General features: G+C 34.4%; 3 protein-coding genes across 9 annotated transcripts in view; 2 read left to right on the forward strand and 1 right to left on the reverse strand.

The window, feature by feature from the left end:
- Positions 1 to 3,672: 3,672 nt before the first annotated feature.
- Positions 3,673 to 79,231, reverse strand: LOC149798110 (uncharacterized). Of its 3 annotated transcripts, none has more exons than XM_089963196.1 (4): positions 79,007 to 79,231; positions 55,774 to 56,524; positions 12,583 to 12,772; positions 3,673 to 7,487 (listed from the first exon to the last, which is right to left on the reverse strand). In XM_089963196.1, exons 2-4 carry the CDS (start codon positions 56,481 to 56,483, stop codon positions 6,687 to 6,689), a joined length of 1,701 nt encoding a protein of 566 aa, XP_089819322.1. In that variant the 5' UTR covers positions 56,484 to 56,524; positions 79,007 to 79,231; the 3' UTR covers positions 3,673 to 6,686. The 3 variants fall into 3 exon arrangements, with proteins under 3 accessions (XP_089819322.1, XP_089819323.1, XP_089819324.1); XM_089963197.1 differs by lacking the exon at positions 79,007 to 79,231 and adding an exon at positions 74,235 to 74,338; XM_089963198.1 differs by lacking the exon at positions 79,007 to 79,231 and adding an exon at positions 59,394 to 59,514.
- An 18,173-nt stretch (positions 79,232 to 97,404) lies between these two features.
- On the forward strand, positions 97,405 to 113,240 carry LOC149798111 (uncharacterized). 2 transcript variants are annotated; one of them, XM_089963199.1, is made up of 2 exons: positions 97,405 to 97,557; positions 111,048 to 113,240. In XM_089963199.1, exons 1-2 carry the CDS (start codon positions 97,546 to 97,548, stop codon positions 112,113 to 112,115), a joined length of 1,080 nt encoding a protein of 359 aa, XP_089819325.1. In that variant the 5' UTR covers positions 97,405 to 97,545; the 3' UTR covers positions 112,116 to 113,240. The 2 variants fall into 2 exon arrangements, with proteins under 2 accessions (XP_089819325.1, XP_089819326.1); XM_089963200.1 differs by lacking the exon at positions 97,405 to 97,557 and adding an exon at positions 100,737 to 101,024.
- An 8,497-nt stretch (positions 113,241 to 121,737) lies between these two features.
- The window catches only part of LOC149798112 (uncharacterized), a 44,451-nt gene continuing 22,009 nt past the window's right edge, over positions 121,738 to 144,179 (forward strand). The window contains exons 1-8 of one of the 4 annotated variants that reach the window (XM_089963202.1): positions 121,748 to 121,827; positions 125,616 to 125,771; positions 126,288 to 126,467; positions 129,237 to 129,334; positions 131,511 to 131,582; positions 134,554 to 134,625; positions 136,892 to 136,933; positions 142,206 to 142,277. In XM_089963202.1, coding sequence (XP_089819328.1) covers positions 131,514 to 131,582; positions 134,554 to 134,625; positions 136,892 to 136,933; positions 142,206 to 142,277 — 255 coding nt within the window. In that variant the 5' untranslated portion in view covers positions 121,748 to 121,827; positions 125,616 to 125,771; positions 126,288 to 126,467; positions 129,237 to 129,334; positions 131,511 to 131,513. Of the gene's footprint in view, positions 121,828 to 125,615; positions 125,772 to 126,287; positions 126,468 to 129,236; positions 129,335 to 131,510; positions 131,583 to 132,627; positions 132,799 to 134,553; positions 134,626 to 136,891; positions 136,934 to 142,205; positions 142,278 to 144,179 lie in introns of those variants that run through there. The other 3 variants (XM_089963201.1, XM_089963203.1, XM_089963204.1) reach the window with 3 other exon arrangements.

Consider the following 144,179-nt stretch of genomic DNA (forward strand, 5'->3'; position numbering starts at 1 on the left):
AGGGTAACTAAGCATGGCAATTTTCAGATACATTAAAGTTTTTACATAACTTTGGTAAGATCTGAACTTTACATTGACTTGTGTACAGATCAGCTTATGAGTCTCACTTGTTCAAAGTTGTACAGATTAACTTGCAAGTCAAACCCACTCCATTGTTTACAGATCGGCTTGCAAGTGTTATCTGCAGATGTTTGATCCAATACATATCAGGGACTTTGAGATGTTTGATCCAATACATTACTTATCTCGTATGAATGAACCATCACTTTATTATCTCATATGGATGAACAATCATTTTATCTCATACAAATGAACTATGAACATCATATGAATGAACCATCACTTTATCTCATTTGAATGAACCATCACTTTTATCTCATACAAATAAACAATCACTATTATCTATGAATGAATCATCACTATCTTATAAGAATGAACCATCATTTTATCTCATATGAATGCACCATCACTTTCACATGAATCAACTATCACTTTACTTCATACGAATGAACCATCACTTTATCTCGTATAAATGAATCATCACTTTATCTCATAAGAATGAAACTGGCTTTTAGCAGTATATCAAACTATCCTCTGATCCATCTAGTCCTTTAAATGTGATAATATGTTTAACATTCTAGAATGGATATTGTTACTGGCTTCACCCACAAACCCTTTATCACCATGCACTCAATCTTGGTACCTCCAGAAAACCAATCTCCTTTGAACAAGAAGTGCTCAGTTATCTATGAACTCCAGTGTGATAATTGTGCAAAATACTACATTGGGGAACCATTAGAAGTCTTGAAACAAGAGTTAAAGAGCAGTTACATACCAACAGAAAATCCTTGACAGCAGATGGTGAACATTGCAAAGAATCAGCACATAATATGTCTTGGGATAACATCAGAGTACTTGTTAGAGGGAACAATACCCCAAGGAGGAAAGTAAGAGATGCTATTGAAATCATGGAGAGGGAGCCAGTGTTGTACTGTGATTCTGGAATTGGAACTTCCACCATCGTAGAGAAGGATTTTGTTACATGGTCAACATTTAGTTGATCACATGACACCAATCCAGAAGACATTCCTCTTATGAAGGCCTTGTGATAAGATCGCAAGCTAAGGAGTCATAACCTACAAAGGAAAGGTATCTATTCTCAGTTTTATGTTTAACATTCCAAATGTTAAAAGCACAATCTACCCATAAAATATGGTTAAAGTATTCTGTACTGATGGCTGCCTAGTAAAACTGGTATTAAGTATAATGAAAAGGAAGACAAAGCAGCCAAAGCTGCCCTGCTATCACCCTTTTCTGAATGGAATATTCCATATGCTGACTTTAAATACATAAATTACCATGTCCTATATAATTAACATTATGTATGTGCAATGAAAACTCCACCAACCAATGCATATCTCCTGAAGGGTGAATCTTGTCCAGATATATAACTTGTCAGAGTCCACTGACAACAGAATACATTCTTGTCAAGATGTATCACTTGTCAGGGTCCATTGAAAATAGAATACATTCTTGTCAAGATGTATAACTTGTCAGAGTCCATTGACAATAGAATGCATTATGGCCAAGATGTATAACTTGTTCAAGTCCACTGACAATAGAATACATTCTTGTCAAGATGTATAACTTGTCAGGGTCGATTGACAGTAGAATACATTCTTGTCCAAATGTATCAGTAGAGAGTAGATGCTGTTGTTGTTGTAGGGTCTAACGCGATTTTTCAACACAAGATAGGCTATACATGGCAACCAGTATAACTGGTGGAGGAAGAACCCTGGAAAACCCCGGCAAGAACCACCGACCTATGAGAAGCTACTGGCAGGATTTCTCACATACCCACGTTAGCTGAGCCTGAGACTTGAACCCACACAGACAGAGGCGAGATGGCAGTTATCCAGAACGGTGAGCGCTTTAGACCACTTGGCAACTCGGGGCCCCAGAGAGTAGATGCATGTTTTAAATGAATGCAAATGAATATAAATTTAGACCTGTATTTTAAGGATTTTATATTTTTTTGCCTTTAGCTTTTTATACCTTTAAAAGAATTTTTACATTTACCTTCATATACCTTTTAAAGAACATCTTTACCATTTATCTTATTTGGCTACATGTTTACATTTATGTGGAAGGGTTTCTCTTCCTAAAGATTTTTCAATTTACACTTTTATTTCTGAAACTCAACTTTTTATCAGCAGTAACATTAATGGCAAAGCATTATGCATATAAGATTTACTTCAGTGGAATATAGATGTGTTGCAATAGTTCAAAGCCATCAAGTCTGAGCAGGCAACTAGTCTGAAAAATGTACGTATGATCACAAGAGTATGAAAAGCAAGCCACTTTCTCCCTTTAACTACATTACTACTTAATACCTGCTCAACAATTACAAGAATATTCCAGCCTTAAATTAGAAAAGTTTATCTACATCTCCAATGAATGTTTTAGAAAACATGTTTCTTTCATTCCTAAGCATTTATTGACCGTTTCATTCATAGCACCTGCCACTGACACTGACATACCATTTCAGTCATAGCACCTGCCACTGACATACCATTTCAGTCATAGCACCTGCCACTGACATGCAGCTCAGTATACACATTTTTGCTACAATATGTATAGCATCCTGACATGGTCAGCTAGAAAATTTGATTTTCATATATGCAAATCTACAAGCGATCATATTCAATATTTAGTGAATATTGTAACTTTCTAAGTTTAAAATTATAAGATTCTTGCCCACTTGAATATTGAGCAGTGAGACCCAGATTATTATGGCAATAAATAGATTCCACTCAATATTGAAATTCAGAATCAAGAATCACTGCCACTGCATTGAAGTCTAATTGGACTATTTAGGCTGGTTTTCTTCTTTTTGTTTATTAAACAGTATTTTATGATTACTGATAAAATCTTGAGATAAATTTAATCATCAAAAAATAATCTGAAAGCATGTTTTTTTCTAATTCTACCTGTAATGATAGCAAATGCTATTTGCATTATGGAGGAATGTCAGATGTCTTCTTATTTTTGATTGGCTGTTCAGGAGTTATCTAATACAGTTCGGCACATGCTGTGATGTCATGGAAGCTTACAGAAAGCCTGTTGTACTAGCATGGATATTCCCACCAGCTGGCGCTGTTAGTTGATTATGTAAATGATGGTTGCTAAGTACCAGAGGCATCAAAAAATATTTGTACACATATGGGAGGGACATAAAAATGCTTACATTGAATAAAGTAGAAGTGAAGTAACTTGCTTGCATTGAAATGAGGTAGGGGCATCTGAATGTGCTTGTATGCGGGAAAGGGTTAAATAGATTGGACCCTATGCTATTTTAGAAAGCTAATGTTTGTTTGTGTACAATGCATAGTCAAAATGACATAGAGGATCTTTATAACATTTTATTCTGCCTACTACAAAGTGGTAGGTACTGTAACATACCAATTTTGAACAAAGTAGATCTACTCAGTCAAACAATCTGATTTGGGGATTTTGATACTTAGCTTTTTTGACTGTGAGTTTCATGAGACAAGAACTGTCCGATGATCCTTGCAAAATTAAGAATGTTACAGTCACTATCACAGAGGTTGAAATGTTTACTTTAACATGACATACTTCCCTACTGTCAAGGGAATAAATAAAGGAAAACAATTTTTTATTTTCAAACTTTAATTCCTGATTGTTAAATAGCAATTCATCCAAATAAATTATCACAGAACAGACTCCAAATATATGATTAATTATATCGGCAGTAAAGGATTCTAATAATTTTCAACAAGTTCACAACAATGCAATTTAATCTAGACCTACAAGAAATACACATCATACATATTTCATGGACAGTTTTTTTCTTGATTTAAAATAAAGAAATCAAAAGTGTTACTCACACTTCATGATCAGAGCTGTAACATGTTTAAAATATATACATAGAGTCGGGTATTGACATCCATGCTGTATGATGATACATATCACAGTAATTGTCTTCAATACACATTGCTACAGTACTGAATACATGTAAATAAACTCTAAAATATTACATGGCTTGCATTGTGGCATAAATCTATGCTGAATTCCTGGATTGAACTGAAAAGAAGCTTTTTCTTTTCTTTCTATTCTTTATGAGCTTACTGAACACTGTCCAGAAATGTGGAAAAGATATTAACTTTTTATTATGCACCTTAAGTGTAGTTAAATTAATACTAAATCTATGGACCACTCTGGTGGTCTAAGTGGTTAGAGCATCCGCCTGGGATGCGGAAGGTCACAGGTTCAAACCCCAGCTGGGTCATACCAAAGACTTATTTTAAAAAAATGGTATTTTGCAGTTGTCTCACTTGCTTGATGCTCAGCATTATGAGGTTAGTGTTAGGACAGGTCAGCCTGGTGTAAGTATGACTGGGTAGGGCATGATGTTACTTGTCTGCAGCATGATGCCTCGGTGCTAGACATCACTATAAACTGCCACACTGCAGACACTGTAGTGATATGACCGACAAAGTGTTGAAGCTACGTTAAAAATCCAAATCACACACACTAAATCTATAAGTTACCTATACACTTGTGTACAAGTCCAACTGCAAATAAAATAGACCATAGGCTGCCATCACTTAATGCACTGGCATGTCAGGGTCTGTGGTGTTTGTTCTACTAATTACTGCATAGACCCAGATCTGCCAGCTATTATGCAACTGCAGATCTGGGTCTATGAAGTTTGCAGTTGGACTTGACTTGTAAATGAGTGTATACGATAAGCATAAAAATGCATACAGTTCCCTGATGGACAAAAACTCTACTTACTGGAACAAACCAAAATCATATATATATATACAGAATTCTTTGAAAATAACTTCAAATCTCTGGAGGATGAAGAACTGTGATCTTGTGACAGACTAAAATTCTTTATAAAGTACAAATAAAAATGAAACGGTGAAGGAGTTACTGAGGTAAAACACATAGACAGTTTTCAACATGGTTCTTCTTGTTGATTTCAGTTTATGTCTATACTCACTTATATGATGGTCCAAGTTCAAACAATACAGGCTGATCTGCTATCACATAATGCATCGACAGATCAGGGTCTATGTTTTTTCTTCTACTGATTAGTCTTAATAAACCACATAGACCCAGATCTGGTGGTGCAATATGTGATGGCATAAATGGGTTTATGCAGTTTGCAGTTGGATTCAACTTATAAGCAAGTATATACAGTACTGCAGAAAGACAACAAGAAAATGTTTATTTTTGTACTGTTTATATAACTTTGTTTATGGCTCATTTTATTGCCATTCTACAATGCCAATATGAGTATCATGAGACAGTGAAAATATAGTGATTTATCACTGTATTATTGATACAGAACCACCCCAAGTGTAAACAGATTTCATTAAGTACATGTACATTTAAGTACTATAATTTGGTTAACACATCAAAATTTTAAATGCAATTTTGACTCTCAACAGCCCAATACTGCCAATTTAATTTATAATTTATTTTGTTAAATGCAATAATTAGTTTACTTTTACTTGCCATGTACAACAGAATAATACAACTCATAAATTAAGAGATTTCTTTTAAACTTCTGCCCACACATTGGATTGTCAATAGAAATTTGGTAACTTTGTAACGGTTTGAGGTTTAAACAAAATGTTTACAAAACTGACACATTTAATCTCATATAAAATACAATTCTGACACATTTAATCTATAAAAATACAATCTGATAATTTTTCTTTTCTATCAAAAAGAGCTAAGGGTGAGTTAAACTGAAATCAATCCTGCTTTGACAACTTACTCATAATAAGAAATTTATACGATTCATACAAAAAAAAGGTTTAAAAAAATATTTTTCATATAGCATCTATTAGAATAATAAACTATTTCTCTTGTGCAAGACCTAGATTCTTAGACCTGAAATAATGTATGCAATCAGCATCAATGATTTTGTATGAAATTTTTGTATGAATTTTTTGTATGAATTTTTGTATAAAAATTTTTGTATGAATTTTTGTATAAAAAAATATGGTCAATAAGCATGTTATAAATAATTAAATTCACTTTGAAGCCTGAAATGACATATGCCAGGCAAAGTTTAGAAATATCCTTTCCTGGTAAATATACCTCTAGTACACCTAAATGCTGTAAAGTTTTGGAATTAAAATATACTGTATCTATATGTGTCAGATAGATAAAGGAGAAAACTAATCAAATATGATGTTCAGAATGGTAACTTTCAAGATAATGGAATAATTACATGTAATATTAATACATGCATGATTTACTTTGGCACTATTACAGGTGTATAACAATGTTCTAGGTATACATGTATTCTAAAATTTCTTGTTAATTCAACCTTCCTGAAAAGAAACTCTCAACACTAGCTCAGCACTAGACTGGCACTAGCCTAGCACTAGACCGGCATTAATGTAATAATGCTGTGATTTAAAAAAAAGAAACAAAATGCACATGACATGCTTGTAAGATGTTACTGATTCCAAGATTGCCCATAAAAGGATCTATTTTCGTTTGGACCATCATTGCTCTTTGCACCATCATTTAACTCTTTGGACCATCATTACTCTTTCAATACTATTAAGGAGTCTACACCTTCATTTGACGATTCATTTATAAAAAGTACATACCATAAATAGATATAATTCAGATCATATTCAATTTGCATGCTGTCCAAACTTGGCTACCACATCAGGACTGTATTTAATAAAAGGCTTTAGTTCATCTGTCATTGTGATGGGTCTTTTGTATGACCTACTCTTCTGGTGTGGCTGTCCTACTGCGCTGTCCATGTGTTTTAGACTAGCCCGAATGTGTTCAAGGTGAGGTAACTTGCTATCAAAATGATAGAGGTCAGGACTGTTTGTTGTCAGTCGATGACTGCTGTTGGAATACTGTGTTTGGGTGCGCAACAAGGGAGATAATGATGCAGGTGGCATAAATTTGCCTCCACTCACGGCCAAGACTGGATGCCGCCTTCCTTTTTTTTCTACTAGAAGTTTATGAGCAACAGATCCTCTGCAAATTTTTTCTTTATTGAATGATGTCTGTTGTTTCATTTTTTTCCCATTTCGTTCTAGTTTTGGTCTGATGCACAAACTTCCTGTAGATTCCTGCCCCTCCAACCAAACCAAGTCCTCGTGAATATTATCATCAAACTTACTTAAAATAGTGCTTTTATCCAGCAATACCATTTGCCTGGTGGAAGGTCTGGAAGAAACAGACATCTTTGTCATCTGGGATGACACACTACGATTATCTGTTGCAGGTCTCTCCATTTTCTCAGATGAAATCCCTCTTCTCCGGCCAGCTATCATTTGGGCCCTGCGCTGCCTCTCACTTGCCCCCGACAAACTTCCTATATGAGTGTCTGATAAACTTTTGGTGTCATCTGTTTTGGATACTGGATTGATTTTGATTGGCTCAAAGTAGACATTACCATGGTAACCTTGCCATGCCTGGAATTAAAAATAAACTGAACTTGATTTGTGTTTTTACAACTCATAAGCCCCTAATACAGCCAATGAAGAAAAAAAAACTAAAAGAAGTAAATAATATCCAAATTTACTATTGGCTGCAAAATTCATCTATGTCGCATAGAATATTAGTCTGGTTATCTACATATACATATCTAATGACCTAGGTCAAAGGTCAAACCATTTCTAAGCTTCCATGGTTTTCCCTAAATAAGACTAATCCAAACAATAACCACTCAAAATGACAGACACTTTTCAGTTTAAAAAAATATCTGAATACAGATCAGCGTCATCCAAACAATCTTAAAGACCTTAATGTTAGAATGCTTTCTGTCAAATTTGGTGTAATTCTGTTTAATTGCTTTTGAGAAGATTAAAAGTAAGTTTTATATTTTTAGTAATGGTGGCAATACTTGATATTGGATCAGCATTAATTTGAAAGAGTTTCATACCAGGCTACTACCTCATACTTGGTCAAATGTTGATGGTGGACTGGTATCATGTGAACAAATTTGAAAGACTTTCATGTCTGGATGATTTCCTTTAAGTTTGGTCAAAAATTGTGTTGAGCAGTGTTTGAGAAGAAGTCATGGAAATGTTTTTTTATTTTTAATAATGGAGGACACACCTGGTTACAGATTGGCATCAAATCAAACAATTTAAAGCACTTTAATGGATGAAGGACAATAAGTCAATGTTGTTGTATGGGTAGGTGAGCTGATAATTTTTTTTTAAATATTGCTAAGTGAATTGCAAATATAATAATCTACCTAATGCATATGAATAAACATTCAAAATTTCCAAAGTTTTAGGTCCAAAAAAGTGGCAAATTCTATTTCAAACTTATTTTGAAAAATCACTAAAACACCTAAAAATCTAATCAGGACATCATCATCATCATCATCTTTCCAATCACAAACAATTAGACTCTGGTAATTGTATAATTATCCAATGTAATTATTCCATATTTTTAATCATATACATTCCTTGTCACTAATGCCATTATAAATCTTTCTAAAAATGAATTTCTTGGCTTTTGTGGTGGAACCATGGAAGCTCTGTGGATTAATGCTGGGCTCATAACTAGGAGGGTACAAGTTCAAACCCTGTTGACTGCAGTGTTAATTAGGCAAAGTAATTTTTTAAAACTTGTCTGGGCATGCATAACTGCTAGAACAGAACATGTCACATGAATAACACGATTTTTACTCCTAACCCTCCCCCCAATAGTTTTAAAAAAAATATCATTATGTTCAGTAATCTTAGAAATAATCATGAATGAGAGACCTTTCCTGACACTATGATAGATGCCTGTAACATGTACAAACAGTAAATAATCATGCTCAATGACCTTTCATTACACTATGATAGACGCCTGTAACTTATACAAACAGTAAACAATCATGCTTAATGCCTTTTCCTGACACTATGATAGATGCCTGTAACTTATACAAACAGTAAACAATCATGCTTAATGCCTTTTCCTGACACTATGATAGATGCCTGTAACTTATACAAACAGTAAACAATCATGCTTAATGCCCTTTCCTGACACTATGACAGATGCCTGTAACCTGTACAAACAGTACATAATTATGCTTAATGCCCTTGGAAAACTGTCACCTTGGGGCACTTTATACAGCTGATGTCAAAGAGATGTTTAAAAGATAAGTCACTCTGAGATAACTACCTTTGCCCAGATTAGGCCTACTGACAATAGCTAAGGTGATATTGTGTTAAACATTTGTGGGAGAAATAATTAGACTAATATACATATAGGTAAGGAAAACAAAATGGAAAAAAACTCAGCTCGTTTCAAATTAGTAAATTTAAGAGATGTATGTTGAAAGAAAAGTTGTATTACTCTTCACTGGGGAGCCCCGAGTGGCTGAGTGGTCTAAAGCGCTCACCGTTACGGATCACTGCCATCTCACCTCTGTCTGCGTGAGTTCGAGTCTCAGGCTCGGCTAACGTGGGTACGTGAGAAAGCCTGCCAGTAGCTTCTCGTGGGTCGGTGGTTCTTCCCGGGGTTTTCCATGGTTCTTCCTCCACCAATTATACTGGCTGCCATGTATAACCTATCTTGTGATGAAAAATGGCATTAAACCCTACAACAACAACAACAACAACTCTTCATTGCTTTGAATGATAATGATCAAGCTGCCACAATTTAGTAGTAAAGTTCACAATTGTTAATACCTTTATCTAATTGTTTATCAAACAGTTTAGCTGGCAGATGAATGCACATTTTGCATGGATACCTTGCTTAATTTATGCAGTATTGATAATGCCCTGGAACTTAAGTTATGTCCAGTTACTCTAGGTGCACAGTACATTGTTTTTTGTGCTGCATGACTTGCATGAAGAAGAGTTAGCACATAAAGAGCTGACTTGTACAACTAGGCATTCTTGCTGCCTTATTCCTTGAGGCAAAAGCAATACAGGCATTTACCAATTTTTCAATCACGTAGAGATTAATAATGAGCTAACTGTGAATATACCTTCACATTTATTATATTTTTATTTCTTGCAATTTTAATACATTAATATTTTTTAAAAATTAAGTCCTTAGTTAGAGGTCATCCATTTAGTATGTACGCATGGAGGGGGTAATCCAAATGCATATGCTTGCGTATGGGCGGTCTAGTGATAATGTATGTACATATAGAAAATGGGGGGGGGATGAAACCTTGACAATAATTTGTCTAACATGTAACCTGTTCGACTGGGTTCAGTTGGTGTTTTAATTTTAGCGTACACTAGACAAACTGTTTAAAGTTACGCAGCATATTTCTTAAATGCAGCCAGACATTCAATGTTGGTAGACTGTTTTATTAAAGACATTAATATTATTAATCCTTTATGGTTTCTGCGTGGATTAAATATAGGCAGTTCTATAGAAATTGGGTGTGTGTGCATCAAGCGTATGTACACAGGTGGGTGGATTTAAAAAAGTATGCATGTGTACAGGGAGGGCGGAGGGTTCAAGCTTTATCAGATTTTTGCGTACGTATTAAAGTGATGTCCCCTTTATGACAGTTTTAGTGTTAAAGAGGTATTGTTACACATGTGATTGAATAATGTGTATCATGTAAAATACCTCTGTTATACAGATTGCAAAATAGTTTTTTAATGTATCACTAATACCTGTAGTGAGCTGAAGTAATCCATTTATAATCTTAGATTTTTACTGTATATATTTGTGATTCGAGAAAAGAATTACTATATAATTGTAACAAATGACTCACCTATTAATTATACTGATGTTATGAATTACTGTAGGGATCATTATGAACGAGTTAGTACTTAATTAAACTAAATAGTTTATTCATTGTAGGTGGCTTGCTAGCTTGGTTATTAGTGTTTATTTGCAGGTGGCTTGCTAGCTTGGTTATTAGTGTTTATTTGCAGGTGGCTTGCTAGCTTGGTTATCAGTGTTTATTCGCAAGTGGCTTGCTAGCTTGGTTATCAGTGTTTATTCACAGGTGGCTTGCTAGCTTGGTTATCAGTGTTTATTTGCAGGTGGCTTGCTAGCTTGGTTATCAGTGTTTATTCGCAAGTGGCTTGCTAGCTTGGTTATCAGTGTTTATTCACAGGTGGCTTGCTAGCTTGGTTATCAGTGTTTATTTGCAAGTGGCTTGCTAGCTTGGTTATCAGTGTTTATTTGCAAGTGGCTTGCTAGCTTGGTTATTAGTGTTTATTTGCAAGTGGCTTGCTAGCTTGGTTATCAGTGTTTATTTGCAAGTGGCTTGCTAGCTTGGTTATCAGTGTTTATTTGCAAGTGGCTTGCTAGCTTGGTTATCAGAGTACCGGGATGCTGCTTTTGTAAACCCAGACAGCCTATCTGTTGTACTAAGCTATGTTGTACTGGACAAGCAAGAAAGAAGTATCAAGCAAAGAATGTATTCCACTGTGTAATGGACTTTGAAGACAGAAAGTTGATATATTTTTTTATATTTAATGTATGCATGGTGTGATTATGTAAATATGCACAAGTAATCATGTGTGTATGTGTTGATGACATATGACCATGCTAAGTCTTGCAACTTAAATTTCTCTTTGAAAATGTATTAAATGCTTCAAAGAAAACATGTTTTATTTTATGTTTTATTCAAATTTGAATTTCCAGTCATTTTTCTCAAGGCTTATATGAGTAGATAATGTATTCCCAATTGTATCTTTCTCGGGGAGGGGGGACATAATGCATGCAGTGACCCCCTTTGATACCTCAAAAATCCCCCAACAGTGAGTGTCAGGGAAGTAGGGAGGTATGGGCATGAAATAATTTTCATGTGTTCATGTGCCACAAAAAAACAAAATCAAAAACAAGCAAATTCCAAGAATAGCTATACCATGCTTTTTGTTAGCATCACCAATGTCAAGCTGCCGTTACTAATCTAATTAGGGGTTATCATGAAGAAACAAAAGATACTCGATAAACAATTACACAGAAGACTGACAGTCAAATTTAGCTCATCGCCATAAGGCTACATACAAAATCAGGGTAAAATCCAGCATTAATCATAGGAGTTACTGTACTAAAACAAAAGTGGGTAGGTCTGGCATCCCAGATTGATAATTATAATGAATTCGTCTAAATGAAGACATTCAGTATCTCATTAATATCTATATCCTTACCATAAAAAATCAAGACAGCTATTGTGCAGAATAAAAAAGGGATGGGTCTGAAAATCATGGGTTACGACTCTACCCAACAATTATTCAGAATGCAGACCATCAAAGTGCAAAAAGGTTTTATTAAAATCCAACTGTAAACCAAATCTGGCTCACATTTACTATTAGTAATTAAGGAAGTTATAATGAGCCAAAATGAAGATGGTTGGGCTAGACAATCTGGGGATAAAATTCTGCTACAAGACGTAGAATTATGAGAATGGAATTCATGCAGCATCTCATCAGTATCCCACAGCAAAACCAAATTTGCTTGAAATCTGATATTAATTCAGGAAGGTATCATACAGATGATGAAGTGGGACGGACAGACAAACAGGACCAGATTAATGTACCCCCTTTTCTATGTAAAACAGGGAACAAAAAGCACTTATTTACATGGTACCTTTAGAGGCTCCATAGGGATGGGTCTATTCTGGTTAATGTAGAAGTACTTGGGCACCTGTACCCCAAATGATGACTCCTTCAGAGGCGAATCTAATCCCTGGCCGATACTCGTACAGCGTGCAGTCAGGAGGGTCATTGCTTGGTGAAACATTGCCTCCTTTGTTTCAGCAGCCAAGCGGGAGGCATTCCTGAAAAACAAGGAAGAAATTTTGTTTTATTTGTAAAAGCATCCTAACATTTTCTTTTTCATAGTTCCAGCCAATCTGGCAAAGCAGAACATATACTTTCATAACATTTTGTGATTCTGCCTTAGCTTGAACATGTAAATCATTCAACATTATTTTAGAAAGGTAAATGTGATGACAGATAAATGATAAATGGATACATGATCAAAAAGATAATAATAATAATAATAATTTTTTAAAAGCATTGATAATAAGCCACATGTATATATAGACATAATAAACATACAGTTCTGAAAATCATCATTTTTCCTTTCTTTGTCTTCTTCCTCTGATGATGATCATTATTTTTATCATCATCATTTTATGAAAATTATAATTTCTCCTTTCTTTGTCTTCTTCCTCTAATTTATATTATTATTATTATTATTTTATGAAAATCGTCATTTCTCCTTTCTTCATCTTTTTCTTATTGTTATTATTATTTTTATTATTATTATTATTATTATTATTATTGCTATGATATTGCAAACTGCTGTGTTTATTACTGATACACAAATCAACAAAGTTGAAATCAAATGTATACTATAACCTTTTAATCTAAGTCATCACAAGTTATCATCATGAAGGAATTGTTACACCTTTGATACCAACACATTTACAAACCTGTGATACCAACAATTTTAATGTAACTTTGTTGTAATCTGAGGATACTTTTTGTGAAATTAATGCCAAGTACCAACTAAGTTAATGAACAAAGATTATTTCACATAAAAGTGATTTTTTTTATCCTTCAACAGTTTATACATGCATGCTGACACTGTCATTGAATGATAAAACATAACGACTTACGACTGTTTTCATGCCATTTTTTATGCAAGTGTGTCGTCTGAAAAATTTATTACTATTACATACAAATTCTGACAGTAATTATGTCAGTATAAATTGTTGCTACATATATGTCAAACATCGCCATAAATATTTTGGAAAACTGATGAATCTGGATAGAATGTTTCTCAGTTACATTGTTTTAAAAATCCCAATCCCCTGTGACATATAAATAATCTTTACACTAAATGAAAAAGTGAATATGTCCATGTACTGATTTATATATATAAATTGTTAACTCAGCAGGAAATGGGTAATATATTCATACTTGATACCTTCAGTCACTTCCACATTATCATCATGTATACTCTTTAGATAGGTACATTATACTTTCAAAGTACATGTATGATGTACCTACCAAAAGAACATCCATGATTATCATGGGGAAAAATGCTTGCAGGAACAAAGCTTGAATACATTACTGATTTCATGCTATTTGGAAAAGAACTTAAATCAGTTCTACATAGTTACTCTTTTGTGACTTTGGAAAATATATTTGGATACAAGTTGTCTGGAAACTTAATTTACTTTGCTAATATACAATACAAACTTGTTTATGTATGAGTGAATGAATGGCTATTGAAGTTTCCTGCCTGCATATGTTTAATGGTGTAATTTACCATCCATAACTGGTGATTAAGATATATTTTAAAACTGTGATCCTTATCTGTTATGCAGAAATCATAAGAGTGTTATAACTGGTGGAAATACAAAAGTATGCTTGTTAATATTTTTATTCCTTCAGCTATACAGACAATATTGTGAAAATTAATAAAAACTGATCATATCATTGCATAATCGAATGACAGATCATGTTACCTGGTTGTTGGAATTCATCTGAATTTAACAATTAAAAAATGCTTCATTATAATAATAATAATAATAATAATAATAATAATAATAATGAGGACTTTGTATAGCGCCTAATCTTTAGAAGCTCTAAGCACTTCATAACATTAGACAACACCTATAAGACAAAAAACACATAATGATATGATTACAAAAACAAACACCATGAAATTAGAAAACATAAAAAACATGCTGAGAATATTTAAGGTAGGAAACATTATTAGGTCTTTAAGTTTGTTCTTGCAGTTGAAATAAGTGAGTTTTGAGAGCACTCTTGAATGGGATCACTGTGTCTTTGTGTCTAAATTCATTGGGCAATTCATTCCATGTTGCTGGGCCCTGGTATGCAAAAGAACGTTGTCCATATGACTTTGTTTTCATAGTGGGAATAATGTAGTATACGATTGTCAGAAGAGGAGTGTAAGTATCTTGCTGGTGTGTACACATGGGTGAGGTCGGATAGGTATGTTGGACTAGAGTCCGACAGTGAAACGTAGTACTGAGAACAAATTTTGCGTTTGATTCTGGATCGAAATGGATAGCCAGTGTAGGGTACAGAGCAGCGTGGAGGTGTGCTCTGATCGTGGTACTCTAAGTATGATCCGAGCAGCTGTGTTTTGAACATTTTGAAGTTTCTGGAGCAGATATTGAGATGAACCAGACAGAATTGAGTTACAATCAGTGACACAAGGTCATAAAAGTAGCAAATTATACAAATATTAAAATTTCTTGAAAAGCTTTACATGTCAGCATTATGGCCACCATCAACAAAGTTTAAAAGTTTACAGATAAACATTTTGGTTGGTTGGTTGGTTGGGGGGACCTGTTTATATTTGGTAACCAGAAATATACTAATGAGGGGGGTTGGGAGGGGGGACAGAGGTCTTGGGACACCAATAAACCCTTTTGGCCATCATTGTCACCCTGGGTGCCCTAAATTACCCCTAGTATGCCACTGTTGGTAATTTAGGCATTGTGAAATCTAGTTACACACTGTGATATAATATATTCACTGACAATGAAATTTAATGGAACATAAAATTAAAATGTTACCAACATACAAATATGTAATGAAGATACCATGCCAACATCAATGTTTCTTTCCAATTACAAACCTAAATTTGTAAGTATTTATTTGGCATTACCAATTTGTTTAAAAGGTTAATTTCAGAAAAATGTTCTCGACAATAAAAGAAATAACTTGATAAATTAATAACAGAAATAACTCAATAAATCCTCAGATTATGTTTCTGAATAACTTTTACTACCATCTTTACAGATATTATTAGAAAACTAGTTGTACTACTTGTAGAAAACAGAACTATTAACTGAATTGTGTCACCCCTCCCATATATCCAAACTATCACAAACTTCATTGAATTGTCACCCCCCCCCACTACATTCAGAAAAGAATGATTCATTGAATTCTGTCACACATGCACACCTCCTATACAAACTTAAATAATATATATATATATATATATATATATATATATATATATATATATATATATATATATATATAATGTTAGAATATGTTTGAGTAAAGTCTGCACCTTCTTGCAGCCCAAACTGTATTACATCCTGTGTGACACACAGTTTACACCTTCTTGCAGCCCAAACTGTATCACATCCTGTGTGACACACAAAGTTTACACCTTCTTGTAGGCAAACTGTATCACACACCATGTGATACACAAATTTACACTTTTAGGCAGCCCAAAATTGTACCACAGACTGTTTGGTACACAAATTATACACCTTCTTGTGACCCAAAAATGCTTCACAAACTGTGTGACACACACACACCTTCTTGCAACCCAAAACTGAATCACATAAAATTTAGCTAAAATACAATAAAACTAAAAGAATAGAAATATGAAACTTGTGGCATGTTGTACCCATGTTTATTATCGTTTATTATTCATTATTATTAAATGAAAGTAATGGGTCAGTGTTTTATAATAAACCCAACATCTTGCAAAAGATGGGCATTGTTTTGTAACTGATCTCTCAATAGACAAGCATTTTATCATAGATCTATCATGACTATTTTAATACTAGATGCCTTATTAAAAAGATATGATAACAATGGACAGACCCCAAATGATGTAATCAACAGCCATATTTGTAATATGCTGGCAGATTTACCACTGAGTTAATATGGTGTTTGGAACTTGAAGTAAATTCAGTGAATCTCAAGATACTGTCACAAAATCTACATAAACAGAACGCAAATCAGGCTTTCAGATAGTATCTATATTTGTTTTTAATAAGTTGATTTTGCTTTAGTGCGCCTTGTTCAAAATGGTCAGTTTTGGTAGTTGCATATAGGAGAAACTGCCAGTTTGCCCACCATGCAGGTTAAATTAGCAGAAAATTCTTTGGTATTGATCTTATCAGGAAGTGTCTATAGAAGGACAAGTAGGGGATCACAGAGTAAACCCAAGTTGAATATCATGAATCTGAAGAGAACACTTGTTGAGGTCTAATTTGTTTTATGTGTTTTCATCCAAAAACAGAAAACATCTTGAAAATAAAAAATAAAATCATTACAATGGGTTCTTTTTAAAATAAAGGCAGCTAAACCACTGAAAAATATATATTTGTACCTACCTCTGATGAAGAGAGTTGTGGCATGTACTAGAGTGCATGTTTTACTTTTCTTGTTCCCAACAACTGCATGAATATTAACTCCAAGGAACAAATGTAAAGGCTTTCTTCACCACATTCTGTCTTTTTCAAGTAATCAAGGGAGAGCAAACTTCAATTCATTAATTGACTAATGGTGGTCTTAAAAACCTCTATACAAAAAATATACTTCTGTTACACACAATGTGTGACAACTTTCTCACATAAAATGTTTAGTTTGCAAACAGATCTATATGTACCCAGGTTATTGTATCAAACTGAGGCATTGATTTTCTTTCACTGGTCAAACAAAACAGGTGTTAATGATTTCCTTAAATCAACACCATTTTTCCTATGAAACTCACCTTTTATCAAACAAATTTTAAAGTTCAGAAAATAACAGCATGGACTGTATGGTAAGTAAACATGTAGTAAAATGAGCTTTGAAATTGTCTTCATTGTATAAATTTTGTATTGCGTCTTATAACTGACTGTACAAGTTTAAGCATAGAAAGTATGCATGAACCAAAGCTAGCTTAGCATAATATAATCTACTATTGGTTATATTGTTAATTTTGTATCTTTTCTTTAAGTTCAAAAACATCTTAAATAATAATAATAATAATAATAATAATAATAATAATAGTAATAGTAATATTATTATTATTATTATTATCATTATTAACAACTATTATTGTTGCTGTAAATTCATTTTTTGTGTGGGTATCATTTGCCATTAAAAAGAAAATTTGCTTTTGGTTGATGCTTAAATTCCTTTATATTCCAGATAACTGTGTATAGGGGTCTATATGTTGTCCCTTTTTATCTAGTCTTCCGATTCATGCTTGGTAGAAACCTTGAGATCCAGAAAGACTTTAAGTACAATAATGATAATAATAATAATAATAATAATAATAATAATAATAATATTATTATTATTATTATTATTATTATTATTATTGATGATGATGATGATGATGAAAATGATGATGATGATAGAGCTAAAAGTCTTTCCATAAGAATCACAGAATCCCTAAATTTACAAATGTTGCCACAAATTACTTAAGTTTTTGGATAGATGTAATACAGTTTTTGGATAGATGTAATACAGTTTTCAGATAGATGTAATACAATTTTCGGATAGATGTAATACAGTTTTATTTTATCATCTTACCATGTGCATAACTTTCTGACCTACTGTTAACACCGCTCCGGTGACCTGGTGGTTAGAGCATCCACCTTGGATGCGGGAGGTTGTGTGTTTGATCCCTGGTCGAGTCACACCAAAGACTTACAAAAATGGTACTAACAGCTGCCTCGCTTGGCGCTCAGCATTAAGAGGTTAGTGTTAGGACTGGTCGGCCTGGTGTCAGGATAATGTGACTGGGTGGGACATCATGCTACATGTCTGCAGCATGATAAACTGTCACACTGCAGACATCGTATCGCTATGACTGAAAAATTGTTAAAAGCTACATTCAAAATCCAAATCACACACACACACACTGACCTAATGTTGAAATATATCTGGCAATTTACTGTACAAACCTGTATCTGGCCAGTCACAGAACATCCCTAGATCTGCCCAAGCACAGTATACATACCTATATCTGTCCACTAACAGTACATACTTGTATCTGGCCACTCACAGTATATACCTATGTCTGTCCACTCACAGAACATACCTATATCTGTCCACGCGCATTACACACCAATATCTGGCCACTCACAGGACATACCTATATCTGTCCACTCACAGTACACACCAATAACTGGCCACTCATAGTACATACCTATACCTGGCCACTCACAGTACATACCTATATCTGTCCACGCGCATTACACACCAATATCTGGCCACTCACAGGACATACATATATCTGTCCACTCACAATACACACTAATATCTGGCCACTCATAGTACATACCTATATCTGTCCACTCACAGTACACACCAATAACTGGCCACTCATAGTACATACCTATACCTGGCCACTCACAGTACATACCTATATCTGGCCACTCACAGGACATTCAGTTACAAGTTCTCTCAGCAGTTTACAAGTGGCACTTTGAAAATAGGGTAGGCATACTTTATGTTCTAAAAGGTGAAAGGAGTAAGGAAGATTGCACACATTTTTCATTTGTATACTTGTCACCTTCTTTCAGCTAAGACTATTTATCTAGATACCAGTAATTGAATCATCCATCACTGTTAAGACTATTTATCTAGATACCAGTAATTGAATCATCCATCACTGTTAAAAAGAATTTAGAAAGTAATTTTACATCTTATCAATTGCATGTCATTTACTAATTTTCTTTCATTCTCAGTTTAATACCAAGCAAAACCTTTTTTTCAAAGACATTAATGACAGTTCTTGATATCTACAAGATAGTGACAGATAACCAAATTCAATAAAATACTGTACTAGGTACTGAAATGTCCTGAATTAAAAGTCTACTACTGTATTTACCCATGTGTTTATATTCTAAATTCACTGCTGTATTTAAATAATCATGTACCATATGTACCCATATCTCTGTAATTTTAATGTTTAAACTCTACATGTGTGCCTGTGACTTTAGTAATTCATACATATACTGAAATATACATGCAGCATTGTGTGTGTGTGTGTGTGTGTGTGTGTGTGTGTGAGAGAGAGAGAGAGAGATTATGGAGTTTTTAGCATAGCTTTAACAATTTTCCAGTCATATTGCAACAATGCATTGTGGCAGTTTATAGTAATGTCTAGCACCGGGGCATCGTGCTGCAAACATGTAGCATGATGGTCCCACCCAGCCACATTATCCTAACACCAGGCCGACCAGTCCTAACACTAGCCTCTTAATGCTGAGCACCAAGTGAGACAGCTGCTGGTACCGTTTTGATTAGTCTTTGGTATGACTTGGCCAGGGTTCGAACCCGTGGCCTATGGCATCCAAGGCAGACACTATAGTGGTTAGAACCACTTAGGCCACCAGAGCAGTCCAGCATTTTGCTGTAATCACGGATCTGAAGCATGCGGATATTGAAAAGCACAAGTCTTACACTGCATCTTTTAAATTTTCTGTTCTTTAAAAAGTGGAGGGAGTGTTAATTAGAGGGGTGGCATTAATTAGGGAATATACATCATTTACATTTTTGTCTAGTTGTCCATCTCATGTCTCTGGAGCAATCACAGATGGCGCCACATTATCTCAAAATGGAGATTTGTGATATAATTATTTTTAACTAAGTTTTCACTGAGTTACTCACCTAAACTTCACATGCAATGTGTGATTTGTCCTTTAGATAAATCAACTTTAAATAAAATTACATATTTCTGCAAAGAATATACATGTAATAGGTAATGAAACCCTAAGCCCTTGAAGTAAAAAAAGAGACCACAGACACATCATCACACAGCCCTACAAAATCAGACCGTAAACTCTTGAAGTATGAAAAGAGATGCAGACACATTGTTATATAGACCTACATTATCAAATCCCAAACTCTTTTAGTACAGAGAGTGCTCAGATATGTCGTGATTCAGACTTACAAATACATATGAAAATTCTAACTTGAGAAACCGATGCAGTATTCACTCACAATGATGCCCTTGATGGAAGTCAGCAAAGTCATATACTTAGGTTATATATATAATGAAACAAAAGAATATGTCTACCTTTTTAAAGGGACACCCTTATATATAGGTATATCATGTATATCATAAATAAAATTACTATTAATCAACAGGGCAAAAAATATGCCTACCTTTTAAATGGGACAGTCCCTGGAAATGAAACAGTGCTGGGAATCTGTACTTGCCTAGGAACACTCTTACAAACGACAACAGTTGTACATTTTGAGCCCTATTTCCTCAAGAAAGTGATTCTATTATTTTACAGAAAGATGAGCACCACATAAGTACACTATATGTACATTATATATATACTGTTCATTATTACACCTGCATCAAGTACAAAATGTTCAGAATTAAATCTCCAATTCATCTGTCATCTTTACCTTGATTCTCAGAGGAGGTGTAACAAGCCATAAATATGACACATGTAACAAAGTCTTCATGCCAGATAAATCATTCAGCAAATGCAAAGCTCTTGAACTTTGAGAGAATTTTCTATATTATAACTGCAGAGGATCTTGCAAAACATGATAAGATGGTCTTGTAATCCCCATCTTAGGGCAGAAATTAAAGTGGAATTTCGTATGTCATGTCGCATTGTGGACAAAATTAATTATGCTGCCTTTCTGGATGATGTAGGAAAATAAGAATCCTACTTTGACAAGTGTACATCAAACCTAATGAAATATCTTGTTCATAGCTGTTTTAGTCCATGTTTCCTCTGACCTTTCCCACCCACATGTTATATACATGTAGTTAGAGAGCTATACTGGGGTAGGACTAATAACTTTTTAAAATATAAGCTTAGAAAGTCAGAGGAATTTACTCTGACTAGTCACTCACCTTTTGTGAAACATTCTTTCTCTCCTGTCAAGATAAGTTTATTTTAGGTATACCCCTCTTGGCCCTACCTCATATTAAAAAGAGTATAAAAGAAGATGCTAATACAATTTGTTCTACGGTGACCATTGGGTGGTGATGGAAATAACAGTAAATAGACTGTGTGCCATGAACATGTCTTTTCTTCTTTAAATCATAACTTAATGATCTAAGCAATTTATTTCCATTGGTTATTAAAAAGTATGTCTCCCTCTTCTTCAAAAAATATGAATGCCAATTTACAGTACAATCTATACTGGCTTATAAGTCTTATCCAACTGTAAATAACATGGACCCTGATCTGCCATTGTATAATGACCAGCAGATCAGGGTGTATATTGTTTGTTCTACTGATTACATTATGCCATTAAGGTAGGTGTGGGTCTGTTACGTTTGCAGTTTGATCAGACCAATACACAGATATATTTAGCCAGTTCCTGAAAATAATATTTTAAACACGGTATTAGTAAAATATTAATCCCAAATTACTGCATTTTTTTTCACCCGATTATACTGCCATTTCCAAGAATTAAAAACATGTACATGTTATTCACATATTCTCCATGATCTCTGAATTAGGCATCTAAAAATTCAATTATCTTCTATCCTATGATGCTTTTAATTTTTACTTTTTACTTTGACAGAATTTATTGAAGCAAAATGTTATAAAATATATGATGCATTAGAAAATGTATTTTGAAATACAGATTAAAGATCCAGGTTTAAGGGTGTCAGAATATGTGTGGAATTCACAGCAGAAATTAATTGATGACTGTAACAATAAAGGATAAAACTTATGATTTATCGGTTTTCTTTCCTTTACTCCAGTTTGCATTACTGAATCAATATTCTTTAGAAATGAGCTTTAATACTGAGTTGATATCTATATGATTATATTTTTTCCCATTAATAATTCATATCGCTTGTCGTTTCATGAGGGGTGTTTCTAATGTACATTTACTGTTCTGATAGCAAACAAACAGGTGGTACAAAACTAAACAATTTTAACAGGTGGTACAAAATGAACTAATTTTAACAGGTGGAACAAAATGAACTAATTTTAACAGATGTTACAAAATTAATAAATTTTATCAGATGTACAGAATGAATTAATTTTAACAGATGGCATAAAATTAATTAATTTTAATGGGTGGTACAAAATGAATTCATTTTAACTGGTGGTACAAACTGAATTCATTTTAACAGATGGTACAAACAAAATTAATTTCAACAAATGTTACAATATAAATTAATAATTTTAACAGAGGGTACAAAATGATTCAATTTTAACTAAATCTAAATATGTTCACAGGTAAAATTGTATTTCTTAAAAATTACTAATCAAATCAATGCCAATAAATTTTAATTCATCCATGTTCCATTCTAGCTCTGATAAATTATTTTCTTCATGTGAAAATCATCTTTGATGGTAAAGGTCTGATGACAAGCCTGATTGGAATTCTAAACATTAAAAAAAATGTCTTTAAATATAAATATTCCTATGACGTACAATATTAGCTTGAATATGTCAAACCAAACTGATAATGGGCTCAAATTACAGGTGTGTCTTCACTTTCACCCTTTGTACTGAAATTCACAAACAGATCTGTCAACAAAAAAAGAAAAGAAATCCTTTCCAGGACATCTGATCTGAAATAGACATACCCATAAATCATTTTCCCATTATGCAAACAGCCTGTAAAATTCCATGCTTTACATCACTTTTTGAAACCATTTTTATAAGCTTTCTCCCACGTCTAAGGATTTCAACAAATTCCAATACTGCATTTTAAAATATCCTGGCAACCAACATAGCTGAACAAATGCTGAAATATTGGCTTTGATTCTACATTTTTGACCACAAACACTAATCTGTTATTAGATCTATTATGATATTTATCCCCTGGCAAATAGTAGAAAACATTCCCCCCCAATGAATGGTTTGTATTTGGGTACATAGAAAACATCACCCCCAATGAATGGTTTTTATTTGGGTACATAGAAAACATCACCCCCAATGAATGGTTTGTATTGGGTATGACCCTCATGATACAACCAATTCATTTATGCCCATCTTAACAATCACTGAATACGAAGGTTCCATAAAGCCTATTAAGTATTTCTGCACCATAAGGCATCTATGAGAGCTTTTTGAATTTAAAAAACATTAAACCAGTACAGTCTGATAAATCCTGTCACTGGAATCCAAGGGCTACTGGAATTGTGGGTCCTGGGCTACCACATACTGATTCAAAAGCCCAGAGAAATACTATATAGTATAATGGATTGCTCTGTATATTTTTAAAACACACCTATAAAAATAGTTACAAAGGATAAATAACTGTCAACAGAATACATTGTACATATTTACTTGTAGTCGAGTCCAACTGCAAACTGCACAGACCCAGATCTACTGTCACATACTGCACCAGCAGATCAGCATATTTGGAGTTATCAGTAAAACAAGCAAGAGTTATCCTGATCTGCTGGTGTATTATGCAATGGCAGATCAAGGTCTATGTTTTTTGCAGTTGGACTCAACTTACAGGTGGGTATATACAGAAAATAAAATGATGACCTTGAAACTAATAGTATCAGGTTCAGGTAATCTTTTGCCCTTCGGCAACTGAATTTAAGCTGGGCTTCCATGTTGTGGATTACTGTTTGATTTTTAAATTTATCAGACTTCAGCTAGTAAATTATGGTTGAGTTTTACTGTCAGTTTTAATTCTGAAACAAGAGGCTGTGCCACAGAAATTCAGCAAACACTACTAGTCAATGCAAAAACCTAAAATTAATCAAAGACCTGAAATAATATGCACTATAAATTAAATAACCTAAGTGAACTCTAAAAGGATAAACCAAGTGCTTAACTCTCAGTAAGATCTTAAATGCATGACAATTTTTGATCTATTTGGAACCCCAAGTTTGTCTGGTGTTTTTCCTTCTTCATGTTAATATTGCCTTCATTCATTAGAAAGCCATTCATTACAGCATGTATCATCTTGTAAGGCATGTATCATCTTGTAAGGCATGCATCATCTTGTAAGGCATGTATCATCTTGTAAGGCATGCATCGTCTTGTAAGGCATGTATCGTCTTGTAAGGCATGCATCATCTTGTAAGGCATGTATCATCTTGTAAGGCATGCATCGTCTTTTAAGGCATGCATCATCTTTTAAGGCATGCATCATCTGCAAGGCATGCATCATCTTTTAAGGCATGTATCATCTTGTAAGGCATGCATCATCTTTTAAGGCATGCATCATCTTGTAAGGCATGTATCATCTTGTAAGGCATGTATCATCTTGTAAGGCATGCATCATCTGTAAGGCATGCATCATCTTTTAAGGCATGTATCATCTTGTAAGGCATGCATCATCTTTTAAGGCATGTATCATCTGTAAGGCATGCATCATCTTTTAAGGCATGCATCATCTTGTAAGGCATGCATCATCTTGTAAGGCATGCATCATCTTGTAAGGCATGTATCATCTTGTAAGGCATGCATCATCTTTTAAGGCATGCATCATCTTGTAAGGCATGCATCATCTGTAAGGCATGCATCATCTTGTAAGGCATGCATCATCTGCAAGGCATGCATCATCTTTTAAGGCATGCATCATCTTTTAAGGCATGTATCATCTTGTAAGGCATGCATCATCTTTTAAGGCATGCATCATCTGTAAGGCATGCATCATCTTGTAAGGCATGCATCATCTTGTAAGGCATATATCATCTTTTAAGGCATGTATCATCTGTAAGGCATGCATCATCTTTTAAGGCATGCATCATCTGTAAGGCATGTATCATCTTGTAAGGCATGTATCATCTTTTAAGGCATGCATCATCTGTAAGGCATGCATCATCTTGTAAGGCATGCATCATCTTTTAAGGCATGCATCATCTGTAAGGCATGCATCATCTTTTAAGGCATGCATCATCTGTAAGGCATGTATCATCTTGTAAGGCATGTATCATCTTTTAAGGCATGTATCATCTTGGACCACATGTCATTAAGTGGTAGTAAACTTATATGTATTATGTACTCCATTATAAAGGGGTCTCACTATATGGTGACCCACACCACTGACCCCATCACAATTCCCAGATATATGGTCACACTGTGGATTCTGTCACAAATTCAAGATACATGTATATGGTCACACTGTGGATTCCATCACAAATTCCAGATATATGGTCACACTGTGGATCCCATTACAAATTTATTTTAATCCAATTTTCATCAGCTTAGGGATTTAAAGAGTCAGCAACTCCATTCAAGATGGACTTAAACATGGATTACTATTACCATATATACTCACTTATACACTGTACTCCAATTGCAAGTAACAAAGACCCTGATATGCCATTGCATTCTGCCTTGGCATATCAGGGTCTATGTCTTTTGTTCTGCTGATTACTCCTAAATATCTATATAGACCCCAATCTGCTGGCCCATTATACAACTTCAAATCTGAATCTGTGAAGTTTGCAGTTGAACTCAGCTTATAAATTTAGTATATATGGAAATTCTGCAATGCTGGTATTTTGATTAAGCTTAGAACTGCATGAAACCTAAACATTCTATTTGATTCTCATCAATTAGTCCTTTTTTTACTCTTATCAATTAGTCCTTATTTGACTCTCATCAAATTAGTCCTTATTTAACTTTCATCAATATTAGTCCTTATTTGACTCTCATTAAGCCAACCTAACTGGTTAGCATACTAGTCTATTATTGTCAGTTACCCAACCTTTAAATCATGTTGGGTGCAAGAATCTGTGTTTCCAAACACCTCCATTAACAAGATACATAACTATGATGCTCTTCAGTGTAGTATCCATTAGATGAGGACATTAAATGGTGGTCCCCTGTGCCGGGAGAGTCCCCGCTTGTGTAGGTAAATGATCCCTTCCATGAAATTAGAAAAAGAGCAAGTGTTTGTCACCATCACATAGGTTCTCCCCACCCCCAGGAATGTGCCTGTAGTAATACATGAAGGTGTGGCAGTAAATGGAAGAAAGAAACAAAGATTTCATTAATACACTGTGTTTGAATTCAGTGTGAAAACAAAGACTTGAATTTACCTGCTACTAGAGTCTGCCTTGGAGTCTGCCTTGTTATTCTCGTTTTCTGGCTGAAACCCATCACCCTCGATTATTAACTCGGTGATGAACATGTCCTAATAGTAAATGCCAACAAAAGCACAACTCTATGACTGGCAAAAACAATTGACAAAAGATTAAGGCCTTCCTTACATTCCTCTGTCACAGATCTGTGGTCAGCTCTTGGCACTGTCTCATATCCAATTTCTATTATATTTACACTAAAAGTATCTTATCACTGTTATCTCCACAATGAAAGTTTCAGGTAACTGTCATATTGATCTGAACTGTTGTACCGGTTGCCACCTGAGAGGTATATCTTATTTTCACATGATCTTGTTTATTTTCACCCGAGATCCTCAATGGTGAACAGGTAAACTGTCAGCATTGTAAATACTGAATGAACCATCATAATTTATACACTTAAGAGAAGGCACTTAGGGAAAATTATTTTGCAAATTTTAATGCATTCAGAACCTGAGAGGTTACTTAGAAATTAACATGTATTAACATTTATTTCTGTTAGAGCTAAATTTGTCAATTTACCATGTACCTCAATTAAACATTGTCAATCAAACATATACCTCAATCAAACATTGTCAATCCAACATATAACTCAAACATTTTCAATCCAACATTACCTCAATCATACCTTTTCAATCCAACATATACCTCAATCAAATATTGTCAATCCAACATATAACTCAATCAAACATTTTCAATCCAACATATAACTCAATCATTGTCACTCCAACATTACCTCAAACGTTTTCAATCCAACATATACCTCAATCAAACATTTTCAATCCAACATATACCTAAAAAAAACGAATATTGTCAATCCAACATATACCTTAAAAAAAAACAAATATTGTCAATCCAACATAGAGTCAATCAAACTAATACAATTTATATACATGAACCCAGAGCCATACAGAATTTAGAACATCATTCATATACTGTAAGTCACATGGCATCTAAATTTAATTTCATCATATTAATGATATAACAATTTTACAAAATTATAGATGCCCCCCCCCCCATCATTTTTCAGTTGCATCTAACGAATAGACATGAAGTTTATAAGAAAATAGATGGTACACTATACCTTCAGACTTTGTATTGGATTATGTGTTTCTTTTAAAGAAAAAATTTTCCTAGGTTCTCCTCTCTGATTATCCTGGCCATTTAAAAAAAAAAAAACCTTGTACATCTTAGGTATTGTTGAATGAACCTTTAAATTCCCTCCCTTTATTTTGGTGTGAGTGAGTGATGGGTGTGATCTATTTATAGAATATACAGCTTGGCCTTATGTCAGATGTATAAAAAAAACTGTTAGCTCTGTTTGGTCATTTTCACTTCCTGGACTTCAAATTTTTCATAAAGAGCCCATAACCTTTTTTCTTTCTATATATTTCTGGAATTCATCCATTGCACTTTCAAAAGTTAATGTTACTGCCTACTCTGGCAAAATTTGTTTCCCCTATTTTAATAGCTGCTAAAGTTAGTGTGCTTTGACTAGATAGGCTGATTTTGGCCAGATGTGTGATTGGATCATGCACCATCTCCACAACTACAGCATCTGAAACATTTCAGCCGCAGTACATGAAAGTAGTATAGAGGAATGCCAACATTCTCTCCAGTGTGCATGTTGCAAACACAAACAACTTCACCTTACACCTGTCACTCTGTCAGAAGTACATAATATCTGGAGTGCTGACTAAATGTCTTCATGGTGTCAAGTGCAAGACATCTATGGACATAGGGCCATGCCATAAAAACAGCATTTTTCAATTTAAACCTTCAGCATACATACATTTTTGGCAAACTGTATACCTTAAAGTCAAGAGTTTTGGGGAAAGGATCCATCCCCAAATCCTGTTGTCTATGATATTTGCATCATTTTCATTATGATTTTAAATCAGACAAATCTAGAATGAATACAATTCTTGCAAAAATTAAGTTTGCCTGCTAAATTCCTAAATAGGTAAGCTCACTGAATATTTTATAACAGGTAATTACAGGTAAACTGTAAAGTCTGCTAGTATTCTGTACCATGAAAATTTTAAGAAAACAAAATAAATATTACAGTTTTAAGATTCATAGCTGATTATTATCTTCTTTTAGGTACAATATACTTCATTATAAGACAGTCCCAGTAAAGGTGGTATACTCTATGGCTCCTATGGACATCATAAATTTATACTAAGGGAGTACTGCATCGTGTACTTCATTATAAGACAGTCCCAGTAAAGGTGGTATACTCTATGGCTCCCATGGACATCATAAATTTATACTGAGGGAGTAATGCATCATGTACTTCATTATAACATGGTCTCAATGTAAGGTGGTATACTCTATGGCTCCCATGGATATCATTATACTGAGGAAGTACTGTATCATGTATTTCAGGTGGTCTCACTATAATTGGGTATACTCTATGGCTCTCATCACCAGCTTTATATTGATGGAAAACTTTATCATATACTTCATTATAAGGTGGCTTCACTATAAGGGGATATAATCAGTGGCTCTCATCACCAGCATTATAATGAGGTAACACTCTACTAAAATCTGTTTTCATACAACGCAAGTATATGCCTCAAATTCTGCACAAGAACATAATCCAAAACAATCTTTAACATTAAATTAATTTGCAAATTCTAAATATGATTAACAAACTACAACTATTCAATTATTTTTGTGTGTGGGATCAATCTAAGATCACAATATGGTTTTATCCTGCAGTGACATTTTTGAACAAATTAATAAATGCTAATTAATTTAACATAGTAGTTAACTGGTATTATTACGTGAAGATAATCAACTAAATTCATCAATAAATTTATTTATAAAATGTAGGATCTTTACCTTGTGTTGTTTTCAATACAACATGGAATAGTGTGACTGTTCCTTTAAGTTCAAACACATCTCCGGCAGTGTTAATCACAGAGTAACAAATTATTAGTTCTGCCACGTACAATGTACATTGTTTTTGTTTACAAGTAGATTTGGGAGATAGTTGTCTCTGGGAAGTAAAATTTTGAATTCTTACATAAATATAGAAAACAATGCTGTCAGTAATGTGGAACTTGACTGGCCAATTAACCTTCAATGCACTGGTGCATGTTTCATTAAGTCAGTACAGATATTATGTCATTAAGATACTCTACTATACGTTTCCATGAATATACATGTATAGTGCCATTATCAAATTCACTCATCATACAATTTTTGGGTTAACAAGTGCACATTTTGTACATGTATATACATGTTATACAAAGGTAGAATACATATTAGACATAGGTTGTATTGCCTGTCTATATGCTAGATAGAGCTATCATTGTCTATATACATGCTGGACACAGGCAGTTTTACTTATATACATGTTATACAAAGTAGTATGCATGGTAGACACAGGTTGTATTGCCTATTTACATGTTTGACAAAGTTAGTATTACCTATATACCTGCTGGACAAAGTCATTATTCACATGTTAGACAAAGTCTTACCTATATACATGTTAAACGAAGTCAACATTGCCCATATACATTTTAGACAAAGTTAGCATTGATTATATACATGTTAAACAAAGTTATTGACTATATACATGTTGGACAAAGTTGGTATTACCTATATACATGTTAGACAAAGTTAGTATTACCTATATACATGTTAGACAAAGTTAGTATTGCCCATATATATGTTGGACAAAGCTGGTATTACCTATATACATGTTAGACAAAGTGAATATTGCCCATATACATGTTAGACAAAGTTAGTATTGCCTATATACATGTTAGACAAAGTATTACCTATATACATGTTAGACAAAGTTAGTATTACCTATATACATGTTAGACAAAGTGAATATTGCCTATATACATGTTAGACAAAGTCAGTATTGCCCATATACATGTTAGACAAAGTTAGTATTGATTATATACATGTTGGACAAAGTTAGTATTACCCATATACATGTTAGACAAAGTCAATATTGCCCATATACATGTTAGACAAAGTTAGTATTACCTATATACATGTTATACAAAGCCAGCATTGCCTACATACATGTTGGACAAAGTTAGTATTGCCAATATACATGTTAGACAAAGTTAGTATTACCTATATACATGTTAGACAAAGTTAGTATTACCTATATACATGTTAGACAAAGTTAGTATTGCCCATATAGATGTTGGACAAAGCTGGTATTGCCTATATATATGTTGGACAAAGCTGGTATTGTCCATATATATGTTGGACAAAGCTGGTATTGCCCATATATATGTTGGACAAAGCTGGTATTGCCTATATATATGTTGGACAAAGCTGGTATTGCCTATATATATGTTGGACAATGCTGGTATTGCCTATATATATGTTGGACAAAGCTGGTATTGCCTATATATATGTTGGACAAAGTTAGTATTGCCTATATATAAGTTGGACAAAGTTAGTATTGCCTATATACCTGTATATGTTGGACAAAGCTGGTATTGCCTATATATATATGTTGGACAAAGTTAGTATTGCCTATATATATGTTGGACAAAGTTGATATTGCCTATATATATATGTTGGACAAAGTTATTGCATATAAACATGGTGGACAAAGTTAGTCTTGGGTATAGCCCAGTTTGGTAAGTGCATCTTGAAATTACACCTTGACGTGCTCTCCATTGCTGATGATAAAAAAGTATAAACCGCCACTTCCGGGGAGCAATTTCTAACAATGGCTAGGATTATACTTATTGAATAGATTGCCATTTCTTTTATGTGCTCTGTGGATAGACGGACACACAGGAACACATGGCATACATCACTATTTAAAGGGAGGGGGGGAGTAATATGAGTTGCATGCTTTCTCAGCCACAACCATGGGTAATAATTATCAATCTCCTGAGCACAAAACTCCAAATCAAGACTATAATTTTCAGATTGTTTAAATTTTATATAAATGGATGCTTACATAAAATATATCAATACTGGTATGAACTTTATGCCAGGTTATTGTGGAAATAATCATGGACAATTAGAAAAGATATGCACATAACTTTGATTTAATTTGTACATAAAATGTAGTATTATGACTATCCCTCTTTAAATTTACTTAAAAAAAGATGTATTGAAGTAGTACTGTTCATGCAACTTGACAGTAACTATATCTCACAACTGGTCCTTATTCTTAATGGTTTTTAATAAAATGCACACATCAATTTATTCTAGAAATCACAATTTAAGGGAACATAAATGGAACAGCATAAAAAACCATAAATACTACACATATTTCAATTCTTTTCTTTTAAAAGTATCCAACTAACACAGACATTGATTGTTTTGACAATAATTTATTATGCATCACCTAATGGTTTCAAGTCTTTCCCAAGTTTAATATGTCTAGTAAAAGTTTCAGGAACAACTGCATGGAGGTAAAATTCATTCAACATGATGACTATACTTTCCCAAAATTCAATGTAAAAAAAATACGTTTTAAATAAACGTCCTTCTAAGGTCCACACATAAAAGTCACACCATTTGTATTGTGAAATTGAAAGTTGTCCCTGCACCTGATAATAATAGGAACAAATTCAACCCATGTGTGGAAATTGGGATTGATTATAAATCCAGACTCTTTTACAGATATCACTGGGTGCTTTGAGTGTGAGTCTTTACATAAAACCTATATGCAGCTGCTTCATGACTGTTGCCCCATTTCACACCATCATGTGTGTGTGTGTGTGATTTGGATTTCTAATGTAGCTTTAACAATTTTTCAGTTATATCGCTATGATGTCTGCAGTGTGGAAATTTATAGTGATGTCTAGCACTGGGGCATCATGCCACAGACAAGTAGCATGATGTCCCACCCAGTCACATTATCCTGACACCAGGCCGACTACATGATAGGTTACTAAAAATAAGGAGAACTGGAATTCCAAAAGTCACTAAAATATGAACTATTATCAGTGCCTATTTGATCTACTTATAATGTTAATTCTTCTTTCAGTCACAGTGACCTTGGTCTTTGACCTTCTGACCACAACATCAACAGACTTCTTCCTATTAATGTTAATTCTTCTTTCAGTCACAGTCACCTTGGCTTTTTCCTTATCATGTTTACAAGAGATCAGCTAAGTTTGGTTCAGGTATGAGATGTAAAATTATTATTATGCAGAAACCATTTTTTCTTCCTTCAGTGACCTTGACCTCTGATGTTCGACATTTTGAATGAACATGATTCTTCCTTGCCTTATGTGTGAGCCATTCACAATGTTTGGTAATTGTAGATGGCAGACAAGTCAAGTTGTTGAGTGGAAATACAGACAAATGAACGCTAATGTAGTATCTGGATGAAACTTAAATTACTAAGTTCCAACCTTTTAAACTGACCATTATTTCTATTTCTCCCCCAAGTGTTCCACAAAGAAACCTGGACTTCACAATGTGTATGAGCATAATTTGAAATGCATGAATTATGTGGAGGTTATTTAACTTTAACTGCCCCATTTGTTGACAATTTCACTACAAGGTCAATACATGACGACAGTTTATTCTGTTTACAGCATTATAAAAGTTAATGTATTCAAGTTTTGGCCCAAATACTTTGTTTGGGTTTTTCAATAATAAATGTTGTTTGGTGCAAGATCTTAAAAATGTGTCCCAAGTGACTAACATTTTAACTTCACACTGCATTGAAGCAGGGATGTATAGTATATAACACACTAGCCTCAGGATTTAAGCATGGTCTGTATATAACACACTAGTCTCTGGATTTAAGCATGGTCTGTATATAACACACTAGTCTCAGGATTTAAGCATGGTCTGTATATAACACACTAGTCTTGGGATTTAAGCATGGTCTGTATATAACACACTAGTCTCAGGATTTAAGCATGGTCTGTATATAACACACTAGTATCAGGATTTAAGCATGGTCTGTATATAACACACTAGTCTCAGGATTTAAGCACGTTCTGTATATAACACACTAGTCTCATGATTTAAGCATGGTCTGTATATAACACACTAGTATCAGGATTTAAGCATGGTCTGTATATAACACACTACTCTCAGGATTTAAGCATGGTCTGTATATAACACATTAAATTCTGGATTTAAGCATACTTTTTGATAAATATCCTGACAGTGTTTTGAATTACAACTGATTAGATAAAATATTTGTCATTTATCAGACCCCCATCTCATTATGGATGCTTGAATTATTAAGATAAAAAAACAAAACAACCCCCGTGATTAAATAAATTATTATTATTAATATTATTATTATTATTATTATTATTATTATTGAGACTGCTTTGGTGGCCTAGTGGTTAGAGCATCCAACTCGGATGTGGTAGGTCACAGGTTCAAACCCTGGTCGAGTTATACCAAAGACTGTAATGGTACTAGCAGCTGCCTCGTTTGACGATCAGCATTAAAAGGCTAGTGCTAGGACTAGTTGGCCTGGTGTCAGGATAATTTGACAGCATGAGATATCATGCTACATGTCTGCAGCATGATGCTCCAGTGCTAGACATTACTATAAACTGTTACACTACAGAAAACCAATATGAACTAAAAAATTGTTAAAGCTACATTAAAAATTCAAATCACACACACACATTATTATTATTATTTTTATTATCAATGGGTGTGTATTTGTAAACTCTCCCATTAATCCATGTAAGTGAAGCTATTGGCATTAGGTTTATCACATAGCCATGTTGGCCAACTCTAGACTCGAACCCAGGCAGACAGAGGTGAGAAGTCAGTGACCTGTACAAGCAAGCACCTTTAATGACTTGGTTATGCACACCTTAAAATCCAAGAGAGCACCTGTTCAATCTCACAGCTTGTAATCTATTAATGAACTAAGATAACGTGAAAACCATCATAATGAGAGCTTGTAACATTATATATGCTGATAATTTATGTAATAAAACTGTACAAATAACAGTATGAAAAGCTTTACATAGGTCTAAGAATAAAACTTCGGTTAATTTCCCATCATCAATATTCTTTAACAAGTGACCAATCAAATCAGTGACTGCTGTCTCACATAAATAATATGGAAATCTGATTGACATTGGTAATCATATAAAAAAAATGATATGAAAACTTCTTTCTATCCTTTTGCTAAAATTAGCTACAACAGATAAAGTAGAATACAGCTACTTACGTCAAAGAGACCATGAGCAGAGTAAACTGATAAGACTACAGCTAGTTACGTTGAGAAGACCCTGAGTAGACTAAACTGGTTTTGATTAAGAAGCAAATTTGGACAAGTCATTAAGACGTAACAGCTTTAAGTTACGCTGATGAGACAATAATATTAAATATTAAATAATATGATATTAATTTAGACTCTGGATTAACAACTAATTCATTTTATTTAAGTCACAGGCATAATTTGCACTGACCTCTATTGTAAATATAGCTTCTTTTCATTATGACACCTTATTGTATAATGTGTGAAAACAAAGCCTCTTCAACATAACCAACCTTCCATGGATAATTTTTCCTCTCCTGATTAGGGCTGACTGTTTCAGAGGATCCAGTAAAGGAAAGTTATAGGGCTTCACCGCAATCTCTCGGGCTGACTGTTGCAGATGATCCAGTAAAGGAAAGCTAGAGGGCTTCACCACATTAATCTCCTCCTTGTCAATTACATCCAGTGAAAGTGAGGAAGGAGATGGCTGTTGGTCAATCCGGACCAGAGATACGGTAACTTGAATAAAAGACTTTGAATCCTCCATCTTAGCAAAGCAAAACTGTTTGCAGTCCTTCAAGTACAAGGAAATGCCTCATTGACAATTTAGTTTCTTCATTCAAAAGTTTTCACAACATCCATTTTGGTCCCCCTTTTAAGTGAAAAAGCAAATATTTTTTCACATCCTCCATTTTAGTCCTATTCTAAGTAAAAATGATGGTGCACTGTGTTGCAAATATTTTTCATGCTTATCTCAAATTCTCAGTTTGTATAAATTAATCTCTTCCAAAAGTTGAAGACAAGCTTTTGCTTGATTCAAGTACCTGTCAGTTTATCTGTACATGACTGATGCATCTTTAGAACACATACATGAATCAGTTAGGGTGAATCATATTAGGCATGACTATATCTAATAGAAATTTTATACGTAGATTTCACACAATCACCTATCTTCACCACATATTGTTCCATTCCACTGTCTTTCAAACCATGTCACAGATCTTCGTTACATGTGGTTCTTCCACTGTCTTTCAAACCACACAGATCTTCATTACATGTGGTTCCATTCCACTGTCTTTCAAACCACACAGAGCTTCATTACATGTGGTTCTATTCCACTGTCTTTCAAACCACACAGATCTTCATTACATGTGGTTCCATTCCACATCTTTCAAACCATGTCACAGATCTTCATTACATGTGGTTCTTCCACTGTCTTTCAAACCACACAGATCTTCATTACGTGTGGTTCTATTCCACTGTCTTTCAAACCACATTGATCTTCCTTACATTTGGTTCTATTACACTGTCTTTCAAACCGTGTCACAGATCTTCATTACACGTGGTTCTTCCACTGTCTTTCAAACCACACAGATCTTCATTACATGTGGTTCTATTACACTGTCTTTCAAACCATGTCACAGATCTTCATTAGATGTGGTTCTTCCACTGTCTTTCAAACCACACAGATCTTCATTACGTGTGGTTCTATTACACTGTCTTTCAAACCATGTCACAGATCTTCATTACATGTGGTTCTATTCCACTGTCTTTCAAACCACACAGATCTTCATTACATGTGGTTCTATTCCACTGTCTTTCAAACCAGACATATCTTCATTACGTGTGGTTCTATTCCACTGTCTTTCAAACCACATTGATCTTCATTACATGTGGTTCTATTCCACTGTCTTTCAAACCAGACATATCTTCATTATGTGTGGTTCTATTCCACTGTCTTTCAAACCACATTGATCTTCATTACATATTTGGTTCCAATTTCCATTGCCTTTGAAACTAGACAAATATTAGATCTTAAAACAAGATCCAGATAAAATCAACCCAAAATTCCTGAATGATATTTTGTATCCCAAAATTCTTCATGTTCTCGGTAATGGCGATATCCGGTCCTGGATAATTAAAGTAATTTTGACATGTAATTGCTTATCATCCCTTTGTCAAGTCTGTCAATCAAGAACTATTTCAATGGCTTTAATTTGGTTAACAAAGTACCCCATACAAAATTACAACACATGATATAATTAGCACAAAAATCTTTCTTCTAAATTCCTCTGCACAGATAATAGTTACTGTTAAGATTTTTCTTTCCTGAGATAATTCTTTTGTTTGTGGGATTTCAATTCTGTTCCAACACTTATTGTTGCAAAAGGCAACTGTACAGTACTGTATGTTCTACATATAAGTGTATGTACCAGTACTTTCACCGTGAGGGTTTAGAGAAGTTCATAAATATAAATGGAATTAATTATTTTCCATTAGAAATTAAAAATTCATTCCATATAATACTAGCTGTGGACTGACCTTGAATAAACAATTGTAGAGTTGATCATCTATGCAAATTTAAAAGGAATAGCTAGCTCGATCATCATGAATTAAGGCCTGGAAATGAAATGAAAGTTGAAGTCTTGAAATTTGTGTTTTGTTAAAAGAAAGAACTCAAGAGTGAAATCTTGCTTTATAGTAATTCTACCATGAAAAAACACAGGGTGCCATTAATTTCTCGGGGATGTGTGACTGCACAAATACCTACTAAATTTAAGGAATATCTCCATAAAAATGAGTAGTGCAGGACAACTGTGGACAGTCGTTTTGCTGTGAGCATTACAAGACCTTAACATTCATTACTTTTAACATATCATAATCTCATAACAACCATTGACAGTTGATTTCTATGAGCTCTAATTCAAGACATTTGTTACACTGTTAACAAAACCTCAATCTTGAAATAATTGTCAACAGTTCATTTGCTGTAAACGTAAAAGGACCTTAAAATTCATAGATTGTTAACAAACCTCAGTCTCATCATGTAGGTAAATAAGTGTCTGACTTCAAGATTGACTGCCATAATCATATGCTTACTAAGTGCTTACTAAGTGACTTTTTGCAACTGAATAACAAGACTCTTTCATTGATTAAGTTGTTTCACTTTATTAAAAACGGTTTACCGACTGCTCTTGCCAAGGTTGTGCAATCGTAGACTTCAGTTTTCAGTATCAGTGGTAAATATATTCTGCTGTTACTAGCAGTGCAAATGTATACAACATACAGCAGTATTGTTATAAAACACAAGCACTGCTTCTGTGCTGATGATAAATGAAGATCAAGAATGGTTAAGGTTTATCTGTATTGATTAAAAGTTTTTTTTATAAGACAGTAACATTTGTTGAAACATATTACAAAGTATCTATTAATTTAAAAATACACATTTGTTGAAACATACAATAATGGGTTGATTCATTTATAACACTCATTTGTTGAAATATACAACAATGGGTCTATTAATTTATAACACACTTGTTTGCTGAAGTATCCTATAAGGGGTCAATTCATTTATAATGCACACATTTTTTGAACCCTACTATAAGGGCTCTATTCTTTTATGATAAACTCATTTGTTAAAACATACCATAAGGGGTCTATTCATATTATATCACACATTTTATATAAATGTCTACATGGAACTGCACCAGAGTATCTTCAGGACTTATTCAGGCCTTTTTCAACACAATACCAGTTGAGATCAATATCACATGGAAACCTTCTACCATCAAAACCAAGAACAGAACAATTTAAAAAGAGCTTCCAATACTCTGGTACATTTATGTGGAACAAGCTTCCACTACATGTAAAATCTGCTGAAAATATTAGAGTATTTAAGAGAGATATCATGAGCATGTATGTATGTGCTTCTAATAGATAATGGAATTTAGTATTTGAATACAAAACATGTAAAAATAAACAGTAATTATTGTTATCTTCAAATAATGTGCGATGTTATACTCTCCTTAAGAAGGCCTCAAGGGAGAATAGTCCTTGATTAATGAGTCACCCTCTATAAATAAAGCATTATTATTTTTAAGTAATTATTGTCAAAACATGCTGTAAGGTATATATTCATTTATAGCACATATTTTGAAACAGACTATAAAGGGTCAATTGCTAGACACTATTCTTACATAAACACTACCCAACCCCCACCCACCCCCAAAAATTGAAAATTCCCTCTTAAAAAAACGCAAAAGATTCCCCCTTTTGCATGAAATTAATCCTGGAAAAAAATCAATGACCATCTTGAAAATGTGACAAAAAGGGAGGAGTGGTCTTATCACTTTTAAAAGGCAATTCTATAAAAGTTGTGGGGAGCCATGGAAGCTCAGTTGGTATGGGATTGGGCTCATAGTTCAGGGGTCACCATTTTGAGACCCACCCAGGTCAGCTGACATAATATGGTCAATAATGTGTGAAAGTCAACCATTAAAGCCAACGAACACAAAAGCTGTACAAGTTGTGGATAACATTGGATATATAGCATTAAAGCAAAAAGATCGTAGCTATGCATCTTTAATTGGGAAGATTACTGTCCAAGTGTAATTACCTACATCTATCTCAAATTGGGAAGATTACTATCCAAGTGTAATTACTGTCAAAGTGTAATTAACTACAGCTATCTCAAATTGGGAAGATTACTGTCCAAATGTAATTAACTACAGCTATCTCAAATTGGGAAGATTACTGCCCAAGCATAATTATCTACAGCTATCTCAAATTGGGAAGATTATTGTCCAAATGTAATTACCTACACCTGTCTCAAATTGGGAAGATTACTGTCCAAGTGTAATTATGGCAGCTATTGTAATGAGACAACTTAAATTGCTTGTGTAGGACAATATTTAATAATCTAACTCATCAAAAGAAAATAACAATTAAACTTAGCTGTTATTACAAATACATACTGTACAAATACATACTGTATATACTTGTTTATAAATCAATTCCAACTGCAAACTGCACTGACCCAGTTCTGCCGTCACATAATACACTAGTAGGTCTGGAGCTGTGCAGTTTGTTAGGAGTAATCAGTAGAACAAACAACATAGACCCTGATTTATTTTTCATGAATTCATAGCAAGGTCAAAATGTTAAGCGAATATGTTGCGGAATGAACTGTTTTAATTTCATATTTGAACCCAAGCAAGAACAAAATCCACAAAGAGGTTTATGAAATATAAGCAAAGGTAAAAACTTGCTCTAATAATCTATATGTACATTTTCTATGTTTGTGACCTTGGCCCAAAGGTCAAAGGAGCAAGCAACCATGTAGCTGAATGTGAATGATTTGTCCTTAGTTTCATCCTGATTCATCCTGGGTATGAACAAAATCCATCAATGGGATTTAGAAAATATAAGCAAATGAAAACACTTTAATCAAAACCTTAACACAATTTTTCTATGACCTTAACCTCAAGGTAAAAGGGAGATTGTTTGTGTTACAGAATGAATGTTTCAGTTTCATGTCAATTTATGCTTAGTATGATGAGAATCCATAACAGGGTTTGGGAAATGTATGCAAATGAGAAACTTAAACCCAAACCATAACAGTTTATGTTGCCACCACCAGCAAAAAAACAGTGACCACTATGTCTTGCTTTTCCATAAACATGGGTTCAACAGAAAGTGGATAAAGCAGTAATATAGCAAGAAATTCTCCCCCCCCCAAAAAAACAAAACTTCACAATGGGGCCCCTTCTCAATAAAAAAGCTGATGTGAATGTAGGGCCCTTCTACACATAAATGGACACATGTAACTTGATCATACACTATGATGGATCTAAAATGTTCTTGTAAATGTGACATGAGTAATAGTACCATAAAGGGCACCTGCCCCATATATAATAGTAGCATTTAATTATTCTATGATTCTCTCTAGATAAAACAGACCAATGAGTCATTCATAACCTTGACCATGACTATTTAATTTCAAAAGTAATAGTTCCTCTCTTTGTCTCAAAGACAAACCATTTATATGTATGCATTTTGTTGACAGAAGATGGTGCTGAATGCAAGTCATCATTTAGAAACTTGAGCTTTTAAGTTAAGACATCATGACCTTGACCCTAAAATCATCTGGCCCAACATCTAGAGTTTATTTTATTTCCATAAAAACAAGTCATCCTTTTATTCTACTCCATTTGTTGGCTTATAATAAAAGTCATTTTACATAAAAATTGTCTGTTGTTTATGTCAAAGTGACCTTGATCTCTGACCTCTTGTTTCTTCCTTTGCCAGTCATCTTTTAGTCCCTGAAAACATGACCTTGAACTGTCTAATAAATGTCTATTCTGCAACCCATCAACAAAGTTTGATCCAGGTGCAAAGTCTAGAATTCAAACTTATTGTGCAGCAATAAATAAAAATGGATGGATGACAGATGAAGAGTAGGATGGACAGGAGAACAATGTCAAAGCATGACACACTCTTCCCTATGCATAGAATTAATAATTTTACTACAGTTCATGCATTCAAACTGGCTGGATACCTGCTGGCATTTTTTGTGTGTCAATATTAAAAAACAATAAAGAACATGGAATAAGACCGAAATATTATCAGAGATAGAAAGTTTAGCAGTTGCCATGGCAGAAAAGGTATGGGGCAATAACTCCACATTTGTAAAGTTCAAGATTTGAACCCGAAAACGCAAAAAGCGCAACACGTGTTTACATGTACATATGCATCAAACTGAAATATTTATGTGCATTGTTAGGATTGTGCTTGTGATAACTGGATGCAGAAGTCACACAACACAGATAAATATAGAAAAGTAGGCATTGCTAACTTAAAACTGCATTCCTTCACAAAAAACAACAATAAAAGATATATATGTAGATAAAGGTACTGTAATGTATAATTTTGTATCTCTCCTAATAAAAAATACTTACAAATATTTGGTAAAAATATATGCCAGATAAATTCATAAAACAATTCTGAGTCTCTCAAATGGGCTGACACTCTACTGCCCTAAAGAAGTCCCAGGAATTCAGAATAAGACCATTTCTTCTTTATAACTGCTAAATACTAAAACCATCCCTGATATTCTTAAGAACACCAACATGCCAATTTTGGTAATAAAAATATCTTTTACATTTAAAAATGCTTTAACACTATAACAGTGTTTTAGTGAAAACCCCATGTTGGTATGACCATCCATACTGGAAAAGTAGCCACATAAAAATTTTCAGGATGACCAACAAGGCAGCCATTTTGGATACTATATCAGTGTCATTTTAATGTAGGAATAACAATATATTGCAAGAAGAACAAATATTTAAATAATTTTCACTGTGGAGCAACTAAAAATAGAAGTATTTTAGTGAAAACCCCATGTTGGTATGACCAACCCTTCCAGAGGAGTGGTCACAAAGATTTTCAAGATGGCCACCACTGATCAGCACCATCTTTATTTTAGGACCATCCAGACATCATAAGAAGTTTTCTCGTGAAAACCTCATGTCAATATGACCATCAGTAGCAATAAAGATGATTACCATGAAGGCCATATTGGAAGTCAAAGGGGCACCATTTTCATTTAGGATCAACTAGTCATCATAGAATGTCTTGCAGTGAAAACCAAATATCAATAAGACCATCCATTCTGTAGCAGATTGTTAAGATGATGCCCATGGCAGACATACTGGATATCAGACCAGCACCACTTTCATTTAGGACTATTCAGATATCATAAGAATTCTTCATGTGAAAACACCATGTCAGAATGTTCATCATCAAGGGGAATAATTGATTACAAGATTTATAAGATGGCAACTATGCTGGATAGATTGGATATCTGGTTGGCATCATATTCAATTAAAGATCATCTAGACATCAAAAAAGTCTTTTGGTGAAAATTCCATATTGATATGACCAACCTTTCTGGATCTGTAACAATAGCAAAGTTTTCAAGCTGGTCTCCATTGTGTCCGTATTGGATGCAGGATCAAAACCAACTAGAAATCATAACAAATCTTTAAGTGAAAACCCATGTCATATGTTGACAATGACCTGCCATTCAGGAGGAGTATTGATAACAAGCTGGTGGTCACATTAGACCTCAGACTGGCAACGTTTTAATTTCAGACCAACTAGACACCATAAGAAGTCTTCTTGTTCAAAACCATGTAAATACGACTTTCCTTTCATAACAGCCAGCAACTAAAAGATCTTAGAGCTCGTTACCATGGCAAAAATACACTGTCATATCACACAATTTTCATTAGAATCACCTAGACACCAGTGAAAACTTCAGGTTGAGATAAGCATCGGTTCAGAACGGAGTTGTGGTAAGATTTTAAGATGGCATCTGTGGCTGCGATATTGGATGTCTAAATAGTCCCATTTTTATTTAAGACCAACAAGTCCTTAAGATGAATGTGTGTGCAAAGTTCTATGGTAATCCTGCAGGTAATTCAGGAGAGGTGGGTGTACAGCAGATGGATGACAACAGGCCAGCCCATAAGCTCTTCTGTGCAAAATGAGAGAGTCCTGCAACTTTTGGGCATTTGAGATATAAATGTAAATAAGCTAGGAACAAAATTTCCAGTATCATATTGTTCATCAACTATGTGTTTAAAAAACTTTTGTCGAGGTCAATACTGTATATAAAAAAAACTTTATATAAAGATAATAGCAGCTCATGCAGCTATGCAGCAATTAATACAGCCAACCCATAGATAACAAAACAGTTGGCAAATTAAGTGTTAGTTCCTGATAATTTGTGTCAAAAATTGTGTGCTGAACACATTGGGTGGAAAGTTCAACTGACCAATCAGGTGAAAAGTTCAACTGACCAATCAGGTGAAAAGTTCAACTGACTGATCAGGGTGGAAAGTTCAACCGACTGATCAGGGTGGAAAGTTCAACCGACTGATCAGGGTAGGTTTAGAAAGAAAGCTTCGATGAAAATGCTTATATTAAGTTCAAACTGGTTTTGAGATTAAAAATAAATGCAGTTTTCAATTTTCTATATTAATTTCAAACTGGTTTTGAGAAGGAATGCAGTCTTAACATTTCTTACATTTTTGGCATAAATTGCTACAACTAATACTAGTTCTTTATTTACTTTTAGCAAATTAAGTCATACAATTTTCACAGAGAGAAGATCGTGTCAAGATGGCACATTTTCACTTTATCAGAGAGGATTCTACTTTGTTATTCACAAATAACTCAATGCAAGATTAAAGAGTTTTAGGCTTGAAATAAGTAGTTTTAAAAAATTTCAAGATCCAAGTCTTGATTTGTTGTTCAGCTGGTACCATTTAAATTGCTCCTATTACAACACAATCAGTTGATCTTTACATGTCATAAATCTTCTGAAAACAAAGGTTTTGAAATTTTATTTTGCCATTCTGTGCAATTAGGTTTTATATAACTCAAAGAGTTGTCTCCCTTTATAACTCCAAATAGTGTTCCATGCAATAATATTGAAACAATCACCTGGATAGCAGCAGTTCCCAACCCCTAAGGTTGCGACCCAAATCAGGTTTGCAGGGCAGGTGGGTCCTCAGAAGAAATCATATCCTTAGTCTGAGGGTTGGGAGGTAAATTGGTTAGGGTCAATTTAATGTCACAGCAAAATGGTTGGGAACCACTGTTGGATAGGAATGCTGCTGGTGAGAAACTAGTTCAACCAATATATTTTGTGACACAAACTTTTTTACCTTTAATGGTGTATCAAATTAGCTGAAATAAAACAAAATTTTAGTTAATTACCATATATGCTTGTGTCTAAGTCAAAGAAAACTAGAAACATCACAGACCCTGATCTACCTGCACATAATGAGCTGGCAGACGAGAGTATATGCTGTTTGTTCTAATGCTGACATATTATGTATTGGCAGATCAAGGTCTATGCTTATTGCATTGATTAGTCCTAACAAACACACAGACACTGACTTGACAGCACATTCAAATCAGTGTCTAACCACACAGGCACAGCAACTGACATGATGGCACATTCAAATCAGTGTCTAACCATACAGACACTGAAATGATGGCACATTCAAATCATTGTCTAACTATTCAGACACTGACATGATGGCACATTAAAATCAGTGTCTAACCATACAGACACTGAAATGATGGCACATTCAAATCATTGTCTAACTATTCAGACACTGACATGATGGCACATTAAAATCAGTGTCTAACCATACAGACACTGAAATGATGGCACATTCAAATCATTGTCTAACTATTCAGACACTGACATGATGGCACATTAAAATCAGTGTCTAACCACACAGACACAGACACTGACATGATGGTGCATTCAAATCAGTGTCTAAGCCACACAGATATTGACAACTGATGGCACATTGAAATCAGTCACTGTCTAACCACACAGACACTTACATGATGGTACATTCAAATCATTATATAACCACACAGACACTGACATGACAGCACATTTAAATCAGTGTCTAACCACACAGATATTGACATGATGGCACATTCAAATCAGTTTCTAGTCACAAAGACACAGGCACTGACATGATAGCACATTCAAATTAATGCCTAACCACACAGACATTTACATCACAGCACATTCAAATCAATGTCTAACCACACGTACATTTACATCACAGCACATTTAAATCATTGTCTAACCACACGGACACTGACATGACAGCACATTCAAATCATTGTCTAACCACAGAGATATTAACATGACAGCATATACAAATCAGTTTATAACCACAAATATATTGACATGATGGCACATTCAAATCATTTTCTAACTATGCAGACACTGGCATAATGGCAATTTCAAATCAGTGTCTATTTGGGTTTTCAAATTAGTTGTAAAAAGCTGAATAAACCCCAATATGCTGGCAATTTTGTGATGGCAGACAAGGGTCTATGTTGTTTGCAGTTTAATCCAACATATTTAAGCATAGATGTAATTTGCATCAGTTTCTCACTGAAACGTCCATGATTTTTGAGGAATAATGCATAATCTTGTCAATAAATCTTTCTCTCATTTCTTTAACATATACTTGTAAGCACATGCTCAGTAATGTTTTAATTTAAGAATGGTGAGCAAGGTCCAGAAATTGCTGAATTGTGTCCTCAACGGAGTGCTCATTTCCTATGGCATGGTAATATTTTGAATGCATATTCACGTCTTTTGAACTTGATTCCAAGAAATAAAATTCTCATTTCCATCTTTTGTTGAAATTTGTGTAATATTTCAGTTGCTTAGATTCTTGCATTTTAGCACTGGGAGATAATGTATGCTCGGGTATCTCAACAAACTTTAAACATTGAAGCCAAACCAACCCTGTTTTATACCACCTGAGCTGGGGACCCTAAAGTGGTCTAAAGTGCTATCCATTATGGATCACTGCCATCTCACCTCTGTCTGTGTGGGTTCAAGTCTCGGAGTCAGCCAATGTGGGTATGTGAGAAACCTTGCCAGTGGCTTCTCATGGTGCAGTGGTTCTTTCCGGGTTCTTCCTCCACCAATAATACTGGCTGCCATGTATAGCCTATCATGTGCTGAAAAATGGTGTTAAACCCTACAGCAACAACAACCACCTGAGCTCTTAATAATCCAACCATAATCAATTAATCCTGTCTCTGATCACATATTGTATTGACTAAAATATACCTCACAACTTTAAGCAATGAAGCAGAATCTTCCCTATGGAGAAAATCAAAGTAATGTTAATTGTTTATACTGATTTAGCTCGTTGTTAATCAAACCATAATCAATAATGTCTGTATTCATTTCAGAATTATTTCTGATCACACATACTGTAAGTATATTTTAAAAAAATTCAAACACAAAAGCTAACTGACCCTGCTTACATAATCAAAGGAATGTAAATTGTTTAATGATGCTGAAATTAGCAACTAAATTGTCTTGCCCTGCTTAAGGAAGTTCACAGTCACATAATCACAGGTAGTATTACTATAAAAAATACTATGCTGGAAGCAAGGTATGAAAAAGGTGGAAAAATGTAAATTCTCAAATAATAATTTGACTCACATGGGAAATTTCAGTTGGTGATGAGATGGATTGGAGAAACCACTCATCTCAGGAGGAAACACACATGCAAAATATTGTCAATGTGCGCTCATTCTGATGACCTTAAATCTCAATAAATTTACCTAAATTGTAATTACTTGACTGCACAGAGTTGATATTATGTTCAATATGGTATATTCAATTCATAATAGTAACTGAAATACTGTATATACTCATGTAAAAGTCTGATCTAACTGCAAACAACATAGACTGATCTGATCAAGGCACATAATGAGTTCACAGATCAGGGTTTATGTTTTTTTTTTGTTACAGTGGTTAGTCTTAACTAATTGCTTTGATCCAGATATGTTTGTGCATTATGCAATGGCAGGTCTGGGTCTATGGAGCTGGCAGTTGGATTCAACTTTAAAGTAATTATAGATAGTATTTATAACATAATAAGTCAATGTCATGAACCTACATTCTGTTTTTTTACAGAGAATCTTACATGAGTGTTCATTTCTGAATCGTACATGAGTGTTTATTTCTGAATTTTACATGAGTGTTGAATTCTGAATATTACATGAGTGTTGACCACAGTTAAAGCATTCACTTCGGATGTGGGAGGTCGCGGGTTCGAACCCCTGCTGAGTCATACCAAAGACTTTTAAAAATGGTACTAATAGCTGCCTCGCTTGGCGCTCAGCATTAAGAGGTTAGTGTTAGGACAGGTCGGCCTGGTGTCAGGATAATGTGACTGGGTGGGACATCATGCTACATGTCCACAGCATGATGCCTCAGTGCTAGACATCATCATAAACTGCCACACTGCAGACATTATAGTGATATGACTGATTATTTTTAAAAGTACGTTAAAAATCCAAATCACACACACACGAGTGTTGATTTCTGAATCTTACATGAGTGTTGATTTCTAAATCTTATCTGAGTGTTCATTTCTGAATCTTACATGTGTGTTCATTTCTGAATCTTACATATGTGTTCTTTTCTTAATCTTACATGCATGTTCATTTCTGAGTCTTACATGAGTGTTGATTTTTGAATCTTACACAAGTGTTCATTTCTGAAACTTACATGAGTGTTCATTTCTGAATCTTACACATGTGTTCATTTCTGAATCTTACATGAGTGTTAATTTCTGAATCTTATATGAATGTTCATTTCTGAATCTTACACGAGTGTTCATTTCAGAATCTTACATGGATGTTCATTTCTGAATCTTATATGAGTGTTCATTTCTGAATCTTACATGAGTGTTTATTTCTGATTCTTACAAGTGTGTTCATTTCTAAATATTACATGAGTGTTCATTTCTAAATATTACATGAGTGTTCATTTCTGATGAATTTCATGAAATGAGCTGAATAATCTTATGAAAGCCCTGGTGAGTTTCCGACATTTCATTTAAAATGAGCAAAAACGTGAAATTCTGTTTATCACAAGACAAAAAATGCTAGTTTTATTTGACTATATTGTAGAACTGTGAACTAAAAATTTTAAAAGTACATATGGATACTTCACACCTTACACGTCATTTTTTACATCATGAAGCATTATATTACATGTATTACATATATAATAATTATGATACAAGTATATTAATGTAAATAACACAGTAGTCATGTGATCAACTAATTACTGTAATTTCAATAAACCTTTCCTATGGGATGATAAGGTCATCAGCCATTGTCTTGTTTATTAACACTGTGGTGATTTAATCAAAATAATCTATGACGGATTGGAATGTCAGAAGATTAAACATTCCATATTGATTTTACATAATCAAATATAAAGCATTGTTTTGTTTTTTACCATCATATTCATCTTTTGGAGATGAAATCTTCCTAGAAAATAAAAAATGTAAATAAAAGTTTATACTTAATACACCAGTTCCTCACTACAAAATACCGAAGTATAACACTATCCCTTATATAATATGCCTATAGTCATGGATCTCACTACAAAGTAACTCAGTATAACACTATCCCTTATATAATAGGACTATATAATATGGCTATAGTCATGGATCTCACTACAAAGTACCTCAGTATAACACTGTCCTTTATATAACATGATGAGGTCATGGGCCTTGCCATAAAGTACCTCAATATAACACTGTCCCTTATATAACATGGGTGAAGTTATGGATCTCACAATAAAATAGCTCAATATAACACTGTCCCTTATATAACATGGGTGAGGTTATTGATCTCAGTATAAAATACCTCAATATAACACTGTCCATTATATATCATGGGTGAGGTCATGGATCTCACTATAAAGTACCTCAGTACAATACTGTTCCTTAAATACAATAAATTAGGTCATGGATCTCACTATAAAGTACCTCAGTAGAATACTGTCCCATATATAACACAAAATAGATCACGGATGTAACTATAAATAACTCAGTATAATACTGTCCATTAAATAACATAGTTGAGGTCATTGTTTCCATTTTGGGGATGAACATACTTTTGATATTCAACTTGACTCAGTATATGCTGACATCATTTTGTAACATAATACACTCATATGACTTGCCTGAATGGCATTATAGTGACATGGCAGACAACAAAACAAGCATTTTGTAACATAGTACACTCATATGACTTGCCTGAATGGCATTATAGTGACATGGCAGACAACAAAACAAGCATTTTGTAGCATAGTACACTCATATGACTTGCCTGAATGGCATTATAGTGACATGGCAGACCAAAAAACAAGCATGTAACATAGTACACTCATATGACTTCCCTGAATGGCATTATAGTGACACGGCAGACAACAAAACAAGCATTTTGTAACATAGTACACTCATATGACTTGCCTGAATGGCATTATAGTGACATGGCAGACAACAAAACAAGCAACTTAACCATTTATGCAGAAGCAGCAATTGTCCATAAAAATTACAAAAGTATTTCCAACCAATGAAAATTGAAGGTTGATTTGTTCTGATGATTTCAAACAATTCCCAGCATCAATGTTAACAAATCTCATTTTTTTCAAAGTTAATTATCAAGTATACAAGTCAGGTCTGGTAAACAGTATCTGTAATACTGTGCCATTGCACAGTGGGCATTGAGATCCATCAAACTATGGAACTTAGTGTGCTTAGGATCAAGGAGTTGTCTCCCTTTGTCCATACAAGTACCATCATATTTGATATACCATGCACCCATCATATCTTAATACATGTAAATGCACAATTCTCTTGTTGTCAAACTCTCATTACAATTATCCATTTTACAAGTGTCTTTATTCAGGCATTCCATTCTTAATCCTAATCCATTTTGTAAGTGTCTTTATCATAACATTCCTGTCTTAATTATATCCATCTTGTAAGAGTGTGCTCTTTTCAGACTGCAAAATGTCTCTTTTTGATTCTCCTGAATCTAGCGATCACTTATGTACTTGATTTAATGTAAATATCTTTTATGATTGTAAACCCAATACTGTTGCTATTCAATGTGGATTAGATTGGTCAAATCCATTGATTCAAACAAGGTTGTGATGCATAAAGGAAGTTTATGTTTATCGGAACTGGTTGCTCCCAGCAGTGTGTACACTGGAAAACCTTTTGAAACACAGGTGAAAAGATATAAATAAATGGACTATCTTTCCAGCCTGAAGTATCTTTGCATCTGAAAGTTGGTTATATGGTCAAATTTATTTATTCTAAGAAAACAGCCATTATGGGGGTGGAGTGTATGCACGAGATTTTCTTGCAAGTCAGAATATTCTTTCTCATTCACCTGAAGAAAGATAATTGTTTTCAACTAATAAACTGGACATAATTAGGTCTGTTTTTCTACCCACCAGAGCAACAATATTGTTTTAAAGCTATTTGGAGGCAGGTCATTTTCTAAAAAAAAGTCTCAAGCCCAGATTCCCAGAAAATTTCAAATTATTAGGGAAATAGTCATGCCCCAGGAAGACAAACCCTTTTAACCAAAATACACCTGGAGACAAATAGGTTAAAATTTGAAATGCTAACAATTTTTCCTTACAAATGATGTTTTTACTCACTCTTCCAAATAAACATTATTAAAACAAAAAAAATTAACTCTATGAAAATAGTATATTCTTTTAATGCTGTATGTTTGAAATTATTGTTAAATCTTATTAATGTATTAAGACTGTAAAAATGCCAAATTAGGAAATTAATAATTTATTACTTACCCTACAAGTAGCAGCCATCTATTTTTTAATTAATTTTAATGGTTCCATTTTTAAGTCTGTAGGTGAATACATGTGCGTAGTTTTCAGTCCAGCATGGATCCAGTCTACAGAATATACTTGTTTATAGCTCAAGTCTAATTGCAAACAACATCTACCCTGATCTAATATTACATAACACACTGGCAGATCAGGGTCTCTGTCATACTGAATACTTCTAGCAAAACTACATGGACTCAGATCTGCCAGTGCATTATGCAATACAGATCTGAGTCTGTAGACTCTGCAGTTTGACCTGAGTAAGTATATACAGTATGAAAAGTACAGCATGGTATGAAACTGAAAAGAAGCATTGATCTTGAATTCATGAGAATGAAATCAATTTTTATATCAAGAAAACAATGGTCCTATTATCACATATCAGTGGTCCTATTATCACATACCAGTGGTCCTACTCACATACCAGTGGTCCAACAATCACATATAAGTGGTCCAACTATCATATATCAGTGGTCCTACTAACACATATCTGTGGTCCTACCATCACATATCAGTGGTCTTACCATCACATATCAGGCGTCCTTACTATCACATATCAGCTTTTGCAAAATTTGTATAAATCTTGTTTACTGTCTCAGCCATTTATACCCTATGGGATTCCACAACATAATGCATTGGTCTTGTAACTGGTCAGTCAGCATGCATATCCTAAAGTGCCGCCATCAGTTTATTTTGCTAACTGACCTAGCTGATTAACTCTACCGGTGTGTAGATTTCCTAGTGGTGATTCATGTTCCATCAAATTTCAAATATCATTATAGTACTTAAAGTTAACAGGCAAATGTGAATTCAGTGGTCTCTCTCTCATTTATAAGGTCACACCTTCTGTAATGAACAGACGACCTAATCATATGGGTAGCCTTATGGTGAGTACAAAATGCAATGGCCTCTCACTGGAGGGGTGGGGGGAGTGGCACTGCAATAGGAGCGGTTAAATTACCACAAACTGCATGTGATTACATTGTATCCCCCAAAATGCTATGTAATAACAGCCATAGCCCATCTGATAAAAATTATTTCAAGTTGCACGATCTTTACAACTTTGAATAAAAGGTAAATGATAATTAAAGAAGTTCAGTATAAAAAACCAGAACCATGTCTGTCTTCCTCATACAGCAAGCAAGCTTTCTGTTAGATACATGTATATAAAATCAGAACCATGTCTGTCTTCTTCATACAGCAAGCAGGCTTTCTGTTAGATACATGTATATAAAATCAGAACCATGTCTGTCTTCTTCATACAGCAAGCAAGCTTTCTGTTAGATACATGTATATAAAACGAGAACCATGTCTGTCTTCTTCATATAGCAAGCTTTCTGTTAGATACATGTATATAAAATCAGAACCATCTCTGTCTTCTTCATACAGCAAGCAAGCTTTCTGTTAGATACATGTATATAAAATCAGAACCATGTCTGTCTTCTTCATATAGCAAGCAAGCTTTCTGTTAGATACATGTATATAAAACCAGAACCATGTCTGTCTTCTTCATATAGCAAGCAAGCTTTCTGTTAGATACATGTATATAAAATCAGAACCATGTCTGTCTTCTTCATATAGCAAGCAAGCTTTCTGTTAGATACATGTACATAAAACCAGAACCATGTCTGTATTCTTCATATAGCAAGCAAGCTTTCTGTTAGATACATGTATATAAAATCAGAACCATGACTGTCTTCTTCATACAGCAAGCTTTCTGTTAGATACATGTATATAAAATCAGAACCATGTCTGTCTTCTTCATATAGCAAGCTTTCTGTTAGATACATGTATATAAAATCAGAACCATCTCTGTCTTCTTCATACAGCAAGCAAGCTTTCTGTTAGATACATGTATATAAAACCAGAACCATGTCTGTCTTCTTCATACAGCAAGCAAGCTTTCTGTTAGATACATGTATATAAAACCAGAACCATGTCTGTCTTCTTCACATAGCAAGCTTTCTGTTAGATACATGTATATAAAATCAGAACCATGACTGTCTTCTTCATACAGCAAGCTTTCTGTTAGATACATGTATATAAAATCAGAACCATGTCTGTCTTCTTCACATAGCAAGCTTTCTGTTAGATACATGTATATAAAATCAGAACCATGTCTGTCTTCTTCATATAGCAAGCTTTCTGTTAGATACATGTATATAAAATCCGAACCATGTCTGTCTTCTTCATACAGCAAGCAAGCTTTCTGTTAGATACATGTATATAAAATCAGAACCATGTCTGTCTTCTTCATACAGCAAGCAAGCTTTCTGTTAGATACATGTATATAAAATCAGAACCATGTCTGTCTTCTTCATACAGCAAGCAAGCTTTCTGTTAGATACATGTATATAAAACCAGAACCATGTCTGTCTTCTTCATACAGCAAGCAAGCTTTCTGTTAGATACATGTATATAAAACAAGAACCATATCTGTCTTCTTCACATAGCAAGCTTTCTGTTAGATATATGTATATAAAATCAGAACCATGTCTGTCTTCTTCATACAGCAAGCAAGCTTTCTGTTAGATACATGTATATAAAATCAGAACCATGTCTGTCTTCTTCATACAGCAAGCAAGCTTTCTGTTAGATACATGTATATAAAATCAGAACCATGTCTGTCTTCTTCATATAGCAAGCTTTCTGTTAGATACATGTATATAAAATGAGAACCATGTCTGTCTTCTTCATATAGCAAGCTTTCTGTTAGATACATGTATATAAAATGAGAACCATGTCTGTCTTCTTCATATAGCAAGCAAGCTTTCTGTTAGATACATGTATATAAAATCCGAACCATGTCTGTCTTCTTCATACAGCAAGCAAGCTTTCTGTTAGATACATGTATATAAAATCAGAACCATGTCTGTCTTCTTCATATAGCAAGCTTTCTGTTAGATACATGTATATAAAATCAGAACCATGTCTGTCTTCTTCATATAGCAAGCTTTCTGCTAGATACATGTATATAAAACCAGAACCATGTCTGTCTTCTTCATACAGCAAGCAAGCTTTCTGTTAGATACATGTATATAAAATCAGAACCATGTCTGTCTTCTTCATACAGCAAGCAAGCTTTCTATTAGATACATGTATATAAAACCAGAACCATGTCTGTCTTCTTCATATAGCAAGCTTTCTGTTAGATACACGTATATAAAATCAGAACCATGTCTGTCTTCTTCATATAGCAAGCAAGCTTTCTGTTAGATACATGTATATAAAACTAGAACCATGTCTGTCTTCTTCATATAGCAAGCTTTCTGTTAGATACATGTACATAAAATCAGAACCATGATGTCTGTCTTCTTCACATAGCAAGCTTTCTGTTAGATACATGTATATAAAACCAGAACCATGTCTGTCTTCTTCATATAGCAAGCAAGCTTTCTGTTAGATACATGTATATAAAATCAGAACCATGTCTGTCTTCTTCATATAGCAAGCTTTCTGTTAGATACATGTATATAAAATCAGAACCATGTCTGTCTTCTTCATATAGCAAGCAAGCTTTCTGTTAGATACATGTATATAAAACCAGAACCATGTCTGTCTTCATCATATAGCAAGCAAGCTTTCTGTTAGATACATGTATATAAAATCAGAACCATGTCTGTCTTCTTCATATAGCAAGCTTTCTGTTAGATACATGTATATAAAATCAGAACCATGATGTCTGTCTTCTTCACATAGCAAGCTTTCTGTTAGATACATGTATATAAAACCAGAACCATGTCTGTCTTCTTCATATAGCAAGCTTTCTGTTAGATACATGTATACAAAATCAAAACCATGTCTGTCTTCTTCATATAGCAAGCTTTCTGTTAGATACATGTATATAAAATCAGAACCATGTCTGTCTTCTTCATATAGCAAGCTTTCTGCTAGATACATGTATATAAAATCAGAACCATGTCTGTCTTCTTCATATAGCAAGCTTTCTGTTAGATACATGTATATAAAATCAGAACCATGATGTCTGTCTTCTTCATATAGCAAGCTTTCTGTTAGATACATGTATATAAAATCAGAACCATGTCAGTCTTCTTCATATAGCAAGCTTTCTGCTAGATACATGTATATAAAACCAGAACCACGTCTGTCTTCTTCATATAGCAAGCTTTCTGTTAGATACATGTCTATAAAACTAGAACCATGTCTGTCTTCTTCATACAGCAAGCTTTCTGTTAGATACATGTATATAAAATCAGAACCATGTCTGTCTTCTTCACATAGCAAGCTTTCTGTTAGATACATGTATATAAAACTAGAACCATGTCTGTCTTCTTCATATAGCAAGCTATGTGATGGATACATGGTACTGCCTGCAAAAAGTACCACAGTCTATTCTGGAATTTAAAATTTTGGGAGAATTTCACCCTCCATATTTACAAAAGGGGTTTTCCTCCATTATTAGAAAAAGGGGAATTTCCCTCCATTTGTAGAAAAGGGGGAGAATTTTCTGAATAAAGAAATAAAGACAGTGCTTGAAAATATAATGCATGACTTTTGCACAGTTTGCTTTTTTACCTGAAGTTTTAGAAATAAGCATGAAATTTGCAGCTGTGTTCTATACAATTTACCCTACTGCACTATAACGTATTTTAGAACTTTCTGGAATTTTAACATACATGTTACCATTTTTGATGATAGCACCACTGACACAAAATCGTCAAACAAATTGAAAACACACAATAATATCAACAGGGAAATGACCCTAAGAACAATGATACCTTACCTTGTACTAGTGGAGTATTCAGTGATGAAACTTGCAGGTGTGTTGACTGCCCTTAAACCTGATATTTTCCGAACATCTGAAATCTGAACTCTTAGGGGCTTGGGAGCTGAGAAGGTGGGAACACTGGATTGGTCATCCAACCTTTCTGTCCCAGGGTGACTAGCAACATTTCCCTCAGACTCCAGGACTTGTCTCATCTCCTGGGCTTCATGCGACACTTCTTGTTTCCCTTTGTCTTCTTCTTTCTCCTCCTCCTCTTTCTTCTTTCCTTCCTCCAATTCAATGACATTAGCACTATCTATGACCTCATCTGCTTCAGGATCATCCCCTACTTCTGAATCAGACAAAAGAGAATCAACATCGGCCGTATCTTCATATATCCCTAAATCATCCTCGTCTCTCTTGACTAATCCTGCTGATTTTACATTGTTTCTGGTTTTGCTCGATGTCTTTTGATTGGATTCTTCATGATCAGGATTACCCTTTGCTTTTGACTGGTTCCCTGTCTCTGAATCATTTCTAGCTGATTGAATATCTTCATCAGGTTTTGACTGGTTATCTGTCTCTGAATCATTTCTGGGTGATTTCCTATTTTCATCAGGTTCTAGCTCTGATTGTTTCACATATGCTTCGTTTATGCTCTGATCCAATGAACCATTTAATTGGTTGCTTGGTTCTGCCATTTCATAATCATCTTGAATCTCTGTCATTTCTAGTCATTGGGCTGTTCATATATGTTCCATGAGTAACCCTGCAAATATAATTACAAGTACTCTATATTTTTAATATAAATATTTTATCATCATCATCATCATTGTCATCATCATGACCTTATTTAAAGTACTACTAGTACTACTACTACTGCTAATAATAATAATAATTACTTTAATTAAAGAAGCTCATTTTGGTTAATAAACCAATCTTCCATGAGTCTTTCTAGAACTGCATGTGTAAGATCTACAATTTTTACAGGTCGTGGCGTTTTGAAACAAGCTACTGATTCATGAGATAATCGATATACTATTACTATAAAAATTACACAAGGCATTACTGCTTTCATATAAAGAACTGTAGTGGATTGCAGGGGGATAAAAATGTTGCCCAGTTTGCCTTACTCTGTTTCGATCTCTGATGTATCCTGTCAGTTTCAGTAAGAATTGCTACTTGAGAATGCTGGGAAGTAATCTTAACTACAGAGGTCATCACCAATTCCCAAAGAGATGTCAACTAAAAGGGATGGATAAATAAGTGGCCAGATCAAAGAGACTGTCCAAGGTGCAGATTGTATTTTGAAATTAGTCCTCTACTTTCTTATCTCTCTCATTGTTATTTGAGTTGAAACAAATGAACATTTTAAACAGAATACTTTATTTTGCAAATCAAATTCAAATAAAAAATTGGTATTTAAATATTCCTTTGTTTACATAGCAAGTTTTGCAGCTGGTTTGTTCAAGAAACAAATAAGATGCCATATTTTTATTAATTGCCCTTCAGGCACACTTGAAAAGATGATGTATAATATAACAAGTTGCTGAGAACAAGGTGTTGAATGAAGGTCATGTCAAGGTCAACAATGCCTTAATGTACCAATCAAACTCAGCATATTCCAATTTAATTCAATTAAATTGGCCACATGTCTGTGCCACTTTGATTGTAAACAAATCACTTCGAGTATGAATGTTCATGATAGTCCCTGAATTTAACTGAACAAGTAAGCAAGTTTCTTCCCTTATTTACTCTCACTCTTTGGTTGTTGTTGTTGTTGTTCTTGTGGGGTTTAACTCCATTTTTCAGCACACGATGGGCTATACATGGCGACTAGTATTAATGGTGGAGGAAGAATCCGGGAAAACCCCAGAAAGAACCACCAACCCACAAGAAGTTCATTCTTTGGTACTAAAGGATTAAGTTTATGCTCATACGGGGTTTCAAGATAAAGAAGCAAAAGAGTGCACTCTTTGGATTTTTGGTATGAATCTTCAAACAATTTCTCAAAGATCTGTAAAATGTCACTTAATTTGTTGATAATGACTGAGTTCTCCATATTTATAATGTAGTATAGGAGGAAGGCTGGTGGGTGTAGATAAATACCAAATTATACCAAAAACAAAAAAGTATGGATTTGATCTGATAAATTGATTGGGGTGCTTGAGCAAGCTGTATTGAGCATAATACAAGAGTTTTGTGAATGGATACAGGAATGGCTACAGAATGTAACATAGCATTCAAATTAATCTGTGAGTTTTGTGTATAGACACACAAATGGTTTTAGTATGTAATATGGTATTCAAATTAATCTGTGAGATTTGTGTATGGACACAGATATGGCTATATAATGTAACGTAACATTCCAATTAATCTGTGAGTTTTGTCCATGGACATGGAAATGGCTATATAATGTAATGTAACATTGAAATTAATCTGTGAGTTTTGTGTATAGACATAGATATGGCTATACAATGTAATGTAACATTCCAATTAATCTGTGAGTTTTGTGCTTCGATACAAGAAAGGCTACAGAATGTAACATGGCATTCAAATTGATCTGTGAGTTTTGTGCATAGAAACAGTTAGAATGGCTACAGAATGTAATGTGGCATTTAAATTAGTCTGTATTTTGTGTATGGATACAAGAAAGGTTACAGAATATAATATAGGATTCAAATTAATATGCGAGTTTTATTGGGCTTCTTATTTCTTACATAGATTAATTTTAATTAACTGACCAGGAGTTGGAAAGGATCAAACCATTCTCTTCAATAGCAGAAATGAAAATTATACCTGCCAAGAAGGATATGATAAGATGCTATATGGGTAAAAATCCATCATTGTCCTATGCATTAGTTACCTCTGTTCATACCAGAATCTAGTTATTTACAATGAAACAGCATCTGCTAGAAACCTCTGACTTGGTGTCAATATGCTGGACAGGGTCACTTGAGTTAACACAGATCTATATAGACAAATTAACTACTACAAGGAAAAGATCTAGTAAAGCTAAAGATTGCAGTATGGCTTCAATATTTATGTCATCAATGAATACTTTGCTTACAAATGTCAAAAATAAAATAATTTCAAAACAGGATATACTGTTCTTGAGTTGAACACAATTCTGCATTGAATTTAATACTGAATACAATATAATCATACTGTGTAGTAAATATTCAGTAAAGAAATGCTTTCACATTTCATCATCATTCCTGTTTTCAACTGTGATTCCTGAATGTTGTTGGCATGCATGCAGTAAACATTGCAGTGGCATGTACAAAGTGTCTGACTTGCGACCGTGACAGACATCTTTAGATTAGCTTTTGTCTCAAAAAACAATTTGACACCAGCATCACAATATGGTCTATATACATTACACATTTTTAAAAATGCTGACTTGTTTTTTCTACATGCACAACCCCATATCAGGGTATGAAGATGACTGTTGGAGAAATGCATATATCAGTCAACCACAGCAACTCAGACCTCTGATTCACACCCCCCCCGTTTCACCCCCCCCCCCCGATATTCAGGTGTTTATCCACCTAAGGTATCCAGCTAACACAGCAGACTATCGAAAATAAAGTTGAGAACTAGACTTTCAATAAAAAATTCCAATATTTTATACTTACTTTGTCAATGCATGCTCTTTCCTCACTTTAACTTCAGCAGTTGATACCAAAACAAATTGTCTGCCTCACAAACTGCTTATAACTACATTACCAGCACCAACATTTTATAATAATAGCTCAAACGAGTCACCAACAGAGTAAGATGTCAAAGTTGACGTGCCTGATATTGAGCTTGACTTTGAGTGCCAATAGTAAAATACAGCTTGCCATCAACCGCTGGCATCCAACAGTATACCCATTCTCTGATATTAAAAACTGCATGTACCTGCCTACACTAATGGCTGATTGAAGGAGACAAAACAAATTAGTAATACTGATTGCTTATCATTGATCCTTATCAAAGACTGTCTCGTCAACCATGGAGGTTTGCAGTCACATAATACACTGCAAGTCATTAAATTGTCACTTCAGACAAAATCTGACATTTTCAAGGACGATCTTCTAATTACATGCATACAGACCACATTAGTCTGAAGAAGCCAATGACATTTGGAGGTGTAAAATGATGACAAGCAAAAACAACCTAACTTGGATGCAACAAGGAGCTTGAAAGGATGAAACAAAAACACCTAATTTAAGTGCAACAAGGATCTTGCATGGACACCTAAGTGCAACATGGAACTGGCATTAGGATGAAACAAAAGCACCTAATTTAAGTGCAACATGGAACTTACAAGAATGAAACAAAACCACCTAATTTAAGTGCAACATGGAACTTACAAGAATGAAACAAAAACACCTAATTTTAGTGCAACATGGAACTTGCTAGGATTACAAATTGCCTAGAAGCGTAATCTTCAAAGTTCGGGTAGCCTCTTAGTGCATGAAAATCCGATTAGGGGACAAGAATCTAAAATTACCTTACCATGCATGAAAACCCATTAGGGGACAAGATTTTATAATTACATTATCATGCATGAAACCCCATTAGGGGACAAGAATTTTAATTACATTACCATGCATGAAACCCCATTATAATTACATTACCATGCATGAAACCCCATTATAATTACATTACCATGCATGAAACCCCATTAGGGGACAAGAACTATTATTCCATTACCATGTATGAAAACCTGTAAGTGGACAAGATTTTATAATTACATTACCATGCATGAAACCCCATTATAATTACATTACCATACATGAAACCCCATTATAATTACATTACCATACATGAAACCCCATTATAATTACATTACCATACATGAAACCCCATTAGGGGACAAGAATTATTATTCTGTTACCATGCATGAAAACCCATAAGTGGACAAGATTTTATAATTATATTACCATGTATTAAGCCCCACATGGGGAAAAGAATATAAAATTACCTTACCATGCATGAAACCCCATTAGGGGACAAGAGTTTATAATTACATTACCATGTAAGAAACCCCATTAGGGGACAAGAATATAAAATTACCTTACCATGCATGAAAGCACATTTGGGGATAAGAATTTATAATTATCTTACCATGCATAAAACCCCATTAGGGACAAGAATTGACAATTGTCTTACCAGACATGAAATTCCATTAGAGAACAAGAATTTATAATTACCTTACCATGCACAAAATCCAATTAGAGGACAAGAATTTATTATTATCTTCCATGCATGGCACTCCATTAGGGACAATAATTTATAATTACCATGCATGGCACTCCATTAGGGACAAGAATTTATAATTACCTTACCATCCATGAAACCCCATTAGGGGACATGAACTTATAATTACCTTAACATGCATGAAACCTCATTAGGGGATGTGCACTTATAATTACCTTACCATACATGAAATCCAATTAGGGTCAAGAATGCACAAAATCCAATTATGGGACAAGAATGCATGAAATCCAATTAGGAGACATAAATTTATAGTTACCTTACCATGCAGGAAATCCAATTATGGGACAAGAATGCATCAAATTCAATTAGGGTACAAGAATGCACGAAATCCAATTAGGGGACAAGAATGCATGAAATCCAATTAGGAGACATAAATTTATAATTACCTTACCATACATGAAATCCAATTAGGGGAAAGAATGTATAATTACTGTACCATATGTATCTAATAAGTAATAGTTGATGATAAGCCCACTCCGATTTTTACATTATTTTGCAAATATTTGTAAAGGATATTGCCATTTGAAACTAAGCAACTTTCTTGCAAATTTGTATGGCTCGCACTCTAGTATTATTATGAGATAAATATTGTAATGATAATGATGATGATGAAAATGAAGGCTGTGGTGATAATGATGATGATGATGATGATGGTGGTGGTGGTGGTGATGGTGATGATGATGATTGTGGTGGTCATGAAGATGATGATGGTGGTAGTGGTAATGATGATGATGGTGGTGATAGTCACAAAGATGATGATGGTGGTGGTAGTAGTAATGATAATGATGGATAATAAAGGTGATCCACAAGAGTATAACTGTCATCGATATCATCATTAGAAAATATCTTATACAAAATGGAGCAGAACAAAATTGCAGTATGCATGGACATTGATATACAAGCTTATTTTTTGTCCAACCAGTATGCATGGACATTGATATACAAGCTTATTTTTTGTCCAACCAGCATGCATGGACATTGATATACAAGCTTATTTTTTGTTCAACTTGTTTAACATTTTTACAGAGTGTTAAATTTGTACTCCATATTTGCTAACACACACATATTTATTTACCATAACATTATAGCCAGTAAATGAACATTTTCATTTTTTAAAATTTTTCTTCTTCTTTTTTCCTAGCCTAAAATGTGTTTAATATCAAGATTACAAATACAGCAATCCCCCAAAAGTAAGTCCATTTACTATAAGACCATTCGTGTTTAGTCATGGATCCCATTTCATTTGGTGAATTTACATGTATTATGTACTTCATTATAAGGCAGTCCCACTTTGAAGCATCATACTCTATGGTTTCCCCATTAGAGTGTTATTATGAGGGAATAATGCATAATGTACTTCATTATAAGGCATTCCACTTTAAAGCATTAAACTATATGGTTTCCACAGATAGTGTTTCTGATAATGATGGAGCACTTGATACCTTTAAAAGGCCAAACTTTGTATTCACCACTGAAGCTCAAGCTGTAACAAACAGAAATCTGATAAATACCCTTGAGTGTACCAACATAATTCAAATTTGACAGTCTATTAGAAGTACTCAAGTTAAATATGGCAGTCTATTAAAAGTACTCAAGTTAAATTTGACAGTCTATTAGAAGTACTCAAGTTAAATTTGGCAGTCTATTAGAAGTACTCAAGTTAAATTTGACAATATATTATAGAAGTACTCAAGTTAAATTTGCAGGCTTCTGGAGGGACTCAAAATTTTTTAATGGGATACATAGAATGCATCTACATAATTCAAATTTGGCAGTACAGTCTACAATGGGAATCCAGTTAAAGAAAATTCTTTTTGACTGACTACTGAAGGGACTCAAGAAAAATCTGATACAACACATAGAGTGCACCTGCAAAGTTAAAATTTGTCTACAACGGTGACTCAAGTTATGAAAATTTAAATTTGTCTACTCAAGAATAATCTCATATGACACTCTACACCTACAAAATTCAGATTTGTCTGCCTATTGGAGGGACTCAACTGGTGAAACACTGAAGAAAATACAGGGATGAGTCTTATTAAATTCCACATGTCCGATCCAACTCAGAAATAAATACTGACTGTACATGTAGGTGCAAAAAAGATGACATTGACCTTGACCATCTATAGATATATCATTGCATTGATAAAAATCCTTCAAAGTTTGTGGTGATATTTGTGATCTGAGCACAAAAGAATTGATAACTGAGACATGACTAATTCTTTGTGCTGTCAGACAGAGTACTAGGATACATGTGTACATGTGTATAACCACTGTGACTTAACTGCAACCATATAATACCATTATGAAACCAGAGTTAAAAATACTGTTGCAATGGTACTGATAGATTTGACCAGTGTGTGTGTGTGTGTGTGTGTGTGTGCATGTGTGTTTGTGTGTGTGTGCATGTGTGAGAATTGGATTTTTAACGAAGCTTTAGAAAAAGTTTCTGTCATATCACTACGATGTCTGCAGCGTGGCAGTTTATAGTGATGTCTAGCACTGGGGTTTCATCCCTCAGACATGTAGCATGATGTCTCACACAATCACATTATTCTGACACCAGGCCGACCAGTCCCAACAATAACCTCTTAATGCTGAGTACCAAGCGAGGTAGCTGTTAGTACCATTGTTTTAAATCTTTGGTATGACTCAGCCGGGGTTTGAACCTGCAACCTCCCACATGCATGGTGGATGCTCTAACAACTTAGGCCACCAGACCATGTGCATGTGTGTGTGCATGTCTGTTTGCATGTATGTGTGTGTGTGTGACTTAATAATGGATAGATAAGGGGCACTGGAATGTAGTCATGGTAAATATCGAAACAGAAAAAGCATACACATATTCTGTGAATTTTGGGTAATTATTTTTGTATTTGTAACAGAATTGTATCCAGCTACTTAATCTAACAGTTATCTTCAAATCCTGAGAAGCTAATGCAACATTTTTATTCTACTCCTTCTTTTCTTTAGTAAACCTTATTATAACATTTTTCCTTGTAAACAAATACAAATAATTTATTCATCATTGCAAAAAGTACATCACTGAGTCTCTCACTGTAAGACCCTTCATTATAACATAATCATGGATCATATTTTGTTAAGTGGCAGTAAAATTAAGTATATCATTACTTCATTTTAAGACAATTTCATTATAAGGAGGTATACTCTATAACTCCTATTGAGAGGGTTATATTGAGGGAGTACTTTATAGACATCATGTAATTCATAACAAGTTAGTTTCACTACAAGGAGGTATAATCTATAACTCCTATGGAGAGGGTTATATTGAGGGAGTGCTTTACAGATATCATGTAATTCATAACAAGTTAGTTTCACTACAAGGAGGTATACTCTATAACTCCTATGGACAGGGTTTTATTGAGGGAGTACTTTATAGGTATCATGTAATTGTTTAAAAGTTAGTTTCACTACAAGGAGGTATCCTCTATAACTCCTATGGAGAGGGTTATATTGAAGGAATACTTTATAGGTATCATATAACTGAACATTCCAAGTTAGTTTCACTACAGGGAGGTATACCCTATAACTCCCATGGACAGGGTTATATTGAGGGAGTACTTTTAAGGTGTCATGTAATTCATTATAAGTTAGTTTCACTACAAGGGTGTTACTCTGTAACTCCCATGGACAGGGTTATATTGTGGAAATACTGTGTGATAAATTTCATTTGAAGGCAGTATCATTACAAGATAGTATATTCAATGCCTCCCATGGATAGGGTTATATTAAGGGAGTACTGTATATGTATCCTTTACTTCACTATAAAGTGGTTTCACTATAAGGTGGTATATTCCATGGCTCCCACAGACAAGGCCATATTATGGAATGTTATATATGTGTAACATACTCCATTATACTTAATCTATGCCTATATTGTAAACAATAATGCAAAAATTATACACACTTAGTCTATGCCTATATTGTAGATACATCTGCACCTAGTCTATGGCTATACTGTGAATACTTGTACACCTAGTCTATGCACACCTAGTCTATGTTGTTGTTGTTGTTATTGGGTTTAATGCCATTTTTCAGCACACGATAGGCTATACATGGCGGCCAGTATTAAAGGTGGAGGAAGAACCTGGAAAAACCCCGGAAAGAACCACCGACCCATGAGAAGCTACTGCCAAGCTTTCTCACATACCCACATTGGCTGAATCCGAGACTCGAACCCACGCAGACAGAGGTGAGATGGCAGTGATCCATAATGGAGAGTGCTTTAGATCACTCGCCCACTTGGGGCCCCACTAGTCTATGCCTATACCGTAAATTCTTGTACACTTAGTCTATGTCTATACTGTAAACACTTGTACATCTAGTCTATGTCTATACTGTAAACACTTGTACACATAGTCGATGCCCATACTGTAAATACTTGTACACTTAGTCTATGCCTATACCGTAAATACTTGTACACCTAGTTTATGCCTATACTGTAAACACTTGTACACTTTGTCTATGTCTATGCTGTAAATACTTGTACACCTAGTTTATGCCTATACTGTAAACACTTGTACACCTAGTCTATGCCTATACTGTAAATACTTGTACACCTAGTCTATGCCTATACTGTAAATACTTGTACACCTAGTTTATGCCCATACTGTAAATACTTGTACACCTAGTTTATGCCCATACTGTAAACACTTGTACATCTAGTCTATGTCTATACTGTAAACACTTGTACACCTAGTTTATGCCTATACTGTAAACACTTGTACACTTAGTCTATGCCTATACCATAAATACTTGTACACCTAGTTTATGCCTATACTGTAAACACTTGTACACTTAGTCTATGTCTATGCTGTAAATACTTGTACACCTAGTTTATGCCTATACTGTAAACACTTGTACACCTAGTCTATGCCTATACTGTAAATACTTGTACACCTAGTCTATGCCTATACTGTAAATACTTGTACACCTAGTTTATGCCCATACTGTAAATACTTGTACACCTAGTCTATGCCTATACTGTAAATACTTGTACACCTAGTTTATGCCCATACTGTAAATACTTGTACACTTAGTCTATGCCTATAATAAACAAATATGTTGTCATTATTGTGGGTTTAATGCATTTTTCAGCACATAGTAATTTATACATGGCAGCCAGTATAACTGGCGGAAGAATAACCTGGAAAAATTCTTGGAAGTACCATGACCAATGCATGGGAAGATATTGGCAAACTTTCTCATGCACCAACACTGGCCATTCAGCCCGAAACTTGAACCCACATAGACAGAGGTGAGATAGCAGTGATTCATAATTGTGAGTGCTAGACCACTCAGCCAAACTCGGCCACAAACAAATACGCATACTGTGTAATTAGTCCATGCTTATATAAAACAAATACATATATTTGTACACATAGTCTATGCTTATATTAAACAAATACATATATTTGTACACATAGTCTATGCTTATATTAAACAAATATGTATTAAATACAAGTCCACGCCTGTACTGTACTATTCAAATTCTGTATATTTTTGAAAATTTTGTTTACTGAAGTTTTTATTACATTTAGATTATGTTGGTCCCAAAGTATTTAGATTACTGGTGGTCCCAAAGTATTTAGATTACTGGTGGTCCCAAAGTATTTAGATTACTGGTGGTCCCAAAGTATTTAGATTACTGGTGGTCCCAAAGTATTTAGATTACTGGTGGTCCCAAAGTATTTAGATTACTGGTGGACCCAAAGTATTTAGATTACTGGTGGTCCCAAAGTATTTAGATTACTGGTGGTCCCAAAGTATTTAGATTACTGGTGGTCCCAAAGTATTTAGATTACTGGTGGTCCCAAAGTATTTAGATTACTGGTGGTCCCAAAGTATTTAGATTACTGGTGGTCCCAAAGTATTTAGATTATATTGGTCCCAAAGTATTTAGATTACTGGTGGTCCCAAAGTATTTAGATTACTGGTGGTCCCAAAGTATTTAGATTATTGGTGGTCCCAAAGTATTTAGATTACTGGTGGTCCCAAAGTATTTAGATTACTGGTGGTCCCAAAGTATTTAGATTACTGGTGGTCCCAAAGTATTTAGATTATTGGTGCTTGATATGCCTTTTGTATAATAAGAAATGGAAAACTTTTTGAAGTAAAGTTATTTTTTGTTTGTCTCTGCTGTAAGACTGGCAAAATACCCTCTGCTATAGGACCGATAAAGGAAACAAATGCATGTAGTCAACTGAGAAACAATCAGTGTACAAGTAATCACAATATACACAATTTATAATGAGAAACACACAGTGTACAAGTGATCTCAATTACCCAATTTAGAATGAGAAACACACAATCAGTGTACAAGTGATCCCAATTACCCAATTTAGAATGTGAAACACACAGTCAGTGTCTACAAGTAATCACAATATACCCAATTTATAATGAGAAACACAGTGTACAAGTGATCCCAATTACCCAGTTTAGAATGAGAAACACACAATCAGTGTACAAGTGATCCCAATTACCCAATTTAGAATGAGAAACACACAATCAGTCTACAAGTGATCCCAATTACCCAATTTAGAATGAGAAACACACAATCAGTGTACAAGTGATCCCAATTACCCAATTTAGAATGAGAAACACACAATCAGTTTACAAGTGATCCCCATTACCCAATTTATGAGAAACACAGTGTACAAATGATCCTTTAATTACCCAATTTAGAATGAGAAACACAGAATCTGTGTACAAGTGATCACAATATACACAATTTATAATGAGAAACAAACAATCAGTGTACTAGTGATCCAAATTACCCAATTTAGAATGAGAAACACACAATCAGTGTACAAGTGATCCCATTGTTACCCAATTTAGAATGAGAAACACACAATCAGTGTACAAGTGATCCCAATTACCCAATGAAAAACACACAGTCTGTCACTGTACAAGTGATCCCAATTACCCAATTTAGAATGAGAAGCACACATTCAGTGTACAAGTGATTCCAATTACCCAATTTAGAATGTTATTGTAGTTGTTGTTGTTCTAGGGTTTAATGCCATTTTTCAGCACAACATAGGCTATAACTGGTGGAGGAAGAACCCTGGAAAACCCAGGGAAGAACCACCGACCCATGAGAAGCTACTGGCAGGCTTTCCCACGTACCCACACTAGTCGCAATTTAGAATGAGAAACACAGAATCAGTGTACAAGTGAACCAAATTATTATGAGAAATACACATCAGTGTACAAATGATCCCGATTTGTAATGACCCAGGGCACATTTTTAGCTGAAGAATGCCTAAAAACATGAAAATTTAAATTTATAATTAAATACATTTTAAAATGAATGGTTTTCACAGTTTAAAGAAGCTTAACACATTCACTGTATTGAATTTAAACAGTATTTGTCTTATTTCCTGTTAGCTTTAATCATTCAGGTTTAAATTCCTTAGATCTTGACATTGTGACGTCTCTGTGGACTGATGGCTGAAAGGTCAAATAATCAAACCAGGAACCTTCAGGAGAACAAAGCTAGAGCTTTATCCAACAGGCCATTCAGTCCAAGCTGATTGTGCGTTAACTCATAAAGAAATGAACATATAAATTTTGGCAGGGAAGGGGATGAACCTGTGATTTTCTTTCAAGCTGGATATTTTTGTCCTATTACCTTAAGATAATTAGCTGTTGTTTTTTGTTGCAATAAGTCAGAGGACATTTTTTTCTTCCTCAAATCTGATGAAAGCCAGAATTCTTTTACTCAGTAAAATGCAAGGTGCCCCCTCCCTCCTAAAATTAAATGGCTGGTCGATAAATGAATTTAATGTATGTAAAAACAAACAGATGTTTAAATTGAGTATTTTCTATACTAAACATTAATTGCCTTCAAAGAAAACTGAGATACCTATGGTATTAACACCATGATGAAATTATAGGCTCAAATCCAGGTATAGATTCAAGGACAGATATAAACAATTTACTCCACACAATGCAGACAGCAATGTGCAACCGCAAGCCAATAATTATATCATTGTCACATTCAAACATTGTACCCTACACTAGAAACACTGCATTCTACACAGTATGGACAGCAACAAGACAATAATAATAAAATATTGTCACATTCAGATATTGTATTTTACACCAGTGGTTCCCAAACTTTTTCGGGCCACTGCTCCCTTAGTTATCCTCAGCACACCCCCACCATAAAAGCATTATTCAGCATTTACACCCCCCTCAGTAATCCCCCCCCCCCACAAGGGGACAGTACCACCCACTTTGGAAACTACTCTACACTATGCAGAAAGCATTGTGCAACCACAAGACGGTAATGATAAAATAGTGTCACATTCAAGCAATATCATATCTAGAAGAATAACGATATGGCTATTTGGGGGATTACCAGATAATTTAATTAAACTTCAAGCTAATATGCACCAAGCTTCTTAAATTTCAAGTGACATCAACATTAATTTGGAAATAAATTAATTGTGACTGGTAAGGCAAATCTTAAAAAAATTCAAGTTTTGTTTCTTGACTGGCATAACATGTTCTGAACACTTCAAAAACTTAATAAGAATCTAAGAATGTTTCTCTATAGCAATAGCTTTACAGATCCAGGTGTCTGATCTACATAAGAATGTTTGTCATTATAAACACAATTTCTGGCAATCAGTGGCTTAAACACAAATGTATGTATGTATGTATCTATGTATGTATCTATGTATGTATCTATGTATGTATGTTGATGCTGCCATCGCAAAGGCCAGTGGAAAGGTGGCCAATACATCAAAACAACCAAAATTACATTTAATGAATGTTTAAATAGTTCATAATTTATTGTATTTGCTTCTTGTTAATATCAGTATGAAAGAATTAACGTATTTCATTAAGAATAAAAGACCATGAGATTGTTGATATGTGTATCAAGGTTAGTTCAACATTAACAATATTGACTAATGTACTGGGCTTCTTTCACTTATGACACTAAAATCTTGTTGCTACAGAATCACAAGTAAAAATTCACAATGACAAACCTTAATACTGGACCTAAATTGAATCTTATTTTCATTCCATGAGATTAGTTGAATCTTATTTTCATTCCATGAGATTAGTTGAATCTCACTTTCATTATATGAGGTTACATAAGATTATTTGAATCTTAGTCATACATGAGAATACATGAATCATTTTTAGTTTACCAGTTTGTGAATGTTTGGATAGAGTATTTGAATGAGACGTATGTTTGGAGTGTGAGACAATCACTGTATTTGTAGTATATATATATATATATATAGATATATTTATTAATTCATTTTATAAATTTTCATCTTTCATCACATTGTTTTGTGTTGTCATCCATTCAGGTCTATCCTGTTACATACGGCTTCTATATTAAAAAAAAAAACAATTGCAATTATTAGAACTCATACTCAGAGCAAAAATATCTTAGAGTTAACATTTTTTGTGTGACAATATCACACTGCCTTCATCAGCAACTACATTTTTTTCTATATAAAAATGATTGTTCACTGAGTCTTTCAAATTCCTATAAAAATGATTGTTCACTGAGTCTTTCAAATTCCTATAAAAATGATTGTTTACTGAGTCTTTCAAATTCCTATGCAAGCACATATTCCATGAAAATTACTGCTCCCCCAAAAAGTGGATTCACAGTCACTGGACACTTAAACAGTATGGGCCATCCATCTAGTCTAATGTCAACAGTATGGGCCATCCATCCAGCCTAATGTTAACTCTATAACTGATGGTTACTCTGTCAACAACACAAATAGCAATAATGTATATGGACCATGTTTTTCTGTCAACAAACATTTATTTTCCTCTCCTGACATCAAATACTACTTAACAAAATTTCGAACTACTGTATAATTCACTCCTGTGAAACTGCACTTGTATCTTTGATTGATAAATGGCTGAAAGCATTAGATCAAGGAGAAATGGTAGTCACTATTATGGCTGATTTTCATAAAGCTTTTGATCTTGTAGACCATGAAATTTCGCTTGAAAAACTAAAAATCTATCAATGCAGTGAAAACTCCCTAAACTGGTTTACTTCTTACTTAACTGATAGAGTGCAAAAAGTATCTTTAAAATGGTCAACTTTCTGAAAGTAAAAATATTATTTGTGGAGTATCACAAGGCTCTATCCTTGGGCCTCTCTTATTCATACTATTTATCAATGATTTACCTCTTAAGATTGGAACTTCAGTTTCTTCCACTGACCTTTATGCAGATGATACTACACTGTCTGAGATTGGTAAAACCAAAACAGTACTTGAAAATAACTTACAAGATGCTCTCAACAGACTTCAAATACGGTGCAAGGAAAACAGTATGATCATAAATACAGAAAAAACGAAAGCCCTACTAGTTACAACACAACAAAAACGAGCAAGGCTAGATAGCGACAAACTCCAGGTTCTATTCGACAATGTGAGCCTCAATATGACCTCTCAAGATAAAATTCTTGGTGTATTCATGGATAACAATCTTACTTGGTCTATTCACATTAAACATATTTCAAAAAAGGTTAACTCTTATCTTTGGCTACTGAGGAAAATCAAAACATACATTCCTCTTCAGTATAGGGTCATCTTTTATAAAAGTTATATTCAGCCATATCTGGACTACTGTAATGTAATTTGGGGTAATACCTCTAATTCAAACATAACAACACTTTTAAGACTCCAAAAGAGGGCTTGCCATTTAATTCTAGATCAAAGTATAGACAATTTTCAGGATGCAATGAATAAAATAAAGATTTTAACAGTACATGAAAGAATATTTCTTAGAAAGGCCAAATTGATGTATAAAGTATCCAGAAAAGACATTCCTGTCTATCTAAGCAATATCTTTCACCAAAGAGATGCTGATGGCACTCCAAATTTAAGGTCCATAAGAAGAAAAAATTACATTATACCAAGGCCAAAGAAGGACTTGTTTAAAAAAAGTTTTCAATATACTGGTCCACTGGTATGGAACAACATTCCCAGTGACATAAGGCAGGCTCCTAGCATTTCATCTTTTCACTATCAATGTCTTAAATGGATGAAATCTTTAAAAAATTGAACAGTTCTAGTACAAAAAATACCGCCAGCTTTTCTGTAATTTTACATCATTTTCATAGCTGAATATTTCAATGCACGATTATATTTTATGTTTTATATATATGTTTATGTTCTCACTGATGCCTGTGAATGTGTTCCAGGCTTGATACTTTGAATTTTAAAATTACCTAATTATTTAGTGTCAAGCCTGACTCTTCACATCATGTTGTATATACTGTATATATCGTACATAACAGATAGAAGGCCTCAAGGTTAATTAGTTCTGTAACTAATTGAGTTACCTTCTCTAAATAAAGTCTTTATTATTATTTATTATTATTATTAATATTATTATTATTATTATTTAAGTAAGAATTTCACCAATATAAATGTCGATATTTGTTGTTTTCACATTTGATTTAGTTTTATTAGGTGGCGCTTTACGGTTCTGTATTTTGCTAGAGTTAGAATTTTAAAGAAAAAGAATTTTCCTCGGTTTCCCCACTGGTAATATGGCTATTTAAATTCATTGTATGAACAATGCTAAACATACATCTTGTACTGAACACAATAAGCATCACTTCACAAAATTTAGAACTTCTGATTAGGTTCTCCTAGTTACCAGTGTCCACTCTTCAAAAGTACAATGTATGCCATAATTTACATTAACTACCAATTGAAATTTACTTTGATAGGGGTCAATCTTATCAACCTGTCAATATTCTGATAACTTTTAACATGAGTGTGGTCTATTTACTTAGACTGCACTTTACCACAGAAATCTACCTTGTCTTTACTCAAAGTACTCCTAAACCAGACCTAAAGTCTCAATAGGTTGGGGTCTCAAAGGGTATCTCGTTTATGTCCATATCAATTTTATCTTGAAAGAAATAAATAGCATGGGAGCAAGAAAGCAATAAAAGTGTAACATTAGCCTTATTGATAAAGTGCCAAATTGGCTACAATTACAGTTCCTAATTTTATACAGTGAACAGTTACTGAGAGCAACATTTTTATGTATCAGTACCAAACAGCAATGTAGGACAAAACAAATCCTGAAGGTTTTACCTGAAATATTGCTCGCTTGCTAGTTGTTCCAGAAGTCACTCCACTGGACACTGTTGATCAAGTGGACACTGTCTCTACAGAGAATACTCTGTAGGACACAGTCAGTCAAGGTGAATGAAAAATTGAATGAATAATTGTCCTGTAAAAGTATCTTAGTAAACTACCTTGGTACATTATCTTGGTATATTTTCCTATAAATGTAGTAGTTAGGACAGACCACAATCCAAATTATCTTTTCAATATCAAAGAGTAGCAAAATTATGTTATGAAATTTCACCATGTCGGAAATGTGTATTTCAGCTATAATTGTAATTTGCATAGATATTTAATCACTTCACACCTTTTAATTTTCAAATTACATTAAAAATGAATCAACTTGTACTTACCAGCTGATAAGGAATTTAAACTTCTGTAGTAAAAGGACCTTTGTATCTCTATCACAAATTAAATTTCAGGTTGTATTTGATATAAATAATGAAGTACTTTCTAAGTACATGTAATATGAACATAAATATATAAATATTAATGTAAATTTCTAAGTACATGTGACATGAATGCAAATTTCTAAGTACATGTAACATGAATGCAAATTTCTATGTACAAATAACATGAATACAAATTTCTTAGTATATGTAACATGAATGTAAATTTCTAAGTATATGTAACATGGTTGTAAATTTAACATGGAGGAATACATAATACTGTATAATTAAACTCCAGACAGTAAATTTTAACTACTTCTGTATTTAGCATGTAAACTTCATGAAAATCAAATTTAAATTTGAGATCAAACAAAGAAAATTAAAATTCCAATAATTTGAACAATTACACACCCAAATTATTATTTGATGATTTTATTGTTTTAATCTTTAATGATAAACATATTAGATTATGTTTAATGTATTGAGTTTAACAGGACATCAGCAAAATCTAGGCCTTATAGTGGAATGATTACACAGCTATATACATCCAGGATTAAACAAGTCGTTGGAGTAATGCAGAGTACAAATGACCGAAGTTTGAGGTGTCAAAGATTATCACTATTATTCTGTTAGAAATACACCAGTCCTAGTGGTTGCTGACAGTTACCTTCAAATCCCCCAGGATGCCAAGCACAGACTCATCACAATTTTAGATCATTCAATTAATTCCGTCGTCTTATTTGCCAAAATCCAACCCTGAAATAGTTTACTGCTTACGATATTACAATACAATCAGTTTCTTGATATCCAGCAGAAACAGTCAACAGTTTTCGGTTACTGACGTACACCATGTTTAATCACCAGATCACAGTATATTTACATACTCTTAAATTGTAAGTGGCATTTGTAAATCACAGCTCAAGTTTCTATAAATTAAACTAACAGCAACCTCATTATCACTCAGATCATGGTGGGGAAGATAACAGCAACCTCATTATCACTCAGATAAAGCCAATTGCCTTGACAATTTTATCAAACTTGGGAAGAAAAACGTAACACGGAATCAAAAATAAGATTAAAGTGTGACATTAAGCCGTCTAAGATAAAGCAATTGGCTACAATACAAATTTCTTTTAAAAACTCTTTACTGGGTGCAGCGTATTTACGTATCACACTTACCTTCAAACCAAAGAGCAGCTTGTGCCCAAAAAAATGTGTTAAAGATGGTGTATTAATTCAACTGATTTGGATTTCAATGGCTATTAAATATTGTTACAATAAATCTGGTCTTGAAAGACCACCACTTCAGCCAAACAATCATGGTATCTTGAGACAGGTGGTCTTACATGACAGATCATAACACTGTATAATCAAATACTACACACTTAGAATCTGGTCTCTCATTGCAGTAGCCTTTCAATACAAGTTTTGCTGTATTTAAAAATTAGAAACACTTTGCTGGGTAAACAGTTCTATGCCTTGTTCAGTTTCCCAAATTTAAACCTGTCAGTTGAGTTGTCAAAATGGCTAAACTGGTTCATGTGTGTGTGTGTGTGTGTGTGTGTGTGTGTGTTTGTGTGTGTCCATACAATCAGTTTATTAACTTGACAAGGTGTGTGCATGTGTATTTGTGTGTTTATTTGTGTGCGTGCATCAGTACAACCAAACTGATAACTTACTGGGGGGGCATTACAATCAGTTTGTTGACACTGGGTATTCAGTCAAATTTCAACAACTTCGGATTACTAACATACAGAATGTTTAATATTTATTTGACTCCCAAAGTAAACAAAGCTTGTAAGTAATAGCTCAAGTTTAGAACATGTGTGAAGCCAAAGGCCACCCCATTAACATTTGTATTTGTTGTATCTTGGAATAAAAAGTAACAGAGGCAATCTCATTAACATTTATATCAAACTTATCTTGAAAGAAAAAGTAACAGAGTTCAATAAAGTGATAAAACTGGCATTAAACCTACTAACAAGGAGTCAAATTAATATCAGTTTGTTTGGCAACTCTTTTTTTTAATGTACCCCATATTTATAAAAAAAAACCCACATTGGCATTTCTGGTGAAAACTTGAATCATGTGCATCTTTTGCATTCACAATCAATGCAAGTGCCTGAGTTACATTCAAAACCATTGCAATGGTATTGACTGTGAAGCCTGAGAATGGAATGTACATTGCATGTAAAGATGCAGCTGGCATAACGGCACCTAGAAATTTATCAGAATGTTTTATATATGAGTGAAAAAGTCAAAGAGTTTTTAAAGGAAAATGGGTCTAAAATAGAAATGTGTTCATGGAAAACAGATAGCCCACCACAGTGCCTAAAACTTACCTTACTGTGCATAATGGCATACAAATCAAATCCTTCTGAAAATAACACAGACACTATACTGGTTTCATTTGGATTCTACTTGTAACTAAGTATATATGGTAAATGCAGACAAACAGACAGACAGACAAAGGTAATAACTGCATATCACTATTTAATGGTGGAGCAGAAAATGTCACCATTTTTTTCAGTGTTTTTCCTCAATACTTTGTTTCATAAGTTTTGGTTTTATTTCTTTGTTTTAGGGTTTAATGCCATTTTGCAGCACAAGATAGGCTATACATGGCAGCCAGTATAAATGGTGGAGGAAGAATGCAGGAAAACCACGGAAGAACCACCGACCCACAAGAAGCTACTGGCAAGCTTTCTCACATACCCACATTGGCCAAACCCAAGACTCAAACCTATGCAGACAGAGGTGAGATGGCAGTGATCCATAACGGTGAGTGCTTTAGACCACTCAGCCACTCGGGGCCCCAACAAGTGCTAGTAAAAACTAGTAATACAGTAGTAGAAACCAGTGATAGTGGTAACAAGCGAGAGTGGTTGATGTGGGTTTAATGCCATTGTTCAGTGCAAGATAGGCTACAAATGGTGCCAGTATAATTGCTGGAAGAAGAAACAAGGAAAACTCTGGTAAGAACCACCAACCCACCCCACAGGAAGCTACTGGCAGCTTTCGTACATACCCACATTGGCCTAGCCTGAGACTTGAACCCACATGGACAGAGGTGAGATGGCAGTGATTAGTAAAGATGAGTCAGCAGCTTTACACAACAGTGAATGTAGAAACAAGTGAGAATAAAAGTTAGTGACAGCAGAAATAAAACAAGAAAGAATCTATGATGCTGTGCTATATTACACATTAAACACCATGGAGTGAATGCCTCTCCATTTTTGTTTTGAATCAAAATTACTGTACCATGTCATCTTCTGTCCTTGTTGAAGTTTACACTGCACCATCAATCCATACACACTAGAAATATTTTGTATTCTCTAGGTACCTATAACAATTATTATTACCTAAAATACCTATACAAATTTATGTTACCTAAAATACCTATAACAATTATTATTACCTAAAATACCTATACAAATTATTGTTACCTAAAATATCTATAACAATTATTATTACCTAAAATGCCTATAACAACTATAATTATCTAAAATACCTGTCAATTATAATTATCAAAAATACCTACAACAATTATTATTACCTAAAATACCTATAACAATTATTATTACCTAAAATACCTATAACAATTATTATGACCTAAAATACCTATGTCAATTATAATTATCAAAAATACCTACAACAATTATTATTACCTAAAATACCTATAACAATTATTATTACCTAAAATACCTATAACAACTATAACTGCCTAAAACATCTTAAACAATTATAAATCCCTAAAACAACAATAATAAATCTATTACTTATAGCTATTTGTACATGTGAAATAAATAATTAATGAAAAGGACACAAAATTATGCATGAAAACTACTATTAGTTCTGACATGGTTTGACAAGGAAATAGGTAAATGCATCATGAATATGCAAGACTTGTAGTATCATGAAGTGGACACTGTGATATCTGACAATTAAAGGAAAGACATGGAACTTATGCTATCTGGCTACGATAAGAAGGAAGTGTGCTATATGGCCATCAAAAGGAAGAAGCGGATCCTGTGTCATCCAGCTAGCGGGGGAAATGGAACATGAGTTATCTACCCATGATATAAACCAACAATGCACATCTGTTTACTATTACAAATACTCCTACCAATGCTCAGGCATGTATAATAAGTAGACCCAGTGCTCAGGAAAGTAGAATAGACCATGTGATCAGGGATGAATACCCAGTATTCAGGGATGCAAAATAGACCCAGTGCTCAGGGATGTAGAATAGACCATGTGCTCAGGGATGTAGAACAGGCCCAGTGTTCAGGGATGTAGAATAGACTAAGTGGTCAGGAATGTAGAATAAATAGACTCAGTGCTCAGGGAAGTAGAATAGACCATGTGCTCGGGGATGTAGAATAGACCCAGTGCTCAGGAATATAGAATAGACTAAGTGCTCAGGAATGTAGAATAAATAGACCCAGTGCTCAGGGAAGTAGAATAGACCATGTGCTCAGGGATGTAGAATAGACCCAATACTCAGGGATGTAACATAAATAGACCCAATGCTCAGGGATGCAGAATCAACACTGTGTTCAGGGATGTAGAATACACACAATGCTCAGGGATGTAGAATACACCCAATGCTCAGGGATGTATCATAAATAGACCCAATACTCAGGGATGCAGAATACACCCAATGCTCAGGGATGCAATATAAATAGACCTAATGCTCAGGATGCAGAATTAGCACAGTCTTCAGGGATGAAAAATACACCAAATGTTCAAGGATGTAGAATACACCCAATGCTCAGGGATGTAGCATAAACAGACCCAATACTCAGGTATGCAGAATAGACTAGTGCTCAGGGATGTAAAATACACCCAAATCTCAAGAATGTAGAATAGACCCAATGGGCTTTCCTACATGTATGAGATTATTAGGAGAAGCTGGAGCTGAAATGCCTCACTGATTTACGGACCATGTTCAAGAAAAAAACGTTCATGTTTTAAACCCTACCATTACATTATCCTGAGTCAGCATGATGTGTTCTTCAGCAAGGAACTTTACTCTGATTGCCTTGGCACTGAATAACTTGTGTTGCAGTGTCATTAAAAACAAAACCAAGTTTTATCATAATCAAAACTAAGAACAATTCCGATGAAAGCCAGTGTTTATTGTATGACTAATAAAATATTATATTTGGAGTTCAAAGCTTCTATTTCATTTATTACATTGGTTTAGGCATATGATTGTTCATAAATTCTAATAAGAACAGATTATACTACCTTTATACACTGATCTATTTGGACTACATTCAATTCCTCCAACATGCCTATTTTCATCTAGGTACAGTTAGATTTTAATTACATAGATACACAGGTAAACAAACACATCCAAAGGTTATTAACATAATCTTATAATATAAAACATTCTGCTAAAATGTGCCGTAGATACAAGTTTTGAACACTAACCTGTAATCGTTTCTTCTGTTTGTCAGATTGACAATGCAAACTGAGACATATGACAGGATTAATGCTCATTAGAATCAGTCAGTATTTTATAACAGTTGGCATTTTACAGCAATTGGTGTTCTATAACAGTCGGTATTTTATAGCAGTTGGTGTTCTATAACAGTCGGTATTTTACAGCAGTTGGTGTTCTATAACAGTCGGTACTTTGTTGCTAAACATCCATTCATTAATCTGCTCCTCTATATTGGACCACATAAATGTTTTTGATCTACTGACTGAATGGCTTTTATCAACTCTCGTAAACAAACCTATTGAGTGTATGCTGATAAATGCCTATTCAGGGATTATGGTGAAGGGCAGTTGATTGAAAAACCGTAAAGGCACCAAAGTGAGTTTATCCAAACACAGTAATAATGAGTTTAATATCACAATGGATATAGCATTCTTAGGTACAAAACATTTCACCTCTATGGTGGGAGGTGCTTAGGAATAGGTGTGTGTGTGTGTGTGTGTGTGTGTGTCCAGATTTATCAAATATGTTTGCCTTCCCACCCTTCCACAAGCTCAATGATATCTGACGACATAAGTTCTGTTTTTAAAAGAAAATGATTTTGAGCAAAAATACTGTTCTTGTCTTTATTGCAATGGTTCATCCATACTGTGCATGAATGATAAATTTGTTTAGACTATTATGCAATGTAACATATGCCAAGGGTTTAACAGCATCCACCTGACTGGGTGAAACAATGTAGAACACCTGTGTGAAACTTGCTTCAGGTCAATACTGACCCTATTGAGGTCAGTATTGACCATATTGAGGTCAATATTTACCCTATTTTCAAAGACCTCAAGGCAGCAGTCATTGTAAACCTAAGCAGTCTTAAATGTGCTAATACCTGAAATAACTTTCCTCCAATGAAACAAGCAACCACACATTTTTGAGACTCTGCTTTCACAATGCTAGGTAAATTTTGCTTAACATTCATATGGTTTATCAGTATGATTTCTGTGTCATAGATCAGTATTTCATGCTACAGACCAAATTACTAATGTTCCGAATTTTTCCAATCTCAAATTACTAAAGACTTGTAAATGAAAATATTAAATATAATCCCATAAAGTGTTGTAAATACTACACACCCCTGCTGTTAATAACTGATTATTGCTTGGTTTTAAAAACATTTTTCCAACACCCCAATGTAACAAGACTATAAATGGAGACATACAAAACTAGTATAAATTACACTAGGTTTGCTACAATACCCATATATGTATTCAGGAGCAATATAATGGAAAAGACTATAATCACATACTTTCACAGTATTTTGCATTTTTTATTTTTTTATTTTTAACACAGCTTTAACAATTGTATTAATATTGCTATGATGTCTGCAGTGTGACAATTTATAGCTATGTATCTGGGGCATTGTGCCACAGACATGTAGCACCATGTCCCACCCAGTCACATTATCCTGACACCAGGCCAACCATTCCTAGCACTAACATCTTAATACTGAGTGCCAAGTGATGCAGTTGCTAGTATTATTTGTTTATAAGTCTTTGGTATGACTCAGCTGGGCATCAAAACTGTGACCTCCCACATACATGGAGGATGTTCTAACCATTAAGGCCACCGGAAAGGTGTCCTAATTTAAAAGGCTTCAGTCTACTAAGTAACAGTGTTAGGAGCTTTGGCATGACTTGGCCTGGGTTCTAAACTGTGACCTCCCAGACATATGAGGCGGATGCTCTAACCACTTAGGCCACTGAAGCAGCCTCCTAATTAATAGGCTTGAGTCTAGTAAGTAACAGTGTAGAGTTACAATGTTATAATCAATCATCTTTTTTTTGGACTGATTATTATATAATATTGAATTAATATGTCAACAAAATATCCTGCAAAAACTGGGACTGTTTTTCAAACAGCCTTTAGCTTGAAATGGCAAGTAAGGTAAAGAACTGATCTTTGATCAAGATCAATTACAGAAATATTAATTAATTAATTGCTCATTTCACTGATAGCAGTAAAAATAATTCGAAGTCAAACTCTACAATTTGTTGCAAATCAGACTTTCATAGCTTACAAATATTGCACAGCATTGCAGAAAAGTGTACATTTTTTATCCATGAAATTATTAAATGTCTGTTGAAGTTTTATAAAATGAAATAAGAAGTAAAAAGAAAGAAAAAGGTAAAACAAATACTTTACTTTCATAATCAGAGACTAAACTAAGAAGAATAACTGACTTTCAAAATATAAAAATTATCCACTTCCCCCACCAAAATTAAGTCAGAGAATCCATTTAAAAAAGTTACATGTTTTAGTTCCTTAACTTCTTCTCAAAAACTATTCAAGCTGAAATGTTCCTGGTTCTGGCTAATATTACAATGGTCTTAAAGATGTACTAATATTTTATGGTCCTGGTTGACATTACAATGGTCTTAAAGATGTACTAATATTTTATGGTCTTGGTTGACATTACAATGGTCTTAAAGATGTACTAATATGTTATGGTCTTGGTTGACATTACAGTGGTCTTAAAGATGTACCAATATTTGATGGTCCTGGTTGATATTACAATGGTCTTAAAGATGTACTAATATTTTATGGTCTTGGTTGACATTACAATGGTCTTAAAGATGTACTAATATTTTATGGTCCTGGTTGATATTACAATGGTCTTAAAGATGTACTAATATTTTATGGTCTTGGTTGACATTACAATGGTCTTAAAGATGTACTAATATTGTATGGTCTTGGTGGACATTACAATGGTCTTAAAGATGTACTAATATGTTATGGTCTTGGTTGACATTACAATGGTCTTAAAGATGTACTAATATTTTATGGTCCTGGTTGACATTACAATGGTCTTAAAGATGTACTAATATTTTATGGTCCTGGTTGACATTACAATGGTCTTAAAGATGTACTAATATTTTATGGTCTTGGTTGACATTACAATGGTCTTAAAGATGTACTAATATTTTATGGTCTTGGTTGACATTACAATGGTCTTAAAGATGTACCAATATTTGATGGTCCTGGTTGACATTACAATGGTCTTAAAGATGTACTAATATTTTATGGTCTTGGTTGACATTACAATGGTCTTAAAGATGTACCAATATTTGATGGTCCTGGTTGTTATTACAATGGTCTTAAAGATGTACTAATATTTGATGGTCCTGGTTGATATTACAATGGTCTTAAAGATGTACCAATATTTTATGGTCCTGGCTAACATTACAGTGGTCTTACAGATGCACTGATAACTGCCCACCCTCTCTTGAACATGAAAAAGGATTGGCTGCCAAAAAGTGAATTCATATTTGCTTGACAAAATTTGATTAGGATTTGCTATGGAAATTAACATTTGTGTATACAGTCAGTCCAACTCCTGTAAAGGGTGGTGACCATGAGAACTGGCCCCATGTGGTCTTTAAAGACATGTGGTCTGTACATAAATCATCATCTGTTTGAGAAATGTAAAAGATAAAGGATGGATGAAGAGAGAAAGATGATCAAGAGAAATAGAAAACATTGTTCAAAATTCTTGATAAACTGTAAATAGATGGCAGCCAATAAAAAAAATAATCCCCCTCTGATTTCACAGCAATCATAGCCAGGACATGACTGGTATGTATTTGGGTCTAAACATGAAGATTACATTGACAATGGTGAAAACAGTATACATTATATTTAGTCAGCATAAAGTGATGGAGTCAGGTGAATATATCCTTTATAAGTTCACTTATTTAGATCCAATGTGACCACACCTGCAGACCTTTCTACAAACTAAAGATTTTTCATTGACTTGGTGGATTTGTGGTGGAATTGATATATAAGTTTTTCTCATCATTTGTAAAATTCATTTGGTTGTAAATTTGATTTTTCTCTGCACTTTTTATGTAAGAAAATGATAACATCAAATTCTGTAACATGTTAAAATCACTGACATTTAAGTATATGATAGAATGCATGTAGATCATACTGGACAGCTTGTAAAGATATTTGTGTGTTATGGCAGAATGTATGTAGATCAGATTGGACAGCTTGTAAAGATATTTGTGTGTTATGGCAGAATGCATGTGGATCGGATTGGACAGTTTGTAAAGATATTTGTGTGTTATGGCAGAATGCATGTAGATCAGATTGGACAGCTTGTAAAGATATTTGTGTTTTATGGCAGAATGCATGCAGATGATGCGAGACAGTATATTAAGATATGAATGCTATCACAATACAAATAAACCATAAGATATGCATTATTACTGAAGGAAAACACAAGTAAAATATTAACTGAAAGCTCCTGAGGAAAACAAATTGGAATTATTATAATGCAGCAAATTCAAAGATTTTTCATTTATGGAAGCTTAAAATGAACTTTGTTTATTATTTGGAAAATTCATTTAAACCTGGGAGAATAACCTAAAATGTGGAAAAGCATGCAATTTTGTAAGTGTTGATCTTTCTTATGTCCTTAGCACTAGGTACAAAATTTTAAAAAAAAGTCAACTCAAAAGACAGAAAAAATTGGCATGATATAAATATAAAGTTGAAAATTAGAAATACATATACTCGGTCATGGAGACTGTTTACCAACAAAAAGTTATTATTCTGTGATTATAAGACAATTCTTTTTTTCTGATAAAGACAAAATTTAAAAGATGATAACAATGGTCATACATTTTAAAGGTTGTACTAAACTCGAGCATAAGGAGAGGATAGTACTAAAATATTATATGTCGACCCTGATATTTATGGTAGGAATATCTGGGTTAACGTATTACATTGTAAGACTACACTACAGGAGAGGAGTCCATGATATTCCTCAGTTTCTACACTCATAAGCAGGTCTACATGTATGCATTTAATAAATTAGATTACTGCAACAACAGTATTTGATATTAATGCTAATCACACGTATTAGCACATTAGCTTCAATATAGCTGGTGTTAACTACCTGTCCCTTTGTTATACGGGCATAAATATGGCAGTTTGATTTACACCTAGAGATGGAGCTTTCATTCTAAGACGACAAAAATGGCTTATATTGTAACTATATAGTGGGAAAGTCTCTGTTCTCTGTTGTACCGACAAGTAACATTCACTGGTTCATTGCCTATTGTTCAATGTATCAACTTTCACTTTAGCACTTACCTGCATTGTTATCTCCTTAAGTACTTGCCTGTTTGTTTACATGGCGGCATGGGTAACCAGGGAGGCAACTCAAGATATTACACGCTTTTGAGAACAGTTGCTCTCACCGGAGTCACCTCCCTTGTAAAGCGCTCTTAACACCTTTGTATCATTTAAAACATCAACAAGACGTATCCAAGGAGAGTCTAATCCAGAAATATGGTTGAAAAGGGACGTAAGGAGGGCGTAAACACGTGGGCATATTTCTGTTGGATAGACCGAAGTTCATGATTACAAAATTTAATAAATAACAAAGGTTCAATATAGAACAGAGAGTTTTATCAGGAAACAAGAATTCATGCCATACCATACTGTAAGTTATATTTAATTCTTTCACTTTGAATTTTAAGGAAATAAATTATATTTTGATTTAAGAAAAAAGCCAACTAGTTTGTTGTCGTTCTATCTCGTTATGCAGATTAAACCCCTATGTCGTGAGATAATCGTGTGTTTGTGTAGCGCCATACCGATGTAGTTAATATGCAAATATACGAAAATGAGAATGGATACAAAAACAAATTTTGCCAGTTACAGATGTCTTGGGCAAATGAAGTGAAAAGGAAAAATGGGAGACGATATATACAATATTTTTTCAACGAAGTTTCTAAAAAGCCAATGCATGAGGAGGAAAACGAATTCTACAATGAAACGTTCAGGATTTGCTGGTAAAGGAAAAACTTGAAGCTTTGATGCCTGTTAATCTACAAATATCAAAATGAATCTGTAGTTGAAAGGTTTGACAAAACTCTAAATACCAGTTTGTTGAAGTATTTCGCTCAATTTGAAACTAGAAAACGGATTATTTTATTTAATTGAGGGATATGATAACAATCACCAAAGCCCAACAGTCAAAACTATAGATGAAGTACGCAGTGAAGAAAACGGATGAAATATATAAACCTTTCCTAACATCTTAAAAACAATTTGAACGTCTAAATTAAGATAGGTAAAAACAATTAGAATTGCTAAATGGAAAGATTTTTTTCATAAGGACCACCTGCACACATTTACCCAGGAAATATTAAATGAGTCAAGTAAAATTAAGGTGATGAAGTCGGTTAGAATATGGCAAACATGAAGGTAGATGATACAGAGTGTATATTTTAGGGCGAAAAATTCTTTATATACGACAAAATAAGGAGACCTTTTAAAAAGAAAACAAATATTGATGACAAAAAGAATGAATGATAAAAAGTATGTTCTTGTCAAATGGAAAGTTTACGACCAGATGAAAACGTTACGTCATCAAATAAATAATTAAAGATGGGTACACGGACAAGCGTAATAAGGACTGTCAGACTTCGCCTGCTTTTAGTGATAATAAGTTCTTATAATGTACCATATGAAGAGAAAGAAAAAAAAAATAACAACAGTGCAATAGACACCAACGACGTTAAAACATGCACTTTATATAGAGAAAAAAAAACTCAGAAGGAAAACAGCAAAATGTAGACATGACACAGACAACTTCATTTAAACTCAGTTTTTATGAGCTTTGATAATGTCTTAGGGTATATTAAAATATTTTATAATATATTTAAATCTTCAGCAACTTCAAACAAAAGAAGCCTTAAAGCATTTTGTATGCAAAGAATAAATAAAATGTTTTAATACATATTTGTATAGTTATTTGAAGAGTTTTAGAAACATAAATAATAAATGATTTAAATTCAACTTGTTTAATTGTAAAATATCAGACAGAGATGTTTTCATTTGTCACTTGACACTTTTGAAGTGTTCCATTTAAACAGGATTTACTGAAATAAAGAGATTAATGACTTGTAATTGTCCACAAAATGAAGAAGAAAAAAAAATCGTAAAGAAAAACCGAATCAAAAGAGAGCAACATAACATTAAACTTTTCATTCTCCATTTCTATTATCCCTGTTTTGTAGGAGACTATATCTGTAGAACCTTTGCCGGAAAATAACTTTTCCTTTTGCATAATTGATGCTTCAAGGAAAAAATAATGTCCAAAAGCCATAAATTTGATACAAGTCGGGAAAACCACAGACTCGAGAACCGGCCAGGAAGATTTCGCTTTGGTGATGCCATACATTAATAAGATCTAAACAATGGTTCTAGCAGCAGAGAGGGTGAACAGATTCGAATTGACTTACTGTCAAATCGTAAAAATAAGCCTTCCTGAAAATGGCAACAAAAAAATGGCAAAACAAAAGAAGATCGCGGCGGTGATCGGTGGTACCGAGACAACACCCTCGTTGCTGCTACTATCCAAATTTTTTATCAAGACCTATACGATAACGCGATAGTGGGTCATATAAGTTTATTGTTATAAATCCATGTGGGGTTGACTGAGCCTGACTAAATAAATTTCTAAACTTAATTATGTCCATATCTCCGCTGCACCAAGTCTGATGAATATTTCTCAGAGTATGTATAACAACACCATTAAATACAGCTAAAATATTGCAGGTATCTCTGATCACTTTAGATATTTGTGTATATCGCTGAGTAACCTAAAATTTTACATCTGTGTTGTTATGTCTACCGCTTGAAAATATTCTAGAAGGATTTGATTGTTTATCCAGCATTACATCGTCGTATACAACTAAATTATTAATAAATCCATCAGTATCATCTACAGACGGCGCTTCATTAATGTCAGTAATAAATTCAATAACATCATTACCGTTTTCATTCAACAACTTTGCGTTTTCATTCAAGTCTTTAAGTACATCGTAACATCGTTGATCATCAACTGATGGTGCAACTAAGTACAAGGTGTCCCATTTAATCAATCTCATTATCAAATTAAGCAGCAGTTGCGTTTAACCAGATGGACCTATTATGATCATTCAGACAGAATTTGGTAGCGCATCATGATGCTTGACCGGCTTTTGCTTTCGTGTCGCTGAGAAATCAATTGCATCCATGTTGTAGATATATATTAAATAATATGGATTTATATTGTGTAAAATGCAGGACGCATATCCCCTTAAGTGGACAAACAACTATTACAACAAAAAACAACAGATCAGCTGTTACAGGTAAGTGTGAACGATGTGGTACAAAAAATTTAAGTTTATTTCAACAGGCAGCGTTTAACAAGAAGGTGATATTGTCGCACAGTTAGCAAAGTTACCATTAACACCATGGGCTAAGTACCCAGAAGAAAAACACCTTCCAGGATATAATTATTGTGGTCCTGGTACCCGACGTGATATCCGACTTGATGACCAAGGTCAGCCAAGGCCTGGTGAGTATCCAGTAAATGCCATTGATAAAGCTTGTCACGCTCATGAAGTAGATTATAAAAGTAAAAGCCAACAGGATAGACATATTGCAGATGTTAAATTAATTCATGCGCTAAATTCCATAAGAAATAAATCTTTCAAAGAGTTCATTAGCTAATTGGTTGGTGAGATCTGCGATGAACGGTAAGCTTGTATTAGGAGCCGGTAATTAATCAACCGATTATTATTATTATTATTATAAAGTCGATTTATTATAGTCCGAAAGGATAATGGAGGGTAGAGCAGCGATTAGCATGCTGAAAAATACTTTCAGGGCGCAGTATCATCTTTGATGAAGCAACAAAACGTCAAAATAAGACGAGGACACACTGCAATTCATCGCGATCAGGCACTTGTTGAACGATTTAATCGAACACTTGCTGAGCGGTTATTTGGATATCAGTATGCGAAGGAAAGAATTCAATACAAGAGATCTCGCGAATGGGTTGCAGGATTACCAAGTGTGATAGCTGCATTAAATAATGAAATTACTCGAACAACTGACATAAAACACATCAATGCAATTACAACAAAAAAAAAACATATACCAGAACAACGACATGATTTTTCAAAACAACCAGTATTGGGTAATGTGACTGTAAGTTATTTATATGAACCCGGTGAACTTGAAGGTGGTAAAAAAAAGAGCGACTGATCCTATTACGACACATAAAATTTCCAGTGTGGTAAGATCCACGGGTAGACCCGCAATCTACAGATTATATTCAACTGCTCATCAACGTGGATATACACGCGAACAGTTACAAGTAATTCCTCAAGACACACAATTACCACCGCGATCACTTGACTAGCAGCCCTACGTCGATTACATTCAAGACAGGTCAGCATCACATTTTCGCGTGTGTGACCAAGACTACTATCTTTTCTATCTACGGTAAATTGTCTTGGATCATTATTTGAATATCGCCACAACATTACTGTATTACAGATTGCACAATGATTATTTTGTTGTTGTCTTAGCGCCATTATAAATTCAACATCTAAATCAAAAGTCGCGTTTGTTTGTTGTTTTTTTTGTCACATTGTTCATAACCAGCTAATGTTTTTCTTATTATATCACTGTCACCTCGACATTTATCGAGGACATCATTGATCGTTTCTGTAACGTCTATGACAATTCGCCGCAGCTGAGATATTTTTCTGACTCGAGACACTGCGAGATAAACTAAATTTGACCATTCGACACGACCATCGACAATCCAAACTCGCGTATCAGAGATGGTTAATCCCCGACATGAATGAGTTGTCATTGCGTATCCCAGTGTCCACGGTGATTTATCCCTGCTCAGCGCAACTTCAACAACATTTACAGGAACCAAAACAACATCATTTAATACGAGATTCTGTTTTTCAGTCTGTCCTAGTATATTAACGTCGATACGTGTATCAGCTGGTCTATAACACAATGGTACACATAGATCTGAAAATTTTTCTTTATGCAACTGAACTAACCGCTCTTGAAATGTATCACGAACTATCTTTCTACTTGCTACTATTAAATCATTTGATCTCCACACTTGCAGAAAGCCGTTCAAGGAAGTTTCTGCAATCATTTTACGCATTATTTTTTCACAATGAATTTTATTCGGTTGTAGTCTGATTAATTTTTTTAACTCCCTTAATTCTACACCAAGAGATCTATGATCATCAGTTATCTCCTCGTGATAATCCACAAAATTCTTTAACCACCCGTGTGGAGATAACCCAACAATGACCATGATCGCCGCACATTATCACAGCTGTATTTTGTAATAATAGTCAATCGAGGAACATTTTTAAGGTATCTAAAGATACTGTACATATCTCATCCCAAGTGATGATCCTTGGGATATATTTCTCTCCCATTCGATCAGGAGTCCATGTGTCTTCCTTCCATCGAAAAAAGCTATGATAAGTACATGATTCCACTCCTCGACCTCTCATTTATCTTGCGAGTCTGTGTGTAGGTGTTAAAACAACCATATCATCGGAACTCTGCCCAAATAATTCAATAACTTGCGTTGTTTTACCAGAATCCCCCGGTCCGTTTAGATACACCGTCTTGTGTCTGGATACTGGATGATACACAGATGCCGCAGACGATAATTCTGATATCTGGTTATTTTTGTAATAAATATCTTTGATTTCAACATCTGCGGATCCAGAATAATTACATAACATTTCTTGTTTTATTCTCCATTCGCCCCATGATGCATCAGTGGTTGTAAATTGAGTCAGTAATTCTGTATATTTTATTTTCGATATAGAATGAATCCGTTGAAACTCTGACTGCAGTGATAGGGAATCTATTTATTATCGATAATAAATTTATAGAAACATAACCGAGCATTCAGGATCTTAAATGAGTAAACTGATGTGACTCACCATCAATATAACCAACCATTGTACCTAATCGTGTTCCGTTAGACAAGTAAGCGTTTTCTCGACATACATATATATCTCTCTTCGTTGCATCGGCGATAATAAAATCATATTCAACATCGTCCATAATTAATCGTGCGTAATGTCGTTTATGATCATATGCTCCGCCGTTAATAAATTTACCAATTATTCTTCTACCAAGGACTTTTGCAATTTTATTTTCATCAGGTGGTGGTAACCAAACTTCTTTCTGAGGACGGTATGATATAACTGCCTCACTTACAATCAACGATAATAATATTTTACAATCAAGCATATATCGTAATAAAACTATTGGTGCCCAACGTTTTTCTGAAAAATGCCTACCAAACCAAATATAACAGATCGGATGAAGACCTTTAGCAAACTCGAATGATGCAATACAAGTGAATCCATTTAGATCAAAATCAGGTAGTGGCCCATTTATCGATACTCTAGTCATTTCGTTTGTGGGGTGTCCAAAATCTTTTAAAATACCCAGAACACTCTCCGTAACCAACAAAACTTCCAGGATAACACGCGACCATATACACGGAAATAACGTCGTTGTGGTCATACTTAGTATTCTACAATCCACCGTGTCCCTATTCACAGCACTTAAACTTCAAGAAATTAAAATCGTGTTGGCCTCCTCGAATTTATCTCTCTTGCAAAGTGAGCTGCAACAGACGCAACTGCAAAATAATTATTCAACAATTGCTTAATATTCTCTGTTGAAAATTTTAATTTATTTCTTAACTCGGCGACATCATTTATTGTAGCTCCGGTATCCTTGACCGATTTAACCCATTTGTTATTTTTTCACGTCGTAGATCCGTTAATCCATTTCCACCAATCGCGTTTGTAAAATGTTCGATTACTCGTTCGACTACACAATTTAGTTTTGACCATCTCATTGGCGCAAGATCATTAATATTGGGGTTATCATTTAGTTGATAAATTCCATAAATAACTGCTGTTATAGGATACGCTCGTTCGTAATATGGTTTATCTATACCAATCAGCATTCCTGGCTTGGAATTTTTACTTAGCACAGCGGTTCTTCCATTACCAAGGACAGGGTCACGTTTGTCACGGATAATCCACTCAGCGGAATATGTTTCTGCTAGCACAACACATTTATTCTGAAAAAAATATTTTTGATCGTTGAGATAATCGATAATCGTTTTCGCTCGTTCATCGTTCATTGTAGCATCAATGACTTCGTCGATGACTTTGTCAACACCTTTGGTGTTGCGTATAATTTTGAATGTCGACCATACATGAGATACCCCATCATCACGAAATTCTTTTTTTAGCATTCCAACTATTATTAATCAGATATTCGTCGGATCAACCAGAGCTCGCCGCCGCAAGTCTGGGGTTCTTCTGTCAAGATCGAATCTGGATTCAGGAAACGAACTTTTCCAGGGCTCGATTTTAGATAATCTCTCAAACTTCTCCAAATTATATTTTAGACAAGTATGTAAATAAAAAATATTATATATACACTGACTCAAATAATAAATCAGTGCAGGTGTTTGATGGTAGAGTCTTCAACTCCTTGTAAAAAATCTTGCGTAAATGAATTCTGAGGACAACGTTTACAAAGCTTAAGAAGAGGGATTCTTGGTCCAAATCGGTGATTACGGTGTGGTGTTGGAGTTAGAGGGAAAACGCAATTGTATGTGCAATGTGGTCGTAAAAGATGTATAGAATTAAAACGCTATTACGATTTTAAAGAAATAACAACGTCAAGGACTCTGCTCTTGATAAAGCTATAAGAACCCTGAAGATTATATATTGGTAGATTTGTAAGGACAAATTATAATTTAGACAAATAATATTATATATAAAACGGGGCAAAAAGAATTTGTCAGAGATCCTATCATCAAGAATTATGAAGCATCTCGTGATGGTGCAATCAGACACTGTCGACTAAAACAAAAACAGTTGGTACTGTGAATAATAATGGTTATCTAGTGTTATCCGCCGAGCGAAAGATGTATTACATTCATGGGTTTGTGTACGATAATTTTCACGGGGTGATCAAAAACGGTCTTGTGATCAATCATATTGACGGACAAAACCTCAATAACACTTTAAACAACCTTCAAGCTATTACACAGAGTGATAATTCTGCACGTGGTAATTCTGGTAGATGCAAGACGTTTTCAAGGAGGGCAGTTATATCCATAAATACTGAGACCTGTAAAGAAATAATATTCCAGTCAACGACCTGGGCTGGTAAGTATTTTGGTATCAATCCACTGGGGGTTCAATATGTGGCAGATAAAATGACCAATTTGCCTTTTTTCACACAAGTATGAAAAATGGATTTCATTTTGTTATGTCCCATAGTGTTTGATAGAAATCAACGGAGATAACTCTGCCTCGGATATGTAATGTGGTTGATGGAGTTATCGGTGTTCCCTTGACATTGTCCTTGATTTTATCCTTGATCCTTGATAAAATCAACGGAGATAGATTTCAGGATATTTGAAAATAAATATTTTTTTCTCTTCGGGGTTTCTTGGGTCAGGTGCTCCTAAAGTCACAGAGTCTAATGGTTGGAAAAACGAAACATCTATTACGGTCAGCAAAGTTAGGTGTAATCTTTTATTAAGGATAAATGATGTTCTGGTTTTTACTGAATCCGTCGGATTTCCTGTTTCATATGTATTTCTTGTGATTATAATTAAGAAAAAATAAAAATGCAAAGAGCAAAAAAGCCACGCCCATCGCGTGAGCTATTTCTGGAGTTCCAGGTATCGGTTACCTTATATAGAAACCGTTTTATTATTGGGGGTCCTCTCCCAATTGCTTGAAACTCAACAAACACACCTTCCCACCATGTCATCACGTGGTGGGTGCCTTTTGGCACTCTCCCAGGGTTGATTTTGGGGGATTGTGTGCAAAAATATGTTGAGCGTAGAGAATGGCTCCCGTATATGTTGTGCCGTCCTTATTGTAAATATTGTAAATACTATATGTACTGTGCCGTCCTTACTGTTAATACTATATGTACTGTGTCGTCCTTACTGTAAATACTGTAAATAACATATGTACTGTGCCGTCCTTACCGTAAATATATCTTTCTGATCCTGCTAGAATGCCATATGGCAATGTAGAGGTTCACATGGAGATTGTACTGTCCTTAAAATCATATATACCTGAAATATGCTATATGTATTGTGTCGTCCGCTACTAAACAAGCCCTCCTGAGACTGCTAGACTGTTGTTTGACAATCTAGCAGCTCACATGGGCGGTTGTGTTTCGTGTCCCTGAGCCTACTAGACTGTCATATGGCGATATAGGAGCTCACATAAAATTATTTTGCAAAATATATTTCTTTTAAACGTATATTTAGTACATAATGAATTACGAAAATATCAGTGATATTATTTCTGCTATTAAAAAATTAGAAAAAGATGGCATAAATATATCTGATGATCTAAATCCTGAAAGAATTATTTCTGATTTTGAAACATTACAAGGGCGTAAATATGAAGGTGCATACACACTACCATCAGAATACAGGTTCGTAAAACGAATTCAAAATTCCACGTTTCATTCGCTGGCTACAGTAAAAGAAAGTGAAGTGAGGGAATTCGTCCCTCTCTCTCTCTCTCTCGCAATAGAAAATTTTTGATCAGAACTGTCTCGTTAATATGAGGCAAAAAAGACAATCAATACTCGCATAAGACAATTTATGAAAAATTATATCAGAAACTGTCGGTGGTAATGAAAATGAAAGTTAGACTCATTCGTGAAAATGAAAGTGAAAGTATGTCAGATTTTAGTCTTTCTCTCGCTGATTTTAGTCGATTTGTCAGTAAAAAAATATATCAACCCCAACGGTTTTATCAAGGACAAAATCAAAGGACGGGATTATACATGCATGCATGCATGCATGCATGCATACATACATACATACATACATACATACATACATACATACATACATACATTACATGTGGGAATATGGGGAATCAACGAGCTGACTAAAACAGATTCAGATCTAACTCAAAGAGAAAAAAAAGTCTTTCTCTCTTCGCTAAATATATATCTAAGTCTAATCCAGAACCGCTTTTAATAAAGAAAAGTGACCATTAAAATTCCAGCGATGTATGGACATTATGGTAAATATTCCATTTTTTAAGCTGACCACCAACGTTGCATTTGCAAACAAAATACATACAATCATTGAAAATATGTATAATGTTGGCTTTTCGTTTTGCAAACATTGTTTAAATAATGTTTATGGTTACGTTAAGGACGTTGTGTACCTCTTACACCTATTTTCGTTTTAACTTAAGACGTTAACATATATTTATATTTAGGACTAACTAGCGTGCCAGAATCCCACTAGAATCGCCATAAAATAACAAGTGATGCATTTCTTAATTAGAAATAATCAAATAAAAGCCTTGCAGACATTTTTCTAGATCAGTCATAGCCGGACGTTGCTATTAATAAAGAACTAAAAGCAAATCTTCAAAACGTCGGTATTCAAAGCCGTGTATCGGTTAAGCACTCTTACAGTATACTTTAGGTTGTTAATAATTTAATATAATCATCAAGTGGTGCTATATTTTGGTTTTGGAGAAATCATTGCCGTATTTAATATTTATTTATTTTCACGACTTTCTTGACCTTAGATTAAGCTTTTTTAATGTTATATTTAATGTCTAGTAATTTAAAATTCATCTTTTGTTAATAACAGGATACACACCATAATTATTTCACTATTTAGAAAGAAATCTCGGGTCACCCTTCTCTCTATTCAATTGTTGGTCCCTAATGTTTTTTTTTTAGTGCAAGACCTCATCCATCCAACTCCACCTCCTACACACACACACACACACACACACACACACACGCGCGCGCACACACACATGATATAAAATAAATATCTCTGAAAGCGGCCAACAGGAAGAAAATTTAGGTTTGGCAGATTCACATCTTTCCGAATGTTACATTTTGTTACACCTATCTATATGTCACATTTTGTTACACCTATGTATATGTCACATTTTGTTATACCTATGTGTATTTCACATTTTGTTACACCTATGTATATGTCACATTTTGCTACACCTATCTATATGTCACATTTTTCTACACATATCTATATGTCACATTTTGCTATACCTATATATATGTCACATTTTGTTACACCTATCCTAATGTAACATTTTGCTACACCTATCCTAATGTAACATTTTGTTACACCTATAAATATGTCACATTGTGCTACACCTATCCAAATGTCACGTTTTGTTACTTATATCTATATGTCACATTTTGTTATACCTATCTATATGTCACATTTCGTCACACCTAATACGATTCAAGCATATACTAAGCAAATTATTTTACATAGGTATGCCAGCTGGATAAATAGCCCTACCAGTATGCCCACATCAGTGAAATACCAATACGTTTTCCTGTCGGCATACTGATATATGATATTACGTCTAGTATATTGTCAAATCGTATCTGATGGTTAACCATGTAATGTGATATGTTCTGGTAGATTAGACCATGCTACACCTTAATTTCCTTCCTGTCAGCCACGTTTTGGAATAATCCTTTTTTGCATCCTTTCTTATGTTATATTACATGGTTGCCTAGAATGAAAGGAAGCAATTTCGAACTAAAACAGTTGGTACATTAATTAAAAAGATGTATTTGTACCTGTCCCCTCATTCCTCCATTATTTTATTGACGTCATGAAGTAATCTGTGGTGGAGTGGTTGATATGTGTCAGATATTTCATACTCCGTAATGTTTTTTGGCTATCTTTATCTAGGAGATAATCGGCCACGGTGTTATTGCCAGGATCGAGTAATTAATAAACATAAAATATCAAATTAATGTATGCAATAACAGAGATGTATAATAGAATAACACGCCTCCCATGTAAAATACAACACTTTAATCAATTATATAAACAAAATATTTTTTACATGTGAATGATTCGCTTTCTCTCAGAAAGAGAGATATAAAATTAAAAGAAATTAATTTAGCCGTTTTATTACTGATAGAACAAATTTCATCATATGATTTTTGTGACTGGTCGAACTCAGATTACCGGCATGACAGCATCAGCTGGTGTTTCAGCTCTTTCCCGAATCACTGCTGATAATCGGTCTACGTTTCATTATCTTTCCTTCTCTCTCCCTTTCTTTTCTAGCATTTTCGGGTCATCAACATCTTGGTTGCAGTCTGCGCATTCTTTCCACAATGCAGTCCGTACAGAGCTATCTTGGTTCCCTTTGTGCTTATTTCGAGATTCGCACCTCCCTATGAAGTATAGTCTCTCTCCATCCGTGTCCCTCACTTTCCTACACGCGTCCTTAAGACGATTCATTTAACACAAAGAGTACTCTTTACTGATCGGCAGAAAAAACTTGGACTGCTTCATTCTATATGAGGACTGTTTTTAAAACCCCAGAATTCCGTCTGGAAACACACTTCCTCGTTTAGATTAGCCAATCAGGATACAACTTTATCCGCAAAAATTCTGATCAGTCCCGTAGAAGTCAGAAAATTCTTCCCAGTTCGCCTTTATTAATAACTATTCTGCAAAACATCATTTTATGACATCTGTTTCCAATGGGCCACAACTTCCTAAAATACTCCCTCCTGGTTCAGGTCACTTTGGACACTTTACCGCTATGACCCCGAGTTAACAATGCGCCCATGTCTGTTCTAACTGTTAAACAAACTGGTCTTAATAAAAACTCAGTTCATGCCCCAAACAGAACAGTTTAATACAGATTAATTATTACAAATTGCCATGCTATAGCGATCATAGCCAATCAATCTTAATTTTACCGTGTGACGCTGACCCCAACAAAATGCACTACGATATCTCGACACAATTTTGTACCATTGCGTCATCATTTTTACATGATTACATGGCATTTATCCCTAAAGTTACCTCATGTTCTTTGGTCAATGTAATCATCAGCTGGTGCTAGATTGTGCTTTTGATGTAAATTATTGCCGTATTTGATAAGTATATTTCCACAACTTTCTTAAATTTGTATCAGTTTATTTACTTCAACATTTAATGTCTATGAAATTTAAGTTGATCCATTATGAGTATAAAGATATACGGCGTTTTCTCTATTTCAACAGCATCCCATGAGTTCCCCCTCTCCTACTTTCCGCCCTCCCTTCCTCCTGCAATGGTATTTATGTTGCAGTCTTTTATGTGCGATGTGCTGTATTGTAATGTCTATTTGTCATAATAACAAGTATTTTCATTGTTTAAATGATTAAACGTAAAATAATTTCTTATATATAGTGCGAGTCCCCCCCCCCAACTCCTACACACACACACACACACTGGTAGAAAGGTATGTAATGTCCCCGACATAAGTAGACGGAAAATAAATACTGCTAACAATTGCCGACAGAATTTGTTTAGTGCATTAGACCCTGCTGAAACTAAATTTTCTTCCTGTCAGCTGCTGACTAACCTTGAACTTGTAAAAGGACACTTACGTTTGCCCCGATACACAGGAGAAGCAAGAACACGTATCAAATCAGCATATGCGTTAGATGGTTACAAAATGTATCTTCTGTTAAAAACTGTAATGTCCTTTCGTCTGCGCTGCTAGTTTTTGAGGACATTGAAGACGTGAAATAAGTGACAATTTCGAAGATGTGGAATCAGGTAAAAATTAACTTTGTTATGGAACAGCCGCCTATTTAAGAACTAAATAAACTGTTAATTTCGCACTGTTTCATTATATCAAGTGTACTTATGTTGCAGTTGATATATATATATATATATATATATATATATATATATATATATATATATATATATATATATATATATATATATATAGGATATGGCATAAACATAACACAATATTCTGACAAACATTTTACTTTACACTAATGTGGGGGCCAAAATCAGTCTTTTGCAAGACCAAATAGACTGAAGTGTGGAGGTCATCTGGTGGTCGTACTTAATGGAATCAACGGTATGGAAAGGGGATTATGGAGCGTTTCTTTGAAAAGGCAAGGGGGCATGTAGCAGGATTGGATTGGGTGTCGACTCGGACATATCCATTGATAAAGTGTCCGCTTAGACATAGGTTTAGGAATCCGCTCTGGACATGAAAATTTTCCACAGAGACATTTGGTGGGAGCGAAGGGATCATGTATACAAAGGCCTAATGTACTCGTTATCAGTGTGACTCTCAGCCTCAGCGCGTAGTGTGCGTGGTATAGATAGTGGAGAGAAGAGGATGTGACGTTGACAAAACGTGGGACGGGTTATGTACATTATATTGTACCAAGCAAATGACAATATTGTCACACGGATCATTTTATAAACTTTGCACTACTAAAAATGTACGCAACATACCGGTTTATTGTATCATTAAACTGAATTCGCACAACAGGAGAATATCAGATGCTTGCGCGCTTTTAAATCTGAACTCCATGATTTCATTGTTACAAATTTTCATTCCTCAGCTAAAGAATAAACCGTAACAAACTTACTCTCTAGTGTTTTGTACCTTTATTTATATTTCTCTTGAAAGTTTTACAGTATTATTCCTTAATAGAGAGAACCGAAGTGGCTAAGTGGTTATCGGAACAGTCTTGCGAGAGAGAGAGAGAGAGAGAGAGAGAGAGATTCGAATCCAAACACTGGATCACCCTGGGTCAGCTACCGTGGTGTGTCCTTAGCGAAACCCTTTACTCAGAGTACCTTGGGGAAAAAATGACACGAGAATGACCTACCGTGTCTTAAAAACAAAACTAAACCAAATCTCCCAAGCTTCTTTATTTCTGTCTGGGAGCACCAAACAAGATCAAACCTCTTTATCTTCTATATATATCTGTATTGCATATTTTCAGTCTTGTAAGTCTCGATTTCCTTTTCTATGTTCTGTGTTGCATATGTTCATTCTTGTAAAACTCGATTTCCTTTTCTATGTTCTGTGTTGCATATGTTCATTCTTATGTCTCGATTTCCTTTTCTATGTTCTGTGTTGCATATGTTCATTCTTATTCGTCAAAATTTCCTTTTCTATGTTCTGTGTTGCATATGTTCATTCTTATTCGTCTTGATTTCCTTTTCTATGTTCTGTGTTGCATATGTTCATTCTTATTCGTCTTGATTTCCTTTTCTATGTTCTGTGTTGCATATGTTCATTCTTATTCGTCTCGATTTCCTTTTCTATGTTCTGTGTTGCATATGTTCATTCTTATTCGTCTCGATTTCCTTTTCTATGTTCTGTGTTGATATGTTCATTCTTATTCGTCTCGATTTCCTTTTCTATGTTCTATGTTGCATATTTTCATTCTTATTCGTCTCGATTTCCTTTTCTGTGTTCTATGTTGCATATGTTCATTTTTGTAAGTCTCGATTTCCTTTTCTATATTCTGTGTTGCATATTGTCAGTCTTGTAAGTCTCGATTTCCTTTTCTATGTTCTGTGTTGCATATGTTCATTCTTGTAAGTCTCGATTTCCTTTTCTATGTTCTGTGTTGCAGATGTTCATTCTTGTAAGTCTCGATTTCCATTTCTATGTTCTGTGCTGCATATGTTCATTCTTATATGTCTCGATTTCCTTTTCTATGTTCTGTGTTGCATATGTTTTATCTTGTAAAATTCAATTTCCTTTTCTATGTTCTGTGTTGCATATGTTCATTCTTGTAAGTCTCGATTTCCTTTTCCATGCTCTGTGTTGCATATGTTCATTCTTATATGTCTCGATTTCCTTTTCTATGTTCTGTGTTGCATATGTTTTATCTTGTAAAATTCGATTTCCTTTTCTATGTTCTGTGTTGCATATGTTCATTCTTGTAAGTCTCGATTTCCTTTTCTATGTTCTGTGTTGCATATGTTCATTCTTGGAAGTCTCTATTTCTTTTGCTATGTTCTGTGTTACATATGTTCATTTTTGTAAGACTAAATTTCCTTTTCTATGTTCTGTATTGCATGTGTTCATTCTTGTAAGTCTCGATTTCCTTTTCTATGTCGTCATCATATTTATGTTGGACTTTTCTATGTTCTCTGAGTTTTCATTTCTGTATTTATACTGGACTTTTCTATGCTGATTGAGTTGTATTTTTCATATTTTATGAGGGACTTATCTGAGTTCTCTGGGTTGTCTTTTTCACATTTATGATGGACTTTTCTGAGTTCTCTGGGTTGTCTTATTCATAGTTATAATAAACGTTTGTTTCCAAATGTGATTAAAAATTGTAAATATCAATGTCTGCATTTCATTAAACGGTTGCATTATTATCAATGATTTGTGATTGTGTGTCATAGTGAATCATGTCTTAGTTTGTATGCGGAAACGTTTCAGCTTTTTTGTATATTTTGTCAATTGTTTTGTTCTTTTGTTATATTTAATAAAAAAAATGCTCCGTCTCTGTGTTGTAACCATCAAATATATCATTTATTTGAAGGTTAAATCTGAAATATTTTACAAATTAAGCTGATATATTTTTGTTTCAACCAGTTATCTTTATCTGTTACTTCCTTATTTCAAGCGCAGATTTTTCCAGTAATCTTCAAACCTGGTTTGGAATCAGCAGTCATCACACTATTCTCATATATTTTTTCTTCTTACTTTTTTGCTAGACTTTCTAGACACGCGCGCATAGCTAGAGTCTCTCTCTCTCACGGTGTCATGTTATTATTTCCTATATTTTGCATGTACATAATTGCATGGCGAAAAGTTTCCATTTACTAGGCTTATAACAAATTCTCAAGACATCACGGTTTAAATCGGAGAAGACTGCGAAGTATTTGCATACCATAATCCCACACAAGGCAGCTAGATAAAAGTGGCCTCTGATACACTCACATGACAGCAAGACAGCATATATCGATCGGGCAGCCATGCGTTGTTAAACACGCTCTGTCGGTTTTAATCCGGATATGATATCAAACTTGGCCTTTCTTGTTCAGATTGGAATGTGACGTGATGTTAAGATGTAGGGACCTAACTGAATGATACACTGCTGATTCCTGCCACTTTTTGGCATTAAGAGAGCAGAATACATTTAAATGGACACTGAAGGATGAGTTTGCAGTCCTATTTGCCTTACCAAGAGGTTGTCTGTATTATAGATTCAACTTCGTACGTGATGCTGTGACTTGGTAACCAGGTAAGACCTATTTACTAACTTAAGAAGGTTCTAGCTGTTGTCAAACACTGATACAGAGCAGCTTGTAAAATACTCTTTGCTCAACGTAAGTAACCTAAACGCATTTGCTATGTCCTAATAGCACTGACAGTTCTAAACTTCAGGACACGGATGGTTAATGCAGTTAACGTTGTCCCTACCCCCACCCCGCCATTTTGAAAGTGATTTGATTGTGGTTAAATGCTAGTGAGAGCTAATGTTTTTCCCAGAAAGATACCAGGGTAGCCGATCCTGGCTGGACTGGGCGGGTTTTTAAGCCACAAACCTTGGATTACGAGTCAGATGCACAACCAAATTATGTACCTCATTTTCCGATTTTCACAATTAAAATAAAAAAGAAAGATGGAACTTATTTAACATCGGCACATAGTAATAATCGGTATTTCTTGTTAGTACATTACGATAACAGTTACAACATAGCAATAGTCTGCATTTCTTGTTAGTACATTACGATAACAGCTAAAACATAGCAATAATCGGTATTTCATGTTAGTACATTACGATAACAGTTACAACATAGCAATAGTCGGCATTTCTTGTTAGTACATTACGATAACAGTTAAAACAAAAACTCTTAAACAGTTTTTTCTTACTGTCTACAATAAAAAATACAAAAAAACAGGTGAAAACATTAGGTACATAGGCTATATATATATATATATATATATATATATATATATATATATATATATATATATATATACAAACAGGTACACTATAAATATTATTTAGAACTGTTACATGTGTGCATGCATGTGTATGCGGGGGTTTCATGGCACGTCTGTATAATGCTGTTACATTGTGTCCATTAAAAGTTAAGTTCTGTCAAATGTTAACATAAAGAATTTCAAAACAACCGAAGATTAAAAGAATAAATCTTTCAAAAATAAACGTAAAACGTGAATTTCTTGATCACGGCAGTCTAGTGCACATTAAGGGTAACGGGGTTCATTGCAAGCCGGACGGGTTACATCTGCATGTCTGACAGGGCACATCTGCGTGTCTGTTTATTACAAAGGATATCACTGGTACATAAGTACAAAGTACATCAAAACTATATACAAGATATATCGACCGATTGATAATAAAATGGTTGACTGGGTCATTAGGAATCTACATTTGGTAAAATAAAATAAAATATTCTTGGAGGATTTAAAATTGAACTTTGAAACTAAAGATAAGAAGTTTAATTTTTGGCAACTGACATAACAAAGCATGAAACATAGGTATCTTCCCTTCTAAGGTCATATGTTTGCCGATTTCTTATACAGCATGTATTTGTCAGGAGGATTTCTTACAGAACAAGGAAATGTGTATATGAAAAGCGTAACTGCAATCAGTTTCAACTCCTAAACTGGTCAAGTGTGATTTCAAGTGGTACACGTAGAAACTATTTTTGCGGAAATGAAAATAATTCGCTCTGTCCAATGTTTTGCTCCCAGTCAACAGCGCTAGAACTTAATAGGACTGGCTTCATTCGATTGGCTGCAAACTACAAGAAAAGTGACTACTTCATTATCCAAGACTGACTGCAACATTAAAATCAAACTGGTTATTTAACATGGCCAGGATTCCATCAACATAACTTAAGCCAAGACTTGAACTTCTATGTAGAATCCAGGAACCTGATTGGCTGAAATTTTGGTTGGACTTAAATTTGACCAATCAAATGTCTTAAGAATAGACTTAACTAATGATATGTGTAAATGAAATTTATATATGATGTTTTTATCAGCATGATTTTAACTGTTTCTTTGATAGAATTATCCTCAAAATTGCAGATAACTGTTCGAAGTTTATCTTCTAAAAAGTTAATACAGTTATAAATTATCTCTCAGTGGAATTATATATTTCAGTTAGATCAACATTATTTTGTTAGTGGAGCAGACGATGCATGCCTGAACAAATCGGAAACTTGTGTTTCCACCGTATTGCCCCATTGGCTCGGTGGTTAAAGCTTTTGACTCTTGACCTGAAAGGTGCGAGTGTGATTCTCATCACCGTATCATCTACTCGCCTCATCACAATATGACTTACTTTAAAAGTACTCCTGTGCCGTAAAACACACACACACACACACACACACACACACACACACACTCTGTATCCAATTCTTCGGATATTTCAACATTCGATTCGTATTGCTTACCGAGAAAAAACTATATCTGATCTCTTGGTAATTATAATGTCAATACTTAATTGACTGTCCGTACTATTCAACAACTGTCATGATAATTATAATGTCAATAATTAATTAAATATCCATCCTGTTCAACAGCTGTCATTGTAATTATAATGTCAATAATTAATTAAAAATATACATACTGTTCAACAGCTGTCGTGGTAATTATAAGTCAATAATTAAATAAAAATATCCGTAATGTTCAACAGCTGTCATGGTAATTATATCGTTAGTCATTAATTAAAATATCCATTCTGTTCAACAGCTGTCATGGTAATTATAATGTTAGTATTATTTTTTAAATATCCGTACTATTAAACAGATGTCATGGTAATTATAATGTCAATAATTAAATATCCGTATTATTCAACAGCTGTCATGGTAATTATAATGTCAATAATTAATTAAATGTCCATATTGTTCATCAGCTGTCATTGTAATTATAATGTCATTAATTAGAAATCCATACTGTTCAAAAGCTAAGTTTTACAGACCTTTCAAAACTGTAAGTTTTTCTATATGACAGATTTTTGATCTGATGAAGACATGCAATGACCAGATGAAGGAATAGAACATGAAAACTCTCTTTAACTTTTAACATCGTTTTCGTACGATACCAACAAGAGACGAGATATAATTTCATTGTTATGCTAACATTCACTTATAACAGAAAAAATATATATAATTATGTGCATTGTGTTTTTGGTACTAGTGACTATCTGCGACTGCTTGGTACATTTTTGTTTTACTTCACTCGTCCTATTCTCCCCTTCTATATTCCACCCTGGCCATTGCGTCACCATTTTGTACTTGTTAGGTAGTCTATCCTATTTTGAATATTACCATTTTGTACTTTACATCTGTTGTGTAGTCTATTCTGTAAGGATTATTGCCAATGTGTACTATAAATCTGTTGTGTAGTCTATTCTGTATGGTGTATTGCCAGTGTGTACTATACCTCTTTTGGGTAGTCTATTCTGTATGGATTATTGTCAGTGTGTACTATACATCTGTTGTATAGTCTATTCTGTATGGATTATTGTCAATGTGTACTATACATCTGTTGTGTAGTCTATTCCGTATGGAGTATTGCCAATGTGTACTATACATCTTTTGGGTAGTCTATACTATATGGAGTATTGCCATTTTGTACTATGCATATGCTGGGTAGTACATATTTATTATATGGGTTATTGTCATTTTGTACTATGCATATGCTGGGTAGTACATATTTATTATATGGGTTATTGTCATTTTGTACTATGTATATGCTGGGTAGTACATATTTATTATATGGGTTATTGTCATTGCGATTTAAGAACATTTTATTGATTTGGTTGTTATTGTTAGAAGCGACGAAACAACTCAAAGAAATTATTTGTGTTTCCTGTGATGATCTGAAGATTATGTTAAACGGCGAATATGATACTTACAGCATACTGTGTATTCCTCCTGCTTTGATACTTACAGCATACTGTGTATTCCTCCTGTTTTAATACTTCAGCATAATGTGTATTCCTCCTGTTTTGATACTTACAGCATACTGTGAATATACTCCTGTTTTGATACTTACAGCATACTGTGTATTCCTCCTGCTTTGATATTTACAGCATACTGTGCATGTACTCCTGTTTTGATACTTACATCATACTGTGCATGTAGTCCTGTTTTGATACTTACAGCACACTGTGTATTCCACCTGCTTTGATACTTACAGCATACTGTGCATGTACTCCTGTTTTAATACTTACAGCATACTGTGTATTCCTCTTGTTTTGATACTTGTAGCATACTGTATATTCCTCCTGTTTTAAAACTTAAGCATACCGTGTATTCCTCCTGTTTTGATACTTGCAGCATACTGTATATTCCTTCTGTTTTAAAACTTAAGCATACTGTGTATTCCTCCTGTTTCGATACTTACATCATACTGTATATTCCTCCTGTTTTAATACTTAAGCATGCCGTGTATTCCTCCTGTTTTGATACTTATATCATACTGTACATTTACTCCTGTTTTGATACTTACAACATAATGTATAATCCTCATGTTTTGATACTTACATCGTACCGTGTATTCCACCTTTTTGATACTTACATCATACTGTGCATTTACTATTGTTTCGATACTAACAGAAACTATGCATTCTAACGATTATGATACTTACAGCATACTCTTCACTGTTCCGGTTATTTTAGTGCAAATTACTATATTTGGGGCATGAAAATCTCATACATATATTTGGAGGCTATATCGTACACCTGGAATGTAAATTTATTCTGAGACAAGTAGTCGGTTGAAATAAGTATAAGTTTAATTTATATAATACAAAGGTAATGTGACCGAGATTCATTTACGTTATATCCAAAACTTCTAAAAACGGAAATTAGTTATTAATATTACTTATTTTAAAAAGTTTATTTAGAAATGCAAGCTTTTGAGGGATTGCCTGTATAAATTTGTACAAATCGAACAAAACTATTCAGATGTATGGAGAATAATGTAACAAACAAGTTCGTCGCAGTATGGTGTTGACTTGTCCAACCACGTAAAAACTGAAATACAAATTCATTGATCGTGCTGTTTAAAAGTGAGTACATGCATAATAACTACATTCAGATAGGAGTTTCCTGTGTAAATAAAATTTGGCCTACGATCGATATGTTCCTCCAGGCGATGAAGTGGCTTTTGATATCTCCTTTCCCATTAAGCGTCTTTTTATTCCTGTCCATGCTCGTAACTCAACAATGATGTGTCACGATTTGAATGATACCCCATACAGCGCTAGGAGTTTATTGGACTAACACATATAAGCCCTCGACATTTTCTTTTATTTTCTGTTTTATTTTTGTTTTGTGTTTTTGTTTTAGAAACATTCACATTTCTTTGGTTTGGCGGACTTGATTCTTACTCTAATAATCTTTATATTATATATATATATATATATATATATATATATATATATATATATATATATATATATATATATATATATATATATATATATATATATATAAAGTTTAATGGACAAATTCTTACCCCAAAAATTAGACGTGGCCCTATCCCCCCCCCCCCACAGGGAAGCCACAGTAACTCAGTCCTTTGAGCATTAGAAACTCGTAATTCAAGAGGCGAGTGTTCGATACCCACCCTGACCAGCCTAAACCGGCCGCCTCAGTGTATTCTTGGAAAAAGCACTTAACTATTTCCTCGGCATGATGTAACAAATAATGTTAAAAGTTCCGTTAAAATCAGCTACATCTCTTACACACACAGTCACATATAGCGATCGGTGATTGGCTGCGAACACGCAATATGACCCAATTGTAGGTCTGGTCTTGTGGCGGTTTAACGCCATTTTTCCAGCACATGTTATGTTTATACTTGGTGGCCAGTATGTATTTGGTTGAGAAAGACCCCGGGAAAAACCACTTACTCACAGGAAGCTACTGGCAATCTTTCTAACATATCCACGATGGGCGATCCGAGACTCAAACTCATGTGGACATAGCTGAGATGTTAAGGTGTCTGTAAAGGTAACTGCCTTAAACCAACCAGCCACCTGGACCCCTACCCAATAATAATATCACGACACTAGTAGGTGACTGACAGTCCTTCATACGGCTTTCAGACGCCTTTGGCTATTGGGAAATGTACACGTGACTGATTACGTATACGAAGAAACACTATTTTAACTTGCACTTGTGGAATTTAGAAGAATGGAAATGGTTTTATTACCTCCTTCTCTCATCACCCTCCACCCAAACAAAAAACTATATTACATTATTTATTGGCAGTCAATCGATGTTCACTATACACAAATTGTCGTCATAAACAAGCTCTCGCTTTGAAATATCTCATAGAATTTTATAGCAGTTGACACTTGGAAAAGGCTACGATAATTATTAGATTTGTTAGATTAAAATGAGTCATATTATGGAAAATTAAACTGGCCTTTGAAATAGTTTGTCTTGGAAAAGACGCCTGGAAAAAAATAAAGAAACCAGAAGTAATTCTTTTACATATCGTGTTATAATTCATTAATAGTGAATTTTACATATTGTATTATAATTCATTAATAGTGAATTTTACATATCGTGTTATAATTCATTAATAGTGAATTTTACATATCGTGTTATAATTCATTAATAGTGAATTTTACATATCGTATAATAATTGATAAATAGTGAATTTTGCATATCGTGTTATAATTCATTAATAGTGAATTTTACATATCGTGTTATAATTCATTAATAGTGAATTTTACAAATCGTATAATAATTGATAAATAGTGAATTTTATATATATCGTGTTATAATTCATTAATAGTGAATTTTACACATCATATTATAATTTATTAATAGTGAATTTTACAGATCGTGTTATAATTCTTTAATGGTAAATTTTACATATTGTGTTATAATTCTTTAATGGTAAATTGTATATATCTTGTTATAATTCTTTAATAGTAAATTTTACATATCGTGTTATAGTGGATGTCTACGTTAGTTCTAACGCTTACATTTTTTTGAAGCCATCTTTCTAGGTGCTTATTTCAACCATCATGGCCGGAAAACGATATTCCTAATTTTTAATATTATGAATTCGCTTAAAAAATAATACATGCATTAGAGTTTAATCCAAACAAGTTCATTTATAGAAATTTGCAAAATTGTCATTTATAACGGGCTTTGAAGTTTAAAGCGAGACCTCTCATATGGCCAAGTCCGTCACATTCGCTTCATCCTCCACTCTCATCCCACCCCTAAGTTTAAAACCCCTCTTCATGTATGTCTTTCTTTGCTCTTTTCTCCTCCCCAAAACAAGATAATAAAGAAAGAAACACAGAGAACTGGATTTGATTCATTTAGTATTTTCATTGTCAAACCAAAAACCCATTCATTTTTTTTCCCAACACGTCGCCAACATAAAACGCAAAGAATGTAATCTGATTGGCAACTGTAGCGTCGGTTTCCATTAATTAATTATTTTCTTTATACTCTTGTACAGAGAATCTAGTTTTCATTCCGGTATATTTACATTGTACAGCGGCTTTTCAATACTATTTGATGAATGCAGTTGTCAAAAGATGATCAGGTTGTATTTCAATGAACACCAACCTAATTAATCTTGTGGCCAAGTGACCCAGACAAAGACCTATGGATATAACCTTAACACTCATGACTTTTCGTTCCCGTGATAGCTGAGCTTGTGTTCGAATATACACTCCTACAGTTTTCCAGTGTAGCTAATTATTAGCTGTTACTTTCTGCTGTATGTAACTTAATACTTACCCTCTCTACACACAACCTCTCTCTACACACAACACCTCTCTACACACAAGATTGCCAAAACAATATGTCATTGACGTGGCGCATTACTCCCCTCCCCACCTCTAACATCCCCAACACAATATGTCATAGATGTGGCGTATTACTCCCCTCCTCACCTCTAACATCCTCAGCACAATATGTCATAGATGTAGCCCAATACTACATTCCCCACCGGTAACATCCCCGACACAATATGTCATAGATGTAGCTTAATACTCTCTTCCCTACCCCTAGCATCCCCGACACACTATGTCATAGATGATAAATGGTCATTGACTTGTTTAATTTTTCGTAACAGAAAATCAATGCAAGAATTAATGAAAAACACGGTATACAATTTTGTTTTGACGAACAGAGCAGCAAGTGACCAAACATTCAGGCTAGAATCTAACGACGGCTAATAGTTTACGTTTTGATTGGAATTTCTGAAAGGTGTGTGTGTGTGTGTGTGTGTGTTTTGCAGAAAAAAATCTTAGATGCCTGAGTTTCCAAGTTGGTAGTCTAACAATACAAAATTAATAGCTAACTTGGTAGCTAGCTTACTAACATCTCCCAATATTTTATCCAGAAGAAAGAATATATTTACCTGATTATATCTGAGATATGCATGGCTTTCAGAAGTACTAATAATAGATGATAGATTACCCACACTTCCCTCGCGAAGACATATACATAGTCACATGACCACTCCACAGTGTAAGTTATCAATTATCTGTATTTCGATATTAAATGTGGAGAGGGTGTCAAATTGCAGTCGGTAGTGAAAACAACTTGGACAGCTGAAGTGTAGCTAAGCTTTCAGTAGGAGCGAATAGTTTAAAATAATTATTTATATAAATCAGAACTCAAGCCACGGAATTAACACCACCCCACCCCACCCCACCCCACACTTTTCACATTATTTCATAAGATATTAGAAAGTCAAAATTTACATTAACCTTTCATACAAAACTATATTGGTAGCTTTGTTGCACTTACTTATCTCCAATTGATTGTGACTTCTTGTGAAGAATTTTACTTGGAATCTATATTTGCCAAAATTGTTTTGCGCGCGCGTGTGTGTGTGATTTGGATTTTTTACATAGCTTTAAAAATTTCAGTCATATCGCTACGATGTCTGCATTGTGGCAGTTTATAGTGATGTCTAGCACTAGGACATCATGCCGCAGACATGTGACATGATGTCCCACCCAGTCACATTATCCTGGCACCAGGCCAACCAGTCATAACACTAACCTCTTAATGATGAGCGCCAAACGAGGCAGATGTTAGTACCATTTCTTTTATAAGTCTTTTATGACTCGGCCGGGGATCGAATCCACGACCTCCCGCATCCGAGGCGGACTTTCTAACCACTAGGCCACCGGAGCGGTAAAAATATTGCTGTGATAAATTAAGAACATGTTCTGGGAGAATATTTTTGACACTAACGTGCTGAGTTCACTGCATTCGCATAATTTCATTTACTCCAAAATATTATGCTTTACAATAACATTGTCTAACAACAGTCTTTCCCTCCTCGCGGAATCGGGGATATGGAATAGACAAACCCCCTTAGTTTCTTAAAGTAGTTGATGGAGGTAACTCTTTTGACTGGGATGGTGATCACATTAAACTTATGTTGGATATTTTAAAAATATTACTTTATATGTAAGGTGTTTAAACCTTTTTGCATTTTTCTTTGTTTTAAATTCCTTTTTCTGTTACTTAGAAATACATGATAGTACGTACCCATGGCTGAGCTGGTGTACGACATACATACATACATACATACATACTTTTTAGTCCCTATTGGGTCAGGCGCTAATTCGACATTGACGTAACGAGGCGTTGATTCCATTCTCAGGACGTCAATAAATCGTGTGGAACAAGGTTATGTAAATATACCCGGCACTTTTCTTATTCATAAAAAATATTTGATTTCCCTCTCCATGTTTAATATTTCCACACAAAAGACTTTTTAAAAATAGGAAATACTGTTAATTCATGACCAGTATGTTGATTCCAATACAAAACGCAGTTGGATATTTTTATTTTTGTACCTGACGCTCTGATCTTCTGTTTAAGTATAGTGCAATTGCGTAATACCATTATACTCAGCTAATAAAGAAACAAAACAACCCCAACCCCCTTGCGATAAAATAGAAGAACCCCCCCCCCCCCCAAATGCACTGTTTACAACAGTCCCTTGTGAGATTATTATTTAGTGTCTTTTCTGGATCCATCTTTAGACTTATTAAACTTTTTCGTTTTGTATTCTAGTTTCCGCCTATTTCACACATGGCGCCTGTATCAGTCAATTTTAATAACAACTCTCTCTCTCTCTCTCTCTCTCTCTCTCTCTCTCTCTCTATATATATATATATATATATGTGTGTGTGTGTGTGTGTGTGTGTGTGTGTGTGTGTGTGTGTACAACCTTCTTTAGTTTGTAAGGGTATGAAATTTGAATTTTCTCTCTCTTTCAGAATGCTAACATGGTTGAAATACAACGCTGGCGATGCCTAGCCGTCCAGGTTCGATGGAAGTTTCTAACCTTGATAGGTGCGATTCTGTTATCTACAGCCCTTGTCATTGGTCTCACCATTTTACGAGATTATGAAATAGAAATTCCAAGATTTGATAAACTTGAAGTGGATGATTTTCCTCCTTTAGGCATCGAGGCTGAAGAGGAATATCCATCTGAGGCAAGTCCCTTACGAATACCTCCGATCATTCATCAAACCTGGAGAGATCGAAACATTCCAAGCAGTGTTGCTGACTGGATGAAAAGCTGGATTATACACCATTCAAAATGGAGGTACATTTATTGGACAGACGACACAGCACTTGATCTCATCTTGAACAACCACGCGCATTTACTTCCGATATATTATGGATATCCGGAAAGCATTCGGCGTGCTGACGCAATGAGATACATCATACTGTATGAATATGGCGGTGTGTATGCCGACATGGATATGGAGAGTTTACGCTCCTTAGAGCCCATTGTAAGAAAATATTCGTGTATTCTAGCTCAGGAACCTTATGAACATCCCATTATGGATGGAAATTTCGAACATTTAGTAATAAATGCATTTATGGCATGTGCGAAAAAGCATCCATTTATGAAGCTTGTAGTGGACAGACTTAAGGACTTCAGTCATTTTTGGAATGTCCTGGATAGTACTGGACCCCATTTTTTGACGTTTATTTACAAATCGTACCAATCAGAGCGAAACATTAAAAGTACTGATGATAACGGAGTTTATCTCGCGCCGGCTGAATATTTTTTCCCAACACTCGATCCAGTAAAATTTCCCTACATGAGACGAATTTGTGAGAATTTTCATACCTTCTATAAATTAAAACAACGGGCATGTGTCTCGTTGAAAGTGTTTGGCCTGCAAAGGAGGCCATTTTCATTTTCCTTCACCCAACATCACTGGATTCACACATATCTTGGAGATGGGTTGACGATTCGCAAGACATATGATCTCTTGGACTTAGTCCCACATGCTGAAATGTACGATTTTCGGAAGGGACTTCAGACTTAGTCCCACATGCTGAAATGTACGATTTTCGGAAGGAACTTCATACTTAGTTTCTCGCTCAGCTGGTCATAGACCAGAAGAACTTAAGCAATGATATTTTGTATGTCGTCTGTCCGTCATCCGTCCGCCAGCCCGTCCGTCCGTCATCCGTCCGCCAGCCCGTCCGTCCGTTAAATAAATTTGTTATCGCAACTCGTTTTAAAAATTACTTCTTTGGTAATTGCCAGAAATGTTACACATTCATCTTGAGGTCTGGGTGATCCTAAAAGAAGATGGTTCCGCTCAGACATCCAATATGGCATCGTCATCGTTTATTTTAGTACCTATTAGAAAAGCAGCCTTCGTGAAAACGTTATTGTTGCTACTCATCATAAGCAAATAGTCATATGAATGTGTTTATTTTCTTTGTTTTGGGGTGGTTGGTTGAAAATACTTATGTTCGTCTCAGTTTTAAAAAGGCGCCAATGTACATTATTTATGGCCGCCACGGCATACGTCTTGACACCTGTGTCGTCGCTGTTCCTCTTAAACATATGGTGATGTGAATGTGGGTTTTTTTTGTTGTTTTTCTCGTTGGTTTCTGAAAACTTTCTTACGTTCTCGTTAATGAAGTTGACGCCTATCTTGCAATCCAGTATGTCCGTCACGGCCTCCGTCATGAAACTCTTGTTATCGCTACTACTCGTAATACAAATTCATATCCACATAGTTTTCTTCAGAAAATATTGTAGGGAGTTTAATTGTCCTGAATTAGGATGTTGCCGATCTGACCTTCAGTATGGCCAGCATGACAGCTAGCTTGAAATTTTTTATCTGGTCTTTTTGAATTGATGTTCAGATAAACATTAGGTTTTCCTACGGTGTCTAGTTGTTCATGAATGAAGCTATATCTAAAATGGATGATCATTATCGACACGGACTTTGCACCAAAAAACCTTATTGTCCAGTAAAGTTAATCCTGAATGAAAATGGTGCCGATATTGTAGTAAATATGGCCCACCATTGTGGTCATCTTGAAAATCATGTTGTCACTCAAGAATATCAAAAACGAGTTTAACACTTGGCAGATAAAAAAAATATCTTGGATTCCTGGAACTTTGTTTTGAATAATAAAATGTCAATCCCTTAGAGGGTCTCTTGTTTAATTGTATCGTTTTTTTAATCCATTTATTTATTTATTTATTTATTTGCACTTTCTGTTCGCTTATTTATACCGAACTTTGAAGACTCGAATCAATTCTTATCTTTAACAGTTCTATATCACACAGTTATAATATTTCATAGTAATTAAACAGATTAAGACACCAGATCGTAACATTATATATCTAATTCAGTTTATATATATATATATATATATATATATATATATATATATATATATATATATATATATATATATATATATATATATATATATATATATATATATATATGCATGCATGCTGATTTCAACCTTATTTGGAGCCTTTGGTGGTCGAGTGGTCTAAGGCGCTCACCAGTACAGATCACCGATATTTCGCATTATCAGCGTGGGTTCGAGTCTCGGCTCGGCCACCGTGGGTATGCGAGAAGGCTTTCCAGCAGCTTCCAGTGGGTTGGTTTTTCCCGGGTCCTTCGTCCACCAAAATATCCTGTCCGTCATGTCTAGCCTATCATGTGCTGGAAAATTACGTTAAAGCTACGAAACCGTGTCAATCGTCCTTCTTGAATCACATTTACGCCTATTTTTATATTGTTATATCAAGGAATTTTGCTTTTTGAGGTCAACATTCATATTACTCTTTATCTGACAAAGGCTATGAATAACAACTTTATTTTGCTGAAGAAGAAAAAACACTGCACCAGAGCAAATTCTGTCATAGTTGATGAAGTACTAGGAAAAACCTCTGGAATATTTATTGAAACGAATATATATATATATATATATATATATATATATATATATATATATATATATATATATATATATATATATATATATATATATATAAAACAGAGTTATAATCAACTAAAATAAAATGGAAAACTTAGAAGCTATTGTTTCTAATTCGATTTTATGCTAATATCTGTAGATAATGTGATCATCTTGGTTTTCTTTATAACCCAAATCGCATATCAACATTTCAGTTTTTATTCCACATTTCACCATAAACCGAATGTTTCTCCTCGTTTCATCATAACCCAAATCATAACCCACATTGTAATTAAACTCCGATCGTACTATACATTTCAACAAAACCCAATTCGGACACCAAATTTCACCATAAACGGATTTTCCCCCAGGTTTCAACATACTCCACCTCCTGCCCGACATTTCGATATTGGCACAATATAACTGATTTCAGATTTGAGATCTGAAAGTAAATAATGTTCAGAAAATTGTACTGCTTTACTTGGTTATGATAATGAATTATTGTTTAGTGCCGTCCATACATTAGATACAATGTGTTAGCGTCCATTCATTTGATATCATGTATGAGCGTCCATAATTAGGTACCCACGTGTCAGCGTCAATACAATAAATACCACGTGTGAGCGTCCATTCATTTGATGTCATGTAGTTCTCTGAGGATTGGAGGATTGACTGCAGGTATCACGGTACCAATTGTTTTTCCATATACCTCAATGCTAATGTTTTGTGAAATAAATATACTTTCTGTTCTACTTGGGCATGCATGTCACACACTGTCATATAGAACAATGCTAGATTGTCAATTTGACAATGACATAACCAGGTACTCCATTGCATTTAAGAGAGATAACTCTACTGGAACTAGACAGGGGTAAGAGTTATCTAGTCACAACAAGCACATTTTCTGCCATGTGTACCATATTTTAAAAAAAATCATAAAAAATACAAAATATGATCTAGATAGAAATTAACACAAACTCACATGTTGCCAAGAGGCTCAACATTTTTTTTAAGCAAACAGAAAGTACAACTCTTACATAATGCACCAATCACAGCTAGTGTTGTTCTTTAATTCTGAATACAATGTTCCATACACCTTAAGCTCCGCCCACCTGGACTTGCGCAATTGGTACCGTTATACCTGCAAAGCACAGTGGTCTGTGGGAGGTAACTCTAGATGTGGTTGAAACACGCTTGACTCGTTTGTCACACAACTGTTTGTTTCAAAACAAATATTGCATATATTAAATTAAAGATAAATATCAACGAAAAGAATAGCGCAAGCCCATACATAGTTTCAGACACGGATTAGAAGATTAGGTGATTCAATCTTGAATAAACTCTACAAATAAAGTCATATATTCGTTAAGTCCATTCTTACCTGAGCAACTCTCTCTCTCTCTCTCTCTCTCTCTCTCTCATCGAGAGTATTATAAGGGAAATTCATAGAATAGGAGCACACGGCTTACCTCTCCGAATAATTTTGATCTTCTGCAAAATTAAAGATTTCCGTTTTCTCGAGTCTATCGTCAAGCCAAATTTGAAGAGAATAAAACCTCAAAAAAGTGCCCATTCCTTCCGTTTATCATCACTGTAGTAGGGTCTGTAAGGGAGATGCAGATATCAGAAACCGGCAAATATACTATGCCTGGTTATTTCTGGGATACTTGCTCAAAGGTGAATCAATTTACATGAAAATAAATTATTCAAATAGTGGTTTACCCCGCAGACTTGTGACCCAAAAGATTTTGGATTACTTTAAAAAAATGATATTGTATGCTTTCGATTCTGTTATTTCTGTGAAATGACGTGTCAGTGATATTAAGAAAAGTTTGAAAAATTCTCAATGCTGAGATGTCTATTTGTTTTCCTTCCAGTTATTTGTCCAGGAAAAGTGACTTTGGAAAAGTGTCCCATATTTTTTCTTCATATTTTAATCATTTGCCTTCAATGTCTATACTGCAGTCGTAAGGACATCAGTGTCCATAATACAGTCTAAAGACATCAATGTCTACAATACAGTCTAAGGACATTAATGTCCATAATACAATCTAAGGACATTAATGTCCATAATACAGTCTAAGGATAATAATGTCCATAATGCAATCTAAGGACATTAATGTCCATAATACAATCTAAGGACATTAATGTCCATAATACAGTCTAAGGATAATAATGTCCATAATGCAATCTAAGGACATTAATGTCCATAATACAGTCTAAGGATAATAATGTCCATAATACAGTCTAAGGATAATAATGTCCATAATGCAATCTAAGGACATTAATGTCCATAATACAATCTAAGGACATTAATGTCCATAATACAGTCTAAGGATAATAATGTCCATAATGCAATCTAAGGACATTAATGTCCATAATACAATCTAAGGACATTAATGTCCATAATACAGTCTAAGGATAATAATGTCCATAATGCAATCTAAGGACATTAATGTCCATAATACAGTCTAAGGACATTAATGTCCATAATACAGTCTAAGGACATCAATGTCTACAATACAGTCTAAGGACATTAATGTCTACAATACAGTCTAAGGACATTAATGTCCATAATACAGTCTAAAGACATCAATGTCCATAATACAGTCTAAGGACATCAATGTCTACAATACAGTCTAAGGACATCAATGTCTATAATACAGTCTAATGACATCAATGTCTACAATATATTCTAAGATATTTAACGTCTACAATACAGTCTAAGGATATCAATGTCTACAATACAGTCTAAGGATATCAATGTCCATAATACAGTCTAAGGACATCAGTGTCAATAATACAGTCTAAGGTCATTAATGTCCATAATACAGTCTAAGAACGTTCATTTCTACAATACAGTCTAAGGATATCAATGTCCATAATACAGTTTAAGGACATTAATGTCCATAATACAGTCTAAGGACATTAATGTCCATAATACAACCTAAGGACATCAATGTCCATAATACAGTCTAAGGACATTAATGTCCATAATACAGTCTAAGGACATTAATGTCCATAATACAGTCTAAGGACATTAATGTCCATAATACAATCTAAGGACATCAATGTCCATAATACAGTCGTAAGGACATTAATGTCCATAATACAGTCTAAGGACATCAATGTCAATAATACAGTCTAAGGACATTAATGTCCATAATACAGTCGTAAGGACATTAATGTCCATAATACAGTCTAAGGACATTAATGTCCATAATACAGTCTAAGGACATTAATGTCCATAATACAATCTAAGGACATTAATGTCCATAATACAGTCTAAGGACATTAATGTCCATAATACAGTCGTAAGGACATCACTGTCCATAATACAGTCTAAGGACATTAATGTCTACAATACAGTCTAAGGACATTAATGTCCATAATACAGTCTAAGGACATTAATGTCCATAATACAGTCTAAAGACATTAATGTCCATAATACAGTCTAAGGACATTAATGTCCATAATATAGTCGTAAGGACATTAATGTCCATAATACAGTAGTAAGGACATTAATGTCCATAATACAATCTAAGGACATTAATGTCCATAATACAGTCTAAGGACATTAATGTCCATAATACAGTCGTAAGGACATTAATGTCCATAATACAGTCTAAGGACATTAATGCCTACAATACAGTCTAAGGACATTAATGTCCATAATACAGTCGTAAGGACATCAATGTCCATAAGACAGTCTAAGGACATTAATGTCCATAATACAGTCTAAGGACATTAATGTCCATAATACAGTCTAAGGACATTAATGTCCATAATACAATCTAAGGATATTAATGTCCATAATACAGTCGTAAGGACATCAATGTCCATAATACATTATAAGGACATTAATGTCCATAATACAGTCTAAGGACATTAATGTCCATAATACATTCTAAGGACATTAATGTCCATAATACATTCTAAGGACATTAATGTCCATAATGCATTCTAAGGATATTAATGTCCATAATACAGTCTAAGGACATTAATGTCCATAATACAGTCTAAGGACATCAATGTCCATAATCCATAGATCGGCCACTAGGCAATGTTAAATTAAATTGAATATTCTTGTCTCCGGGAAGTCACTCCATGTCAAGGAGTAATGGACAGTTTTTAGTTACGAATCCGATATTGCATCAACTTGCCTAATATCCAAATTCGTACCAAACACAGTACTCAAATGATGCGAAAATAATCAAAATATTTGGATATCTATAATATATCAGAAAATAAGAATATTATTCATTTGACACAACAAGTCAATGGATGTTCATAGAAAAGTAAGTTTTTGTATTCCAACCCCAAAATTCAATCAAGCATTTTTCGTGCCCGAAGATCATTTGTCCGCAAAGTGATATAGTGCAAGTGCAAGCTCTTTCCATATGCGTGATAATTTTGAAAAGCATAGTGAATTAAAGAGCCTGATAAAGTTCAAACCAGTCGCTATCCAGGCCGTTCTTGAGATGGCCATGAACCCTTCGTGTTTTCTACAGTCTTGACGAACAACACAATCCCGAAAAAAAAATTACGAATATATCCTTATCTTTAATTACTAAAAATAAATAGCTGTAAAAGTCATATGATAGCCTGGAGTTTAGATATTTGACACTTGGCAAATTAAGAAACTATCCTTTGTTACAATAGCTCATTACCGTCATACTTTGTAAGTACATTCATTGCAATATGTAGCAAACAAAACTGCCGAACTGTTTGTCTTTAATCTGTGTCGTTAGTGTAATGATTTATGTAAGTCCGTTTTAAAGTTTATAGAGTTTAATAACTAAAGATTATTTTAGATAGGTGTTCACATGAATAACACAGTTACTAAGCTCTCTCAATTGTTAAGCTGATTACAATGTATTGCGACAAGATAACTGGGTGGGATTTCGGATTTACAACAGAACACTTTTGATGGTGATAAAAATACAATGTTTAATAACGAACAACTTGAATGAGCAATTAATTATGGTTAATATATGAGTGTATATGATCCAAATATTGGATCAATCAACATAAAACGCACTGACTTAATAATGGAAATACAAATAAATGACCTTACACAGTACAATGATAAGGGGTGAATGATTCACAGTGATTTCACAACGAAACGATTGATGCGTTTAACTCAAATAGTAAAACAAATGTAGTATTTTACTCATATAGGAAAATGTATTCGCTCAAATAGTGAAATTGTGTAAAACAAAAGGGACAGATATACAAATTATCTTACAGTCCCCAAAACATACAGGGTTTTACAGAGCCCAAAATTTAGCCCACGGCTGAAAGATTACATGTATGGAGTTACACATGTTACGTGTTATCCCTCGAATAAACAGTAACACAGAAAGAGTGAAAACAACAAGCTTTTAAAATTAAACAAATAATTTATTTTCCTGGAAAATTCTGTAAAAATGAAAAAAGAGAAGAACTTATGGTTTCAAGGATCAAATCCAAAAATAGTCTAAGAATAATCCACGAATTAAATTGCAAAAGTCCAAGTAGTAATGTTCTAATAACTTCCACTTCGAATCCCGATGAAAAATCCAAGATGGATGACGATGACGTATATTGTAGTCAGTACTGTGTTTATCTACAGTTCCTTGTAGAAATACAAATAATAGCACTCCGGTGTTGGAAATCCATATTAAATTTGTAAGCAATGTCTTTCCAAAATTTCTGTGTGAGCACTCCTTAAAATATTCCAAGAGAATAAAGAATGAATCTTTTTAAAATCCAAAAGATCTGAAGAAAATTATAGCTGAAGATCTGGCTACAACAAATTAACTTGACATCAGTGTGAAAAGCCCAAAACTGAGAGATCTTTCTCTAAAACAAAGGTTATATTTTATCATAAGACGCAGTTTCGAAAGTCCACAAAGAATTAAAAAAAAAGTGTTTACTTCTTAACCCAAGTAGTCCCATCATGACCTTGACAACAACCAATCATTTTAAAACAAAATAGACCCTCTGTTTACTAATTTCGAATCAAGGTCAGCTTCCAGGACAACACCTGTTGTATATGAAAAGAATGATTCAGGTCAACCAATTTTCTGAAAAAAATATCATCTCCAGTGAATAAATTTATATGACAATAACATGTAAGAACAATAATTTTGTTTTAATAACAGACAAACAAACGAATAAAATAAAATAAATATATATTAAATCAGATATACCTAACCCACACTCCGTCACCAGCACACTCGGCTACCAGTGACACTGCCCAATCAAGCCGTTAGTATTCCAGGTTGGTTAATCAAGCAGACAGCACCCACCAATCTAGGCCAGCAGCGCCCGATCACATGCTACTCGACCAGCAACACTGTTTATTCAGCTCTACAGCTACTATGGTTCAGCTTCACAGCTGCTATGGTCGACTTCAATGGTTAGCTCTACAACTGGTACCACGTCGATTCCGATCACTCCGATAACTCGGATCGCTGCGGTCACTAGGGCCAGTCGGGTCAGTCCGACCACTCCGATCACTTTGCTCATTCTGTGATCACTCGGGTCAGCTGAAAATAATCTAACGCTGTGTACTATGCACGACACGGGCATATACGATAAAACGTAGTGACGTTATATACTTTAAACTATACAGATTACATTATCAGCACAATAATTAAAAAAGAACAAACATGTTCAAAAGTAGACCTAACCGAGCCCGACAAGAATCCTACGGTACTAAACGTTTCGTAAAAAATGCAGCTTTATATTGCTAATATAAATTCCTTGCTAAGTCACAAAGCAGAATGGAAAATATTTGCATTACACTTCGTAAACCGAAGCTACATAGCAAACATACAAAAATAAACGTGGTAGTACAATAATTATAACTTATACACACAAAATTAACAATTCACATACCTCTACAGCTGAAGATGTGCAAGTCCTTAAAGTAGACCGCTCACTGACAAGACTTCCGTAATGTAAAGATTTAGTCTTACGGTGAGGTATTTATACACAGACGATGCAGCAATACATCGTATGTGCGCTGGAAGTATTCGGTTCTTCCCATCGAAAGCACTTCGCACGTGCGGCATAAGATGAACCGAACTCACTATTTCGAAATCTTTGTACAATATACATAATTAACCCCCGGGTATTGTTGGACACACAAAAAAAAACCGAAACCCGAGTACATGTATTTAATAAATAAAAGGATTTATACAATTCCGTGACATGAATGTTTCGGTATTATGATATATATGGGAACTCCAGGCCTAACTGTAAATGGGTTGTTTTAACATTAAACAGACTAGGGAGGCAGGAGTGAGATAAACTGTATACATCATATAGTCAGCATCAGTTTAAGGATAGAAATGCAAGCATCAAGAGGGACACAGTATATTTTGTTATCAAATTAAATTGTCTATGTATATATTATCCAGTGCGTGGGTATGAGTAATTTAGTACTCAGATACTTATGAAACTTTTCTCGCACGAAAAGAAGTAATGAACTTCGAATACTTTTTGTTAATAGTAAAATATGATTGCTCTTTACCCATGTTGATTTTCTGTGTCCATTTATAAATATCTTTATTATCCCATTTATTTTTCTTATTCATTGTTTTTCCTTTTCATTTTGGGCCATGAAAGTAGATTATTAGGTCATGTGTTGAATAATAAACCACTGCACCTTTGTGGGTTTTTTTGTTTGTTTTTCCTTCCTGGTTCGATGAATAACATATTTTAAGAAACTGCATACAGTTTGTGGGAATCCCAGTCAGGTGATTATCATTACCTAGTAAAGAAGTCATTTTGTGGGCATTATCTTCAACCATCGTAAGTATATTGTTCATGATAAGTAGTTTTTATTATCTTCAGTTTATCTTCATACCAAATGCTGTTGTATTGTTCTAGTTTTATACGGGTCTATCGCACTCAGAAGACACCCTGCAAAAGTGACAAGCATTCCGGTATGACGTAACCGTTATATATGGCAACATGGTGTTAAGTAGACTTGAACATAACCTGTACCTTAGACATGGTGTGTGATTATGATTTTTAACGTAGGTTTAACAATTGTTCAGTAATATCGCTACGATGTCTACAGTGTGACAGTTTATAGTGATGTTTAGCACTGGGACATCATGCCGCAGACATGTAGCATGGTATCCCACCCAGCCACATTATCATGACAACAGGCCGACCAGTCATAACACTAACCTCATAATGCTGAGCGCATAGCGAGGCATCTGTTAGTACCATTTTTATAAGTCTTTGCTATGACTAGGCCGGGGTTCGAATTTTCGAATATTGTTCGTTCAACGTGAGATTTCAAAAAACATGTTAATGCTTCCCGTATATATATATATATATATATATATATATATATATATATATATATATATATATATATATATATATATACATACGCATGTATGTATGTCTTTTACATGTTGGCAACGGGTATTTTGTTGCATAGAAATATTACCCGAGTTTTGCTTGTTTGCCTTTCCCTTCCATTTAAATATTCAATCCCCTACCCCCACGCTTTCTTTTTTCCTCGCTATGTGGTATCAAACATGGCAATAATCTTTTAATAATATAAGTACTTTTAAGTTAAACACACTAAATATTCATAAAGGAAAACTCACAATGGTGGAACAACATTGTAACTGCCCCCCCCCCCACTCCATACGTATGTTCTCGTTAGTGGTTACGCTTTACACGCATATCTCAAAGAAGTAGGCGAAATTTACCATTTCGTGTGAAACGCTCACCACCGTGCTTGTATTATACAAATTTTCATAACGAATTCCCTCTCACTGCACCATACTGTTGTCCATCAAGAGAAAGCTTACAAACAGTATGGTAGATAATATTTCACCAAGGCAATCGATCACACATCAAGTAAATAATGTTGGGGAGGTAGGATGAGTGAAATTGTGACAAGTACTCTATGCTTATTTCAATTTTACCATTAAATGTAACGTGTAAATCAGTATCTTTTAAAAAGCATTCTATAAAATCGTTTTTAACTGAAATTTAGAAATAAAAACTTGTATGCTCTTATGTGATTTGACCGTACTTAAATTACACCCAAACTAGTCATCAAATCTTAATCTCCACAATTCTTATTTCATATTAAACTGAAGTTAACATCCCTTATGTGACAATGACTCAAATAAATACAATGTAACTTTGTATCAAATTTTGTGTCTGTATTTTATCCTTTGTGGGGAAAAAGTATAATTAGTGTGATGTATGTACTGTTTGCTAACTATCTTTATAGTCCGAGGTAATTCGTAATTTTAATTATTTTTAGGACAATAATTGCTCCAAAAATATTGCCGTATCCATGCAAGAGATGTTGATACACAAAATATGAGTGGTCTAGTGATTTTTAATCTCTATTTTGAATGCTCTCGTGTCCACATAGAAGAATATTAAAATCTGGTTCAGTGTACAATATCTACATTTTATTTCAGTACTTCTTTATGTAAATATAAAAATATCAGTTCTTGACATAGAAATGTAGCTAGTCGATCGTATACTCACGATGACTGAGTTGTATACGAGATGGAATTAACATGATACCACATATACACGCCAAAGTAGGTCTTCAATTTTATTCGTACCAAAAGATGGCAAGATAATTTAAAAATAAAAAATAAAAACAAGATGGTGAATGGAGTTGGCTGTGAGCTAACAGATGCCGGTAAAAGCTATATGATAGAAAATGACCTGTTCGAATATCAGACGATTATACTCATTGTCTTTTATAAGTGGATTTGGAGGTTCAGTTTCCCATATAGATCCATTTTAAGAACTTCCGGTTAGCTCCAGAGAAATTAATTCCAGATGAAATGATTTATCAGAGTTAAAGAACCTAATAATTGTTTGCCATGGTACAAAACCAGCTGTAGCAAAACTATCAAATACATTGAAAAAACAAACAAATATACGTTTCGCTACAGAAACATAGAATTTTTATACAAATTTGTTTCAAACTGAAAAAAAATGCAACAAACTTTCCTTCAAGAGATGGGCTATATAATATTCATGTATATTTTATAAAGCAAATACAATCTTGTATATTCATTTCAAGTTGAAACGAACAAGGCTTTAAATACACCATAACCCTTCTGGCGACATTGTCTACACACATGCTCCTGATGACATTGTCTACACACATCCTTCTGATGATATTGTCTACTGTCACAAAATGGACGAATGGATGGTTGGAATGCTACTGATGGAGAATATAGGGACAACACGCAATAAACATAAAATGATTTAAGTAGATAATTATGATGAATCAAAATATATTGCACAATAGTAAAAAGAACACAAATTATTTCAGTTAAACCGTTCTTAAATATTGTCTATTCTTAAAGTTCTTAAGAGCACTTTATGTTCACTGGTACTTCCGCACTGAAATAGTATTCACTGATTATATACGCTCTCCGATGGCTTCTTCACTGCATAGGTACGCCCTCCAATGGCTCCTTCATAGTGTAGGTGCGCCCTCCAAATGGCTTTTCCACTCTGTAGTGAATTATAGGGTAATTATTGTGACTGGGGTTTCCATGTCCCGACGTTCTTAGGACGTCCCGGGTTTGTAAGCCCTTGTGGCAGGATTCCCTGTCTAGCACAATCTCACGTTAGCAGCCTCGTAAGGGTTGGAAGGGGTTGCAAAACAAACGAAGTGTTGAGTCGGATGCTACAAGGTTAATGCGTACATTACATCCAGTGACATATACAGTGCCTTCGTGTTCGGTGTTATTCCACTGCTCTCTTTATGTCACGTCTAAAACTACTTTTTTCTCTCTACACTGAATTAAAGCCAACCTAATATTTTATGAACGCAATACAATCAAAATATGAAATATTTATGTTGCTGCTGACCTATACAAGTAGATGACAACATAAAAGCATAGCATATTCAACGTACTAGTGTTGCATACTTGAATCTGAATTACAATCAATATATCTGACAAACATAACAGTCTGTATGTTATAAACAATGACTTATAATAATAAATACGTAAGTAGTGTAAACGATCTCTTAGTAACGTGGACCAACAATGGACGCAACTCTTCCCACCCTAAGAAAAACAGCCTCACTTTCATGTCTATGGTGACTGGCCTTTAAGGGTGTTCCATTACGCCGTTCCTAACGTTTATTTTCATTGGTTGTTTGAAATTAACATCCAATATAAACTCTTGAGGTATTAAATTCGTAGTGCAGTCGCACTAAGTTCAAAAAACATACTGGAATTTAGGATTACGATTGTTTTGAAAATTTCAGAAACTTGAATTCCACGGTAGTAGCTTCTGCACTGATTTAAAATTTATCATAGCTTTGAAGTGAAATCATTAAACAATATAAATCTTCAACGATTTTAAGTGTAATTGCCGTAAAGTCTTTGAACTTCCTTTGATTGCAATTGAGGGGTCGTTTATGCGTAAACCGGAAGTTGCTAATTTTTTTTGATGGCGAACGCCAAAGAAATCTATTATTTTGGACACTGACTTTATAAGTTTCTGCATCGAACGCTTCTAAATGATATTTGGCTGGTTGATTATTTTGAAGGAAATAACCTTATAGTTTAAATTCTTTTCAGGAGGGTCTGTTCATAATTACTCACTTTTCTGCTGATATTAGGGTGTCGAAAATGGACCGATACGGAAAAGGCTCATTTTAGAAAGACCAGGTCCAGAAAGGCTGGTAACAGGTCAGAGAGGACCATCACGGAAAAAAGACCGTTATAAAAGATTCAGTACTACTACTACTACTACTACTACTAATAATAATAATAATAATTATTATTATTATTATTAATACAATTTCAAAAAAATTCATCATTGTTTTTTAAATAAGCATCTAATCACTTTTCGTTTCTTTCTTTCTTTTTCTTGGAATTGTCACCTGCAGTTTATACTAAGAGTATTTTTAAAGCCATTTTAGCAATAGGTGGTTAATGTCGTTTGTCCTACATTTTTCCAATGCTTATCTTGTAATTTTTCTCGAACTTCTGACAACTTTTTTGTAATACTTCTGTCTATTCCCTTCTGATAATAAGTTCTTATCACTTAAATTTTTATCTCTATTGCTAAATAATTAAGTACCAAAGATTTAAACAGTGGTCAGTAAGGATTAATGTCAAGTCTCGAGTGAACCACTGATAGCAAGCAGCAGACCTATTCAGATTATGCCGATTGCAGTTCTGGTATCAGGAAATAGTCAGCGTCCACATTTTACCATTCACACTTCCTTTACCTGTTTTCTGTCTCAGAAATATTTATTATGTCAGGAAACTTTGATAACCACAATTGAGACACGAACGCAAGTCTCTGCAATCACAACTCTTTCCCATGCAACCGGTCTCAACAGAGCTTGATGTCTCATGAGGTTTTGTACAGACTTAGTAGTGATTACTGAGACGCTCCGGACTGAACTACCCCGGTGATTACAGGTAAACTTCATATATCAGAATCAATTTCAAACCAGTATCGCCAGTGCCATCTTTGTTTTAAATGTTACTTAACAGTTGTTTCTTATTCTAATAATGGGCAGTCTGATTCTAATAAGCAGTGAAAGCATAACACATTTTCTCCATTTGAATCTGTTCTCTTTAGTTTGATTAAATACTGCAGCTGATTTTTATAACCATTTAGCATGATAGCCAGTGTCCACTATGAGTGTGTGTTTGTGTGTGTGTGCGTGTGTGTGTGTGTGTGTGTGTGTGTGTGAGAGAGAGAGAGAGAGAGAGAGAGAGAGAGAGAGTTTTGTTGTTATTGTGGGGTTTAACGCCATTTTTCAACACACGATAGGCTATGTATGGCGGCCAGTATTAATGATGGAGGAAGAAACCGGGAAAACCTCAGAAAGAACCACCGACCCACGAAGAGCTACTGGCAATCAGAGGTGATGGCAGTGATCCGTAACGGAGCGCTTTAGACCACTCGGCCACTCGGGGCCCCGAGAGAGAGAGAGAGAGAGAGAGAGAGAGAGAGAGAGTTGTTTGTATGAAGTACTTGGTACATGTCATTTACTTATTTGTTATCCGTAACTACAACATACAAAATAAGCTATGAATCACAAGGGAGAGATTATGTTTGTCTCGTTTGTATGAGGATTCCACTCTCTTTTATTTTTGTCTCGTAGCCAACATTACTCTTGATAGCCTTATCTTTCTTTGTCTTTTTCTGTTGATGGTTAAGAACACTTTTTTCTTAGAAAAATCCTTTGCATCCTTGACTCTATGTCATTCTGTTTCAGATTTTTCATCTCTTACCAGGATCCATTTTCTCGTATACTGTATCTTCAGTATCAACGAAATCTTTCAGATATAGATTTTCTCTACTTCCGAAAAGTGGCTTGTACTGAACCATCGGAATTTGTATGCATGTTGTGCATTATCCGTTCTTCTTTCCATACTTCCTGGATTAAAACTTCGATGATTTCATTATTCAACTTCTGCTTGTTCTGGTTCTTTCTTGTCGCGTTTTGCTAAATGACATTCTTTTTGACACTCATTTTCTTGTTTTAAAATATCCTCCATGTTTGGACTTACAACCCATCACTAAAAATATTGTGGGCGGTTTGTTCTTGTGTTTTCTCCTTTGACTTTCAAGATTCTTACTTCTGCTTAACAATCCTTGTATCCATCAAGTCCATCTGTAATGGTTTTAGTCAGTTCAGTGTTTGGTTTCTTTTGAGTATTCATAGATATTTCACAATACAAAGTAAGGATTTGATATTTATTTATTACTTTTTTAAAATAGTATACATGATAATAAGTAATGGAGACAGAAATGAGCCTTTTCGGACCTGGCCTTTTAAGCACTAGTCCATTTTGGCCATGGACCTTTTTCATTGAGGTCCATTTTGACCCTGAACCGTACACAGTGTAATGTAGTCTGTAGAGTGTAGATGCTATCTAAAATTTAAATATTTTTTTAAATTATGAATTAAAAATCTCAATGAACAAATTGGGTCAAGAAAAAATAAAGCGGCTCCCTCCCACGCCTCTTCCTGCTCCACCTCCTCACATGCTACCTTCCAGATTGCAACCAGAACCATACATCCATTCACAAGTGCTGGTCCAAATTCAGCATGTCTCAGAATGAATCAATGAGTAAACGACATACTTTTGTAGCCATTATGCATGTAAGAAATGCTAGTTATACACTACCAAAGAGTTCTGTATAAAGTACTGTAGACACCATTTAACTTTAACATTTTGATTCAAATAGTACATTTTGTGAGATAATAGTCACAATTTTGTTGGCAAATTAATATATTCTGTGACACTAGTTTAAAAGAGAATTTGCCAGGTATGACAGTTAGTTTAATTCCTTTTTTACCCATCATCCATATTTCAAACATATCATAACAATATCAAACCTGTATCCAAGAATGTTCCTATGGTGCTTCTAATCGGTTCATCCTTGATTGACCAGCATGGAAAATTTAACCTAACTTGACTTTGTTTTTGACAAGAGGTGTGAGGGAGGGAGCCACTTTATTTTTTCTTGACCCACTTGCATTGTTCTTTAAAAAATTTAATGCAGGGGAAGGCCCTATAAATGTCAAAAGAAACTTTACTTCTGACGTTTGGTGTGTTGGTATATTTAAATTAAAAACAGTACTGAGCATGATTGGTAGCTGTCACATTTGCTGAACAGTATTTTGGAAAGGAAAAATGCCTTACTTATGTATCCCGCTGTAAATAGACAAAAATCCATTGACAGGTTTTATTGAATATTGCATTTCTTGTTCAATGACATGCTTAGTATGAAATGACAAATTTTGTCAGATAAGATGGAAACAAACATAGTGTAAAAGAGAAAAACACTGTCAAAGGTTTCCATGTCGTGAGTACCATTGCCTTGCTTTTACATGCGTAGTTAAGTAATAACAATGTGACATTTGAAACAAAGTTTTTGAAACGTTTGCCATCAAGAACACTTATGGTCCACATGCAATCTCTCCACCTTATTAAAATATACAATTCTCAGTCTTGGGTTGTCAGAGTAATAGCCAAGTAAGAGAGCAAATTCTAAGACAGAAAACTGGGCCTACAGCCCATGTTTGTATAACGAAATCTTTCGATTAAGATTTGGTTTTCATTCGTTCACTTTCTAGTTTTTTTTTATTGATCACCATTGCTTGTTTTTTCACGTATATAGGCGTGGATTTATTTTCTCACGATTTCTATATATAATGAATGTACTTACAGCTAGTGTTCGACTTCATATTCCCATCAACATGGGACAGTGCACGAGCAGACAGAAGAAGTAAAAGATTCGCCGTGAGAATGAGCCAGCCTATGCCGAGGTTAGAAGAATATATATATATATATATATATATATATATATATATATATATATATATATATATATATATATATATACATACATCGTTTATGGAAAAAACTGAATCGTAATGTATTGTGAATATGTATCGAACAGATGACAGAGAAGGAGAATACTTTTAGCTAAGGGCAAATATTTCAGTAGACGTTTTTTAGCGCCCTCCATCCAGTATGCATTTATTCTATGTTATGTTTGAACTTATATAATAGCAAAAACCATTGGAAATGATAATTGGGTCGAAACAAATTTGTAAAATATTTGTTCCACAATTTGTTCCAAAATGTAGAATCGCTGCTTTATAAATGAAATGAAGGCCATGATTTGTTTGCTAAATTCTGAAAATGTCAAAGAAAGGACATATGCAGAAATTGGTAAAGAAAAACCTCCCGTGTTAAAGTACACAAAATGTCACTTTGAATAAGGAACGTGATGGAGTTAGTTATCTAATCACAGTCTCAAAAACTTGAGAACTAGTTATATTGTGTGATGTTAAATTAACTGGTATGAAAAACAAATGGGCATTAATTTTTAGGCAGAGCGTATGATAATATGACGTTCACCGTCCTTCCATCGGTCGCCATTTTGGTTTTTACACAGTAACATTTGCTCAAGATAGATACCTTGTCAGTTTTGTGTGGATGGCTTACGTTTTGGGTCTGAAAGAAGTCTATCGATTTTTGGTGGTGAGTTCAATGGTCAAGGTCGCTGTGACTGAAATCAAAGTACGTATTCTACATAATTACTTTAGTCTGAGATCACATATTTCAATATAGCATTGTGAACAGCTTGCGTTTCTTGTAAGAAATAAATCTTCTTGGAAATTAAGTTCAAAGGTCACTGTCATCGCGACTAAGCTGGGAAAACTGTTTCCGCACAGTCACTTTAGTTCTAAGATAGTAATTTGATTAAACCACGCAAACGACATGCACTTAACGCAACAGTTAAGTTAATTTAAATTTTAGGCATAAAGGTCAAAGGTCAAAGTCATTGCGATTGACGTAGAGACATAATTTCTGCACAATTACTTTAGTTTTAGACCGTGTACTTTGTACACTGCTTGCACTACGGGTTCGAATGATACCTAATAAATTTAGATTCGAATGGTCATTGGTTAAATGCATTGTCGCTGAAATAATAAAACATAACATATGTAAAAATAGCGTTAGTTCTAAACCACATACTTTTACCAAATTGTGTGCATGGTTTGCACGTAAGTAAGAAGGACACTGCTGAGTATGGGGTCATAAAACTTCAGAGTAAAGGTCACAGTGACTTAAAGAATAAAGGTTGTTTCTGAACAGTAACCCCTTGTTCTCGATTCAGTTCCTTAATCGAAATGAATAGTTGGTTTGTATTTGGGTGAGAAAGGAGGCGACATATATTGTATCAAAATGGAAAAGAGTAAGGTCATGTTAAGTCAAATAAAAACGCAGTGGTTTCTACACAATTGCTTTAGTTTTAGAACACATGCACTGATCGGACTTTTGTGGTTGGCTTATCCGGCGAACACGAGAAACATTGACCTGTAGGGTTAAACGTACATCTTCAAGAACACCGTGATACAAAAAGGTGTAACAGTTTCTGAAAAAATGTCTTACGCACCAGATTGAAACCGCAAGCTCTGAATAATGCTTCCTGGTTCGGGAAGGTAATACGCTAAAGATTTTGGATTATATAACATAAAGGTCAATATATCATTGAGTCAACTAAGGACCGTTGATTTTCTGTAACTTTTATCAACTTAATGCTCAAATGATTGTCTTTTTTGATAATTGAAGAACCGACTCATTTGTTAGTTGAAAGGTTAAGGTCCGACTATTGCCTACATACAAAAATATGAAACACATGCCGTAGGAATTTCATGCACCGTTCACGGGACTCTCTTTAAATTTAGTATTTCTACGAATATGAGTTTTGAGAATTGAACAACATTTAATTCGAGTAATGTACATTAGGAAGAAACCTTTCATCTTTATAGAGGAAAATACTGGATTAACACAAAAAAAAACTTTTTCTTTCATGCTTCCATTTCCGTACATTTACTGAACCCATTTTCCCTGGTATTCAACTTTAACTAGGATATTATTCACGGTATATATTTTGAAATAAATCACCGTATTACTTTTTTCTCCTTACAGCCAATGTACTTAGCGATGGGAGCTTATAATCCCAATAATGCAACTTCTTTGGTTGACGACGATATCACTTCAGTAAGTTCCTTTGTGTGCTTACATGTACACTACACTTCAATAAGCAAGTATTACATTTATCTCTTACTTACCTGCTTCTTAAATATGTTGAACAAGGAATAAATTCAGCAGCAAATTAACGATAATGTGCAAAATTAGATTATATAGAATACATTCATATCCGTCAAATATGAAATAGCCTTGACGCCATTAACACAAGCTATAACAAGTTTTCTTTAGGCTATTCTCTTGAATCAATAAGCAGCAGAGTTTGTAATAGTTGATGTGAACTCATTACAAAATCAATGTCAGTCTAACAAACATTGGATTATTTTCAACCGGTGTACAAAAATGGTCAGTAAAATCAAAAGTGTGTCACTTGACTACAGTGTTGTTTATGTTAATATACCCAGCTTGTTCTTTGATTAATAATTATAAGAAAAGTATAATCTACTTTTTAACGTTAATACTTGTTCAACTTTATTTGGGACTACTTTTTATGAACAAGAAATGAAAAGTGCATCGTTTGTCAGAATGAACGAAATTCTTCGTGTCTCTTTCCATCTAAATAATTTCTACTGAAACATAAACTATGTAATAAAAAGAATCTCAAATGGGTAATGATTTAATATTAAATTTCAGAAACGAGTTGAATAATGTCCAGCATTTGCGAGCCTTGGTGAGCAAAAGCTGGAAATTATTCAACTGGTTTCATAGATTAAATATTAAATTATTACCAATTTGAGATCATCTGTATATTTATCACGTTACAACAGCACCTAATGACGTCATATTTTTGATGATGCCATATAAGGCAAAGATGTCTGGATGTATTTCATGGTCATCTTACTACACTATCCTGCTGTTTACTTTAAACAAAATCACCGATTTGTCATTTGCTGAATATAATCTTACATTTGTGTTCTTTCCAAATGTAACTAGGCTCACAGAATGGTTCCTTTCATTTGCTTGCCATTATTACCAAACTCTTCAGGGTTATACCTAAATATATTGTTTGATTATCAATATTGTTGTTGTAAGGTTTAACGCCATTTTTCAGCACAAGATAGGCTATACATGGCGGCCAGTATAATTGGTGGAGGAAGAACCCTGGAAAACCCTGGGAAGAACCACTGACCCACGAGTAGCTACTGGCAGGCTTTCTCACGTACAACGTTAGCCGAGGCTGAGACTCGAACTCACGCAGACAGAGGTGAGATGGCAGTGATCCGCAACGGTGAGCGCTTTAGACCACTCGGCCATTCGGGGTCCCCTGATTATCAATAAAATTAACATCACGGTATAATAACCTTTCTGTAAAATATATTTTCTGTTAAAGGTGTATTTACATGTGCGTCTATGTATTTACATTAAAACATGGTTTTACTCCTAATTTTAAATTACATTCGTAAAGTAGTAAAAGATGTAAGTCAGTACTCTCCGCTGAAGTTAGTAAGGATCGGAGAGTTACGTACCCTTGCTCTGAGATTTACAGGACACAAAATATCGGATGTTTGTTCAGTGAAGCAGTCCTTTGTATTTACATTAAAACATGGTTTTACTCCTAAATTTAAATTACATTCGTAAAGCAGTCTTCTATTGACTCTACATATTCTGACTGCAACATCTTATTCTTGAACTTGGCTTAAATATGTTGAAACATTTATATACGTCTATCATGTTAAGCCACCTTTCTAAAAAAAATTGCCAATTGCATAGCAACTGTCTAAACATTCCATGCAACTTCATGGAGGGTGGTGGTGGACCAGGCCCAGTGGTGGCCCGAACTCCTATCACATAACTCCTTTTCATGGGTGAGGGGACATAATTGCCTTGGGGGGGGGGGGGGAATGTGGAGAATGCCTGGCAACACTACTGTCTCTCTATTCATTTTGATATTTGTTGAGATTCGGATAAACAGAAATACTTTAAATACTTTGGTCTTTGTTTCGATGGAGGAGACAAATAACCATGAATGGAACAACACTATGTAGTCGAACAAAGCAGTTCACAATGGTTATAAATATCTTAACATATAACTATCAAAACACTAATCAAATTCGTGTATTTTTGTGTGTGGGGTGAATATATCCATCCCATGCCAACGCATTTTGTGCGCAAGCAACAAATGCTGGGTGTCTTTTCTGACTCTGAAGTCCAGTCAAACCGAGTATTTGATCTGTATCACAAAGTATTCAGTCATCTCAAGGAACCCGTTAGAGGCACAATTATGATAATTATGTGATTTTTTCAAAGATTTTGAAAATATAAATGGTTATATCGAACTCAGATTTATCGATGATTATTATCGCATCGCCCACAAGCAATATCGTTTTGTCCCCTTACTGGAAATAATATAACCTAAGTTACTCTTTCAATTAGTATAAAATATGAATAGAGTTTAATCTCTATGATAAAAGATAAAGTGATAGTGGAAATCTCTGCCGACCACCTCTCTCTAACGTAATGAAATAATAAATGTATCCATTATCAGTAATGTAACTATTACATCTATTGTAAAACCTTTTTCCCATTTAATAATGTACTGGCCAACACAAATGAAAGATGTTTTGTCTTTTGGGGTAAAGGAGGAACCTATGGCTACAAGGTCCAGATCAAAGCCAGTGTCACTAAGATATATTGGTTCTTACTATATAGAGACGGACATGCCCTATTAATGTCTATGTATAGGACTATTAAATACGGGACGTATGCGTATAATGTACCGTTCAGGTACCTGTGGTTAAATTTAGTATTTCAACGCCATATTAGTTTTGAGAACTGTACAATATTTTATTCGAATGACTGTATTTTCGGAGGAACATTTGCTATCGAGTGGTTGCAAGCACAGAATTAGCACAACAACTCCCTTTTCATGTTGCCCATTTCAATACATTTACTAAATGCGTTTCCACTTGTATTAAGCTTCATTTTTGGATATAATTTAAAGTATGTTTTGAAATAAATCTCCATATTAACTTTTTTCTTGCAGCAAAAGTACTTGGAGATGAGAGATTACGCTCACCGTAATGAGAGTTCTTCGAATGACGACAATATGGCTTTAGTAAGTCTTTTCGTCAGCAGTGATGTGGATTACACACCAATAAGCAACTACTATTTTCACCTCGTTCTTTGTCTAGCGATCTTTGTTTATTGTTTGCGCTGAAAAAGGAAATTATTGATAATAAGCAGCATGGAGATTATTAGCTTATTTAGAAAACAGTTATTTTCATTGAGCTTAAAAAGAAACAAACAAACAAGAAACAACAATTTCGCCATTGATAATTGTATAATTAACAAGCTAGGGCTATTATAGTAAAATATAGCAAGCAATGTAGGAAACGTCGATGCAAACATGCTAACAAACCTGTAATCAGATCCGTACCAAAGTAGACGAATGCGATGTCGCGTTTGCCAAATTAAGTTTATCACATGTTTGCTTTACTGCACACCTTTGTTTCAAACTGATAAACCAACAGTAAACGTACTCGTTATGAAACGGATGAACACAGTTTGAGTGATGTTTTAGTATTCGTTATGACATTGACGAACACAGGAGTAATGCTGTAATATTAGTTATGACAGAGATGGACACATTATTCGTTATGACAGTGATGAACACAGTATTCGTTATAACAGGAATAAAAACAGTTGATTTGTTAAAGATGCTGCGCGTTTCAATAGTCTGCTTACGAAACAGTTACATTCAGTTTGTTATGGTCATAGACCCTTGGCATTGAGAAAAATAGATATTTTTACGATCTAAATTAATTATTTTGGATACGTCAGAAACAGGCTTATCTAAACTAGTTACTTACTAAATGGGATGCATTGACATACGATTCAGTTTAGAAAAATGGGATTTTTAGTGTATGACACCAGTGACGAAAAATGGGATATTTAGTGTACGGTTCCAATTTTTAAAATCGCCGGCCAGGCCTATAATTGTCATGCCAAAGATATCGTAAATCAGTACTCTCAGCTGAAGTTAGGTAAGGATCAGAGTTACATATCCTTGCTCTGAGATTTACAGGACACAAAATCTCGGATGTGTGTTCACTGAAGCAGTCCTTTATATTACAATTAATTTAAGCGAACCACCTTTTTGATGTATTTAAAATGGACCAGTTCATTTATTTAAGATCTATTTCCAAATATTTTCCCTCCAGCAAATGTCATTGTCTTCGTCAATAGACATCTTTTCCACCGACTTGGAATATTGATGTTTCCCACTTATACTATTTATTATCCGTTGGAATACTTTTTTATCTTTGGTTTTTACGCTTAGCTGTAGAAGTTATAGCGCTTCGGAGACAGCAGAAATTCTGGAAATCTGATTTCCAGTAAGTAAAATTTTCAGTCCGATATATTATCGACCTTCTTAACACATATGGTGCCTTTTCTCAAACAGTAGGAAGATCTTCAAACAGTAGGAAGATCTTGCTGCAGTGTGATAAACAGAAACAGAACTGAACGTTCTGATTTGATCAAATTTGTAGCATTTATTGGCACTTTGTTATCTTATCCTGTTTAAGTTTATTTTTATCCCACAATTATCTCTGTGCCCACCGGCACTAGCAACGTCGTGTAAATTTTATAAATGCTACATAATTTTAGAATCCTAATCTTTTTGTTGCATCCACAAATGTACTTTAAATATTAAATAAAAGCCTACCCCAAATGGAACAAAAATATGGTAACCGGTGTGTACTCATTCTGTTAATCAGTAAGTACTCTTTCTGGTAATGAGAGTTTACTCTTTCTGGACATCTGTATGTACTCATTCTGTTAATCAGTAAGTTCTCTTTCTGGACATCTGTATGTACTCATTCTGTTAATCAGTAAGTACTTTTTCTGGATATATATATGTACTCTCTCTGGACATCTGTATGTACTCTTTGTGGTAATCATTATGTACTCGTTGTGGCAATCAGTAAGTACTCTTTCTGGTAATGGGAGTTTACTCTTTCTGGACATCTGAATGTACTCTTTCTGGACATCTGTATGTACTCTTTCTGGACATCTGTATGTACTTTTTGTGGTAATCAGTATGTACTCTTTCTGTTAATAAGTATGTACTCTTACTGGACATCAGTGTGTACTCTCTCTGTTTATCAGTGTGTGCTCTTTCTAGTAATTAGAGTGTAATCTTTCTGCATCTCTTGAGCAAAAAGGATGTGCAGCACATGCATCATTAAGATATATAAATGAAGTTATGCAATTCATTCCAATAACAAAATTAAATTTTGTCTCAGAGCGTAACAAATATTCAAGCATGGAAATAAGTGCTTACCTTGAATTTACGAATGTTTTAAAATGTCTATTTTCAGATCGATATCGGGAATGCATATGCTGTAAGCTCCCCATTGTCGGTAAGACTCGGCTTTATTTGTTAGTCTTATAACGTTTGCCATTCTTCCATCCGTCTCCATTATTGTTTTCACACAATAACATTTGTTCTAGATAGACACCTTATCCAAATTTTGAGGATGGCTTACGTTTTGGGTTAGAAAGAAGCCTATTAACACTTGGTCGTGAGCTCTATGGTCAAGGTCACTGTAGCTGAAACAAAATCTGTTTTCTACGTAACTGCTTCACATTGAGTCCACAGACCATAATACAATATTGTGGATGGGTTGCTCTCATGGTAAAATTTCCGTATCTTACTACTGGGATATTAAGTGTACATATCAAGGTCATTGTGACTGAGATGGGGAAATGGTTTTATCATACTCATTTCAGTTAAGATAATAACTTGATTAAACCTTGCACATTACTTGCACTTGATGTAAGAATGAATTTAATTTAAAATTTAGGTTTAAAGGTCAAAGATCAAGGTCAACGTGGTTGAAATAGAAAAATTATTTATGCACAAGAACTTTAGTTTTAGACCATGTACTTTGTGCAATGTTTGTACTACGATTAAGCAAGACACCTAATAAATTTTGATCTAAAAAGTCATTGATCAAAGGCACTGTCGTTGAAATAACACAAAATAATATCTGTTATAATAGCGTTAGTTCTAAATCGCATACTTTCACCAAATTTTGTGCATAGTTTGCATTTGTCAGAAGGACACTGCTGCTTATGGGGTCAAAAGTTTAAAGGTAAAGGTGTTGGAGAATAAAAGTTGTTTTCGAACAATAACCCTTGTTTTCGACTCATTTCTTTAATCAAAATTTGTCGATGCCTAGTTCTTCAGTAAGAAAGGAGGTGATTTAGTTTGGATCAAAAGGTCAAAGATCAAGGTCATGCTAAGTCAAATATAAAAAGCTCAGCGGTTTCTGTACAACACAATTTAGTTATAGATCACATGCATTGAACGGACCTTTGTGGTTGACTTACCCGTGGGACAAGACAAATCTATATGGCTGAACCTACAAGGTTTCGATGACTGCCACACAGAAAAAGGGAAACGTGTCATGGGGGTGGGGTGGATGATGATGGAAGATCTTCCCCATACTCCTTCTAGTCTATTGGTTATCGTTATCATGGAGATCATCGATATTATTGCCAGGATCGAGTAATCTAAAACAAAAAGATATGAAATGAATGTGTGGAATGACAAATATCTGAGAAGAGAATACAATAACACGAGCCCTCGTATGTAAAAGACAATTTAATCTTTTACATGAACAAAATGAAATCGAACATAACATGTGAATGATTTGCTTTCTTTCAAAAATAAAATTACAAAAGTATGCGAATTTCCATTAGCCATTCTGTTACTGATAGAACAAATTTCCTCATATTGTTCCTCATAGTGTCTGATCGAACTCAGATTGCCGGCATGACAGCATCACCTGGTGTTTCCGGACCGGACCTTCCCAAATCACCTCTGGTGATCGGCTAACGTTTCTTTATACCCCCCCCCCTCGCCTCTTCGGGTCCTCAAATCTTAGTTGGGACTGCGCTCTCTTTCACACTGTGTTTGCAGGGGTGGAACTATTTCGTTTTTTCCTTCAAATAAAAATAATTCATCCAACCTAAACACATGATAGAATACCAAATACTAACAAAATGGTACTAACAGCTGCCTCGCTTGGCGCTCAGCCTTAAGAGGTTAGTGTTAGTACTGGTCGGCCTGGTGTCAGGATAATGTGACTGGGTGGGACATCATGCTACATGTCTGCGGCATGATGCCCCAGTGCTAGACATCACTATAAACTGTCACACTGCAGACATCGTAGCGATATGACTGAAAAATAGTTAAAGCTACGTTAAAAATCCAAATCACACGCACACGCACACGCACACAATACATGATAGGATTTTCTTCCCCTTGGATCAACAAATATTTCCACTCTTTGTTTCAGATATCATCTATCGAAAATCAGCAGAACTAGCTAGTACCATTCACCTAATACACAAACAACTTACTATCATAAATCAAACCTTGTTAGTGGCTACCACGTTCTTAACTGAGAACCATGGATATTAATCCTCTCTGATTCTTCTATTATTGCCCCGCTGGGCAATAACTTTACAGATGGCCTACCAGTCGACATAATTTTTTTAATGCTACACCATCTTTTCAGTTGGAGAAAATTCACAGCTTAATTACACACGAATAATGGACTGCACTCCTTGTCCTAATTACGTCACTCTGCCAATTAGCGATTCATTTACACAGATTTCCAGACATAGAAAAATCAATCATCAGCATAAATGGAACAAATTATTTAAGACAAATAAATTAACTTCTCACAATTCGTATTTAGAAGAAATGTGTGAAATCTTACTAAAAGTTATCTTTTTCATGCAAACAACTGAATCTGAACTCATTCATATAACAACCATGAAACATAAAACATACACTTATTATTTCTGAACTCAGGAAAAATTGAACTATGAATTTAAAATGAATAAACTCAACAAGCCTACATCAATGAATATATTGTGCATGTAACCGAAACTAACCTTTGTGCTTTATTCGAGATTTGTACCTCTTTCTGAAGATTATATAGAATATATTCATATCTGTGAAGTATAAAAAATACAATTTGCCATAAATAAAAGCTATCAGATAGTTTTCACGAGGAAATTCTCTTGAACATATAGGAAGCAGAGATTGTAATAGTTGATGCAAACTCATTATGAAATCAATGTCAATCTAATAAGCATGGGATTAGTCCCCACCGGTGTACAAAAATGTTTAGTCAAATTAAAGTTTATCACATGAGTACTGTATTATTTAGGTTATTATCACATATTTTGTACACATTATATATAGTGTGTGCTGTTGAATATTTTTTATATTAATTTTTTTTTTTATACATCTCTTTATTTAATTCTGATTATTTCAAATAAGCCCATGGAATTCTTGCTCAGTGTTCTTTTTACTAATTGGCTCTGATCGTTCGAAAATGTTCTTTACCCTGCCTTATTGAACTTTTTCTTTCTACTAATACAATGAATATTTTGGTGACCATTTTTTTAATCGACTGCCCAAAGGGAATTGGAATAAAAGGTCACGTCTTTCTGAATATAGTGAATGTACCACCACAGAAGCCCGTTACACTGAGAATGGCATAGCACGCGATGTCTGTGTGCAATTTTCTGATTACATAGAAGGACACTTATTCTTTGATTTATAATGTGTAACAAAGTAAAATCTGCTTTTAAACATTAATACTTGTTCAACTTCGTTTGGGACTATTTATTATGCACAGCTAATGAAAGGGGGAACTTATCAATCGGAATGAACGAAATTGTTCGTTCTTCTTTACCTCTAAATGAATTCCATTGAGATAAAAACTATATGATAAAATGATAAAACGAATCTCAAATGGTCAATGATTTAATATTAAATTTATGAAACGAGTTAAATAATGTCGAGCCTTTTCCAGCAAGGCTCGAAAAAATCTGGACATTATTCGACTCGTTTCATAAATTCAGTATTAAATCATAACTCATTTGAGATCCTCTATATATTTCCAGATCACTATTCTTCTACATTGATCATGTATAACAGCATATAATGGCGTCACAAATTATTTGATGACGCCAAGTAAGACAAAGCCACCTGAATTCTTTGTCATTTTACTACACTACACTATCCTCCTGTTCAGTCCCTAAAATAATCACCGTTTTGTCACTGGATAAATATAACCTTACATTTGTGGTATTTCCAAATGTAAATGTAATATGAACTAAATGAACTGTTTCTATTATTTTCTTGCCATTTTTAACAATCTCTTCAGGAATGTGGACAACGAAGAAGAAAGTACGCATGACCTAGTTTAAAAATGATAAATTGGCAATAAACATACTGGCTCTACTACTTCAACTGAAATATGCTTAAATATATTGTTAGATAACTAAATGGTAACTGCTAAACTCGTCTTCACTAATCTCGAACTTGTGGCATAATTGATTAAAGTCTAAAAATATATCATTTGTTTAATTATATATATATATATATATATATATATATATATATATATATATATATATATATATATATATATATATATATATATATATATATATATAGGGGGACCCCGAGTGGCAAAGTGGACTAAAGCGCTCTCCGTTACGGATCACTGCCATCTAACCGCATGGGGTCGAGTCTCGGGCTCGGCCAATGTAGGTATGTGAGAAAGCTTGCCGGTAGCTTCTCGTGGGTGGGTGGTTCTTTCCGGGTTTTCACTGGCTCTTCCTCTACCATTAATACTGGCCGCCATGTATAGCCTATCTTGTGCTGAAAAATGGCGTTAAAACCAATACTGAATAACACACACACACACACACACACACATATATATATATATATATATATATATATATATATATATATATATATATATATATATATATATATATATATATATATATATAATCACGTCATGCTACAATAACTGTGAAGTATATTTTTTCGGAGGGGGGGTAATATGTCCGTCTTTTGTATTTATATTAAAACAGAGTTTTACCCCTAAGTTAAATATAACTTTGTAAAAAAAGTAATCTTCTATTTAGCCTCTAAGTTCAGACTGCATCTTATTATCCAACGCACATTTATAAATATGTCTAAATCTATCATTTTATGCCTTCTTCGTGATACTCTTATGTTAACACCAAAGCAAGCCATCCCAACCGCTGCGGATGGGGATTGAGGGTGGTGGTGGAGGGGAGGCCAGGCCTAGTGGGGGCCCAGAATTCACAAACAACTTTTTGTTGCGGGTGATATTTACGATTTGGGATGGGGTGCAGACTTTCTTGCTACGCTACTGCCTTATCATGCAGTTTCTCCCCTAATTGTATTATTCTTTGTGTATCACCGAGACCCATTGGTCAGTACTGTCCAGAGACTGACTTGCCATATTAACTACTACATATATGACTATTAAATATGGGACGTCTGTGTATAATGTACCATTCAGGTTACTGTTATTAAATTTAGGTTTTCAACGGAATATCAGTTTCGAACATTGTGCAACATTTATTTCGAGCAACAGTATTTTAGAAGGAAACATTTTGTATCGAGTGGATGCATGCATATAATTAGCACAAAGAAATCTCCTTTTCATGTTGTCTATTTCAGTACATTAACTAAACTCGATTCCCCATGTATTAAACAAAAATGTGGATACAATTTGAAGTATGTTTTAAAAAAAGTCGCCATATTAATTTTTTTTGTTACAGGCAAAGTACTTACACATGAGAGATTATGACCATCGTAAGGAAAGTAATTTGAATGATGGCAGTAGGGCTTTGGTAAGTTCCATTCGTCAGAATTCTTGTAGATTTCATTACTATAATCAATTATTATATTCGCCTCTTGCTTACTCAAACTATCCCTGTTTATTGTATCTTCTAAACAAAGGAAAAACTTATTGATAATAAGCAACAAGGGTGATGTAAGTGTAGAATACATAGGAGACAATTCGTGGAGTTTAAAAACAAGCAAGCTAGAAAACAGGAAACAACAAATATGCCATGGACAAATGTATAATTAGCATGCTTGGATCAATTATCTTGAAAATATAGCCGATTCATTCAGTTTCTTATAGTTCCTTGATCCTTGGCATTGTCAAAGTTCATAATTTTTAAAGATGTAAATTCAGTAGTTCGGAAAAGTTTGAAATAAAGGTAAATGGAAACTATTTACTTACTTAATGGGATAGTTTCATATACATTCCGTTACCTGGTCATTTCAAAGCTTTCGTTAATCAGTTCGCTCTGAAGACCAGAGTTGCGTCCCCTTATTCATCTATGTTGAGCGGGTAACAAATTCGGACGTTTGTTCACTGAAGCAGTCTATTACATTATAATCAATTTAATCAAGCCAGCTTTTCTATATATTTTAATTTGCTCATTTATCCTAAGATTCATTCCCAAATATGTACCTTCAAGTACTTGCAAATGTCATCTTCAACAGACATTTTTTTTCTAATGACTTTAATACCTTCGAATAATAATGCGTTGAACATAATATTGTTTATTTTTCGTTGCATTTCGAGTTAAGTAAAATATTAAGTTGGTTTAATAACCGACCTTCCTAATATATATGCTAACGTTTCTCAGATGGTAAAGTACTTGCTGCAACTTAAGAAACATAACCAGATATCAGAAGTTCTGATTTGATCACATTTGTAACATCTTATGATACCTTATCTTTGCCTGTTTATTTTTACTTTGATCACACATTTGTCTGCTATCCCTTGCGACACATACAGCGAGGTGTGAAATTTGCTTAAGAATTTGTGTTTAATCCACAATGCACTTTAAATACTGAATTAAATACTGAATTAAAACCTTCACCAAAGGAAACAAAAATGGCAATCCGTGTTCACTCTTTCTAAATCTCTCGAGAAAGAGGAAATTGCAGCACATACATTGGCTAGACACATCTATTGATAGGGCACATCCATTGACAGGACACATCAATTGACAGGACACAGGACACATCCATTGATAGGACACATCCATTGATAGGCATATACATTGATAGGACACATACATTGATATGACACATACATTGATAGGACACATCCATTGATAGGACACATCCATTGATAGGCATATGCATTTATAGGACACATACATTGATAGAACACATACATTGATAGGACACATACACTGATAGGACACATACATTGATAAGACACATACATTGATAGGACACATACACTGATAGGACACATCCATTGATAAGACACACCCATTGCTAGGACACATCCATTGATAGGCATATACATTGATAGGACACATACATTGATAGGACACATGCACTGATAGGACACATCCATTGATAAGACACATCCATTGATAGGACACATCCATTGATAGGCATATACATTGATAGGACACATACATTGATAGGACACATGCACTGATAGGACACATCCATTGATAAAACACATCCATTGATAGGACACATCCATTGATAGGCATATACATTGATAGGCATATGCATTGATGGGATACATCCATTGATAGGACATATACTTTGATAGGCATATACACTGACAGGACACATACATTGATAGGACACATACATTGATAGGACACATACACTGATAGGACACATACATTGATAGGACACGTACACTGATAGGACACATCCATTGATAAGACACATCCATTGATAGGACACATCCATTGATAGGCATATAC

Source organism: Sinohyriopsis cumingii, chromosome 6 (genome assembly GCF_028554795.1).
Source record: "Sinohyriopsis cumingii isolate HCF-2022 chromosome 6, ASM2855479v2, whole genome shotgun sequence".
In the NCBI taxonomy this organism is placed as follows: Eukaryota; Metazoa; Mollusca; class Bivalvia; order Unionida; family Unionidae; genus Sinohyriopsis; species Sinohyriopsis cumingii.

Bases quoted from the DNA above. Each gene is read 5' to 3' on its own strand.
- LOC149798110 (XM_089963196.1), bottom strand. From the start codon at position 56,483: ATGACAGAGATTCAAGATGATTATGAAATGGCAGAACCAAGCAACCAA. The intron at 12,773-55,773 runs GTAAGGTATCAT...CTTGTTTTTCAG, and splicing joins GAATACTCCACTAGTACAAG to GAATGCCTCCCGCTTGGCTG. The intron at 7,488-12,582 runs GTACCATGTAAA...TTTTAATTCCAG, and splicing joins TCCCTATGGAGCCTCTAAAG to GCATGGCAAGGTTACCATGG.